The 144,179-nt window shown below is 38.9% G+C and overlaps 7 protein-coding genes across 9 annotated transcripts in view; 4 read left to right on the forward strand and 3 right to left on the reverse strand.

Moving 5' to 3' along the window:
* Positions 1-1,880: 1,880 nt before the first annotated feature.
* On the reverse strand, positions 1,881-8,523 carry saa (serum amyloid A). Its single transcript, XM_026320598.2, has 8 exons — positions 8,485-8,523; positions 6,729-6,819; positions 6,468-6,606; positions 5,817-5,947; positions 2,948-2,991; positions 2,752-2,851; positions 2,494-2,632; positions 1,881-2,060 (listed from the first exon to the last, which is right to left on the reverse strand). Exons 2-8 carry the CDS (start codon positions 6,805-6,807, stop codon positions 1,922-1,924), a joined length of 771 nt encoding a protein of 256 aa, XP_026176383.1. The 5' UTR covers positions 6,808-6,819; positions 8,485-8,523; the 3' UTR covers positions 1,881-1,921.
* A 2,615-nt stretch (positions 8,524-11,138) lies between these two features.
* Positions 11,139-90,568, forward strand: syt7b (synaptotagmin VIIb). 2 transcript variants are annotated; one of them, XM_026320067.1, is made up of 12 exons: positions 11,139-11,398; positions 46,348-46,451; positions 53,008-53,087; positions 53,965-54,099; positions 61,887-62,234; positions 65,700-65,822; positions 81,213-81,348; positions 86,008-86,275; positions 86,403-86,572; positions 86,886-87,000; positions 87,207-87,406; positions 88,608-90,568. In XM_026320067.1, the coding sequence occupies exons 1-12, from the start codon at positions 11,368-11,370 to the stop codon at positions 88,710-88,712; spliced, it is 1,815 nt and encodes a 604-aa protein (XP_026175852.1). In that variant the 5' UTR covers positions 11,139-11,367; the 3' UTR covers positions 88,713-90,568. The 2 variants fall into 2 exon arrangements, with proteins under 2 accessions (XP_026175852.1, XP_026175853.1); XM_026320068.1 differs by lacking the exon at positions 65,700-65,822.
* A 3,905-nt stretch (positions 90,569-94,473) lies between these two features.
* On the reverse strand, positions 94,474-98,895 carry sdhaf2 (succinate dehydrogenase complex assembly factor 2). 2 transcript variants are annotated; one of them, XM_026320294.2, is made up of 4 exons: positions 98,746-98,895; positions 96,824-97,047; positions 96,245-96,354; positions 94,474-95,015 (listed from the first exon to the last, which is right to left on the reverse strand). In XM_026320294.2, the coding sequence occupies exons 1-4, from the start codon at positions 98,758-98,760 to the stop codon at positions 94,885-94,887; spliced, it is 480 nt and encodes a 159-aa protein (XP_026176079.1). In that variant the 5' UTR covers positions 98,761-98,895; the 3' UTR covers positions 94,474-94,884. The 2 variants fall into 2 exon arrangements, with proteins under 2 accessions (XP_026176079.1, XP_026176077.1); XM_026320292.1 differs by lacking the exon at positions 98,746-98,895 and adding an exon at positions 97,960-98,102.
* On the forward strand, positions 98,301-104,358 carry LOC113138127 (cleavage and polyadenylation specificity factor subunit 7). The gene is made up of 9 exons (XM_026320291.2): positions 98,301-98,873; positions 99,402-99,605; positions 100,392-100,495; positions 100,619-100,764; positions 100,874-101,204; positions 101,488-101,591; positions 102,508-102,652; positions 102,794-102,999; positions 104,076-104,358. Exons 1-8 carry the CDS (start codon positions 98,787-98,789, stop codon positions 102,993-102,995), a joined length of 1,323 nt encoding a protein of 440 aa, XP_026176076.1. The 5' UTR covers positions 98,301-98,786; the 3' UTR covers positions 102,996-102,999; positions 104,076-104,358.
* Positions 104,359-104,714: 356 nt separating this feature from the next.
* polr2l (RNA polymerase II, I and III subunit L) lies at positions 104,715-105,929 on the reverse strand. The gene is made up of 3 exons (XM_026320181.2): positions 105,807-105,929; positions 105,394-105,498; positions 104,715-104,991 (listed from the first exon to the last, which is right to left on the reverse strand). The coding sequence occupies exons 2-3, from the start codon at positions 105,486-105,488 to the stop codon at positions 104,883-104,885; spliced, it is 204 nt and encodes a 67-aa protein (XP_026175966.1). The 5' UTR covers positions 105,489-105,498; positions 105,807-105,929; the 3' UTR covers positions 104,715-104,882.
* Positions 105,930-111,036: 5,107 nt separating this feature from the next.
* dagla (diacylglycerol lipase, alpha) lies at positions 111,037-140,785 on the forward strand. Its single transcript, XM_026320253.2, has 20 exons — positions 111,037-112,007; positions 125,001-125,102; positions 125,226-125,437; positions 125,660-125,761; positions 125,851-125,989; positions 126,144-126,231; positions 127,065-127,199; positions 127,303-127,380; positions 127,977-128,101; positions 128,395-128,545; positions 129,590-129,673; positions 130,242-130,319; positions 130,569-130,649; positions 130,885-131,027; positions 132,229-132,297; positions 132,375-132,447; positions 132,862-133,070; positions 133,883-134,009; positions 137,831-137,997; positions 138,748-140,785. The coding sequence occupies exons 2-20, from the start codon at positions 125,008-125,010 to the stop codon at positions 139,850-139,852; spliced, it is 3,261 nt and encodes a 1,086-aa protein (XP_026176038.1). The 5' UTR covers positions 111,037-112,007; positions 125,001-125,007; the 3' UTR covers positions 139,853-140,785.
* Positions 140,786-143,439: 2,654 nt separating this feature from the next.
* The window catches only part of ext2 (exostosin glycosyltransferase 2), a 19,332-nt gene continuing 18,592 nt past the window's right edge, over positions 143,440-144,179 (forward strand). The window contains exons 1-2 of the mRNA XM_026320265.1: positions 143,440-143,578; positions 143,944-144,179. The exon at positions 143,944-144,179 is cut by the window's right edge and continues 107 nt beyond it. Of these exons, the coding sequence (XP_026176050.1) occupies positions 143,972-144,179 (208 nt within the window). The 5' untranslated portion in view covers positions 143,440-143,578; positions 143,944-143,971. The remainder of the gene's footprint in view (positions 143,579-143,943) is intronic.

Consider the following 144,179-nt stretch of genomic DNA (forward strand, 5'->3'; position numbering starts at 1 on the left):
TAATGAAAAGTAACCCGGGTTTCAACACGTCACTTTCTTTCCTGTCCAGGGCAGCTTAGCTGGTGCTGTGGTGAAATTTGTGTCCGTGTAGATTTGTGTTTCCTCTTACCTTCACCTAAATAATATTAATAATAATATTTTAAAACCTGAAAGTTTCCACAGTAGACGCTGTGGGGCTGAAGATGGTGAGAAGGAAAGGAGTGAGGGGACTTTTCCTGAAGTCCACTAAAAACTCCACAGTCGAGCAGGTGTGGAGATGATAGTGGACTTCAGGAAAAGTTAGACCCCCGCTCCCCTGGTGGTGGGGAGGATCCAGAGAACCAAGGGGCACTGTGGTACAACCTATGCCCATTCACTGCTGCTGCATTGCACACCGTCATTCCTATAGTTTGGAGATGCAGTTCCTAGCTTAGTTTCAAACTGAGCATTAGCTCAGCATAAGCATTAGCTTAGCATTTTTAGCAATGTTCAGCCAGTTTTATTAAATGGTGGATGTCATTTTTTAATGTTAGTATATTATTTCTATATTCACCCCAAAGTGTGAATGAAATTTTATTTGAGCTTTACAAAGTGCTTAAATATGTTTATGTTTAACGGCAATATGTTTAACAGTAATATGTCTCGACAGAAAAAAACATCCATTCTATATCTGCTTATTCCTAACCAGAGTCATAGGGATCTGCTGGAGCCTATCCCAGCTCTCTTTGGGTGAAAGGCAGGGGTACACCCTGGACAGGTCATCAGAGGGCCACATAGAGACAAACAACCACACACACTCACACTCACTCCTATGGGCAATTTAGAGTCACCAATCAACCTGACATACATGTTTTTGGACTGTGGTAGGAAACCAGAGTACCTGGAGAAAACTCACACAAGCACAGGAAGAACATACAAACACCATACAGAAAGGTCACTGAAGGGTTGCGGACCAGGAACCTTCTTGTTGTGATGAACAGTACTAAGCACTCAGCCACTGTGCTGCCCAGAAAAAACATTTTAGGGTTTATTTTTTCTCTGTAAATATGTTCTAAAGACAGCTGTTCATTCTGCTGTTTGTGAGTAACAGTGAGTCTGGCTCTGGAAAGACATGTTCCTGTTTTGTGTTATTCAGTAGGTTATTTGATTAGGTTAATCACTTTCATTTCCCCTGTTACAAACTCTATGATTTTAATGGCAATGGACCAGCCTTAGATGTTATTGTGTTAGCAATCCTATGAAAGAAAAATGCGTTTAAACTGTGAAATTTACTGTCACATTCCTAATAATGTTTTCAGCCTCAGATATCACGTGGAAGTGTGCACTGCCACTGAGTGGCCATGTCTAAACATTACAAACAAATGAAACGAAGCGCATGGTCGCAGATGGAAAGGGCAAAAGTCTGTCATTTGAAATCCAAAGTAAATATATGTTCTAACAGGTCTTATTACTACTATAAATGAACATCCATCCATCCATTTTCTATACCCGCATATTCCTTAACCAGGGTCACGGGGATCTGCTGGAACCCATCCCAGCTCTCCCCTCGGGTGGAAGGCAGGGGCACACCCTGAACAGGTACATCTCTATACACAGCTTTTTCTGCATTTTCTTTAAACATTAATGTACTAGATTTGTTTACACTTTTGTTTCTTACCTTGCAAATTGCTAGTAGAAACTGTTTTTGATATAGATGAAAATACAGCACATCTTTAGTTGGATAAGTTATCCAAGTAAAAATTCCCTTTTGCTGTAATGACTCGTGGTGGCTGGTTATCATAGGTATATGGGAAGAACAAAGGAAACAGGATAAAATCAAATGTCAAAACAAGGTCTGTTGTATGTGTGTGTGTGTGTAAAAAACTGTGTTGTCAATAACTGCAAGACATTTTTGTTTGAAATTCCTTTCATTAGCTTTATTGTCAGTAAATTACTTTTATCCTCAATATTTGTCATCAAGTCCCTTTGGCCTGAAATGGTTAGGATCTCCTCCTTGCCGCCCCCAGCGGTTTGCTCTTTGATCAGCCTCAGTGTCCTCAGCTCCTCGACCCGAGTTTCCCTGTATCCACTCTCTGCCATTACTGGAGTACGACAAACAGTGAACATCAGCACAAGCAGGTGACCATACACATACTTTTCAAAACCTAGTTAAAATTGTATTAAAAATAATTGATTAAATAGTTGTTTAACAAATGGAGAATATGAACCAAATGAATAAATCTGCATGGTATTCTGAACTAGCAAGGTCTAGACATGTTATATTGACTTGGTAAGGAATACATATCAATACACTGGTTCTAATTGTAAATTAGCATTACATCTGTAATTAACTGCAGAAAGCAGGATCACTCTGCTGATTTCATATTATTCAAAAGGATAATACACTGAGATGTGATAAAAATAGGCTGTGGGAAAAATCTGCACCCACAATGCTCACCAGCTGTATCTTCACAAGGGAGATTCTGAGATTGATCACCATCAACATACAATGTTTGTTTATACTTTGCTTCTCACCTGATGACCTCAGCTGCCCATCTGCCCCCTGGTCCACGCTGGGCAGCATCATAGTTTCCTCTGGCATGAAAGTATTTGTCTGAGTTTTTAAAGTTGGCCTCCCTCATGTCACTGTAGGCTCGCAACATGTCACCAGCACCTAATCATAATGGATACAGACAGGTAATTACAGTAAAAAACATGGTATTGTCATCCTGCACATATGATGTACACTCAGATGTTCTGTTCTTAAAGATGTTAAAAAGCCGAGTTTCTAACCTTGAGCGGCTTCAATAGGAAATCGATACCACTGAGCGTTGGTCTCCACAATCAGAATCAGGGCAATTCCAGCCACAAGCAACTTCATGATTACAGATGTCTAAAAGTAAAAGAAACAGGTACACATTAAAAGCAAAAAATGACATAAATGTTCATATTCCTCCAGTTTTGTTGTCAAATGAAAATTGAAACTTACTTTGCAGTTCCCAGAGTTTGGTGTCTGAGTAGATTGTTGAATATCTTGTCAGTGACAACTCTACTGAGCAACTCTCTTTTATATTGTAGTCTCAAACAAGCTGGGTTGTAAAATTTTTAAATACTGGAAATCCCAGTTCAACTCAGGGGCTGACTTCCAAAATAAAACGCAAACACTCTGAGGACATTCCCTAGTTGTGCAACATGTATCAAAATAGGGTGAAAGGACAGCTGAAATGTATAGCTGCATGCCCATCACCAGTTGCCTATATAAAGTCATATTCTGCAACTGGCTTGTTTCTGTTTGAGTGATTGTTTTTTGATTTCCTTATTTCTTGATTTGCATAGCAAATTCAAAACAACCAAAGTTGTTTTGAATCAAAGCAAAAGTAAAACATAAATACAATGAAAGATATATACAATCTGACAATAACAACAATAAAAGATATAAGCAGTCAGACAAACCAAAAGTAAAAGGTCACTAAAATTACTACAAGGCCTTTGTAGGACGCCTGGTCAGATTGGCTGTGATTCAGGTAGAAGGCAGACTCAGGAAACAATTTCCTTTCACCATGAATAGTTAATTTAATAGTGATGGGACATACTGTGCCGATGCTTCGAAGCGTGTGTCGAGAAATCCAGGAAGTGTTTAGTGAATCGCATAACATAATTGTCCTCGTCAGTACAATATGACTTTTTCAAGTATTGATTTAAGGAGGAGGTTCACTTTGGGATGTGAACTACTACCACGCAACATCTATTAGAATATATCAGCCAGGAAAGTCTTATGTACACTATTTACAATCACAATCACATTAATAAGGAGAAACAAAAACACATGGTTTTAGTGAGTTATCTTGTGCTCACAAGAGAAAAATGCATAGTTAAATGTAAATTAATTTATTTGTTGTTCCTGGCAGTGATTATTTCCATGCCCAAAGGGTGGCAAGACAGCTGAGAGTTATCACATATAGTTAAAAAGACTGAACACATCTGCCTGTCCTACAGTCCTTGACCAGCAGGGGGATAAAGCCTCGTGAAATGGACCCTTTTGCGAACCAATTGGCTGCAAGGCTTCAAGACTTCATGAAGCCTCATCTTGCCATAAACAATATTTACATGGGTGTTCCCATATGTGCATGAATATCCAAAAAGTATATACTAAATGAAACAAATTAAATTACTCAGTTTAACCAAATACAACTGAGCTTACTCTACTGCAACATAAAGTAGAATGCACATAGCTACACCCTACTGTTCTTCCCCCACAGTTAGATTCTGACTGATTTTATAGTACCTCTCTCCTCTGCAGCAATTACTCCTGAGCATACTATCTAGCCTGAGCCACGCCTCTCCTGAAAACACATAAACACATCCTCCATTAAATAAGAACTCTCATGTTCTTCTACTCATATACTGCATATAAATACACATAACCACCCCAATTGTTTAATAATGACCTGAAATACCCATACAACAATATACCAAAGGTAACCCAGTTCCCCTCTCACTTGGTCTCAACCCGTGACATCAACAATAACATCTTGAGGGGTATAAATACAGGAAATACCTGGTTGCTTCCTCCTTTTGATTTCTGCCACCTGAAGTAAGTATGAAAAACAGCAGTAAAATTCCAATAAACAGCATGTCACCCAACAATGATATTTGTTAATGTATTAACCAAAATGATGGTAAAATTATAGCCAACCATAACAAACACAAACAGACCGGGATAGTCTGTGCCTGCTGGTACATTCATCTGGTAACAAATGGTGTGCTCTCACCCGCTTTGTCACAGCCTTATGGTATAAATAAGATTTGAGGCTTTTCTTAAAATCGTCAACAGAAGATTTAATATTTAAAGAGAGGCTTTTTCCAAAGGCTCAGAGCAGAGTTATTTTTGTTCAGGCATACTCCATCTATCTGCCTGAATAGAACAATTCTCTGGGCACTGTTTGTGACTAAATTGTGCTTGATTGGAATCTTCACTACTGCTGTATTGCACACCATTATTCCTATAGTTTGGCGACTCCATGCAGTTCCTAGCATAGTTTCAAACTGATCATTAATTTAATCATCCAGCATAATTCAAAACATTTTTTAATGTCATAATGTTCAGCCAGTTTTATTAAATATTGAGTGTAATTTTTTTTGTTAGTCTCTTATTTCTATGTTCACCCCAATGTGAGTGAAATTTTATTTGAACTGTACAAAGTGCTAAAATATTATATTTTAAAAATTCAACAGCAATATGTTTTAACAGAAAAAAACATTTTAGGTTTTATTTTTTCCTCTATAAATATGTTCTAAAGACAGCTGTTCATTCTGTTGTTTGTGAATAACGCTGATTCTGGCTCTGGAAAGACATGTTGCTTTTTTGTTTCATTCTGTAGGTTAATTTGTTTCACTTTCATTGAATTTCTTCTTTAAACATTAATGTACTAGATTTGTTTAGACTTTTGTTTCTTACCTTGCAAATTGCAAGTAGAAACTGTTTTTGATGTAGCTGAAAATAAAGCATGTCTTTAGTTGGATAAGTTCCTTCCATCCATCCATTATCTATACCCGCTTATTACTTAACCAGGGTCACGGGGATCTGCTGGAGCCCATCCCAGCTCTCTTTCAGGTGGAAAGCAGGGGTTGGATAAGTTTTCTAAGTAAAAATTCCCTTTTGCAGTAATGTCTCTTGGTGGCTGGTTATCATAGGTGTATGGGAAGAACAAAGGAAACAGGATAAAATCAAATGTCAAAACAAGGTCTGTTGTACGTGTGTGTTTTAAAAAAAAAAAAAAAAACTCTTTAACTGCAAGACATTTTTATTTGAAATTTTTCATTTGCCTTGTCAGTAAATGCCTTTTATTCTCAATATTTTTTAGGAAGTCCCTTTGGCCTGAAATGGTTAGGATCTTTTCCTTCCCGCCCCCAGCGGTTTGCGTTTTGATCAGCCTCAGTGTCCTCAGCTCCTCGACCTGACATTCCTTGTATCCACTCTCTGGCATTACTGGAGTATGACAGACAGTGAAAATCAGCACAAACCGTTGACCATACACGTACTTTTCAAAACCTAGTTACAAATTATAATGTTAAAAATTGATGAAATAGTTGCGCAACATGTGAAGAATATAAATTAAATGTATAAATCTGCACGGTATTCTGAACTAGCAAGGTCTAGACATGTTATATTGACTTGGTAAGGAATACATATCAGTACACTGGTTCTAATTGTAAATTAGCATTACATCTGTAATTAACTGCATAATGCAGGATCACTCTCCTGAGTTCATATTATTCAAAAGGATAATACATTGAGATGTGAAATAAAAATAGGCTCTGGAAAAAATCTGGACCCATAATGTTCACCAGCTGTATCTGTCTTGCAGGTTTTCCAACTACCCCTGCCCTTCTAGTTTCTGATTGGCTGAACACACTTGATCCAGGTAATCCAATATCTGGAAAACAAGCAGGACAGTAGCTCTTGTGGACCAAGGTTGGAGACCACCTGTCTATAATTTGCTTCTCACCTGATGACCTCAGCTATCCATTTGCCCCCTGGTCCACGCTTGGCAGCATCGTAGTTTCCTCTGGCATGAAAGTATTTGTCTGAGTTTTTATAGTTGGCCTCCCTCATATCATTGTAGGCTCGCAACATGTCACCAGCACCTAATCATAATGGATACAGACAGGTAATTACAGTAAAAAACATGGTATTGTCATCCTGCACATATGATGCACACTCAGATGTTATTCTGTTCTTAAAGATGTTAAAAAGCCAAGTTTCTAACCTTGAACGGCTTCAACAGCAAACTGAGCTTTGGTCTCCGCAATCAGAATCAGGGCAATTCCAGCCACAAGCAACTTCATGATTACAGATGTCTAAAAGTAAAGGAAAGTTACACATTAAAAGCAAAAAATTACATAAATGTTCATAATTCTTCCAGTTTTGACACCAAACTATACTGATCCTATCTTTTCTTATATTGTGGCCTAAAAGAAGCCTGGATATAAAATTTTTAAATATTGGAAATCCCAGTCCAGCTGAGGGACTTTACACCTTGTTTCATGTTTTTTCATGAAGATCTGGTGAATCTAAGTTAAGACCAAGATCACCCCGCCAAGCCATGTACCCCTGTTTCATGTTTCTGTTTTCCATGATGATCTTGTGAGTCTAGGTTAAGAGACCCAGATCTCCATCATCTTCCATAGCACCTCAGGTTTTTGTCTCCATCTCCTGGTCAAATAACATTCCACGTTTCACCCTGCTCTCTGATCCATGAATGAAAAATCTCTTAAAACTGAGTTTTGGTGTTGGCGCTTAATTGGTCCTCATTTCCCTCCGCACGACATTAGTTGTCGTTGTGTGTGCTTCCTATTAACTATTCAACTGTCAGCTCTATTTGGTTTTGAAAGAGTTGGACTTTTGTCCAAAAATGTTACAGGTCATTGGACCCAACAGCCTGATTGTGTCCACGGTAAAACAAACAAGCTTTGATAGTAAAATCCCCTCCTTGCTCAATATACAGAAAAGTTCAAATTCCTCTGGAGAAAGAAATTACTGTTTAACTAGGGCTGTCAAAATTAACGCGTTAACACAAACTAATTTTTGCACTACTTTTATTAACGCGCGATTACCGCAGCACGCGTTTCCTGTTTGATTGTGTTTAATAGACATGGACAAGTTCTTTGAAAAACATGTGTTCTTTATGTATGTTTAGGGTAGTTTCACTAATAAACATACTTTTTGCATAAAGCATCCATGTTTGTCCATGCCCATGTTGATTAGAGTATTAAAAACTTAAGTTACATTTAGAAGAGATAAAAATGTGAGATTAAGTTGTGATTAATCACGAGTTAACTCAGGACAATCATACAGTTAAATGTGATTGACAGCCCTACTTTTAACTTAACTGTCACGATCCTGGTTTTGGACTTCCTGAGTTTGGATTTTTATCCTGGTGGTATTTCCTGTCACCTGGGTTCATTCCAGGTATTTTTGTGTTTATACTGTGTCTACCTGGTTCCGTGTGTTCTCCCTTGTGTGTGTATGGTGCTTTCCAAGGCAACTAGGTGATTGGCTGCACCTGCTCCTACTGAGGCATTAGAGCAGGAGTATACAGACCTGCTCCCGGCCACACATAGTGGCTGGATTGTCTGTTGATGTCTGTAGATCAGGGGTCACCAACTCTGATCCTTGAAGCCCACTGCCCTGCTTGTTTTCCAACTATCCCTGCCATACCCACGCCTGATTACCTCGATCAGGTGTGTTCAGCCAATCAGAAACTGGAATGGCAGGGAAAGTTGGAAAACAAGCAGGACAGTGGGCCTTGAGGATCAAGGTTGGTGACCCCTGCTGTAGATAACTGAGTGTTGGATTCCCTGCTTTTCTCCCTGTGTTCTTCCTTGTGATTATTCCTAGTATACTCACGGTTGTCAGGGTGGTAGTGATGACTGCACCTAACCCGCTCCTTATGTGGTTTCACCTTGTTCCCTGTGTTCAGTTCTCTGTGGCTCCTGACTCCTCCATGAGTGTGAGTGACCTACCTGTTCACTGTGCGTGGCTCTCTTCTCCTGTGTGTCCTTGGCTTTCTCCTTGTGTGCGAGTCCTGTGTCTGTGTCCTGTGCGAGTCACCTAATATAAGAGGGCGTACTTCCTCAAGTCTTTGTGTTCCTGTTCCTTGTTTCCCGGACTCCAGCTTCCTAGTTCCGGTGTTGCCACTCAACCCTCCTTGGTCTCGTGTCCTGTGATCCCTGTATCCTTCCAATTGTCTGCGTTCCAGGACTTCACCTGTTTGTATTTGAGTCATTTTGTTTAGCAACATGGGCCCAAGCCCAAACCTTCATTACACAATGCCCTACGTGACAGTAATTGGTTATACCACCCTTGCACCCCTGCTGCATAACCCAAGTGCACTTGAGCTTGTAGTCATAAACCCATGGCTGGACATCCTCTTTCACGTTACAAGTTTTGTGGACAGATTAGTTTGATCACAATCATGAGAGTGTAACAAATAAAAACAAACATCAGGAATGGAACAAACAGTTTTTCACAACACTGTACATAGGCATTAGTCATGTACGTTCATACTTGTTTGCTGACCAGTTTTATCTGTCACTTGCTGAGGCTCAAATTTGTGGCCTGTAAATATGTTGTAACAATGCAGTGTCTTATTCCCATGGCTGCTGTACTTAGCTCAGCTATGTTTCTTCAAAGCTTACAACAATAATAGCATTGATAATATATATAATGGCTCTCAAATGAGTGCTGCTGAGACTCAAATAATATTACATCCCACAAACTGAGCAAATCTTTGTGAAGAAATTACATAACATCACTGAAAACCCCTGGAGGACTAAAACATCGCTTGAGCTGTGTTGATGAACGTGTTGTTTTGAGTTCAGAGAAGACATTGTGACAGGCTAATACATATTCATCACAAAGAGAAAAAGTGAGGGTGAGGAAGACAGCTGATGCAATGAGAAGTTTGAAAAAGGTAATGCTGTTTGTGTTTAGTGTCTGATACACACACACAGAGCATCATTTTTCAGGAAGTAATGCACCGTGTATGCAGTAGATTAAATGGATTCCAGCAAGGCTGTAGCAGAGGCATAGCTTATTTCTTTCACTCAGTGAGGTGTCAGTGGTCAAATGGAGTACTATGCCTGACAGTACTGTAAGCCAGCATAGGGGTGTGGCAAACTGAAAAACATTTTCTTTCCAAGTTCTTTACTATATCAAACACATGTAAAAAGTGTTTCTCTATGTGGTTCTTCTTTTATATATATATATAAAAAAAGTCTATGGATGATGTTCTGTGGAGCATCATCCTGCTTTGTGATGTGGTAGCAACAAGTTTGTTCTAAAACAGACAAGATTTAAGGTTTGGATTGTATTTAAGATCTTATTTAGTATAGGACTTACAAAAAAACTTATGAGTGATATAAGTTGCATCACCTTTTTATTTATGTAGCTTAAAATCACAAAGCAGTCCACAATCTGTACCATATGACACCTATTCTCAGACTCTTGATTTAGGTAAGTACAAACTGCAAAATAATTTTTATGGAAAAAACCACAACAAAAAAGAATGGCTCCAAATATACAACAGATTTATTATAGTAATAATGTCCTTTCACTGTTTTTGAGTTTTATATAATATATTTATTATATATTTATTTTATAAAATGTATAAATACCTCTTTGTATGCAGACTTACTAACGTTGGTACTAGTCTGTCTTGATTATTTAGCAGCCTATAATAAGAAAGAGGCGAATGACCTCCACCATCAGCAAATGACTGCCACTGATTGATGTGTAACACTAGAGACCGCCAGTGAGCCATATTACGCGCATGATTCCGGAGGAACGTGAATAGTAAGTCAATGTGTCCTGTCGACTCTGTATAGGCCTATTGGCTGTAAAGGCACGAGGATCATAACGAAAGCACACAGCCTGTTCGTGACACTGACACTAATTAAAAGCTTAATAGAAGCTCAACAGCTGAGCGAGAGAGGAAACAAATTCGGCAGGTTGTGCGTAAAAGCGCAGAGATTCTCACGTGAATCACATGGTGTATTGATTCAGCAGTGAATTCACCGCTGTAAGGTCACTGATGATCAGGACTGATGATGAAAAACGTAAATTTATGTCACTGTTGAGCACATTACCAACATCTTGTTATCTGCCCGCTTTTAATTTCAAAGCAGCAGAAGACTTCTACAGGCTAACTAAGCCTATGTATTGATTATGAGAACCAGCTGTCTGTCAGCATTATCACTGTCATCAAAAAGGTTGGCTACAACAAGCCCGAGAACTGTTATTACATGACGTTTTTGTTGTATAAGTGATGTTATCTGAATATTTTACATAGGAATTATGCTTATGAATATACATTTTTTCCCCTAATGTTATCATGTGCTGTTTATTGATGGGTAGTTTCGAAGTGAAGGGTGCCCTAAATCTGTCAGGGTGTTGTAGTATTGAAGACGGGAACCTCTGATGAAATGGCCAACGCAGCTGAGGGCGCACGGATTCCTCTCCTCAGCTGTGAGTAGACGACCTCCTACCGACTTACTTCACATCACCCCGCCCGTCTGCCTGCTGTCTCCTCCCTAGAACCTTTGCTGCGACCATCCTTTTGGAGCGACTCAGGGCTGAGAAAAAAACGGACTGACAGAGACAGACGAAAAAAGTGAGAGAGCTCAAATACATGCAGACTTGCAACATAACCTAGACTACCTACTCCTTCAAAACAAGGGGAGGAGGACGCACAAGTGCAGGCGCGTCCATGCGTGCCGGGCGAACAAAACAATAAGCGGGGACCACAAATCCAAAATTGGAGTCTATTTTAAAAAGTCTTTGGGGAAGAGCACAGCTTTGCTACAGGAACAACACAGCCTAAATGAGTACATGGTAAAAAAAGAGTCATGCATCTCAACAGAGAAGAAGATAACAAAGGTGAGCAAAAGATTTCAGTGGCCATCTGTGGATAATTTTAATCCTGGCTCTGTGTACTTCAAAGCTCTCGCGTTGGTTGTCAGATGCCCTTGAGTGTGTCAGGTAATGACAGTGGGGGACATTCCAACAAGCTGATCGTTAACTGCTGTGGTGATTCTCTTACTGCCTGTCTGCCTTTTCACCATAACGCACTGAAAAGCCTCGCATTGCACCGTGAAGGGATGTTGCACCCGTGGTGGCATTGTAGTGACTGCCTGTGAGACGGCCACTTGAGCACTTGTTGTACTCGAATTGGATCCACTGTGGATGTTCGCATCCGTGGTTGTTTTCGCACGAGGTGACCTGAGCATACATGCACAAGGTCATCCATTCTCGATGAGCAGCCGTCCGTGCGCGCGTTTGCATTGTTGTCTGTAACTGAGTCGCCACGGATGTGTTGTCCTCCGTTGTAGTCGGACGGAAGAATTAGGGAGCAGACAGTGTGCAATGAAACGAAACCTTCCATTAGGATAAGTAATGATGGAGAGAATAGCTTTTGGTGCCTTTTGCCAGCGCCAAGCAGGTCATCTTTTACTTTTAATCTTTGAACTGAGGTCGAGGTCACTGACTAACACCTGATGCTGATAGAGATCTGCCTCTGTCGACATGACGCAGCCAGTCTCCAATTAAGCACTGTTAATAAATACCAGTGGGGCTTGCGTTTTGTGTCCACCACACCCACATGGAGCAAGTTCGGCATCTTCTTAATAATTACCATTCACTACATAACAGCGTGAACATCATCTGCACTTGTGGCAGATTTGCCAACCTATTGCGTGTAACAGTCAACAACTATCCAAATACAAATGCAGATGAGATACGAGCTGTACAGCTGTGGCTAGAATAATATACCTTACCATAAGTGTTAGAAATTTCTCTATAAACTCTCGTTTTCTCACGTCTAAGCAACATACTGATAATGTTGTGCTTTTGTTGGCAAGGGAATACAACATTTCACTTTTATTTGCAACTGTCAAGCTTTATGTGCGACTAATGTCTTTGTTTCTACCAGCTGTAAAGCATACTGTTTAGTGAGGAGTTCCCCATGTGGCGAGTGGTGCCCTGCACACTGACGCACAGTGCATCGTCCCTCTATAATGTCTTACAATGAGGTCGTAAGACATTTTAGCCAGATACGGTTTCACCAGTGATAAAGATGAGTCACCATCTGTAACTTAAAATTATTTCATGATTACATGACAGATGTGTGTGTTTGCGTGTGTGTGTGTGCGCGCGCGCGCGAAAGTGAGATAGAGTGTGAGAGACACAGTTGTGCAAGTCAAAAAAAAAAAAAAAAGAAAAGAACCCATCCAGTTCATTTCTGTTCAGTTCACTTTATTCAACTCTCACTTGAATCCATATTAATAAAATCCATATGTATGCAGTGTATTGCAGGTAACATATGTAAGATGACTTAAGTTCTATGTTCTGTAAGTATAGCAGATGGTGTTTCATGCTTATAGGCTTGCTGCTGTGTCAAAATGAGTCAGATCAATGCCTCAGATTCATTCTGATTTAATTGTCATTTTGCATTACCTTGGATGGTCTAGACAATGCAGAGGTAGATTAACTGGTTACTGGCTTGGTTTTTAAACCTAGAGACAATAATGAAAATGTCCATAGCAACTTTCTCAAGTCCATGGTGACAAACATTCTGTTTGTCTGACCAAAGACCAATGATATTCATTTTTAAATGATATCAAAAGCAGAACATCCTAACAAGTGAAACTTTTTTGCAGCTCAATTGGAGACCGTAATTGCTAGCAAGTGTGACTATGAGACAGTTGACTATCTTTATGTATTAGCTCTGTGACAGGCTGGTGACCTGTGCACAATGCACCCTGCCTCTAGCCCAGTGAGAGTTGGGAGAGGCCCTAGCACCCTGGCATTCTGCACAGGAAGATATGTTTATAGAGCACTGTTCAAAAACAATTGGTACAGTGCAAAGTGCTTCATAAACAGCTTTTCCATTCCATGAATCTTTATCCTTCTACTCCACTGCATTTGACAGGTAAACATACTTTACTTTACAGTAAAGTTCTTACTTTACAGATTGAGATTTTTCAAAATATTAGTTCATAAAAGTTTATCCAACAATATTTAAAGTGGTTGGTCGTAATTTTCATTACTTATTACTCTGCTACAGTTTTGTCTCTGACCTGTAAAACACTGGCAAAGCTCTTCCTGTTGCATGGTTAGCATATTTTGCTAGTGATAACTTTTACTTAAATCACATTTTCAATCCAGGACTTGCTGTACTTTGTAGTTTCACCTCTTTTACTAAAGCAAAGGCCCTGAATACTTCTTTTACCACTAGAGGATGTGTGGATTTCTGTATAATTTTCATCTTTGCAGTTAGTGGCCTGGATTTGGTTTTTGGTTGTTAGTTTTCCAGTAAGTTTCACAGTTACTTAATTCATTTTTCATTGCTGAAGTAAGACCTAGTGTCATCAGGATATCTGCCACATAATTACCGTAAAACAAAGGGCAATTTCTCATGGTTTAATTATTTATTGTAAAAGTCTCATTTGTGTTAATGTCAGTAAATGGTTTTAAGTTTTTGATATCACAATGCAAAGTAGGATGTGTGGTTTCAGAATATTATATTTTTGAAATAGGTGTTGAAAAACTAGAGGTATTACAGCACTGTGGCGCATAAGCAGAGATATATTTTGTAGTGTTGTAGTATTTTGTTTTTGGTTTGCTGAGGTCTTTCTGCCTTGTTGTTATAATCAGTCCAGAACAGCCCAGGTGTAAATGTCAGGTGTCAAGTAGGCCTTGAAGCAAACTGCCAAAGAGAATCACTATTAATTTGGCATGTGAACAATCAGAAATAATTGCTTAGCATTCACATTTAGAAGGAAACATTTAATTAATATTATGGTTCAAAGCTAATGGGCTGAAATGTTATTAGTGGTTTGAGACAAACTGTAGGAGAGAAGAGAGTGATCGGGCAGTAATTAACAGAATCGGAAAACAAAGATATTTTTATTCCCTGTTTAAATTTGAAACACAATGTTGGGAAGCTGGCCACTTTGATTTACAGACTGAAGGGACCACATGGAGAGGCCATGAAAGGAGAAATATTGCTCTGTTCTACTTAGCTGCACACATATTTACAACCAAAGAGGAGTATAATAGAAGATCACATCAAAATGACGGCTGAATAGAAAAGTCAGATAGGAGGGGGGCCAATAAAAGCACGCAGAGAGGGACAGAGGTGGGAGTGTGTGTGGCGAGCAGGACTGGACAAATAAATTCTTCAGAGTTTCAGAAGCCTGTCACATCGATTTCCTGGTTTACAATTTGAAATAAAGGAATCAGACAAACAAGGCTCTGATGCAGGTCTAAATCCAGAACACGTTAGCAGATTTGTCTCTCCATTATTTGCAAATACAAATTATTAATATGCGAGATGACTCTTGCCTTTTAATTGATATTGCACTGTAGGGCCTACCCTAAACCTGTTTTGGGAAACCCATTGCATGATTTGGCGTATGTATGTGTATGTTTCTGTCTGTGTTAGTGTATATATTAGATTTGGCATGTGGTTAGACTGCCTGTCCTCTTACATAACTCTGTTACAGCAGCATATCCATGCTAAAGACAGCATCCTAATTGTTCACCTCGCTTCTGGCTCTCCTCTCACTTGACCCTGTTTGCTATCTTATCTGGGTTTTACTTTGTGCAATTATTGATAAATAGCAGTGTGAAAACAAACCAGACGTCCAGAGATGGTGGAGAAGATTTTAGAAGCTGGATGAGGTTGCATCAAGAGAAGTAGCCTACTGCTGTAACAGCAGTGTGGGTTGACAAATGTTATTGGCAGATATAGGGGGCTGGTGCAGAAAGACAGAAATAGATAATTGAAGACTGGGGCAGAAAGGAAGAGAGACAAGTAGTCTAGCTTTTGAGAGAATATTTATGTTATGCCTCTAAATAGTGAGTACTGTACTTTTGAGTAGGAAGCAAAAGAGAGAAAGAAACATACACTGTCTTTTAATCAGTGAGCTCATTGAAGCAACACTGGTCTCCAGACACTCCACACAGAAACACAAAGGAAGAAAAAGAATGGAAAGAAAGAGAAGGAGGAGGAGCTGGAAGTGCTTTTTGATACAGATTTATGTGAACAGACTTCTGTTTGGTAAAATGCTGACAATGAAAGGAGTATAAGTGAGTTCAACAAAATATATGCTCTTATGGTCTGAGCTGTGTGATACCATGATAAGACTCGTGGGGCAAGGCAGAAGGATGTCTCTGATGAGTTACAATACATAACACTTTTATTTGAACATTGGTGATGAAAATCTTCACATGGCCCATAAATAATAGACATTACTATACTGTCAGAACACATATTGTACACAAAATGCTGTTCACATGAGTATTACCTATATGACCATTTTGTTTTGCAGTACTCTTTAATTTAGAGTAGCCATGCCCTCTGTTAGCTCCCATTCCTGGGCTCGGGGGGGGGGGGGGGGGGTTCCCCTCCTTTTCAAAGGTCATCCATGTGTTTTGTGCATTTAAGGCTTCTGTGTGCTTAAAACAAACTACATTTGATGTGAATGAAGATGCATACATGCAAAAATATCTATACCTCTTCTGAATGACCATTGGTTGTGTGACACTGCTCCTCTGATCTCCCTCCTAGAGCTTTGTGTCTTTAAGGTGGCTTTAGAGTCTCTAGGCAATCGATCATACACAGTAAATAAAGATAACAGTGCCATCACTTCTCCAAGGGATTAATGGAGTTGTACACAGCTGTACATGTGACAAAGTAGTAGGAGTCTTTTCTTCTCTATTCCTCCAAAATAAAAAAAAAAGCACTTTTCAATGCCTCTAAGAATGACACATACTACTGAAAATGTTTCTGATCTAACACTTCTATCAGTTGGATGACTTCATTTGCCAGTGCCTCCCAAAATCACTCCAGAAAAATGAATCTGTTTTATAATTTTATAGCTCTGTGGCTAAGTTTTGTTATCACCTGATGTCCTATTTTATTCCTCTAATAATCACTATGACTGGTAAGAGTGTTTTGTCACATTGGGGCATGACTGATGCTGCTGTTCTTTTTGGGAGGACAGTGTCTTTTGTGAAGAATGAAAGAATAGAGCCTAAGAAGGAAGAAGCATATTGAGGCCTTGTATTAGTAGGTGTAGGTAGCCCACCCCAACTCAGAACAGGTGCCACGACCAGTAGGAGTCACTCCTGCTGTGACAAAGACGTGACCTGCAAACAGTGCCAAGCATTCACTGGAGTACAGCAGGTGTCATACTTTTCTATTAGATGATTGAACAGTGAAGCTTCTTGGCCTCTTACAGGTTCTCTGATTAACATTTTAAGTGGATGGAACAGAACCTGCCTGGAAAGCATTCATCTCCAACAACAAACTTAATATGGTGATTAGTTTATTTTTGTAGATTTGCAGGATAGGGCAGACAGATATCTTTTGGGAACCCCGCCTCAGCCCACAGTGGACTTATTTGACTCTGGGAGGCTCTCAGGATGAGTAAGGCAGAGTGCTATTTGTGGTTTGCCCAGAATGGAGGCCTGAGAGAGGGAACACTGTCACATCAAGAGCAAGAGTGCAACTTGGCGCTCCCATATTATTCAACAGAGTACAAAAAATGAATTGTTTGAGTGGAGGATTGATGGCTGTCTGGATGTTTGGCTGGCTGGAGTGATGGGTGGATTGATGACTGGATGAATGGATAACAGAGTATAGAAAATAATCCAGATACAAGATGTTTGCACCCTACCTAGACTGAGGGAGGCTAACAGGATATTATATGAACAGATATCAGCAGTCTAGCCAGGAACAGATGGTGAGACAGAGCTACAGTATGCACAGACAGGATCTTCCTGCCAATACAAGACTGAGAGAAAAGTGTCAACATGTACATGTACAGACACATAAAAACATAGTTTTTGACTTGTAAAAGTCTTGATGAGAGAGCATCAATGATAGCCTGTAATTTCCTCTATCCTCTTATCTTTTATTTCCTCTTTTATTCAATGTTCTGTTTTTGTACCAACCCTCATGTACATCCTCTCTCCAGTTTTTCTATTGTATCATTTGAATACTGAAAAACACAGATGCCTGCATAATATACTGCACTTTCATTTGATCAGGTTTTGGATTCTAATTCCCAGCAAAAATGTTTATGTTTGACTGGTAAATTATTCATTACTGGAAGTAGAGGGGTAATGTAATTAAATAAGCCAAAGCAAAGGAGCTCTCAGGGACTATTAAATGCAGTGCAAATATTTAGTTCACAGTTAATTAGGTATTATACTTTGTCTGATACATGTCAGACATCCTGGCGTCCAGGTAGCATGTGGATTGCTGGTGGTTTGCACTGTCTGCTCACAGCAACCATTCATCTCTGGAGTCTGTGTGTGTTGAGTTTACATGTACTCACTGTGCCCGTGTGGGTTTACTCTGGGTACTACAGTTCCCTCCCACAGGTCAAAGACATGCAGGTTGGGGTTAGGTTATTTTGTGACTCTGAGGTTATTTGGTGACTCTGATTTGCCTGTAGGTGTGAATGTTAGTGTGAGTGTTTTGTCATTATGTGTCAGCCCTGTGATAAACTGGCGATCTGTCCAGGATGAACCCTGCCTCTTGCCCAATGTCAGCTGGGATTGGCTCCACCCCCACCACACACAACCCCCAACCCCATGGTGACCATACATGCACCACAATAAGCAGTATAGAAAACAGATGGATGGATGGAGCCAGCAGTGGATAAAGGCTGGTGTGTATATTTGCTTTAGTTTGCCTTGATGGACACATTGACCAGGGGCTCTGTCACTCTCCCACCAAATTCTCTACTTTTTCACTCATCGTGTTCTGAAGAGGTATTTGCTTTTAAAAGACGTACTTCTAAGTAGAGGGTACGATAAATGAAGTATTCTCTTCAGATGAAACATCAACATTAACCTTTCTCGCATCTGACTGGATAAATGTTCTAATTTGCTGCCTTGTTGAAGGTCTTTGCTTCTTGAGGGCAGCTTTTCAAGGAACAGCGTCAAATTTGTCTTGCATTATTCACCAGAACCGGTTTCTGTAAGTCTGAGGTGAAACATAAGGTCATGCAATTGCAGCATGAAGTTATTGAGAGTGGGACTGAGTCATGTCATTACCTAAATCCCTCCCCATAGTTTCTGCCTTCTAGCTGAATACATTCCCAGCGAACTAATATAGCAAGTATATTGTACAATATATTTATGAGGCTTAGGTCTGCAATTATTAAATGTTTTTATTATTCATGAATATTTTCTTGTTTTTTCTTGTTTTTAGTGTTTTTAATTTAAGAAATAGTGAAAATTGCTCATCACCAGTTCCAAGAACTGAAGCGATCACATTACTTGTTTGTCCAAACAAAAACACTACAAAACACTATAAAATTAAGATTTTCTGTTATGATGTATGAATATAAACAGAGCAACAAATCTTCAAAATGAATCACAGCAGCTGTTTGACTCCAGGGATGGTGTAATGTTTGTCTATTGTTTGATTTGCTTTTGGTCCAGACTAAGTATGTCTGAGCTGGATTTTGTTTTAGGGCTAATTAGCAAGTTTTATATTGATAGAACTTAAATGATGTTAAAGCTTTGGTGAAACTTATTTTTGTCCATTACAACCCTCTTTCAATTCTCTGATCCGTCCCTCCGTAAAACAATCGGCTGAAGTGATTGAGGAATACAAAAACATTCGTTACCTGCTCTTTCAGACATCTTCTGACCTGACAATTCATGCTGTGTAGTGTGTGAGAGTTTGAGCTACTTCCCCCCTGACCCTTCAAGCTGCCAGTTTCAGTCTGTTATGAGGCCTGGCGAGCCTGACTTGTCTCTTTGCCACTGATGAAAGCAGTGCACTGCAATGCTAGATGAGGTGGCTTGCCTTGGACAGAGCCCTTAAGGATGATGTCTGCCACAGGCTTCAGCACCTGGTCACTGTGCAGCAGTGTTCCTCTCCTGAGGCGGTGAGGGCATGGAGGTGACTCAGCCTCGCTCCTGAAGAACAGACTGTACATGCTTTTGAGAGGCAGTAAATTATTTTAAGAAAATTCTGAGCAATATTTATTGAATTATATTGAAATGTCTTTTATGATGTTTCTTCCTCATTGTGCAGCACATACATTTTTCCATTCATATACGGTACGTTATATTTGTGCATACCTGTGAATTCCCTGGGTTACTATTTACTGTCATGATCCGTTCTAGTATTAAAGTGTTTAATCAAATCTTTTCCATGCTCTCATTATGGGTTTCTCGGTTCCCATATTTTACTACCCCTCAGTCCTGAAGCAGTGGAGCTGGAGGAAGGATGTTTTTATGAGACATGAGACGTCCTTTCCTCCAATGCTTAATCTGTGTTCAATCACAAACTGATTTCTGATAAAGGGATGTGTCAATCTATAACAGACTTTAGCCCAGTCTGCCTACCTGACCTGATCATTGCTTACCTGTAACAGAGTTTCCCATTTAAAAAAAAAAAAGGAAAAGAAATTGCCAACACCTAATTCCTGGTCTTGTTGGTTTGCTTTTGGATCCAAGGGGCAATTCATCACAATTCACTACAAATATTTTTTATCTGGAAGGTCCCATCTTTTTGTAAACAAGGGTGTTTGCTCATGCATACGCGTCTGTGCTTGCAGTGATGTGTGACAACGTCCATGTCAATTTTTGCTTCAGTGTCAAACTCATGTTCTGCTGCTCCAGTCTCACTTCTGCACCTTTCTCCTTCAGTTTTTTTCCCCATGCTTTTAATGGATTGTTTTCATTTTCCCTGTGTATCGAAATCCATCATACTTTTGCAATGCTTAATTTATTGTGATGGAAAGTGGCCAACAATAGAGATGGGAGGAAAGGATGGAAAGCAACGATGGCACACCATTCAGAATTTTGGATAAAGAAGAGTAGACAAAGTAGAGGTGATTTTATGAGTAGGAAAAGATAGATTGAAATAAACAAGGAAGTTAATGCAGTAAAACTACATTCATCAAGAGTATGACAACATAGGAAAGTAATACTATGGCTGTGGAAGCTGAGATCTTAAATATGCAATAGTCCTGCAGTCATGCACTACTTAGCCCAGACATTTTCACCCCTCTCAGACAGACAGAGTGACTGAAAAAAAATGTGTTAGAGATTGGACTGAACCACTTTTTTTTTTTTTGTTGACCCATTTCTTGACCTGACACTGCTTTCAGCACAAAAGCCTGGTTGCTGTATGAATTAAAAGGGTAATGTAGTACTACTTTATGCCAGTGTACAGTTTATGCACGGTAATACACACAGGTATTCTTTTCTGTGAGTCTGCAATGGGGCCATCTGCCTTTTTGTGTATTTTTGTAGCATTTATTTTACTTTACAGAGTATGTTATTTTAATGTGGATTAAAGTACAAAGACCCAGGCCAGCAACCAGCACTCTGAAACCCTGCATACATCATCCTGCATGAAAGCTGGTGATGTGTGTGTGAACATGTTATGTAATGCAACAATGTCTGCATCTACAGTACAGTGGGTTAACTTGAGCACCAAGATGAACAAGGCTGAGTCTGCAGACATGCTAATGTAATCCTGTATGTAGGCACAGTCGGGCTTTGAGCGTCTAATGCTGCTATTTAGCACACACAATGTTTACCATACTTACCATCATATGTAGTTTAGCTTGTTACCATGTGAATATTTGCTAAAGTACAGTTGAGGCTGATGGGAATGCCATTAGTTTTGCAGGTATTTGGTTTGGACAGTCAAAAATTTTGACATGATGATATAACTAGGTGAGAATACTATGGGGGACATCCATCCATCCATCCATCCATCCATCCATCCATCCATCATGCCCACTTATTCCTTAACCAGGGTCACAGGTATCCGCTGGAGCCTGTCCCAGCTCTCTTTTGGGTGGAAGGCAGGGGTACACCATGGACAGGTCCTATGGGGGACATAAATCTCTAAAATTTGAAGTGCTAAATATGGAACCTGTTCATTTAGTTTAAGTCACCCATCCATTTGTTATCTACTGCTTATCCTTCCAGAGTTGTTGGCCATCAAGAAATCATGTGAGGTATTTCCATATTGGATAACCAGGGGATAACAATCCTAATCCTGAATTCTCAAGGTAATGTGAGATTTATCATGTCCTCAGAAAAGATACACTTGAGGAGGTGAAGCTGTGTTGGGTCACATTTGTAAAATGCTTTATCAATCAAGCCACTTGACAGACAACATATGTATGTATATAAATCCACTATCATCTTAAAATTGGCAGCTAGAAATCCTTCATTCTGTAATCTCTTCACCAAACCCCCAACCTTCCACCATCTCACTATCTACGTCACACTATTTGCAGCGCCTGCTCCTTGTGATGATGTCCTAGATTGCTGTGGCACTGGGACCCAGAATCATAAAACAATGGCATGCAGCATGGATCACAGGAGCACAAATCAGACACACAGGCAGAGATAAATAGCAAAAAATAGCAAAAGAGACGGACTGAGTGTGACAGGGAAACTGTGTGTGCGGATGTGAGCGCATGGGCCTGTGTGAGACAAACAGAGGTGCGTGTGCTGGATAATATGGTAGAGAGGGAGAATAGAGGATATGGAAACTCTGTAGAGGATAAACTGAGAGATAGACAAAAGGAAAAGAGGCCAAATTAACTTGTGTTTGTAGTCTATTCCTTTTGTTGCATGGCATTTCCTCCACAGCTGGTAGATGAACAGAATACAGTAAGGAGCAGCATTGCGCAGATGTTCAGACTTCAGACAATTATAAGCATTACCTTAGATGTGTGAATACTGGTTTCAAAACAATAGGCTGTAAAATAATATATTTTAAGTTGTTGAATGCTCTTTTCCATGTTCCATACCAAGACTTGGTGTTATTGAATCGGCATTGAAAGAAATATTCCTCTCATTGCTTTGAATGATTAATTCAGTTAATTCGGTAATTCTTTTTCTTCTCTCTCCATATTACCCAAAAGTTTTCACTTGTTACATCATCCATCCAGATTCACTTGGTAAAAGCTGTGATTCAGTTCATGTTCGTTTTTCATAGTTTAATTTCAACACTAGGTAGGTAGAGAAGATATGGTAGAGGCAGTATTAAATCTTCCCCCTCTGCTGTGGATAGAAAAGATGTGTAGGTACAGAATACCAACATTCAGTGATTAGTATTAAGACTGGAACTTGTAACATACTTCAACAACCTTATTTAAATTCCCATATCTCAAATCTTGCCTTGTCCCTCTCTCCTTCTATCTCTTCTCTTTATGTGCTTTTTCTTTATATCCCACTATCACTTCCAGCTCTTTGGTGTGTCACACAACAGGCAGTGCAGACAAACATGATATGTATATTTATTTGAAGTGATCAAGAAAGTATTCATATAAGTAAAATTTTTAAATTTAAATTTAGGTTGTGAATATTTTCTGAAACTTCAACTCCTGCATGAAGGACTAAATTCAAAGTTAATAAAGTAAAATAATAAGATTATCCTGTCTATCTTAAATTGATGCAAAACGGTCACCTGTGTCTTTTATGTAGAAAAACCTTCCTTCTGAAAAGCAAAAGGACATGGTTAAATCCTGAAATCCTGGTTCAACGGCAGCAACACCAGGCGATGTGATATTGTGTTACAGTAAATGTTAAACCACGTTCAACTTTCTTGGTAGATCGTTTTTCTGCCAGCTCACTCTGTGTGGGCATCCCTGCTGAGTCAATGCAGTAATCTTACTGAAATGATTATGGGGTTACTTTTTTTCATGCAGCACTAATGTCAGTCTGAGCAACTGACAGAATTGGCATTTGTAAAGTCTAAATTTTCCTCTTTTATCTCTTTAAGCACAGGGGTTGCTGTTCCATTACTGAAATGGTACAGCAACAATAAGTGGAGTTTTATGCACCTGTATTTCTAATGTCAGTGCCTGGATGGAGTTAATCCTCTTCCTGCATTTTAACAAATACACCCACAGCTCTAAGAACAGAAAAAATCATTGCTAATCTCGAGCAGCTTCATGCACTTCATGACAGGGAGCATTTGATTATCCTCTGGCTTTTGCAGTAGTGCTTAGTGAGAAGAAGTTGACTTCTCTTATAAATTAGATATGATATATTAGAGAGTGCATTAAATTAATCATCACAGTTGAATTCAGCTTAATTCCAATGTTAAAACAGTCTACCTTCTATAATGTGTATTTACAAGTTGCTACAGAGCCAAGCACTCCTTTAGCCTTCCTTTTATCACCTTAGTGCAGAGAAAACAATGGGCAACACACAGCAACGAGGAAAAGAAGTAGAATACAATCAATTAATTACATAAAACATCATGTATAATTACTTATCTCCCTAACTAAAAAACAGGACAGAGGGTAATTTAAGTGCAGTCTTTCTCCAATAAAAAAACTGCCCTCTCTGTGGCACATACAATGTTTTATAATTACATGACTGCAACAAATGAGGTCAGTGTTGCTGGGCTAGGAGATATGGGATGAGAGTTTTGGAACAGCACTAGCAGGTCTGTCTGGCTTCCTATATAGACTGATCTCCTCTGGGTAACCAGTCACCTGAAGATACCTCCAGACAATGAACCAACCACTCCTGTCAAGCAGGCTGCTTCTGCACACACTTAGCGCAGAACAGTAATTCAGTAATAATGTATATCCAAAAAAATATCTGGTACCATATTTTTACTTATTCCCATTATAATTGCTTCTAAATCTAACATTTATGCACCATTAACTTCCCAAGATTTAGGAGAAAATGTGTCTCCAAATGTGGTGAATGAAAAAGTGATTTCAGACAGAGTCACACAGAAACATGGAATAAAAACAGCAGATTTTTAAAAAAATGGACTGTGGACCTGAAACCACAAACAAACAAACAAATCGTTGTTTTTTTTTTATACATTTTTACATCTTTGTTATGATTTTCAAGTACTATTCAATGTGTGTGAAAGCTCATGATGTGTTTTTTTTTTCAAAATAACATAAATGTGAAAACACAGTAAGTGGTAAAGCCCCATGCACTGTAACAGTGGCTACAATGCTCCCAATTTCTGTGTTCCCACTTTTAGTAGGAAGGTGCAAAGAAATCTGAAAAGCCAAAAAATGAGCCAAACAAAGGCTTTCTGTGACTTGTGTATTTCAATTTAAAACACAAGGCACTGGCAATTAACTGAAGATTTTTGAATCCTCTTATGTCCATCATGGATGCCTTTCATTTTATGTTCCAGGCAGCCGTCATTGAAAAGCATTGTAAAATCACTGACAAACAAAAATGAACTGAATTTCTTTGTGGATAGTAGCGATGTGTGTAATCGGTGCGCTGTGCAAAGCCCAAGGCTGTGTTGTGTCACCGCTGTCCCTGTAGAAAATCAATGGATCACACTGGCTCAAAGGGACTCCCTTGCTAATAGCGTATAGTGGGCCTAACCAACCAAAGCACCAGTGCTTTTCCTTTATAAAAAGTCTTGTCTGGAGTTACTCTTAAAACCTATTCATTGATTCGTTCATCCTTTATCAATATCTGGTTATCACAATCCATGCATCCTAGCTTGCATTGGGCATTGGCTGCTATTTAATCAGAGAGTTCATACAAATAAACGCATTTTCACTCACATATAAAGTCAGTGTGTTTTCAATTTGTTTCTAAGTGACAGATCAGCAGTCAGGTCAAAGAAAAGTGAGTAAAATTTTTTCTCACCTGAATACTTATTTAATTTTTTTTTAAAATGGATAAAAGTGTCATGATTCATGGAAAGTTACATTTTCATATGCTTATATTCCATTTAGTAAAACCCATTAAAATCATGAAAAAACCATGAAGTTCCTTTATATACTGATTAAAAAAAAATAATTAGTACGGTATATGTGTAGTAGTTGTTTGACTATGACACAATGCTTTTATGGAGACACAGGTAATGTAGGTGGGATTTGAGTCAAATGATATTGGTAGCTGGCAGGTGGATAATTGGTGAGTACCACTGACAGGTTGCATTAACTGCTGTGTCACTATTCAGATAATAATACTGAATAATCACAAAAGCGCTGAGTAAGTTGAATAAGACCATCTGATCTTGTTACATGCATGTGATCTTAGTGAGCTGCTCACTTATCTTTATTATTGCACCAGCTGTGATAAATAAGATGTGTGTGTCTGCGTGTGTGTGTTTGTGTTTTCAGAAGGAGGGTGCTCTTCACAGAAAATAATATTTATCAACAAGACAGGAAGTTAATTATTCAAACGTTGCTGTAGCTCAGAAAAATATCTGTTAATTCCACAGGAAAACCAGGAGCAGACGTATCACTGATGGTTGATTGGACAAATTACATGCTGTCGACCTGATTAATTAGAGGTAACCACCCTGGTGACCGATTTCTCCTAAATGGCAGTATTCAATTAATTGGGTTCCCGGTAAAGCATCTGGAGATGAAATGAATATATGCTTCAGTGCACGAGGTTAAAAAATAAATTGCAGGTGAGAAAAAATTGTGAATTTTTAATGCAATTTGCACACATTCCATCAATATCAATCCAACATCCAACAGTACATTCAAACAATAGATTCAGACAGTTTATTTGAGAAAAAAAAAATTGTCTGTGGTGTAGAAAGCAGGTCCTGGATGCTTTCAGAGTTTTGGATAAAAGTAGAGGCTCTGTCGTGCGCTGAATTTCTGCATGTTTACACTCTAGTAACACAAGCCAACATCATAGTATAGGGATAGTATTCTCGTTCTGCAGCCTTTTCTCTTGTAAAGTTAAAGGTTAAACAAACCATTTGGAAATACAAACAGGTATGTAAGCTGAGCAGCCCAACAGGGTTATGTTTGTTACAGAACTGTCTGATTTTATGCTGCCAGTCAAACAGTTTGACTGGAGGTGTATACTTTCCTTACGCTGCAGTATAAGAATAATGCTGCTCATTAAAGCTGCATTTGACCTTACATGCTGACATGATCTAGACACAATCCAAGGGGCCACTTCCACGTATGGATATATGTGGTCCTACTGTAGATCTGATTCATATCATTGCTTCTGATTGAGCCAAACTGTAAAGAACATAACTGAACAATTTGTAAGGAAATTGGCTTTCAAGTTATTGTTATTTCTCTATGCATGTGGCTCATGTTTCAAATCAGCAGAAGTGTGGCAGTTTAGGACCTCAATCATGTTCAGTCTGCTTGTTTTTTTACCTGGAAAATACACCCTTTTGTTAATTTTAGCACAATTATTGTGTGTTGCTGTGAAGTGCATTATTGACACCCCCTACTGCAAGATTTTTAGCTGGAAGCATGAAAAGGTCAGAAATCTACAGTGTACTTTTTTGTAATAATGTTGTTCCCCTGGGTACATTGTCATTTCTAGTTTACTGTGTGAGGTGGTTCTCTCACACCTCTTTGATCCCATCCCGCTTGTCCTGAAATGACAGTACATATGGTTAAAAGAAAGGTAGAGTGACTAACCAGCCCTAGCACAATAAAGCAGAAAATATTTTAATATTGATAGCGCAGTTAATGTTTAACTTACATCAGTAGGTCTCACAGAGTATTTAAATTACAGGGGAGCCAGGAGGAGCTTTATGTGCTCATTGAAGACTTGAGCTCCCCTGAAGGCAACAAAGCTTGAAGTTGGGAGACAAAATCATTTGCATTTCTGATTTGCAGGCAAATCATTTGAATTTCAAAAAACCCTATGAATTAATTAATTCATTTTAAATATGATAAATATGTGTGAGCAATATGGTCAGTGCTACTTCATCATCTCTACCTAATGTGTGTATTACAGACAGAGTGTTCTGTAATTTAATTTATTATCTAAGCCAATGATGAGACTCTTGAGATTGACCGATCTATCCTTTTTGATTATCCACATTTCTGAACCATGTCATTTTTTTTTCCAGTCTGGCAATATCAAATTAGTTATGTAGACCTAGGTTACATTTTTACATTGACAGTAACTGTATAGTTTGTGTAATTATGCTGTTAGTTGGGGGTTGTATTCTAAATCATTACTAAAAGTTACAGAGATCAACAAAAAAAGGTCAATCTGCCACCATTTTCTCTGCAAACTCCATTCAATGTATTTAATTGAAAACAAACTTTGACAGACATAACACCATGCCATGCTTAAGAAACACTCAATTAATAAATAGTGCTGTTTAACAATTCCTTGCTTTGCAGAAACACTGATAATGGTCAAATACAGTAATGGCAGTTTTTAAAGAAGTATAGTTTCACAGGGTTAGGCATGTGTAGCTACATTAGGTTTGTGTGTATGATTACATCGCATTCTAATGCTGCTGGCCAAAACCCCTTAAAATTCATGTGACGCATTATAAACACTAATGGGTTACACATTACACAGTATCACCTGCATTCTTGAGAGTCAGCTTCCAACTGGGGATCAAGTAAACACAGTGTGATACATTCAAGGCTTCTTTAGAGGAAAATAAATAAATAAAAATAAAACAGAGTTTAATCACAGGTCACCTAAAGTGTTTCAGCCTCTTTAGGGATTAGACAGCATTAACTAACTCAATAAGGCTCACACATTTAGAGGGCATGTCTTAGGCAACCACAATCCAACATACAACTAAACCTTTTGGCTGGGAGAAAAATAGGAAATTAGGCAAGAAAAGTCAAGATGGGGAGACTGAGGGCATAAAAAAATGCATCTTTACAGATTTGCAAACATGAAGTCAGTGCACACCATCTGATGTCTTGTGTAGTCTGTGAAGTTCCCAAGACTGTTAAGGACTGGAAACACCTACTTATTTCTAAAAATACTTTAGGTTGGCAGTAGCGCTAAGGCATATCTCACCCTGAACCCTCTCAGATCTTTAAAGGGTTGTTTTTCAAACACATATGTGGCATTGATAAGTTTCAGTGGATGTGATGAAACTCTATATAAGATGAGTGTCTCTATAGAGACCTAGCTTGGATTCAGACAAGAATGTGTTAAAGGTCAGCTGAGATGTATTAGAAATTACATTTTTCAGTATTGAGCACCTACCATGACTAGCGCCATAGTTATTTAGGTCTTGCAACAACAAACATTAAACTTTTCTGCAGCAGTGATAAGGTGAAATTAGTTTCACCACATTGCACCTACACACTTATAATTCTATCACAAGACCAAAACCATCAAAACAAAAACATGTCACCAGACATTTCCAGCTATCATGCATTCATCAGCATTGCATCTTGAGATTGTTTGTGGAAGACCAAAACCAATAATTATAAAATTTGAACAGTGTTGCTCTCTGCAGCAACAGGGAAATGGTTTGGCTGACCAGGTTGACTCTAAGCTCCTCATTACAAAACAGATTCTCAGTCTGTTGATTTCTAGTCGACTTTTTCAGCATTTCCTGCAAACTGCAAATTCAATAAAGAAAATAACTCAGGCTGTGAATAAGAAATAATAATCCAAAATATCTGTCCTTGTCATATGGATTTTTGGGACCAGTGTATAACCGATTGACACCATTAGGATAAATTTCCCCCCGGACACCTTGGTCTATGGCAAGATGTCTAAAAATAATGAATATAAATTTTGTGGGTTTTTTTGTGTTCCTGTGGTTGCCCATCATCCACACACCAGTAACTTTGATGTTTTAGGTGACCTGTGTCACTAACATCGCAATATCACTTCCATCATTTAAAAAATGTCAAATGAAAAATTCTTTTGATTTCAGGGGCAGGTGACTACTGTTCAATGTCAGTGTTCTTTCTTTTAACCATGTCCCTGATCATCCCATAACCTTAGACACTCAACTATTATTGTAGCCATGATGATGAAGAGCCTCCAACCTTAACAAAGTTCGTATTTTAATAATTCAGGAAATGCTCCCATGGGTCTTGTCAGAGGATAGGGACAAACCACCTCTACGGTCATTTCGGTCAGAGGACTTCCTTTCGTGCCTTGTGCTAAATTAATCTCTTGTCAATTAGTCTGTTGTTAACCTGACTTTGTCATGTTGTGAGTGAATGTGTGAAAGTATCAGAAGTGTGTGTCTCAACAGAGCTGACGTTAAGGTTCTTTATTGATGCTGTGACTTGCCAGTAAGGTAAAGTATTAGTGGAGCTCAGTTTGTCTTCTTTTCCATCTTCTTCCTTAAGTTTGATCCACAGTTTTTAAATAGCTCTCTCTGTCTACATGTTCTGCACGTACTTTGCTTTGTCAAGATATTTACAGCTGAAACAAGCCATTTTTACGTTAAAGATTTTTCATGGATGACTTCAGAAAGATGGTTGCCATTTGAATTTCATTACGTCTGGTAGTGCATCTTGGAAGGAAGAGCTAGAAGTTAAGGTTTTGATTAGTTTTTTAATTGAGTTTACATTGCTTAAAAGTTTCGCAGTAAAGTTGAAGAAATTCTTTAAAATGGAAAAAGGCAAGGGACTCTAATGTGTAAATGTTTTTGTCCTCATCTGATTTCATCTCTCTAAAGCAACACTGCCTCTTAAACGCCTGCTGGCATGCCTCCAAGCAGCTTTTAAACAATGAAAATCCCCATGTGAGGAATGCAATATAAATACAAAACCAATATAAAATGCCAATAGGTGAGACAATTTCTACCTCCAGTGTCTATTAAAAATAACACGTAGACCTTAGCCACAGAAATAATCTACTTTGGAGATTAAATATTCAAAGTCTGTTGATTTGTGTAGGAGCCATGCACTGGGCAATATTACATTAGTCTTGAATGCTAAATCACCTTGTTGAACCTAAAATTAAATAAATTTTAAAGTCTGGTAAACTGCAAAATGTTGTTATTTAACCATGTGGATCAGTATTTGGTTCATGACAAGAGGAAATAAATGAGGTGTTATTAGCTCCACTACTGGACAGAACCTCAATTTTTGTAATTTACAGTTATTTGAATATATTATAACCACATTCTTGAGAATGACAAAGTACCACAAGGGTAAGGATTCATTTGCTGCATCACTGCATTGACTATAAATTATGTTGATTCACCTGGATTAATCTGCTAAAAGAAATATGATGAATGGCTCCTTTCAAGCGCAACAATCTGCATGAAATACTGGAATGAAACTATTCTTGCATCTTAAAGGAGCACGCCACCAATTTTACACATGGAAATTTACTAGTTGGCACGCTGTTACTCAGCCTGAGAAAACAGCTGAGTAAAGTCTGCTCTGATTTATAGAGGAGCTTTGTCAAGTATATGAAAATAACCTTGATGATGCCATGTTATATCATCATGGATGTAATGAGTTGTTTATATTGAAAAAACATGCATTACAAACTGGGGGTGTAGAGTGTGAAAGATGTGGCTGTTCACCAGGGAGAGAGGGTATTACAGAAGCTGAAGTTGCATTATAGAAAAAGTAGGATGCAGTAGTTTAAGGGCAATTATGTGCAAAACATTTTTTTTGTTTGCAATAGCAGAATACTCAGACAGCACTGTTTTGTTGAACTAGCTGTAATTTTCAGTGTTTGACAATTAAAATCACTCATGCATTCAACCTCCATAATTCTAACAGTGTATTTGTTAAGTTGAACACTGATTAATATTCAGATCACCTTATAAAACTTCTCAGACAGAAATGTTCTCCACTCTGGTGGCTCTGGTGTCATAACCTTTTCTTAGTATAATTCAGGATTTGAGCCGCTGAGTGAGCTGAAGGGCCTGCCTTTCCATCATCCCTAGTTGTTCACACAAATGACAAGGTTAGAAGGTAGCACTTGATGAGTTACATGTTTATATTTTATGATGAGATATTGCAGCTGAGTGTGAATCTGATTAGTGCCAAGTGGGGCTGAAAATCTGGTTTGACCCAGTATTTAATGGATCATTTAGGTGTTTTGGGCCTAACTTCATAAATACTCGACAAAACATCTGTGATAAGAGACATGATTTCCCTTTTTATTTTGTAAGAGAAAAGGGGGATTTTTCAAGACCTTTGCAATAAGGGAAAATGCGTTTCTGGTTAAAGCTACTTTACTTCTGCATCATTTTCATCTTATGTAGTGATGTCTATAAAGCTTTTCAAAGCAGTAAGGACACAGGGTCAGCAGGAAACAATGGTCCAGTTCCTTTCTTTGGTTCTGACCTTGAAGCTTTGTCATTTGTAATCAAGGCCATCTTCAAGTGGTCCTGATGTAATGGGTGATGAAGGCATCCTGGGTGCTTAATAATGGGTGGAAACTAGAGTGTAGGATGACAGTACAGCTCTTACAAAATCTTCTTTTATCAAACAGACAGGCCACAGTGTGACTGATGATCTGACTGAGTGGTCCTGAGGCTGTTTGGAGTCACCATTACATACACAAAGTCACACACATTCTTGAACACACACGCACACACATTGCTACTGATAACTCTTCTGCCTTCTGCACAGCTGGTCTTTGTATGTCACAGCCCAGGTGTATGTATGCGAGTCTGTCTTTGTTGTCCATCTGTCTGTCTTCATGCATGAGTGACGGTGTGGATGTTTCTATAAGTCTCTCTTCAGTGAGCAGAAGAGACCATGGAAAAAGTTACACTAGCAGTAGCAGGTGGAGATAAGAAGAGCAATGACAGAGCCACCCAGTCGGGTCCCCCAGAGAGACAGTCAGACAGATGGGCTAAGGGAGGTGTGTCCACATGGACTTCCCTGTCAAAGCTACTCCACCAGCCAGTCCATCATAATGCTGTGGAGCAGGTTTAACACTGTTCTGAGGTCTAAGTGCCAGTAATAAAGTCATAAACACTCCACACTGGGACCCTAAAGTGACAATGCTGCCAGAAATGGCAACTGCCACCACCAGTTGCTGGCCACTGTAAAACTGGACTGATAAGGCATCTGCTGCAAGTCTTCATCAGGCAATTGGAAGTTTGTACTTTTTTGGCCAACTAATTTTCATTAAGCTAATGTGTGTGGCTTTGTCTTAGCCAGTATTATTGATAGATTTTACTCCATGAGCAGATCATTATCAGCTTATGTTTATGTAATAAGAATTTGCAGTAGAAATGCCAAAAAATGTGTTATTAATAAGTTTAAACACCATGTTCCCAGTTACAAATTGTTTCTGTCACACTGGGTCACATTTATTCAATAACTAGATGTAAGGGATTATCAGAAATACTTTAAAGGTACTTTTCAAAAATATAGAATTGTTTTGCAAACTAATGATGTATAACTTTACAAGTTGAGAATCCTTTTTAATGGCTTGTCATGAGACATGACATATTAACTTTTACTGCTGAATTTTTGGAAGCTGAGAAATTTGGACCCAAAAAATGAATGAATTATATCAGTGTCAGTTGTTTTTTTTTTTTGTTGTTGTAAAAAATATCATTTGTTGTTACTGTAGATCAGCACAACTGATTTGAATCAATTGAGACATTACCCCAGTTACTACGCAACTGCACCCCTTTCAGTGTGTGACCCTTTATAATGGCATTTTAAATGACTCTGCAGGAAAACATAATAGACTACTGGTCAGGCTGTAATGTGTATGCATTCATAATGTGTGTTTCCTTCCACTTGATCCTCAAATCTTTCACACCAGCTTGATATGGTCTGTCTGACATGAATTCTTACTCAGCTTTACATTCTTCGAGTCAGTGTGACAAAGCAAAGAAGAAAAGCATACTGTATAATACACTACCATACCATATTGTTGATAGTAAGGTTTGGCTGGTTCAGATGGTATGATGTCTGCTCTGCTCAACTCTGTCCCTACCTTCCTGTTGTGTTTATGTGATTAAGGTGACAGTCATGGAGGTTTAAAAATGCCAGTCACATTGCTGCAGGGCATGCACTAGTAAGTATGCCACTGAGCTGTTGTTGCTATGTTACCATTAAAAAACAGTAGGGTGGGGTGTGACAGAGTTAAACTTCAGCAGGTGCATGTTTTCCTAAAGCCTTTTTTCAGCCAGAAGGCATTCAATCTGACAGCTTCTTTTAGACCTGTAGTGTGTTTAGGACTTACTGGGTGAGAAGTTGAGGAGTAAGTTGATTTGACACAGTGTATAGAAAAGGGTTTGTCATTCTGTGTTATGGATGTAATTTTGGAACATTAGGTTGAGCTTTGGCACAAGAGAATAATACTTGTAGAATATATTTAATCATTAGCATGCCTGCTTTAAGTCATTGCAACGTCGGTCACTTGAGCTGAAATATCTCAACAACTATGAAATGGATCACCATAAAATTTTATACATCCATGGTCCCCCTAGGGGATGAACTGTACTTATTTTCTTTAGTGAGTCCCTCCCTGACATTTTCTGTACTACCACCAGCAGTTCACTTTTATACATATGCTTTTAAATATGTCAATACCTATGATATGGATTAGCACAAATTCATGGTCCCCAAATGATGTACATGCGTGATAACAACCTCACTGATCCCATGACTATAATGCCTTCATCTGATCTTCCATCCATCACTGACCACTTATTCCGACACATCCAGAGTCACGAGTGTGCTGAAACCAATCCCAAGTGACATTGGGTAGGAGTGGGGTTCACCCTGGACAGTCTATCACAGGACTGTCACACAGAGACAGACACTCACATTCACCACAACCTGACCACAACCTGCATGTCTTTGGACTGTTGGAGGAGACTGAAGTACTGAGAGGAAACCCACACTGACATGGGGACAACAAGCAAACTCTACACAGAGAGTCCTCAGCTTCAAATAGGATTTAAACCCTGAACCTTCTTGCTGTTAGGTGACAGTGCAAACCACCACGTCACCGTGCCATCATGCCTTCAAATTCAGTATAAATTATTATCATAACCTATGATATGAAAATATTTGGTATAATAAATTGAACTGTTGACTGCATTCTGACCTTGTGCGTGGTGATAACACAGGGTCAGTGGAGGGAGGGGCTGCTTGGTAACCAAATACTCAGGTCTGTTTTATATTTTCTAGTAGATTATTTAATTAGCTGAGGGTGTAGATGTCTGAGGGTGAAGCTTGCTATCTACAGTCATCAGCTGTCAATATATTATTCATTGCTATAATACTTTTTTCCACCATCCATCTTTATGGAGTGTCTTCAACATACAGTATATTGTGTAGGAGGTAAACATGTGTGAAGGTTTATCTGTGTGTCTGTCTTGGCGTCTTTGAGAAATGAAAGAAGGAAAACAAGACACAAAGAAAGGGACAGATCAGATAGGAACTGGACAGGCAGCGGAAGAGCTGAGATGGAAGACTGATCTTATCGCTACAGTGATGTTACACTGAGAAGATTAGAATTTGAATCCTGGCATAAGTCCCCAGCTTTGAAATTAAGGTCAACACTCTATATTGTTGAGGGAAAATTATGCAACATTTTATGTGGAGAAAAAAAAGAACAAGGAAAAATGGTGAATCTCAGGCATTTAAAATATGTCTTTCATCAGGGTTGTTGGAAGTTGTTGATCATTGGTGGGCATGTTAAAATATAATCTGCCTTTCATAAAACAGAAAACAAACTCATATATAATTGGATGCTCTAATGTAAAGATCACTAGTAGTCTGAGCTGCTCCATCTGCTTTTAGTTATGATTGACAGCACATGTAAAAAAAAAAAAAAAAAAGTTATATTTATTCTGAGGTAAAAATAGCTAGACTGGATTTTATATTCAGAAAGGATGAGCACTGCAGGCAGACTGGCTGGCTAGATTTATTGTAAACTGTCTCTCCATCTTTTTCATTTCTTTGCCTTCACTGTTTTCACATTACACATCTGTCACTTTAGTCAACTTTTAGTCTCTGAAGCGTGACGTTATTAAACTTTGGGACATTTTAACCCACCGACATAAAGGTTTGCCAAACAGATAATCAGCAGGTCTGAAACTGAATCTCAAATTATATTTCAAAGAATGAAATTGAAACCAGAACACTTATTTACAGTTTATTTTACATTAATGAAAGTCATTACATTATTCGCTCCATTTTAAGCCACATGAGAATTTCATCAGTGCACACCATTTTTTAAGCAAAATAATTAAAGTTTTTATTTTATTTTAATTTAATTTGATATTTTACATTTAGTGGGAGTGGCACAGTGTGTGGGTTTTCTCTCTGGCTTCCTAACACATGCAGGTTAGGGTAATTGTCAGTGTTTTTTCTATCTGTGTGTCAGTTCTGTGATAGACTGATGAACTGTCCAGCGTGGACAGGATTGGCTCCTCCTCCCTCCATCCCCGCGACCCTGGAAGGATAAGCGGTAAAGTTAATAGAAATTCTTTTGCATGTACTAGCAGAGAACTTGTCCAAATAGAAAAACCTATTTCATGTGTATGTTGTATGAGGTATTCCATTGACGGTTCAAGGTTAAATTTTATTGGCAGTTATGTGCAGTAGCTCTGTGCCTGTCACACAGACAACAATTGTATAGAAGAGTTAGAGAATTGAATTGAATAAAAAAATATACAATACTACAATATAAATGGTAGAATAAGTAAACATAGAACTGGAAAAATACTGTTTTTAAAAATAAAAAGTTTACATTTTATGTATGTTCATATATACAAGTTTAGTCACATATATTTGCATAGCACATTTTGACAAAAACACTATTTAGTGGTCTTTACAAAAAACATAAAATCTCTATATAATATGTACATTATAGATGTAAAGTTGTAGTGCAAAGAGCTGAGGTACAGTAGTAAGAGGAATGTGGTGGCTGCTGTAATGCTATGAGAAAAGAAAAAAAAAAAAAAAGCAATTTCACACAATCATAGTGAACATAACCCAGCAGTCCTGCAGTGAAAGTGTGGTGACTGAGCTGTTTCCACTTTCTGAATGGAGAGAAGATGTCTGCTTGGGGGATTGTGCAGAATGACATGTGGATCCTCACCAGAGAGAATATTTGTTCACACACAACAGCAGTAGGCTCTTACAGATAAAATGTGCAGGTGGCCTGAAGGTGGAGCAGAGGTACTTTCTCCTCACCAGACATTCAAATTTGGGTCTCAGCATGCTGTTGCAGTGAAATGTATTCAATTCTTTCGGCCGGTCTCCTGGCGCTCCATCCACACAGGCTGAAAAATGCCTTTGTATAGTAAAGATTTTCAAAATTGAATTTCTGAGTTTCAGGGTCACCTTATTTATTTCGCTTTGATGTATTTGTGCAAGTACAGGTGGTGCACATATTTGCCACTGACTGACATGTTAAAGAATAACAGAGCTTGTAATACAGTTGTTTGTCCAATTCAGTTTTGTTTGGAGGGCTTTCTCCCTCATTCTCCAGAGTACTCTGTTGTTGACTAATGGTGTTTTTATTAGAAAGCTTGACAATGACTTTCTACTCCACGTCTCTTGACACTTCCTCACTCATCTCATCAACCACTTTCACATTCATTGTATTATTTACAGTCCAGCCAAACGCTCATTCACACATGGCATCACATTGCTAGAAGGCTGAGTGTGAGTCAGACTTTGTCAATATGATCAGGTCACATGATCTTTCCTGGTTTTACAACCTGACATGGGTCTGAGAAGTGTTTAATGAAACACTAGACACTACTCAGCGGATTGTGGGAGCCTAAGCGCTGTAAGGGATAACTGCTTGTATTAAATAGCTGTGTTTCTTGACTGCACTTGGAAGAGTCTTTGAAATGGGACAGGCCATGTTGGCCTAACATATTCTCTGTAAAAACATGTCCTTCAGAGGAGCCAACTCTTGAACTGGGGCACAGCAAGACACTAACAAGAGTACAAATTGGAGGAAGAAGAAGGAGATGGAACAGCAGATGCTCTGACATTAATGTGTGTTATTCATCATATCCAGGCTCCTTTGTTTCAGAGGCAAATGAGTCCTTTTTGAAAAGGACACATTTCACACTGTTTTTTTTTTTTAAAGTCCTCCAGAGAAATGTGGCCATGAACAAGTCAGACATTTAAATGTACCTCAATAGAGCTATTTACATGCTTGCAGTTACACTGTATTGAAAGGAAAGAATGTCATGAAACTAAAGCACTACCTGTGATTTCTTTTCTTCACTAGAAATCTTTATTATTCGGTTTAACTTCAATCACAACTTTCCCCGTGGCAATTTAGGTTCTTCAACTGCTCAAATTAGGAGGTTTCTGGTAAACAATTTCAATAACAACTGGGACATTAAAAGATCAATAACCCCTAGCAGACTGTTAGAAGGGGAAATGCTTAGCACTTAAATGCGCCATAAAGTTTTCCAAGAGCCTTAAAATGAGAAATTAAGAACTGTTCTTCTGAGTTGTTCATCAGACAGTTAGTTAGCATTTGTTCTCGAAACAGCTTAAGGTCTTGAGTGAGGAGGCTGCTCCATCATCTTGTCCAGTATATCAACTCCAGTCTCCAGCTTCTACTCTCTAAAAACATGGGAAATTTATGCAAGATTTCTGTGTAGCTGCATCTGTGAATAAGTCTCATGGGACTGCTTTCTGTCACATCACAAGTTTAGGCAAGTAGGTTACTACATGCCAGTGTAGTCTGCATTTTCAGAGCTGTAAGAACTAAAAGCAATGTCTCTATCAGGCAACAGTGCCAACTGGGCATTACACTCACACACCAACTGTGACAGCAGCCTAGGCCAGACTGAACAAACCAATATTTATTTTGGGCGGGATGCAGCCAATGTGTCACTGACTTACCAAACAAGAGCATGATGTTGTGTGAAATAATGAGTGAAAACAGAGAATTTACCATTTTACCCAATTACAAAATAGGGCAGAAAATAGGATTACATGGCTTTCACCATCACCAAAGGTGATGAAAATTGATGTGAAAACACCATGCAGTATAAAGTATGCTATTTGTTAGTGTCACACTGCATATGGAATTCATTTTAAAAATGAAAAAGGATGCATTCGGGGTTATTTTCACGGGATCAGGGTGAATTTTATGGCTCTTATGAATCCACAAAGTCTGTAATATTCCAATTGCAGCTGATTCCTGTTCTTTTTAGGGAAGAACTGTTCATATTTTGCTATAACCTAAATAAATTATAGGAGTTCAAACTCCCATAACTCCCAACTAAGTAATAATATTGTAATAATATTTAACAATATCTCCTCACCAAATATATTGCAATAAATGAGCTGGTAACAATAAAATTTGGTCTGGGACTATTTAAGGCAGTAGGTTGGTGTATGTGTGATTGCCTCAAGACAAACAATATCTGCCATGTCAATTAGAGAACCCAGTGCAACAGTGTGTCTCATTGATGTGTTTTCGAGCAGCAGTGGAAGAATATGACAGGGTTGTCTACACAATACTTTTATAATGCTCCTATATAGGTCTAATTTAGATGATCACCACGTATATCCTTTAATAGCTACAGACAAATTCTATTATAAAGGATTAAAATAAAAAATGCCGTAATAAACTGTATTATACTATATCAGATACTAATATATACTAATATCAGATTATTGCATATTAGGAATTGCAATATAATGGCATCCTGAATTATGTTGTGTGAATTTTAATGAATAGAAAAATAATAATAAAACTTTGATAATGGAGTTTGATTGAAAAAACTAATTTGATTTCCACACCATGGATATTGTGTCACTTCTCCTTGTAACACAGGCTAGCATTTCTGATTTTTCATACAGTCCACCACATTATGAGTTTTTCATGTCTCCCTAAGAAGCTCTATAAGCTTTCATCTTCTCTCCTACTCTTGAACATCTCTGTGTGAATCATAATGACTCTTCAGTTGTGTTCATTCACCCATAGCCTGCCTTGTCACTCTGGATCCTCCTCATTACGGACAACATATCACAGATCTTAACAGGAGCACACTTTGATGGCTCTGTCTACAGACTGTTTTGCCTGGATAAAAACATCTGCCAGTCAAGTGTAATAGGTTATGTGTCTGTCATGGGTCTGTGGTATCATGGCTCTGGGAGGCAGCAAACAACAACCTGTTCGCTGCACTTCATATGTGCTGAAACAAAACACCTGGTGCTCTGTGTTTAGATACTGTAGCGATGAATGGGAAAAGTAGCGTTTGATTCGCCCAAGGTCTCTCTTTTTGCTTGCAGTAGTCATACATCTCTCTCGATAGACTAGTGTATTGAATGAAGAAAAGACTGTTTAAACTGAAAAGGTGCCATTGTTTTGGATGCCTGTATTTTGTGGGGCTTGATTTGGGTAAGAAGCAGGCATCAGAGCGAATGCTTTTGACGTTTCAGTTGAATGAGTTGCAGGGTTACGGAATCACCATGATGGTTTGGCAGGAGTGTAATGGTGTCAGCTGGCGTGCATTAGGGAATTTATGGCTCATTGAAAGTGAGGGGAGAAATGGCTGGTGCAATGGAAAAAAAAAATACACTGTGAATGCAAGTTGTATGTACTTACTCAAAACCATGATAAATATCTCAGTGTATTCCTGTTTTGCTACTGAAACTAGCTGGTATGGCACCCTCTAACGTGTCCTGGTTTTTTTTTTGTTTTTTTTTGGTGCTCACTAAAGTTTGAATAAATGCTTTTCAACCAGCTTAAAAGAAACAATATATTATAGAATATAGGCCTAAGGTGAAGGGATTATTAAGTACATTTTAACCTCCTTAAAATATAATCATGGATAAAGCATTTATTTTGATTATCCAAGAGGTAGTGATTTTTTTCTCTATTCCCTGTAAAATGCTGCAGGCTGTACTTTGGAGGAAGTCAGTAGGAAGAATGAGATCCCCTCAAGGCAACCAGTGTTTTTGGACAAAGATTCGTAGCATGAGTTGTTGAGTACAAGAAGTCCTAAGGGAGTCCAGTGATGTGTAAGTAAAACTAAAGAATAGATCTGTGTGATCAAATAGAGTGAGGTGAAGAAAGTAGTCCAATAAAGGAGCCAATTTATTGTCCTTATTGCAGTATATTCCATTGTGAAATGTAATTATCAATCTAATAATAAAAGCAGGTTCACAGATGATTAAATAGAAGAAATTAATTCCCACTGATTTAACCCTGTACTTTTGACAGAAAGGTTCAGTGAAACCGAACACTGCCAGCTGTGCAGTGAGGATGGTCCATGCGAGACACACACCTGCTGGGAATTCAAGATTGAGTTGGCTGTTTACCTGCCAGACGTCTCAGAGCTTCCTCTTCTTGTGGCATAAACAAAGTCATCTTTAGAGTTAATGATCTATAACCATTCATTCTTACTTGTCCTATAAACAGTCCAAAAAGCAGAGATGCTGGAATTATGAGCTTTCTGAGTCTAAATTTAAAAAAAAAAAAGAGTTATGATTTCGCTTTCATTCTTCTTTGGTTTTCTGTATAATTGGATACCCATGTTCCTCCCACTGGTAGCTGCTCTTCTGGCAGTACCAGTCAATGGTCACCTCCCATGGTGGCGAGCCTCTCTGTGTTGTACCGACCTAAAGCAATAGATGCTTCTCTGGAGGTCTCCAGTGACTAATATTGCTTATTCTCTGTGTCGTGCCAGGCACCAGCACCACCAGGGGCTGAATGAAGAGAGTACAAATAGATAAGCACAGCAGGTGAAAGAGGAGATGCAGAGAGAGTAAGGGGCACATGTGGACGAGAGAGAGGTACTGGAGCCCAGAGTGAGAGGGAGGCAGGGAGAGAAGGGCAACTATTTGAGCCTTAAAGTCTTAAAGGACAATTACACCTTTTTTTTTTTACAACTTGGTTTTATTTTTATAAAGTGGTTTTGACCTTCCTTCCTATATTGTTTAAGTTGTACTGACCAATTTAATAGCTTAAATGAAAAGGACATTATGCAGTGTTGAAGTGGACTGGCTTAGCGTAGCGTGAATTGAAGCAGGTGGAAAAGACACACTGCCTCTAAAACTCAGCTTATCTAAAGCTCATTAAGTTTGGTTTCAAACCAAACAAACGACACTTTCAGAAATCCAAATGAGCATTTCTCATTAATTGGGAAAGTGAAAGTGACTTATATGGCCAAGTATGGTGACCCATACTTGGAATTTGTGCTCTGCATTTAACCCATCACAAAGTGCACACACACAGTAGTGAACACACACACACACCCAGAGCAGTGGGCAGCCAATGCTGCGGCGCCCGGGGAGCAGTTGGGGGTCCGGTGCCTTGCTCAAGGGTCTTCTCAATAGAGAAGCTGTGCTTAGTGTGTTTTAACAATTATTTCAGCATCAAAAGCATCAAAACTCCTGCTTGAGAACAGAAAATAAATGTTAAGACAAAACCATCACAGCTTAAAATCCACTTACTAGCTTTTAACTGTCTTTAAACAGTAAACACTAAAAACTAGTAAACACAAGGAATTTTAAAAGTGCTATGAATAAATCATACCAGCTACTGAGGAACTGGAAGTTAAAGTTGCACTCAAATTTTCATCCATGAAGATGTATCAGAGCTAGATGCAAAATCACTGAAAGTTCCAAATTAAAGACTATGAAAAAACTATGCAGGAGCATGAACGTGACGGTAACATCACCAAATCTCAGCAATTAGATTTCTTTTTTGCACAGCATTAGTGTAGGGTTATGCTGTACTGGTACTTCAAGTATTGTCAGACCCATAATACTTTAAACAATACCTGAGAACCTATTCAATTACACTAATTCACCCCCTGTGTAAAAAATGGGGGGGGGGGGTAAAATCATTAGCTCACCTTTTGCAGTCATTGTCTTAAGGCACCCCTGGCAGTTTTAGAATGACTGCAGGTCAGAAATTAGCCACTGAATCTTTGTTCCCAGTGGAGTACTTTTAAAAAAAGCCTCTCCACAATCATTAGTACATTTTAATTAGGTCATTTGCTGCAACAGATGCTCAGTAGGTCCTTATATGAAAGCGTCTGCAGTGTGGAGTTGATTTTGCATGGTGTGGGTTTATCCCCTATAGCTCTTGTCCTCAAATGATGGTAAATCGGGATCACACAGATTGCTAGGGGGCGCAGCAGGTGAGATAATACAAGTGTTGTATAATACTAAAGTCAGAGCAGAATGACAAAACAGTCTGCAATTTTCCTCTATAATCATAAGTTAAAAGAGTCCCTAAATGGGGTGTCTCTGCAGGGCTTTTGGCCTCTCCGTGTGACAGAAAACACTCTTCAGAAAACATACATGCATTGCATATGGGCCTTTCTGATCCACAAGATCAAAAGCAAAACATTTATTTTATATAAACAGCAAACATGCTACTGAGCCCTATTTGTTCCAGCTCAGCCCAGTCAGATCTCAGTTGAGGTTGTGGGTGGAGAACCAGTTGGATGGAACCTCTCCATGGTGCTGAGCTGTAGTCCTATGGCTATAAAGCTATTCCCAGAAAAGTTATCACACTGGGCACACATAGCTCATAGCGAGGTTTAAGTGCATGTAGGATAAGTGGCAACACAGAGGATGGGTCAACAGCAATAATGCCATTTTACTAGCACCCTGACACTAGGATACAGTATGTAGATAGATAGATAGATAGATAGATAGATAGATAGATAGATAGATAGATAGATAGATAGATAGATAGATAGATAGATAGATAGATAGATAGATAGATAGATAGATAGATAGATAGATAGATAGATAGATATGTTGCACATTTGTCCCACAGCTGAAATAACACTGCAGTCTGATATATTGGTATATTACAACTTTTTACAGTCTATAGGTGTAGAGGACAGTTGGGCAATCTACTAGGAGCAGTGGTTGTAGTCTGACAGCAGCAGGAAGTTAAGGACCTGTGGTAGTGCTCGGTCACGCAATTAGGATGGAGCAGTCTGTCACTGGCAGAACTGTGTTCTCCAGCAGGATGTTAGCTTGGCCAACATCCTCCTGTCTCCCACCACCTGCACTGGGTCTAGGGGACTTCTCAGTACATATCTGGCCTTCTTAATTAGATTATCCAGTCTTTTCTTGTTCACAGTCAAGCTGCTGCTGCCCCAGCACACCTCTACATAAAAGATCTCTAGCGCCCCCACAGTATCAGAGAAGTTCCTCAGGGTGTCCCCTGCACTCCAAATGACCCCAGTCTCCTCAGCAGCTGGGGCCTGCTCTGGCCTTTCTAATAAAGTGCGCCAGTGTTATCTGATCAGTCCAGTTTATTGTTGAAGTGAACACCTAGGTCTTTATAAGAGTCCACTCTCCCAATGTCCTTTCCCTTAATGTTCCCTGGTGCAAGAGGAGTCTGCACCTTTGGAAGTCCACTAGGAGCCCCTTGGTCTTCCTCATTTTGATTTCAATGTGGTTACACAGACATCAGTCCACAAAGTCCTGGATCAGTTCTCTGTACTTCCTGTCATCGTTGTCTGAGATTAGACAATTGCAGAGTTTACTCAGAGAACTTTGACAGGAAACCATTCAGTGAGCTGTATTTCAAGTACAGTATACAGATAGTGATTTTGCAATATGAGCGATGATGAGATGACATGCAGGGAGCATGAGCATGAAGCAATTTCAGTGCCTCTTTTTCCCCTCACTCATGTTACATTTGTCTCTGTGTCTTACTGATGACATCTATCCATCCATTATCTATACCCGCTTATTCCTAGCTAGAGTTCTGCTGGAGCCTTATTTTATATAATATATAATTATATGTAATTCTATATGAGTAGGTTTCTGCAAAGCAGCTTGATATAGAAAAACAGGAAGAGTTGTATGGTTCCTTTAAGTTCAGGTGGTGTTTTTTAAGTGCAGTCATGAAGATTTTGGCAGCAAACATGCTTGAACAGCTACTTTAATCTACGAGATATACAACTGTTGTATTTGTATAAAGTGCACCAAAACAAACACAATTCACTGTATCATGTTTTCTTAACAATGAACTACTAAATTAGGTAATCAGTAATATTATTGGATACCTCTTGGATAGTGTGCATGCAGGCTTTTATTTTGTGGATTTATTACTTTTATTTATGTGCATACATCATTTTTTAATCCCTTGAACTTGAATGTACAATTTGAATCCTGTACAGCAATGTAAAAAAAAAAACACACACACACACACACATATATGTATATATATATATATATATATATATACAAAAGTAACAAACCTCAGAATTGTCTAGATGTCCCTGATGAAAATAACTACAGCCTGAGTTGTCTGTGTAGGGGTCGTCATTATATCTTGGTTGGAAAAAAAACCAAACTCTTTTCTAGTGGTTTAGTGCCTGAGATCATCACGCCCCCCTACTGATGACACCCTACCAAGTGAAAAACTGTCAGATGTGTGTGTCTACACACAAGTTGTAAACAGTGTGAAAACCATCTCTCTTCTCTACAACTGGAAGCAAAGCAGCTTATTTAACTGTTTAAGTTGAACTAGCTTTCTGCTGCCTTGTATTTGTTGTTCTAAATTGGCAAGAAACCCTGGTAAGAATGAGACCATGTATCTATTAAGCACTGAAACACTTTTGAAAGCAGTGTCACCACAACACACCTTCTTCTGCCAGACTGAAAGACCCAGAGCAAGAAGAGGAGTGAAAAAATCAACCCCTTGTTACAATATCCTGCCATGCCTGATATTTCACCATCTGAAATCTGATATTTTCTCAAACACAAAAATAGACCTTCATTTTGGGGAGCCTGGTTGGTAAAAAGGAGCTGACACTTTAGCAATTGGAGGAATTCAAACAGGAATGCATGGGTACAAACCTCTGCATACATGTAAACAGTATGAGCCTTTGGGAGACATACACAAGTAGATGCAGTGTTAGATTATGCCAGTAGGCACTGCAGTTAATTTTCTTGTGAAAAAATATCAAAGAACCACAAAACCACTCATCTAATATTTAATTAAATCTATTTACCTCAAGCAGTGCATTTTTAAATGTTATTCAGGTAACCATGATTTCAAATTTTCCTTTCTCTTTTGTCTTTTGAAGCGAAGAAATTAAACAGCAGAGATTTTTTGTTCAAGTATCAATTGACTATTTGATGCCCTAGAGAGAGAGGGATGCAACAACCCAGGGAGCTGTCTCTGGTTTAATCAATCAATCAATCAATCAATCAATCAATCAATCAATCAATCAATCAATCAATCAATCAATCAATCAATCAATCAATCAATCAATCAATCAATCAATCAATCAATAATGCACAAGGCACAATAATGCTCGAGAAAAGCAGATATGGGAGGCATGTCTGCACAAGGTTGGATTTATGCTTCTTTGTCCACAAGCAAATGTGCCCAGAACACGTTTGGAGACATTCTGAGATATGTTTCTTTTACACTTGTATGGATTGGGGATATCACATAGCAAACCACAGTTTACGCAAGAACACTCAGCGCAGGGATGAGAAGAGAAAAAGCATGATAAAGGAGAGAATCATCAGTCAGATGTAGGTACAGAGACACTCAAAAAGGCTGAGTGTATTGCAGAGAAAAAGGATGTAGCAGTTATGAGCTCATTGTTTACTGACATGGTTCTGCCAACGTGCCATTGCATTTTGAATTACTTGGCAGACAAGGTGGCAGACAAATGAATGAATGGTCTTGTTGAGAGGCAGCAATTGAAAGAAACAGAGATGAGGAACAGAAAGCTCTGGAAGAAGTTTTCATCTGTCAAGATATAGACAAAGTTGCTAAAGGATTTACAAGATTGAAAACAGAAAGCGGAAGCTAGTAATTGCATGGCCTCTGGCCCCTTGATATTATCTCTTCCTGACATGTGTGCATCTCCTATTAATACATGCAGGGAGCATGAGCATGAAGCAATTTCAGTGGCTCTTTTTCCCCTCACTCATGTTACATTTGTCTCTGTGTCTAACTGATGACAGATGCAGGATGATATAAATGAATGGGGAAAGGAAGGAAAGAAGGAAGGAAGACTCATTGCCAAGACATCACCCCTTATTATACCTTTATATTCCCTCTAGAATTGGGAGTTTTGAGTTTTATAGTTCAACGTTTCAGTGATAAACTAAGATTTTAACCTCAAGAACCCAAGTGTTACATGCACATTAAATACACTAATACCTTTCTCTCTGTGTGCGTCTCTCTCTCCTCAGGCTCAGTGTCTCTCAGTGTATTCCTGGTATCTGTTGCCTTTGCAGTATGCGCTGTTTGGCTGGTAGCTCTGTGTGGTGTCTGCACCTGGTGTCAACGTAAACTGGTAAGTTACAGTGCTTCTTATTCACACATTTGCTTATTTCTATATAACTGAGCTGAAACTGGTGGACACTCCTGGGAATTTTTGCTTGCACTGAAAGGGGTTCTGTGTTGGGGATGGACAGAGAAAAATGCCATACAACACTAGGTTTTCATTACTCACTATTATACAGTATGGTAATCAGATTAACAAATGCTGTTGTACGGTTTTAATACATTAAAATGTTTGTAATTGACATGAAAGGTTGTAATATTTACTATGAGATTAGATGAGATAAGATGAGGTGAGATGAGAAGACAAGAGAACGGTAGAGAAGAGAAAAGAGAAAAGTAGAGAAGAGAACAGAACAAAACAGAAGAGACAAGATGAGAAAAGAGAGGAGAAGAGACGAGAAGAGATGAGATGAGAAGAAAGAAGAGATAAGTAGAGAGGAGATGAGATGGGTAGAGAAGAGAAGAGATGAGTAGAGGAGAGAAAAGAGAAGAGAAGAGAAGAGAAGAGAAGAGAAGAGAAGAGAAGAGAAGAGAAAAGAGATTAGATGAGAAGAGGAGAGGAGAGAAAATGAAATGGGATGAAGTAATAGAGTATGATGATACCAATCACCTTGGGCTTTAGAAACTTTTATGTACCTAATAATTAATAAAATGATCAAGATGTGTTTGATCATGATAATATAATAGTAGATTATTTATTGCATACCATTTATTATGTATAATAGATAATTATTAGAAATGACCAGAAATAGATTTTCATCTTCAGCTACTTTGGTTTGCTACAAATGCTTTGAAATTGATACCAAAAAAGTATTTAAGTGCAATACCCAGCCCTACGACTGAGGTCTCCCATGAAAACACATCTGCCTCCATATTCTTTAATAACATATTTCTGACCAACTGTATGGCACTGCAGATGTCTGGGCAGTCAGGCTTTCTTTCTTGTGATTGTACTGTGACCTTGAATTGAATGTATATATTTATATGTATATGGTTATTGAACAGTGTTTGGCTTTCTGTGCTCTCTGGCATGGGCATCAGGGAGAGGCTGTTTAGCCATGACAGCAAACACGTTTAGAAACCTTAGTGCATTGTGTAAACATGGCTTTGTGCTCTCTGAGCTTTGTGCATTGTGGTTGCTCTAGCCTCCAGCGCCATGCTAATGATTCATATGCAAATGAGCATCACTCAGAGCTTTCGGCTGCTGCTGGAACTGTACTGTAATTCATCCAATACATTTTGATCTGCTGGCATTTCCTACTCTGTGTCCTGGTTTCCTCCCTCCCTGCCTCTCTCTTGTCCAACTCTCTCATCTCTGTCTGTCTGTTTGAGGAGTTATGCAGCACAACAGCTGATGAAAGATACACAAGCTGATAGCTAACTTGGCTATTCAGAGGAAAAACACCTATGCTAAATGGCATAATTTTCTAGGGGAACGTTGCTGTCATTGCTTTGGAGAAACAAAACCCCCAAATCGGACAAACAAAGCCATTATTTCTTATCTGTGTTTACCCTAAAGTATCTCTGTCTCTGTCTTTGTCTTTGTGCACCCTTGATTTCCATTCTACACTCAATGCTATGGTTTGTATTTGTCCCTTTGTCACTTTATCTCTGTGTCCTTGTCAGAAAGTCACAGATTTTTTCCAGGATTGTCCCTGTCTTCTGTCATCTCTACTTCCACTGTAGTGTCCCCTTCATAGTTCCTGTCTTTTTTCTATCTTCCATATCGTTATCTTTTGTTTGCTTTGAGTGTCACACTCAAAAAATACATAACCAAACAGCTACAGGTAAAAATACGTGCGGTATGTGAGAATATGGCATTAAAATGGCTGCAAATTGTCTTCACGATCAACTGATCAACTAGTTGCTTGAGCTCTGGTTAGTCAAGCTGGTTTTGTGTATAGGATATTCAGAAGAGAAGTGGTTTTCAGCTACTGCATTTTTCTGTTATATATAACACATTTTTTTGTAAACAGTTATGTGGATTAGTGTATTATCCAACAACAGATAGTTCCATGAACATTTGAGGGTGTTACTTATGTATATTTTATAGTAACAACATAAGGGAGGCATTAAAATCCATTATCAGGCACTAATGTGCAACAGCAAATAGATTTTGAGGGAATTGTAATGCTGACCAGAGAACACTGACCTTTCCATTAACACTGTGAGGAAATGCTGTTAGTTACAATACAGTAGCTGCTCCTGTGTATGTATATTTATAGCAACTAAAGCACTACTAAACAATTTATGCTTTAGACACTATGCTTCATTCAAAAAGTAACTGGGACATCAAATTAGTAGAATATAAACATATTTTCCGGGAGTTAGGATGGGTGAATTCAGGTTTTGTGTGTTTCAAGAGGTAGATCACTTATTCTTCTGATAAATCACACAAAGTATCAGTGTTACATTTTTGGACTGAAAAGAAAATGATTCATACAAAGGTATTTGCTCCATAAGAGATGAAGCAGTCTGGAACTGGTTTCATGCCATCGGTTGTTTTATGTGAGTGGAGTGGGGAGGGGAGTGGGAGGAGGAGGGAAGTGAGAGGCAGAGGCAGAAGCAGCCACCGAGTCATGCATGCAGACAAGAGGAGAAGATGCTACTGAAATCCAGGTGTGTGACCAACATTTTGACAGCAGCACTCAGGAGGATGCACCAGAGGGAAACAGGGCCACATTGCTCTGAACAGGGATTCCCATCTGTCCCTCTCACATCTGCAGTTCATCTCTTGTGGCATCTTTAATCTCCTCTGAACAGCAATCGCACCTTCATCATTCTGGGTTCTGTTTTAAATCTCTTATCCTGCCACTTTCTGTTTCTCTCTTGACCCTCTACTCTGTCGTTATACAGTTGCTCCTGTTTCTCCCCATCCTGACAATCCTCCGTTCTGTTTCTCACATCCTCCTACACTCTCTCAACATTGTACCTTCTCCACCCTCTCCTCTCCCGCCTCCTGAAGATTTTATGATTTTTTGTTAATGATAGATGAGCTGCACTTGATAGCACCATCCTGACTGCTAGAAATCTATCCTTCACCGAGTCCCTAAATCTAATATGATTCTGTACTGTGTGTATGCTTTGTATTATACCCATGTGTCGACTGTGTAGTGGCTGGATGTAGGAACAGGTCAGGACAGGCCTCAAGCTTCAGTCTCTATGGTGAAAATGTTGAATTGGACATATGAGATGTGATTGATAAATAATAGAGCATGTTGTGGATTCATCAGAGAAAGATACAGTAGAATTCCTGAACAGACCACCTGCCTACAGTCACTGAAAACCGCATTCAGATAAACATTGTGCTGCGCCTTAAAGCCTCTAGGATGCACTGGAGGTAAAATTATTTACAAGCACATATATATCGCTGAGTTAAAAATTGAGGAATAAATCTCTCAACCATCCAAAAAAGAAAGAAAATGCTATAAAAATATCAGATTAAAATCATTCATGTAAAAAAACATTAACGATACATGTTTAATTTCCCTTTTCAGTAGTTTTTTACGTTAAAGACATTAAGAAAGAAATAGAAGCAACAGAAATTGATTGAATCCTTATATTTCTGTGTTTTCTTGAAAAGCAGCAACAACCATTGAACATTAATAGTGGTGTCAACAACACGTGTGACCTTTTAAATTTTAGTCTCATAGACTTTTGCCACAGATGTGGTCGATCAGAAAAGACGTACAGGTAGTTTGTAGTCATATGTGCCATTTTGACTCTTCAGGCCTCTTCTTTGTCTACATCTGGACCCATCTCTTCCAGAGTTTTCAGACAGCTTTAAAATATTCATAAGGCCGCATTCAAAACTATCCAGACTGTAGGCAGTGTGCCTGATTTCAGTCAGGGCCCATAAACAAGGCTGTACAACAGGCGCTATTATGTCAACCTAACTGTTTTTTGAGCTTTAGTTCTATAAATATCTCATTTATATGTGTTATTCTCTACTACATTAAGGTGTTCTAATAATGAGTGGGGTTAATAAATATTTTGGTAAAAACTGCAAAATAATCAAAAAGCTATTTTTGTTAGTTTTTAAAAGATGCTCTTCACTGGCTCTCCCCATTTCATGAATGATTGAAATAAGACAAGTTCAGTCAACTCAGTAAATCATACTGTCAGACTGTCCCCATTTTGATACTTTATTTTGTCGCTCACATGGAGGCATAGCAGCTTGGAAGTTAGCACTGCCACATTCAACATACTGGCCCTGAACCCAGTGTTAAATTTTTATGTTCTCTATTTGTGTGTCTGCCCCACTTTGCTCCAATAGTCCAAAGACCTGAAAGCCACATCACCTGGAAAATCTAAGTTGTTTTTGGGTGTAAGCATGAAACACTTATGGACCTGTGACATGAAAGATTCATAAAGATGTAGGTAAACACCAAGGACTAATTAGTTTGTGTGATGCTAATCTATGAGAAAAGCATAACAGCATTCAGTTCTTCTTTTAAAATATACAATTTTCCAAATTCATAAGCTGTTTGCGTCACTGTAACGTCACATCATCACGCCACAGTCTACTGTTCTCTTCGGCTGTGTGTTTGATGCAGAGTGTGTTGCTGAACTTTTGATGAATAGGGGAGGAGTTGAATTGACACTTCAAAGGGCGACGTTATGAATTTGATTATCACTGAGTTCTTCTGCAGTCAAGTGGAGCATGTCTGAGAGTGTAAGAATGAAACAGCACACACCTAAATCACCTAAATGTTCCTGAAAAAGCCACTATGATTACACTTATTTGATGCTCAATACTTACAATGTAACTCATTAGAATGAGGCTAGTGATGGTTTAATTTCATATCAACCTCAATCATAGATGCAATTAAAACTCTGTAACTGTTACTGCTACTTTTTTTGTATTAATAAAAGTATCTACAGAAAAAAACTTTTAAGTTTCAACTTCAAATATTTTATTTTAATCTGTCTCATGTGATGTGATTTTTTATTTATTGATGGCTAATGCAGAAAGGTCATACTCAAACTACTGCTTTAGATACAATTATATGTAATTAAAAGTCAGTCTAATTTATGTGGTAGGTAATTATCTGCAACAGCAGATGGTAGTGTCTTTGAGATATCCAAGCTCTGCAGGAGCAAAACCAAAATGTTTTTTTTATGGATAAATCTCGGTCTAATTGTGTTTCACACCAGGTTAAGGAATGAGGAGAAGTCTTGTCTATGTAGTGGACATTTAATGGCATGTGGCCACTTCGTCTTCAGGTTCTTCATGTTGTGAGCTTATGAAGGAAATGTGTTGTGTAAGAGTGTGTCTCAGCTGGGAAGAGTTTAGTGTTATCACCCTCAGTTGATCAGTAAAAATATATGTAGATTTAGTAAAAACATACAAAGTTCATAATTGTAGCAGCTGTATGCTGTTCACCCGAGAGCCCTATCCACTAAGTGGTAAAGATTTGCACAGTGTGTAAAGTGCAGAACTGAGATATATGAAGTATTGCAGTAGGAGTGTATGCATTTTTGTTGGCTAGCTAAAATTTCTACAATCTCACCCAGCAAATGAGCCTGTTTCTCTTCTAGAAGAGCTCGTAATATCAACACTCGTATGCTCTCAGAAGACATCATTTGTAAAAGTTTTTTCCATTTGCATTTTTTCCCTTTTTTTTTTGTTAGCTGGATTTCTACTTGACATCAGGATTTATGGGCAGTTCCACTCCACATACTCTGACTGACTGATTTGATTTATAGTTATGCATATGATTTCAAATGTGGCTTGCTCCATATCATATTTACAGCAGTAATTGCTTTCTTCCTTACATTCTTTCATTGACTGTGACAGATAACAGAAGACTTGTAGTGGTGATTGTTTTGGTAGGCGTTTGCTAGAAGACTTGCTAAGGCCATCATCAGCATCAATAACAATCTGCATCAGCATTGCAGAGTTTAGGTGAATACAAATGCAGAAAAAGCTAATTTCTTATCAGTAGTATCCCCATTGCTGCCATTGTCTGGACATGTGGTCACATTATGTGCACAGACTCTGTGGTTACATCTTGGTAACCCCTTAAGAAACAACTTTTAAGTATCGCATTTGCAGGTGTAATAAATAATTTGATGTCAGCACCTTAAGGTTTCATACCTGTTTAGTTTTACATGACTGTGTGTTTTGAACTCTAATAAATATTCAGTATTCTGTGTTTACATCAATCCCGTCATGTGCATGATTTAATTCCGAAGCTGGTGTAAAGGTCACTTTGTGCATTGTGCCAGTGTGCTTTCCGTTTATTTGTGCATAAAGACATGTTTGTGCATATGTCATGCATGTTCAAGTGAGAGTGCGTTTCTGCATCTCATTTTTAGGTAAGTGGTCCCTCGTCACCTTTTGAGCCTCAGAAGCTGGCTGTAGTCCTGGCATCAAACCAATTTGTTGCTCTTCCCTCATTCATCATATTTTACAACATGTGTTGGAACCTGAGGCTGTTCCAAAGCCTCTATAATGAGCACTTCACTTGCGAAACAGCTTTTGTAAATACCCATCAAGACATGGCTCTAATATCTGTCTCCCCATCACTCTCTGTCTCTCTTTCTCTCTTGTCCCTTTGCAGGGGAAGAGGAATAAGCCTGGAGTGGAGGCTGCCAGCTCTCCAGATTCTGTGAGAGGTCGAGGGGAAAATAAAGCCATCAAGTAGGTGTCAGGCCGGGTGTAGATGGAAGCATATGGAAGTGATATATGATGTAGTGATAACAGCCATTTCTTATTGGAAAGCTAACCATGTAGCCCCCAACGTCTGAAACATCCACCCTGAAATGATGCTCTGTTGTACAGTATGAGTATATTTCTCATGAATTTACAATCACTTTCCAAGTCAGTGTAGGAAAGTTACTTGTATATTCTCTTTGTATATTTTAAAGTTTGACTAATGACTCAATGATCAGTGACTCACACTTCTGTCTTGCACTTTTTGTGAAATTTATAATAATTCATAATTCATACATAACTGTCTTTTTGTTGTTGAACGGTGCAGCCATCTTGCATAACTTTAGCAATATTATTTTAGACTAATTTCTCTATTGAGAGCATTGGGGTGGTTAGAATTATTTAAAGATTTAAGTTACTAAAGAGCTCAGAGCTAACATTTTGTGATTTGTATAATTTGACTGTGTTATGTGCTGTTTCCTAGACTTTATTCTCTGTTTAAATCCATTGTGTTTTCAATAACCTGTTGTTTTTTGTGTATTATACTGGCTTTTCTTCCTTCTCTGATAAAAGCACAGGTCACTACATTTGTTTTGTCCATTCTAAATGTGTTGTCATATAGCAGCATTTCATGCTGTCAGTATTTTTAGACATGCAAATTACGTCAGTCCTGTTCTAAACTTGTATTTGATGAATGCAGTTTTAAAATCAACTCATTCCTTATGGACGGATGTATTTAGGTTTCAACATGATTTTTCTCTGCCCCCTTTCTTGACATGCCTCTCATCTGTGTGTTTTACTTCTGCATAACTGTTTTTTTTTATGCTCTTACCAGTCTCACCTCTCTCTGTGTCTCTTGTCACAGTGATCTAGACAGAGACTTTTGGAATAACAACGACAGCAGCAATGTGCAACAGAGGTGGAGCTCCTACCCACCCAAGGAGTTCCTCTTAAACATGTCACCCTATGCTCCCTACGGAGACCCTCGCCTCACGCCCAAGTGAGTCTCAGTTATGGCTGGTAAGGGACCCATCTGTCTGGGAAGGGCTGTAATGAACAGGGGCTTCTAAACATTTTGAAATAACCCCACAAAACTATATGACTGGTTGACATAATAGAACTGGACATTATTATCAAGGTAAACACACCAAATTAGTTGTTGTGAAGTTGCTCTGCAAATTCTTGGCTTACCTTACAAATAAAGCACCAAAAGCAAAGCTAAATGTTGGTCATTATATCCCGAGTAGTGAAATATTCATATGTAATAGCCCAAATGGGGGGTGGGAGTGGGACAGAAATATCAAAATTTGCTCTCTGGCCACATATGTTTTAACAGAATTCTCTTCTCATCCCTGGTAATCCCCATGTTTTTGCATTCAGGCATAGCCACAGCCAGGTGGTGTTTAGTATGCGTTGTTGGCCACATAGCACCTGATAGAGATGTGCTGCAATATTGCTGTGATTCCTAAGTCTTCCCTAACGGTGACAGAAATGATTTTAGATAACAACAGTGCTTCTGTCTGTCAAAAAACACATAAAATTCTTTGATAGATCTGATTAGAAAACACTGAACAGGCTGTAAATCATTAATGTTTATGGCAGAAGATTTCCAGAGCAACCAGTTTTATAAAAAAAAAAAACTAAATGCATTAGGAGAGAAACTATTTTGCTTTCTCACAGTGTACAGGCTGTACAAGTGAAAAGGTTTGACAGTCCCATTCCCTACAGCCCTGCTATCCTCATCAGACCCTCTTTACCTCTCACCTGCAGCCCATGGACTGTTACCATGGAGACGGACAGCCCTCAGAGAACAGATCTCACTGTTTCACCTGAATCTTTTCCGCCTTTCTACAGTACAGCCAAGCATTCAGATCTGCTTCTCGGGAAACAAACATGCTGTGTACCTACTCTAATGACCTAGTCATTAGAGTTTCCACAGAGGGTTGGCTGTTGTTGATTTTCTAACAGTTTTTAATCATTACTTGGGTTACTCTGAAAGAATAGTTTGACATTTTGGGAAGAAGTATTTACTTTCTGGTAGAGAATAAGATCAACACTAATCTCATACACACATACTTCATTAAAGAGGAAGCAGCCAGGAGCCACTGAGGATAGCTTAGTAGGTACAACTACCCGAAAAATTTTGAACAGAAAGTGAACAGAAATTTTTACATAATTTTTGAATATACAGATTAAAGATGGTGCTGATAGATGGATGTTGTCACTGTTTCCTTATCTTTCCAGTCCTTTGCTAAACTAAACTAACTACCTGCAGCTCTATATTTAATGGACAGTGTTATGAATTCTTTTATCTTAGTCTCCACCAGAAATCACATTAGCATATTTCCCAAAATATCCAACTGAACTTTTAACTGGGTGGTTTCTGTTCTGCTTCTTTCACTGTTACTCTGTTTTGTAACTGTTGAATCCTTATGTGCTTTTATTCCTCTCACCTCTTCCTCCACTCGCCCTGTGTTTTCTACTCATTTGTTGTCACTACTCCCACTATGCCTCACACTACTATAAGTGCTTTGAGGCTGCCTGATTGACCTCCTGGGTCTGGTCTATTGAGCACTGCTCAGAAATAGTGACACTCTATCCATCGTGAACAGTACTGCAATTAAGTGTTTGGATGGCAAAACGTCTGTTTCGTATCAACCTCCATCCCATCATTTAGATGCATGTCACACATCACTGAGACATTAAGTGAACCTGTTCGTTCTTATCCTCTCTAATTACATCTCACTTGACTCTTTCAAAACCACAGGGAGATCAATTATTCTCTATCTGTGCAGTGATGTTGAAATTATACTTTATCAGTGAGCAGCGGTGATTGTTGTGATTGCATTGTGCTATGTTATTGACATAGTTATTTACATTTGAATAGGCAGATAATGGTGGTATTTCCGAGATATGTGTTAGGCAAAACAGTAAGCCAACTATTTCGAACTCCTTGATGTTGAAATAATGAAGCTTTTAGACAGGCAAGGCAGGTTTGCTTCTCATCTTTCAAAGACAAGACAATTCAAAATACTTTACACAAGGTCTAGAACTGCAATGGAGCAACATTTAAAAGCACAATTCTCAAGGAGAACAAGTTAAAAACATTACATAGGAGGAGCATTTCTAGAATGCAGATTAATCATATGTGAGAGGTATGGACCTTGTTTGACCTTGTTTATCCTAGGTACACAAAAACTATCACAGTGGTTAATGAGAAATTTATTGTCAGTCTACACTTAATGTCTAAACACTGTTGAACACTGTTGCCGCTGTGTGTCGTGTGTTTTGTCCTCACTCACTGGAAGGTCCTTGTGCTGATGTCGAAGTTTTGTCTGCGTGGTGTTTAAGTCCAAGTCATCTGGGGTGGCCCAGGTGGTATAATGGGAAATAATGATGAAATTGAATTAAAATACTGTATTTTCTTGTAGAAAATATATGCAATATTTTCAATATAAAACATGCAACATTTTATTAAAGTTAAATGCCTTTGTTTTCAACATGAGCTGCAGGTGAGCTTGATTGAGATTAGACAGTGTTTTATTTTCATCACTGGCATCTGCAGGCTTAAAATCTGCAGATGATGCATCATCATCATTACTCAGCTATTATGTTCAATTCACAGGAGCCAGCAGGTTTGTCACTGCTGTTCCCCTGTGTGGAGAAAATTGGGCCATATATGCTGCAACTCTTGGCACATTCCTTACTTTAGATTATTTCATAAACAAATAGGTAACTGCAGTAGCTAAATGTTCATGATAGGCATTGTCAGCATCTTGCCAGTGTTTTGCATTTGAGTGAATTGGCCACTACAAGTTTTGTCTCAGTCAAGTGGCCAAAGAACAGAAAACTATGTCCTCAAATTTATATAGTGATCCTCTGTTCACACCTCTTACCTGCTTGTCTGGCAGACCAGCAGCAAGTTTGGCTGTACAGTAAGTAGACACTTGTGGCAGGACTGGGCCAACAGAGTGTCTTACTTATTGGTTTGACTAACTCTTAATAATAATAACTTTTGCTCTCCGGCTCTGTACGTCTGTACGTCTGTGCGTCTGTCTCTCTCCCTCTCTCTTCTTTGTATCCTTTCTTGGTTCTTTCTTCCTGTCTGTCCATGTTTCTTTGTCTTCGATCCCCCCCACTGTCCCTCCCAGTGGGGCTGCGGATAAGGGTGGGCAGGGCGGTGCTGGACCCTCACCGGGGACCAGTGACAGTGGCGGTGGCGCTTGCTCTGGGACTGGGGTTGGGCCCAGTCGCAGTGACAGCGTTCGGAGCATGGTGACGGGGGGCAGCAAGGCCGGGCGCTGGCAGATGGTCCAAAGCCACATGCATGCCGGAGGCCTGCGGTTTAGCAAGTGAGTGGCGTGTTGTTACGGGAGGGGGGGCACCGCATGAGGGGCAACAGTGGGCAAAACAACCGCATGGTGTGGATATCAAGGAAGAGTATAAGTTTGTAAAAGCATCATCAATGGCACTGTTGCATGCATGGAGGTTAAGCTATTTTTGACACTGTGCAGCTGAAGTTCAAATAAAGTAGGCCTGAAAGAGAAGCTGCAGAGTATAGATCTACCCGTGATACATGAGCGCCTCTTGAAGTCTCTTGACTTTGCAGAACTTCGTCACTCATAAACAAATGCCATTTTACAGTATGTCAGCTGCCAACCGTCTGCCAGCTGATGTCAGGACAGTTTGAAACAAAGTGAATCTACACAGTCCCAGTTTCTCTGCAGGCTCCAATTTGGTGAATGCTGCGACAGTTTTGAGAATTTCAAATGAAACAGATGCCCAGAGATAGTCTTAAGAAATAGCCTGTTTATTCATCTGAAGTAACGGCTCTTTAAATGTAGCAGGGGCTTTGCACAAACAGCAGGAAAGCAGCTCTATTAGGTTAGTGTTACAAATGAAACTCTTACCTGCAGCATGAGTGAATGCAATGTAATTTTAACCAACGTTCACTTCGTATTAATCTCTGTAAACAGGTTCTTTGTTTTGCAGTTTGGTTTGTTCAGCCACCTATCAGATTGCAAGAAGCAATCAAGCTTCTATTGGTTACTACTACATTCAACATGATTAGATTAAAACAGTGACTAATAACAAACACTATGTTATTCCAAATAACCCAAGTGACTCATTGAACCTTGAAATTTTCACTGTTTATAGTTCTGCCAATCCCACAGAGATTAATGGCCTTTGTATCGACTTTAACCTACTTCAATAGCAGTAGTAGATACTTGTATCCCCTTAAAATAAAACGGTATCTACTTATGACCCACATCCTACAGTAAGTGCATAGTATTGAGGATTGTCTTAAACTGATTATTTCATAATCCTAATTATTAAATAGATGTTGTAGATTTCACAAAGAACTAGTAATGATCCTACTTAATGTGACAAAATAAACAGTTTTATTCAACAGGTATAGTCTTACATTGATCACAGGTTAGGAACCACTGCTCCAGCCCACTTTGCTTTATTCTTGCTCTAATGAAAAACTTTGGGCAACTGCTTTTTTGGGGGAAAATGGCTGATGTAAACAAGTAGCTGAAGACAAAACATTTGGCATACTAAAGACCATGGTTTTGTTTTCATTGCTCTTTGATAGCCAACAGCACTGAGCATTGGTGGAAATGCTAGCAGGGAGTGATAAGGTCAGAGCCTAGACATTGCTCCGTAAATGCTTTTTCAAAAAATAATAACCTTTCCTTTATTCATGAGTTGGATGCGGAAATGTTTAAATAAATTTATGGTTGGTGATGCATGTTTTTTGGAAAGTACCAGCATCACACTGAGGAGAATAATGAATTTGCCATCTCTGTATGTACATTTTAGCCCAGATAATCAAACGTCACTGTATCATTTAAAGATTAAATTTGGTTCAGGAAATCGGGAGTAAATTATAGCCGAATAGATTAACAGAGTGCAGAGTTAGTCAGCTTTCCATACACTAACAATTATCCAGCTATGATTTATTTATAATAGTGTGTCTCCATTGTAACACAGTAAATTAATTAGAAACATAAGAGCAATACTCTGCCTTCAGATCAATATTTGCCTCTTGATTAGACTTTAGACATTATAAATTGCTTCTGCAAATAATTAATTATTTTCCAGTTTGACAGATTTTCACAAAGTATTAAGTAAATCTCACTGGGCCTTAATGGCATGACAATTAGACCTGCAATATATTATTTGGACTTGAACTTTATTTTCAGCTCTCCACTAGGTTTATTCTTCGTTGCTCGCTTTCACTTCTCCTTTCAAATCTGCCTGTATTTCCATTTCTCCTCTGGAATTGGTTTCTATTTTTGTGCACTTGCCTCTCCCCCCTCTCTCTGTCTCTCTACCCCTCTTCATTCTTCACTGCTGTTATTTTTTCTCACTCTGACTCTGTCTCCTTGTTTTTCATCCTCCTCAATTTTCCTTAATTACAAAATCATTCAAGGTTTATAGTCATCTTAATTGACTTTCAAGCTCGAAGAAAATGTGAATATAACCCTCTAAGTCAGTAAGAAGATACAGCAGATATAGAGGGCGCATGCACAGGGCATATGAATGACGGATGCAGGTGTTGGGCAGATAGTACGGATGACAATAAAGATGTACAGTAAATGAAAGTACATGCAGATACAACAATCAAGGGAATCGCTGTGAGGAAAGTAGTCACGGTAGGCCTGCCGTCTCACATAATGCCACCATGAATTCAGCCAGGTGTGTGATTTAGCATGATGTCAGTTATGGTAACATATTTGTTGGACTAATTTGCAATATAGAGCTCTCTATGTGTTTCACTGGCCCTTTTTATTAATTCTTCATTTGGCCATCTGACCGTGGCAATGTTTGGTTTATACGTTTAGGTAATAGCAGCAGTTTCCCTCTAATGAGTCCTTAAGTTTTTACATGTTTCCTTTTATTTATTTCTTCTTTTGTACCTTTAACTTCACTGTCCAGCTCATAATTTCCCTGGAGGAACAATACATCATGTGGAGGAAAAGGTCTTTCATGAGTGATTAAATCGTGTTTTAAATGGGTTCAGTATGGAAAATGACTCTGAATATAACAATGTACCTCAACCTCAGTTTCTATGGAGAAGAAGCCAGTAAGAGCTGTAGCAAATTCAAAACATGTCCTTGTTGCTTTTGCGAAATAGACACTGCCAAAATGTCCAGTTCTATCAAGATTCAAAAGAACCCAAAATTTGATTCATTAATACTGAAGAATGCTTCCGCTGTCACTCACCATTACCGGCACAGATAAAAGCTCCTTTATTTATTTTTCCCCAAAATGCACCTCAGTTAATGTCTTGAATGAAGTTGTTGTGTACACAGGCTTGTGCTCATGACTTTTTATCAAAGCTATTTTTTGAAAGCAGTTGCAGATCTTTTGTGTTGATGATTCAACTGGGAGTTTCATCCAAGCCTTGAAACTGCTCCAACTACTGTACCGATCACCAAACGTTTGTCCACGCAAAAAATAAACTTGGAACGCTAACGTCTCCAAATATCCCCATCCAACTTCAAAACTCCACTTTAAGTCAACAGAATTCTAATATAATGATTTCTCTGGATTAATACACATTTATTCTGTTAAAATGATGCACAAGTAAGTAAACCTTCTCATCAAAGCCTGTCCTTAGGAAAGACTTTAATGTTGTGGAGTATGTGAGCGTGTGCATGAGGAGAAGTGTGCATGAATGCATGTATTTGTGCTCTGCCTTGTATTTACTTGATTCAGCATTGCTTTGCTCCTTAGTGGGCATGTCCCTGGCTCTTCAGCAGAGTTAGAGTTGAGTTGATACTGAAGAGAGCGCCGGTAACACAACTCAAGTCCAGGCACTAAATCCTCCCTTACATCATTAACTCCAGACACAGCTGTTTAGCACAAGCTTACAGTCATCAGGCAGGGCAGTGATTGAGGGGAGGATAAGGAGTGAAGTACTGTTATATGATTGTAAGAGTGACAGAACAGTAATTAGAGAGCAGACTTAAGGAACAGTGATTGGAAGTAGTGTGGCGATAGACTGATGGGTGAAGGTAGAGAAAAGATGAATGGACCGTGGAGAGCAGTCGAGCTCAGAAGCAACGAGGTGAAGTGAGGAGTGAGAAGGGAGTGCAGGAGCAGAGAGGACCTTAGAGAAAGACCCCTGGAATCACAAAGGCAACAAGGCAGGAATGTAGAAGTAGGTCACGACTAATTAGGGAGAGAGGTAATATACAGGAACAGTTTAGCACAGATGGAGAACAGAGACTCAAGTTAAGTGATAATGATACTTAAACTTGCAGGTTGAAATTAATTCCACTTAAGCAAAGGATTGTTTTGACACCAGTTCGAAAAAGAACAATGGAATGTTTACAGACTGCATGCCAGCCCATCCATACACACTGTCACAGACTGTCATACAGTATAAGTTTACAATGCTATATAGCTATATATAGCTATATAGCTAAAATGCTATATATATGTTTTCATTCAGATGTACATCAGTAATCTAAAGCTGTTTGACAACTCATTTCTTTCTCTCCCTTTTCTCTTTTTTCAGTGGTCTGCTTTGATGTTTATGCTCTCTTGATCCTTTCTCCCCTGGATATTCTGTGCTGTATTTATATATCTTCTTGCCATTTTTATCCTACCTTCTGACGTCAACATTATTGTGTCTTGGCTTTTTTTTTATATCCTTTCATTCTTTGTAAATCATTTCAAAAGTTCCTGTTCTGTCCTTTGTTTCTCATGCTATCTCTAACTCCGATGTCTCCTTTGTCATATCCACCTCTGCGCTCCCATGTGTCTGTTCAGTTTCGGGGACGCTTCCCTTTCATCAGCTTCCACCCTGGAGCACATCCCGTCCTCGGCTGTGGCACGCCCTCGTCCCCTGGTCCGGCAGCAGAGCCTCCAACAGCCCCTCACTCACCAGCCCCCTCCGGGTCCCAACGATCCCCCAGTCACCTCACAGAGCCTGGGCCAGCTGCACACAGGCCCAGGTGGAGGGGGCCACCGCGGGGGCCCGCGAGGGGTCCGGGGGAGTCCGGCTGGAGCCTCCCGGTACAGAGGAGCAGGGGCAGGTCGGTCGAGGTCCAATCCAGGCAGCTGGGATCACATGATGGAGCAGATCCGCAACAGAGGGCTGGATGTCAAGTCATTCCTGTAAGTGTCATGTTTTTTTCTAGGAAAGTGTTAAATATCTGTGACACTGTGTCCATTACATCCTGATGGTGTGGGATACACTGCTTACCTAATTTTCAGATTTCTAGCTTAGTTTAAGATTAGGTATGATTTACTACTTTATGAGGGACCCCCATGTATTGCAGTGTAACATAGTTACTGTATCCCCTCGTGGATGTTTTGTGATTAGAACAGATTCATGACAATACAAAAGTAATTATCATTATTTGATCATTAAAAAGCAAGTAGAAAACTGCTTAAAAAGCTGTACGGCTTTGTAAAATGTAAAAGATTAAGCTTAAACAAACAAGATTAAGCTTAAAAAACAATAAAATGATCTTAACCCTAACTCAGCTAAGGTTCAACACAAATATTGTTTCACTCTAGAGCTAAAAAAAGATCATTACCGTCTCTCTGTCTGATTCACTCACTGTTTTGGACAACTGCTGGTTTGCGAAGGCTACTGATTGTTTGAGGTGCCAAACACGAAGTGCGCTCCTCCTCCACTTGACTTGACTGATAGATTACAAACGATGTGCTTTCACGTAAACACCACCTCCTCTCCTGACTGTCAACATCCACAAACGCAGCTCCACGCTGCTTTGCGTTTTCCATGCCTTCCCATTTACTGTCTCCAGGCTAGTGACCCCCATGTCTATGTGAATAATAATTCAAGTAAGGTGGGACACATATACTGGGAGGCGCCGTCCCCTTTTGTCACTGTCCTCATAATTCTCACTGAGCATGCTTGTTGTTGACACCTGGGGGGGGTGGGGATACACTGCGGGCAGTGTAAATATCATGTGTTTATGAATGGGGTATGAACAAGCAAATGCAGCAGTTTTCCTTTCATATGTTCATGATTTATAATGTCACATGGCGTGACGACAGAGCCATCCTGTTTATATTTCAGATCAGTAGAGCTGGTGTTAGGTGCTAATGATTTCTGCACCGTCTGGTTGGAGTGCACGCGTCTTTTTTGGTCATCTATACAAATCCATCCACCTTATTGATGAGCCTCATGTTGGTCCTGTTTACACATTCCCAGTGGGTTGTTGTGTCTCAAGTGCTAATGTGTTCCTCTCATTGTCAATATTGCTTCAAAAACAGCTTCTTTTCAAGGAGGGACTACACTAAGGAAAATGCAATTACACTAGGAAAATAGCTCAGAAGTGTAATATAATAAGAGATGATCAAAGGAAAACCTCAGATGAAACAGATACAAATACCTTTCATGCAAAAACAACGACATAATATACCACTGGTGACTGTGTATAGTCTTTGGCTACGTAAACATTTGTATTCAGTCCGACTCATCATTGCAGGATTTAAACCTTTACCTTTACAAAAAAAAAATGTGATTACTGTTTCCAAGCCACAGACTATTTCAGAAAAAAAGCCTTTACATTTTCTCCCCAAATAAATGATTTCAGTAATTATTAACATTTTCTGAAATTGCATTAGTGCCTTATATCATTTATAACCAAGTTAAGCCAGCATTCAAAATAGGGCACACCATATACGCAATGAGCAAAATCATGTTGGAATTGCTCTTTAAAAAATTGGGCTGCCTTTGGATGAGCACATTGTGTTGCAGATGTTATAAAGAAATAAAAATACATAGTAGAGGGGATGAAAAAAATGAGAAACCTGGATTTTTTTACATTGTGTGCCAACGTGTGTTGTTATTTTGTGACAGTGAATGACAAGATTAGCTGTGGACAAATGTTCATTTGTTAAGGTCCCTGACTGCATGGGATCTTACATTCAGGGTGCAGCATACTTTACTAAAATGTAATTTCAATTACTTGACTTGAGGGAAAATAACAACTGAAAGACAATATGATGTTTCTTTGTTGCAGGTTTTTGTTACGCCTGCCTCAATTTTCATGGATTACTTTTGCTTTTTATTCTATTTCTTCTCTGTTTTTCTGCATGTCATTTCAATTGCCTCTGTCTGAAACAATCCAAACCTTTCTTTTAGGCTTTTGCTATTCTATTTTTACATTTTTATCTTTCAAGGAAACAGATAACAGAAGACGATAAAGCCATGGGGGACTCTGAGGTTCTCAGCCTTTCTGCTAATGATACTGATTACAGTGAAACAAATTCAATGAATACCATATCTAGAGTGGATTAAAAAATAACCTCAAAAGTAATTGAATACATCCTTGTGCTCGTACAAACACACACTGTACACTATACACTATATAATCTCATATATGTTAATAATGACTTCTAAGAAACTAAGTGTTGAAACTGGTTCTAAGTGTTGAAACTGTTTATATGTTAATGGATGGCCCATGATCACCTCTATTATTCCCTGTTTTTTCATTTTTATACCTGGTTATAAAGCATTAATATTAGATGTGCATGGCGTACCCAAGAGAATCTATACAACATTATGTCAGCGTGAAAGAAAAAATTAAAGTAAGTCTGCATGTAACAGTTAATTGGCACCAAAATCAGCTCAGCTCGCTTTCTGCAGTAGAAACTGCTCCTGCTAATGCTGCATATATATAGTATATTAAGCACAAGCTATATAGATTATCCAAAATGTGCGAACACTAAGACCTTGTACTAGTTCAAAGGCTGGGTAGCTTTTAACAGCACAGCCTCAGCCTTTCACAGTTAGTTAAGGAAAGGGCAGAGAAAAATGTCTTTAGACCTTCTTTCACAAACAACAGATGTCTTTTCTTTTTACCTCTAATGTAGTCTAATTGGCTGATACAAAAAAGATCTGAGGGTTGTGCATTAGTTATGTGTTATTTGTAAAGGGGCATCACTCATGACTGGCAGGACAGATTATATTTCCTGATAGTTTGAATCTACCTACAATAGGATGAAAGTATGCAAGCCTTCGAACCCTTAACATCTTCACATAATGTTCCTTAGGTCTGTATGTTAGTGTTCAAATATGCACACTTAAGGTCACTTTGGTGTCGGTTCACATGCCACATACTCAGTATAATGTGGAGTGAGATGTAAAACAATATACCATTTAATAAGCTGTCTTTGTAGGTTATGGTTTGTAGGTGATATTATTTAATATATATATATACATTATATATATATATATATAATATATATATAATGGCACAAAATGCATTTATGTGCCTAATGTGTAAGATTAATAGTGTCTGTATGTGTGTGTTTGTTTGTGTGTGTGTTATTCTCACTTTACTCCAAAGCACACAGTTCTAGATAAAAAGTACTGCAATGTAAACTATTGACTGAGCATTTGTTAAATTGAAATAGTGTCCTCACAACAGTCTGTCGCCTCTCTCCCACTCTCTCTTTGTATGACATGAATGTGTGCTGAGTGTGTTGTTGTGTCATGGCTTGTGTTTTTTGTGTATATTGGTGTATGCGCGCGCGCGTGTGTGTGTGTGTCCCTGTGCGTATTTGTCTACACACCCGTGCGGTCTTTTTTGTCTGTGTGTCCAGTGAGGGGAAGATGGTTGTTCTGTCTCTAGCAATCGGGCTGGCTGAACAGGATGACTTTGCCAACCTCCCAGATCTACAGGAAGCACCAGCCAGCAAAGAAAATGAAACCACACCAGAAAAGAGGTAATGAGAGAAAAAGAGAGCACAATGTGGGGAATGTGGCAGAAGTGCAACAAAAAACCCCCAAAAAACAAAAAATAAATAGCCATTTGTCACTTTGTGCCTAGAATAGATTCACTTTTCAAATTTTACATATAATCCATTTGAATGTCCTTTTGCCTAAGCCTAATACATTGTAGTGTTTCAGAACTGTCTCTTTTCACACACTTTTAAAATAGTAGAGAATATTGGGTTAATACCAAGGCTGTAGCTGGGATTTTAAGAAATAGTGGTGTAAAATCCCAATTTCCTCAAGTACCACACCACTTCTAACATGCCTCCACTCTTTTTCCAGAAACAATGACATTTAAACTTGTTGAGTAAAAAAAAACAAAGACAATTATCTCCATCATCATGTGTATTCCAATCAAGTGTAATCTATTGCTGATGTAATTATGTGTAAACTCTTCCTCGGGCAATTAAAAACCCATATTCCCAGAAACAATAGAGAGGACATGATCATAGTATTCTCAGTGGTAGCTGTGGCCCTGCTTGATACTCCTAATATTAATTGGATTTCTCTGCCTCTAACCATAATTTTTTTTCTCCAACCATGTTTTTTTTTTCCTGAACTAAAGTCTCTGGCTCAGTTGTTTCCCTTCTGTTTGTTTTCCTTTAGCTATCATGTTTAGCTTCAAGTTTTCTAGTATTGTTTTTTCTTTTTTTGCATATAACCACATTTGTTTTCCCTCTTTCACATTTTGGGTCCCTTTCTCTAGTGTTTCATGTCCTCTGTGGTCTCAGTCCAGACTTTTTCTTTAGTCTGCTTGTCTGCAGCTCTTCACTACTGCTCTGATCTCTTGTTTTGACAATGCTGGGCTGAGCATAAACCTGGGGTAAAGAAACACATACATTGTCTTCACATACATTTTGATTGGTTGATTGATGGCTGTGTCTTCACAGAAATGCTGCTTTTGAACTAAATTTCTAAAACACACAACACAACACATAAAGTAATCAAAGTAGACCTCTCTGCAGTGCAGTGTGCTGTTCTAACTAGGTCATCTTTGAATTTATGGTGGATTTAAAAAAATGCAGTTTTTGGAAGAAAAGATGATAAATTTGTTGTCTATTTTATGTTATTACAACAATTATTATCTGAATATGCTTTTAAAATTCAATATAAAAATGTCTAAGGGCCAGTCATAGCATGAGGACCAGTTTACTTCCTGTCCCCCCCGTCATCCGATCTTCTGCTCTCTGTCTGAAGGTCTGTCAAGTACCTAACTCTAATCACAGCCAGCCAGTGAGCCTCTACCCCGGGGGTCACATGGGCCAAGTTGTCTAATGTCCTTCCACAACTAATAACAGCTCTCCATCATCATCTCTGTCCATCTCTCTCATCTGTCTGTCTCTGTCGTTACCCTGTGAGCTCTCTGCGCCCGTCTGCTGGCTTGCTCCCGGCTTTTTTCATGGAGCCCAGCAGACTGAGAACGATGGAACAGGATGATCCCTCCAAGAATATATGTGACCAGACAAGATGCTGTCAGACAGTGAAAGAGAGACAGAAAAAGTGGGAACCTTTGCTCTCAGCTTTCAAGAGAAATATGCTACAAGATAAAAATAGGCACTTCCACTGGGGTTTGATATTCTCTTGGTTTGTTAATTAAATCAAATACAGCTCGGAGCACAAGTCTGATAATAAAAAATTAACACTGAAGAAAAGTCACATGAACTGTGTATTAAGTCAAAAATATATTTATCCAGATAATCTTTAAATATGGAGCAAAAACAAACAGGCCAAGCAGCACCTTGTCCTCATCATTTCATATATTAACAAATATTTGAAATATAATGACAAACTGCATTAAATTATTATTTTTTTTTTTTGCAGACAAAGATTTCGCTTTTCACAACCATCATACCCACACCAACATGAACAACGTGATAAACACTCCACTATGTTCACCAGGCTTTCACTGACTTTGTGTACTTTGTCATTTGGTGCTGACAAGGTAGAAGGTAGTTTTGTTTTTTTTTTTTTTTTTTTTTACTGAAAACAGCTGAAAACAGCTTCCCGCTGCTGTTGGAGAAAAGGTTTGTGGAAACAATGAGACTGAAGCGAAAGACTTGAACCTTGGGCTGCGAAACCAAAACAATTATATAAAAGACACTAAAAAGGTCCATAAAGCTAGGGGGACTAAAGAGTCCAGTTTAGTATGTTAATGTTAATCCATGATGTGGGACACAGCAGCAGCTATACAGTAGCTGTTGCTTACAGAAGCTTAAAAAATGATTACATTTTTCAGTTCAAATCCCTTGAAACACTAATGCTGTGATTACAGCACATTATATTGTTGTCAAAGGACGCATTTTCTTTCTGGCTGATCTGTTACCTACAGACAGTGTTACTGTGTTTTCTATGTTAAGTTCAAGGTCCTTATGTGTAGCTTTTTGTTATGTACGTCACTTTGGGTCATTGTGGTAGAGCCGGCAATGCCCTGCGGTGGAGTGGACATAATCACCCACCTGCAGGTAACTATGATGGAAGCTCTGAAGCTGTTTGTATTGTTATCGTCTGTTGTTGGAAGGCCTAGCTGCATCTTAATGAGTTCAGAGATTCATCACGCACAGCGCCGCAACAGGGAAATAAATATGAATCAACCCTAGAGAGCTTGCTGGGCCTGTACAGTTTGTAGAAGCTGTAAAAATGATTTCTGAAATGGACAACAGCTTGCTTCCACTCAGATGAAGCCAACAATCCATTGTGCTCATATACACTGCCATAAAATTTAAATCTCTGAAAATTAGCAATACAATATAAAGATCCATTCACTGAAACAAGTATTTCAAGTCTGATAAATGAGCGACATGCACTGGTGTCTCCACAAAAAGCATAACCATGAGAAGTTCGAAGCAGTGGGATGGTAAAGAAGAAACCTCACAAGTACAGTGAGATTAAAGTGCAGAGCTGCTTACAGACTGGTGACAATGGAGAATATATATATATTATATAGATATATGATGAATAAAAAAATTTCAAAATGTATGTGCTGCTAAAACAACCCAATTATACTATTTGAGTAGGTTTCACTGCTGTTATTTGTGTTATTTCAGCATTACCATAAAAAAAAATCTGATAAACCCACTGTATTAAGCCCAAACAGCACACAAAGTTAGCAGCTAGCTGATAAATATGTTTTAATAAAGTTTTTTATTTTAAAATGAGGATAAACTATTTCAGTGCCTAACACTTGATGGGTGCTAGTACATTGATGAGTATATTGTTGTCATAGGTGTCAGTGGAAATCAAAATCCTAATCTTGGTAGTGTTATAGTGCAGTTGCTGGGTTGCGCCATGCCACCTTGTACAATATTAATCACTTAGGATTTATCAGCTGGCAAATCCAACTGTTTCAATTGTTTGTCTGAGCGAGCAATCACAGTGAGCCAAGCCCTCTTATGGCCCTGCAGGCTGACCACTGGTCCCCATGGCATCCCATGGAGCCGGCAGTAGCCCAGAAGGAAACATGATTGGAAAGAAAAAGCAATGTAGGTCAGCACAAACGAAGCATCTTTTTTTAAAAACCTGTCAGATCTAAGTCTGGAGCTCATTCACCATTTCCCTGTTCTCCCTAGTCAGCAGGGAGCTGATTTAACAGAGCTCATGAAAGGAAAGTGAGAGAAACGTCATAGCAAAGGTGACAGTGAGTACTGAAAGAAAAAAAACATTGTTCTTTAAGTCATTTAACATTTTTATTTTGTTTTATTTTCTTTTTAATTATAATTTTGAAAAGGATATGACAACACTACGGATTATTTTACTCCCCTCTAAATACATGGAGCCTGATTTACAAAAACAGCAACTCCCAGGAGATAAATCTCCAAAACAAGACAAAAAAGGTTTATTCAAAGAGCATCCAGCCAGTCCTGACACTATAGCTGGCTCCATTAGTTGTATTAGCATGTGTGTTGAAGGGGGCAGTGACTGAGTGATTTGTCCCTGTTGGAGTACTGGAGTGGGCTGACAGAGGAGCCTGGCCCTCATCCATCATGGGGCGTGGAGCCTATATTGCATTTCATCGTCTCCTAGTGCCTAGAGCTAGTGGATGATCGGAAAGACCCAGATACAGTATGTTTAAACAAACATACTTCCTATATACCCTACTGATATTCCTCATTCCTCAAATTCTCACCTATCCATCTACTTTTCCTACCCCACTCTTTGTTTCCCATTCCTCCCCCACCCCTCACCATTTCCTCTCTACCCTCAGTGGCACTCATTTAGATTCTTAGTGAAACTTTGTCTTCTATCTTTTTCTCCGATCTATCTCCACCTCTGGCTTCTTTCTATGTCTTCCTCACCCTTTATTTAATTGCATTTATTACACCCTTTTTCTGACTTTGCATTGTTATTATGTGAATATGCCGCTTTTCCTTTCTTTTTTTCCATTTCACTATCTCCTTATTAACCTAATCCACCCTTTCCTGAGGGCGTTGACTGGAGCTGTGATAGGATGATGTCATGGTAGCGTTCCTCTGTCAAGAGTAGATCACTGTCAGCTCTGCCAGACTCTAATATAGATTGCTGAAAATGAAAAAAAAAAAGGAGATTCCACGCTGGGCATTTTTGTGCATAGATATACTGTATATTTGATAACACATCCATGAACTTTCCGTAACATCCTCCTAACACCTTCAAATGTCCACATTCCTTGTAACTGCTAAGACTGAAGTTTTGGCCCCAAATGTTATTTTATGTACTACAGTTTTTCTGGATGATCAGGATTTAGTCGAAATGCACAGAGTGGACATTTAAACTGTAAGCATGTATCCTAAAAAATGTTCTATATTACATTTATACACACAGATAAAATAATGAAACATTTCACCTTCACTCGTATCTTACAAATACTAATTTGTTTTGTTAATCAGATGTTGATGAGAAATGTTATTACTGCTTGGATTATGTTCAGTGGCAACATTATTTCAGGGAATGAAAAGTGATAGGGAAATGGTGGGTGTTCAAAGCACAAGCCGTGTGACATGTAGTCAGACTTCAGATAGACACCTAGTTTACATGTTTCACAAAACTGTCTGGTTCTTGACTATCTTAAGTAGGCCATGTTTGCTATGAATTCTGGGTAAATTAAGACTTTTTTTAATGTCTCAAATCACTTGGTCCAATCACACCAGCAGTTACAGTGCAACAGTAGCATAGCTAAGAGGCTGTTTCTGCAGTTGTGTCAGGCTCAGGACAATGTCCTCATTACTATGTATTTCAAACAGGTTTCAGATTATGTAATAAGACTAGGTGTTGCATTCTCAAATGATTCAACTTGTCTGTGGGTTGTGGGTTTTAAAACATCATCTTGGTTGGTATGCTTCATCGATGGCATCTTCCCAATGGACCGTTAGCTCAACAATGAAGACAGGATAGCAGGACTTGAACCACAGAACCAGGTCTAGGCACAGGTTGGCCACAGCAATCTCTGGTAAGAAAGTGAGTCTCTGGCCTAAGTCGTCTCACATTTCCCAATCCCTGGCTGCTTTTAATGTGTAAGTCTGAGGGTGTGGGGATTGTGTCTCCCTTTCTCGGATGAAGGCTGTAGGATTTGGGAAAGTAGTCTGGACATTTAGTGGGATGGTTGTGACTCTCTTGTGCTCTATTGGAGAGGCTATGCACTTCGTTGTGGTGCTAGGTGTATCTTCCTTGAGTGAGAGAGATCTTACAATCCACTAGAATTTGTTTGAGGGTTACAGGGGCTGCACGAAGGGTCAAAAGGGGTCTTCTCCTAGCCAGAGGTGCAGGTTTGCTGGAGAGAGCAGAATGTTGTATGTGGCTCTGATGATAAAACTTATCATTAGCCTATTATATTCCATGTTCCACAGCTCACTTCAGGCAATTTTTCTTTTCTCTATGCCATCCAACCTGATCCACTGGACTTGCTGGACTTGGGCGACTGCTCTGGCACATCTGGCCACATCCTCCTGGCGCCACACCTCCACCATTTGATGACATTTAGTTGGAGTAGCCTTTTCCCATATGGGTGTTGTTGCTCCTAACCCAAAGGTTACTCTGCCATGTTGCCCCACTATGTCCCGGTGTCTGAGGGCAACCTTTGTTTCTGCTACTGCTTCCACTTCTTCCCAGTTGCCAGGGTGGGAGCAGTGCCACATGCCAAGGAATCCTGGGACACAATGAGTGTCATTCATCTCCAGTCTTGCTTTGACACATTTGTAACCTTCGACCAGACTTCGCATGGGCAAGGAAAGAGCCCTGTTCACATACAACCCCAACACTTCTCACACATCTTGGCAGTCCAAGCCACTTCCTTACTTGGGCATTCACCAGTCTCTCCAGTCGAGTGACGTGGGATAAAGTGACCTCGTAGATGACAATTTCCCACATGAGATGGAACAGCAGCCCAAAGTAGAAGCACCACAACTTCAACTTCCCTGGAAGAGATGTATTGTTTAAACAAATCAACAATACATCTCTTCCTTTGATTCATGCAATACCTCTCATTGGCGAGCTGGCCTTTGACAATGGTGATGTTGCAGGAGTTGCTGTGTTTGATTTCCATGCGTGCCCAGTTGAAGTTACCCTGGAGTTACACCCAGCAGGTGTTTGGTGCATGGCTTTGTAGTTATATTCATCATGTCAGCCATATATGCCCTGTCTGGGTGAAGATGCAGTCCATTCTCCAGCCATTATCCCCCAACCACCCATCGCGATGCACAAATAATAATCTCCATTGCCATGGTAAATGCCAGCAGAGAGATTGTGCTGCCTGCCATTATTTCAATTTCCAGCTGCAGCCCGGTTGTGGTGCTATTCTGTGTAGTGACACAAAACTAGAAGTCTTAGAAGTAAGCCTTGACCAGCTTTATTATTCTCTCTGAGACACAGGAGAAGTTGAAGGCTGTCCAAAGTATCTTGTGTGGCACCCAAAGGCATTGGCAAAGTCTAGGAAAACCACCTGCAGGTCTTTCTTTTCCTTTGTGGTGCCAGATGATGTTTGCATGCTCCATGCATCCCGAGAAGCCACTTATCCCCACCTTCCGCACTGAGGTGTCAGCAAGGTTGTTTTTCAGCAAGAATGAATGAGCCATAATGTTGAACAAAATTTTCCCTTCCAGCATTTAGCAAGGTGACCAAATGGTTGACTGTTGAGGAGTTCTTCTCCTTGGGAATGAATATCCCTCCTCTCCTGCCCATCGCCATACCTTTGGTATGATAACCTTTTTCCACGCCACCTTCATTTGGTGCCAGAGGTACTTCAATAGGAACTTTGGCAGTTCAGCCACCTTCTATTTCACTAAGACCTGGTTCAGACAGCCCACTTCGGCTGCCAGGATTCCAGCTTCTCCAAGTGGGCTACTGCATGAAGTGATCAAAAAAAAAGGGAACTGAAATCTTGTTCTATGTTAATGAAAGTTGTTGTACAGATGTCAGAGTGTTGAAACAGTCATGCAGTCCTTACTTGGAGACCCTCTTCATAAACTGCAAGCCATTTTATTCACTGTGGAATTTCACCTCGTTTGTTCTGGTCAGAGTTTACATTCCTCCTCAGACCTATGTCTGAGCAGGTACCAAATGTAGAGAAACAACAGCCAGACTCCCATAGAGTGTATGCATATTTGCACATCTGTACCTACCTCATATAAGGTGTCTATACTTTAAGTATAGTTAAAGCCTTGCACTCCTAATGGAGTGGCATGCGTCCTCTTTGGTTGAGCAAAAATGAGACTTGCTGGGAAGACCAGAACGTCTGTCTTGGAGAGATTAAGCTGAAGATGTCTTTCTCTTATCTTAGCAGAGATGTCAGAAAGACATGCAGAAATGCATGATGAGACGCATTTTGTTTGATAGGAAAAGCTATGTGAGCGGATGATAGTACCGATGGACACGGTACACATGGAGAACAGAAGACAAAGAGCAAAGATAAAGCTATGATACAAACAGATTTAAATTCTTATTTGTATAGTAAATTTGGACTCAATGTGTTGCGTTGGCATTTTTTGAATCTTCATTGAAGATTCTCCTACTCATGGTCTTTGCTGCCAGACCTCTGTCTTTTCTTTCTTTTCTTTCTTTTTTTTGTCTTTTTGTCTTTCATCTGTAATTGCACCTCACACCTGGTGCATACATGATATACCTGTATCAAAGCTGGGAGAATGAAGCATTATTCGCTCTTTCTTAATCAAAGCTCTACAGACTCTCCAACGGACAATAGACTTGTGACATAGGAGAAGATAAGATGTCTCTGCATCTGTCCCCTGGAATGTAATGACCTGCTTAGCTTACAACTCAGTCGCAGATTGAGCTCATTAGGTCAAAACGTCAGGGTTTTGAGTTTCAGTGTGTCAGATTAAAATGGTAGTTCTTCAGGGACATTGCCTTTGACTTCCGGGAGGATTGTGTGTGACTCTATGGTTGTGTGGACACATTTTACTCTGATACCATTCTTGTGTGGACATTTTTGAAACATCAAAATGTTTTGTGAGGGGTAAGACTTGGTTTTAGGATTAGGCTTAGAATCAGGTTTAGGTTAGGGTTAGGGTAAGGCGTTTAGTTGTGATGGTAAGGGTTAGGGTCTAGGGAATTTATTATGTGTATGAGTGTTTTCACTCATACACTATAGTGAGACATGACTGTGTGTGTGTGTACTTGTATGGTTTTATATTTAGCTGGTAGTTCATTTCCATTTCCCTACCACTGAAAAATTGAAGTGCAGAGTAAGATTAGAGCATCAGTCTGATGATCCAGACTGCTTCAACAGAGGAAGAAGGCTACTCCATAGCTGTTCTTTTCTATCTGCCACTTGTTTTTAATATAATGCCAAGAGGTCATTCTGCATTGTTTTGCCATGACTCTTTCAGCCCCTTTCAGCTTCAGCTCACACATACCCAAGTGCTGTGGTGTTTTCACAGGGTCACACTGGGTTGAAGAAGTGTAGGTATGAGGAAAGTCAGAGTTTGTTTCGAAGGCTTTCTAAATGTTTGGTCCCTTTCCGCTGTGGGCTTTTTTTGCTATTTTCAATATATGCCCCTCTCTGTGGAACTTCCTTGGATTTTCCTGCCCTCTTTTGAAGGCTCTTGTTACTATGGTTACTGCAACCCTGTGTAAAATACATGATGGTAGTGAGTACAACCTTAAGTGGGAGCACACATTTCAGTAGTCATGGTTACAACAACCTCTAAAGGATGAATTATGTAACTGATGTTGTGTAGATGAAATTCACTAGCAGGCAGAAAGGTGCAACTCATAGCTACAGATATTTTTACATCAGTTTGGAAGAAGTTCATTGCAATAGCATGATGCATGTGGACTCCTTGTTACTTCCTAATAATTGCAAAAATGTTGATTTTTATTGTTGAATTAAAATAGGCTGCAATGAGAATAATACAGTTGTTTTTAGTGTGAAATAATTGAACAACGGATAATTATTCCTCAGAGTTACAGAGAGTTTTTCCACAACACTTGTCATCATTTTCTTTATATCTCTGGATAAAAAGCTAATTTGAGGATGTTATCACGCACCAGTGCTCTGCTGCAGCCTATGTGTGTCTGCTGGTGTGTGTATTTGACAATGAGTAAATATGTACACTATACTTACACACATGGATGAACTCACCTCAACACCACAGCCAAATGTTCCATGTCCCTCGGGCCTTTGGCATGTCAACACTTGTGATTCGAGGACGCTCTGTACAGCAGCAGGTCTTTATTTGTCTTCCATGTCACCATATGGCAATCTGTGGTGACTAGGACATATGACATTTCTCATATAAGTCCATCAAGAATGAAAGGTGTCAGTGCAACAGCAGTATATTTATTCTGATTTATTTTTGATAAGTGTGGCTCGAAAACAATAAAAAAAGACACACACTCCAGTGGTTAAAAAAAAAAAAAATCTCATGTTTTTGTCATTTTCAGGGCAGAGTACCCAAATTAAATTCAGTGTTAGAGAAGTACACCTGTTGCCTCTCATAAACACATTAGTCTCTTAAAATATGACACTTAAACATTATCACAGCTACACACAATAAATAGGATGCATTTTTATATTACTAAAAATTATTTGGTTTAATTAGTCAAGTCATATTTGTGTTTTTATCTCCTGTCAGCTAAATTTGTAACTTGACTATGACTGAAATGAAATGTTTACATGTTATAAAGAGACAATAGCTGTATAATTAGTGGGGAAAAAGTGATGAAAAATTTTAGATCATATATTAGGTCAACAACCTGAAATAAGAATGTTACATTACTTTCATTTGTTTGCTATTAATGTAATGAAACTTTCTGTATAGCTTTAATTTTCTGCTTTTTGACAGATTCATTCCTTAGATTTTCACTTGGTGAACTGCTAATTTACATGCATATAATTTCCTCTCACCACAATTTTTTGGTCGGTTATTTCTTCTCCGGTGTCTGCCTGCCAACAAAACATTTAATTATGTGTCTGTAGCTCAAATTAGATTGAAATGCACAAGTTTCAATATATGCTCTGTTCAGTTATTGACCAACAAACATTTACCATTTGTTACTTTTACTTGTACACTAAAGCACAATGTCTTAGACTTTATGTTGGATTAATTTTTTTTTTTTTTACAATGCTATATTACAAAAACAGTCCGACTTTCTGGTTGGCTCTTTTTGAATGGAGCAGACAGAACAGGCACTATGTTTACAACTAGGCTAAAACATGCCTAATATAGTATGCAGGCCTGTATAACTACAGTAGTTTTTTTATATGCACTGTTTTAAGATGTTACATGTGCTTTGCATGGCCCGCATGATTTCTATCCACACAGTCACAGTAGCATACTGTGGTAAAATGAAATGGAGATCTCCATTATAAATAATGAAGAAAATGTCCAGCTGTGTTTATGTAAGGTTGATTGTTTAAGATTCATGTGGTCTGCATTGTATTTTGGGGTGGCGATTTAATAGGGTTCAATGGGCTGTCACTGAGCCAACCCCTCCTACAAGTATGCATTTATAGACTCTTTTGGTAAAGGCCCAGTTGACAGGCATATATTATGTGCTCTATAGTTAAAGTGGGGAATGTCTGTATTGTAGTTATCCATGTAGCTGAGCTGCATTGCTCTCTTGCTTAGAGGGGAGGGGTGATAGAAGGTTTGTATCTAAAACAACTCTTCAACAGTCCTCATCTTAAGAGCTTAGAAAGTGAAAATTTAGGTGGTTGCTGTTATGCCATAAAATCAGCCTGGGAGGTAAACAACCAGCTGGGCAGAATCATTGTGAAAAGAATAATGTGAATTTTATATTTTGATACAAGTACTGATGAGATATTTGCATTTGGTCCACAAATGTTAGAAGATAATTACATTTGCTGTGCCAACAACAAAGTTGTCATACCAGCTCCTGCTATTCCCACACATTTGTAAACATTCATTAAAACATAAAGCAGAAGTTTCATTTTATAGTGAGTCAAAATTAGACAAAACCTTTTAGGGTGCTAGCAAAACTTTTTTTTTTTTTTTCATTCTTACAGAGGACCATGTGGAAAGCTCCATCTTGCCTCAGGGTGTTCCTCAAGAGCTAGTTTTGGGTTCACTTCTATTTATATACATCTCCTTCTGTCAGGGATTTACTAGAAAGTATTTACTAGTATTTACAGAAAGTACGACAAAATATAAGACCAACACAGGGCAGTCCAGGTCATGACACCTTCCCCTTGGAAATGTTCTGCAGCAATATAGATGTACTTTAACTCTTACACGGATAACAGCCATCAGTCAAAGACTAATTCCCCCTTCCTCCCTCTGCTTTCACCATCTTCATGCTAAAAGCACCTGGATGCCAAAGATCTTTCTTAACTGTAATGGTAATAAAAGTGAGATCTTCCTCATTTGCTCAAAGACAACCCTTTTCAAAACAAATACTTCAATATTTCTAGTCATGGCTGTCCAGTCCCTAGTTCTTCCCAAATAAAAAGTCTTATAAAAACTGTTATACTGTATTTGACAATATACTTTCCTTTAGTCCCCACATCAACAATATTTCATATGTAACCATATTCATTTACACAGTAAACTCAGATTATGTCCCATTCTCTCTTATCACAGCAGTCATATTCTTATTGACTTTCTGGTAACATCTTCAATTGATTATTGCAATGCCATTCTCTGCTATTCTAATAAACGTCTCCATTGGCTCTAAATCATGACTTTCTGCTGCAAGGATCATTACCCACACCAAGTCCACCGACCTTATCCTGCTCTGCCTCATCCTGCCTCTGTTTATCAACAGACATTATTAGATTCTATTGCTTACCTTCAAAGCCCCCCTTAATTGCCCCCCCAAACCCTACTGACCTTCTCCATCCTTACACCCTTTCTTGTTCTTTGCGCTCATTCTCAGCTGCTCTGCTGTCTGTCCCTGTTTTTAGATTCAGTACCACGGGTGCCAGATCCTTTAGCTACTCTGCAAGATTTTGGAAGTCCAAACTGCTACACACTTGTCAGATGGACTCTACTGCACCATCCAAATCACAGTTCAAAGCACGTCTGTTTAAATTAATATATTCATCATAATGTAAATGCAATCATGCCATTCTTGTCATCCCATATTTCTCTAGTTTTAACTTTGCTATTTTGTATTGATGCTTGATTATATGATTATTACTCTGATCTTGTACATGGTAAAAAACTTTTTATTACATTAAAACTAAGAAGTCCTTCATCCTATTCTCAGTGTATAAGTTAAGGTCATCTTAGCGTCAATGTAAATAAACCAACTATCAATTCAAGCATTTTTCCTTTTGCAGTGTGCCTGAAAGAAAGAAACTTGTCGAAAATGATCTGATATTCTGGTAAAATGATCAGTGTTTTAAAAAATCCCACATCTTTCATAAAATGGTCAAAATAGGTAAAAGAGTAGATATGGTCCTTAAACACAGAAGACTATAATGCAGGTGGGAGTCAGTGACAATGTGAGAAATCCAGGTGTTATGTGTGTGACTGCTATGTATTTTATAATTAGTTTAAGCAATCACATTGTTCCCTGAAGTGGTAGAGGTTGATAATAGAAGATGTAATTGGACATTTTTAGCATAGCCTGTGAACATCGGTTCTGACCTGTTAGAAAAATAAATTATGTCGTCATGTTTTAGATGTCTTCCTCAGCAGATATATGCAACAAATGGCTTTTCTTTTTAGTCTCTCAAACAGAAATCATTATATTTTAAATTCAGTCTGTGCTGAACTGTTGTTGCTCTGACCTGCAGGAAATAAATTCATAGTGACGAATCAATTCTTTTCTCTTCCACACCATATCTTTTTCTCCACCTCTGTTTCTCTTGTTCACTCTCACTCTGCTTTTGCTTGTCTCTTTGTTGTACAGCTCTTGTCTATCTCTCACCCCTCCTTCTCCATCCTTCTGTTTTGTTTGCCCGTGTAACGTTTCAGTTTGCCTCCTTTCTCTACTTTAGTGCACTTAACTCTTTGCCCAGACCAAATCTGGTATGTTTTTGTTTCCAGGCTTTTATCCTGTCTCACTCCTTTCCTTGATTTTTCGTTCAGCTTGTGTGTGCTATTGTGTATGTCTAGTGAGAGCTCATATTAATCTGAGTCAGTAACCCCACTTTGTTCATTCTATTAATCCTCCAAGTCTTAATGACAAATCTTCTTTTTCACTTTCTCTCAACCTCTGCACGTAGATAGGTTTACAAATGTATCTTTCCTTTTTGGATCAATTCCCACAATACCACCTCCTAATCACACTTCTGCTTTTACCTTTGTGTTACAGCCCACCTGCTCACTCACTCACTATTTCTGTCTCTGACTCTCACACTCACTGCCTCTCCCTGGGTCGTCTCTCTCACAGAGTTAAGTGCTCATTAGTCTTATTTGTCAATACGCCTAGACTGGTATCAGCTATATATTCCCTGTCTACCAAATTGTTACATAATATGAGCCACAAGCAATTTTTACTCCTTACTAATTTTAGGATTTTGTTTTTCTCTGTGGTATTGTTTCAAGGATTATCACTCTGATATATTATTGTTCCTTTAAAGGTCCTGGACTGTAAATTGTGTTTTAATACAAATACAGTTCTCAGTGTGTGAATTCATGTGGTGAAGTTTCATATCTGTGTATATTTAGCTTGGAGGCTGGTTTTATATAATTATACTCAAATATAACAAGAAACTGTTTCCAGGTAACTGCATATGTGATTATCTACTACAACAGTAATGCAGTCCAAATCAGTGAAGCCCACCACAGCCTTGTCTGCTTGAGAGACAAACACTGCATATACACCGTTATACAACTTGAACCAAAATCATGAGCATTAAATGTGCTTAGGTACTTTCTTATCAAGAGTAAAATGGAAAACGAAAAAAAAAAAATCACTTTCATGTGTTTACAATATATTTGAAGCTATTCTTCCTACTCCATTTGTGTAAAAACCGCTGTCGCCAGGTGTCAGTCACTAGTTTCTCAGCAAAACCACAACCCGATATAATAAGTTATTGATCTTTAGAGGTGGTAGCTGGATTCTGTCACCTTTGGACAGATCCATGACAGCTGTTTCCCACTGTTTCCACTTTTTAACTGAAGCTAAGCTAACTGGCTATTGGCTCCAGCTATATATTAGGCACATCAGATGTGGCATTGAGCTTCTATTATAACTCTTAGCAATCAATTATGAATTTCCCAAAATAACAAAGTATATTTTAATTATACAGCAATTGTTTTGCATTGATTAGGCCTCATTTGAAACACAGAAATAAGGTATTTCATAATTAAATACAGGTTAAACAACAGAACAATCACAGGTTCATTAAGGTTTGCTGCTTTTTCCCATTCCCTGTAGCACGTTTGACAGATTTCTTTGTGCTTACCTGCTGGTTCCATTAAGAGTACAAACAGCATAGACCGGAAAGCCTACTGAAAAGTAGCCTAACACACACAAACCTCGAGATTCGAGTTGCAGTCTGTAGTGGTCCCTGAAGAGTCTCCCTTGATAATCTTGTTTTGTTGGATGGCTCCTGCAACATTTTGGAACTCAGTTGCTCCTGTTCAGCCAAAAGAGTATTAGAGAGATTGGGTACTGAAAATAGCCAGCCTGGCTCACAACTGCTTTTCCATCTCAAAGGCGTTGAGGTCAAGTTGTTTTGCATGGAAACATTGTGTCTTTATGGATCTCTTCTTTTTCATAGGGGCATTTTGAAACACAAAGGGACCTTAACACTGTTGCCACAAACTTCTTATCTATTTCCTTAAATATCTTTTTATACTGTAGCAAGAAGATTTGCCTTAATTGGAATTGAAGAGCCAGACCTAAACTGTGAATAACAGACACCAAAATGTAGTGTACGTTTATCAGCTTTGATCACGTTTATGTGAATATATGTGTGTTTGTGTCCATTTTAACAGGACTCCAGGTAACAAACCCAGCAGCAGCCCCAGGGGTCAAACACCAGACGAAAGTGGACGCAGGCAGGGGCCGAGCCACGATGCCAACTCCTCTGTTTCTGACTTGGCCAACTCAGTCACCAGTGATATGCTCATGGTAACACACAATCTGCAAACAATCTGTAGCCCCATGAGACACATTTTATTGATACACTATTAGCTCCTGCATGGTCTGTTTGTTTTCTGCATTGCTGAGAGTTCATCTGTATTAAGAGGAGGAGGAGTGCTGTCAGCAAACCCTTTTAAATTATGACAAATGAGATGGGAAGATGAGAAACTTGAACAGTGCTTCCACATCATTGTTGTTAATTGAAGATGGAAGTTATGTGCAGACTGTCAGACAAGGAAATGGAAGATGCGCCAAAGAGGCGGATGAAATTATGGAAAATCCTCAAAATAGGACTATTACATATCAGGAATTAATCACCATTATAAACACTGGTATAAAATCAAATGGAGGCTTGAGCCAATCCCAGTTTACATTGAGTGAGAGATATATGCCTTTATATGGTGTCTGTTTATTTGTATGTTTCTGTTGCCTATACTTTTCAGCTTGTTTGTTACATCTAGAGGTTGAGTCATGGCAACTGGACTTCTAGTTATTAATGCATATTAATGCAGGTACACAGCACTCCCATTACTATTCTTACAATATCTCTGCTGTTTTTGTGTTTTAATGGAAAGAACAAAACCTTCTGTGGATATTTTATAATGCATTTTTTATTTAGTATGTTTATTTACTATTTTATATTTATTTACTATTTTATATTTATTTACTAAACATGGTTTCCAAGACATCTTTGCTGACTTACAGGGTGAGGCTGTCAAGTCAAACATTTTGCAGGATATGATAGGATTCTACTTTCTTACAATATAGGCCATATTTTTCAGTTTTAACAGTAATCATAACCCTTAATTACTGGAAATATCTGGTAGCTGGGAACATAGCAGCAATGCTAAAAATGTAAGTGTAAGTTGGGATGTGAGACACAAGCAGTCAGACAGGTTTTAAGCCAACCACCAGGTCAGCCAAGCTTATTTGGAAGACAAAATGTATACTAAATAAAGCTAATGCCAAAACGCTGTTGTAAATCCACTACACTACACTGAGCCGAACAGCCAATCAGAGTGGTCTCTTTCACTGATGGGCTCAACATATTGAATTGGCCCAGAAGGAGCTGACAGGTGTCAGACTAGTGCCAAAGATGTGAGACACACCTATAGGACAACAAACACTCACTGACAGCATGACATTGACTTGGTGTGTCAAGAGCTTTGCTATTTACAGAACGATCTCCTGATTTAACTTTGTCATACCTTGCTTGCCTGATCGCAGTTGTAATTTTGGAGAGTGTATTGTTTTGTTTTTATAACCAGACGTGTATTTTATAAAAAAAATAAATACCAATATAAGACCAAACATTAGACCAAATTAGTAAAAAGACAGAATTATCTTTAAAAGACAGTTTAAGAAATGTTTATATTTATTTGTCTTAAACCTACTGTAAAAACCTACTGCTCTGAGAAGTGTTTCTTCCTACCAAGCCTTTCATCACTCAAAAAGTACTGTCTTCATCCCACTCCTCTTACCCACCTGTAGAGCATCACTGTTAGTTATTGCCATACCGTATCTCAGCTAACTGAAACATACAGTAATCATCACCCTGAAGTGAGACACTCAGAGGGGAGGGGACATGCGCCTTATTCAGTGAGGTTTGGTAATTAGATGTGAAAAAACATGCAGTGCTGTGGGTGCTGTGAGAAGATGGCAGAGATGGGTATGAGCAGTGTATAATTATGTGGGTCTCATGGTGTGTCTAAGGAATTCACAGTGGTGGTGCTTAATGATAATACTCATTCTCTGCAGTTTTGCCAAAGGCATCTGTATATTATACAACTCTCCTTTCATGCTGAACATTCCCATCTAGCACTTTTGAGCCACTCGTGCTGCTGTAAATGAAAAGCAAAGGCAGTACGTATAGATTTATTTCATAGGCTGTATAGAAAGGGATGATACCGTGCAAATAGCATTGAATGTCAGGGTACATATACATCCAATCCTCTGAAGCATCTCAGGCGTTAGGGGTTGCGGGAGAGCGGGTGGGGGTCCTGTTAGTATCACATGGTTCTTATCAGGATGTACTGTGACACTGCTTTCATTTCATATGATGCTCACAGATCCACAGATGGCGAGGTGTGAATGCGTCTTTGCCTCTGTGTTATCCCATATCCACACATTTGCAGAGATTTCGATGTGTTTTATTTGTTTACAGGATAAGGTTGATGGTATTGTATTTTTTGTTACTGTCAACAAATCCTATGACAAGAACAAAACCAGTGATACATTAGTCTGTCTCACAAAACTTTTTAAGCTCCACAGAATAGCGTATCTTTGGCAGTCAGCACCAAGGCCATTCATTCTTATAGAAGTAAATCTTCAGAAATTGGGCATGGATAATGCCGAAACAGCTGGGCAATTTAACTTTTGGTAAATGGTAGTTAAATAAGAGTAAATGGCGCGTTTGGTGGGGGACTGTTCTCAGCAGTGGACTGATACATATTTTGTTGTCTAGTGAATATTTACAGCAGCAGGACAATGAAAATAGAAATGACACAAAATAAACAAATTCATGTATTCATTTAAATAAAGAAAATGTGGCCCAGTTTTCATTTTGGTTTAACAACAGAGGCCAATGGACAAGACGAATAAGACTTTACATAATAAGTTCATTTTAGGTTTTTTGATCATTTCAGTGGATTGCCTAATATATAACACATACATGTTGCAGAGGTCTGGCTATGTCTTATGCTCTAAGAGAATTTGCATCTATAGCACGTGAGAAGAGAATTTAGGAATTGAATAAGAAAGGACTCTGGGAAAAGAGAAAGCTCCCAATGAAGAAAATTGGGAAAAGCAATTTAGGCCAGCTGTTGGGTGGTGGACTGCATAATGAAAAGTGATCATACTCAGCATGGAGAACGAGGTTGAGCAGCAGCATCAGAAATGTGTGGGAGAATATGGCAGTGGATATTACATTTCTGGAACTGCTCATTGAGTAATGTCCTCAGCTCTTTCCCCATCAGATAGCACTTTTTAAACAACTGGATTTCTCTCCCTCCCTTCAGGCCATCACCAGTCAGACAGTGTGTCTGCTTGTCATCTCCACACAGCCATGGACACTCATGCCATATTGCACATGAGACAAGAGCCACATGACAAAACATTAAGCTTGTTCATAGTTAGGAGCTGTGTTTTTCATGTTAACCTACAGAAGCAGTGCCCCTTGTGGATTGGAGCCCTAGTTTCTCATTTAGTATTATATGTGATACCACCTGTCAGCTCCTCTGGAGATGTTTTATCACTGTGCGCGTGTTGTGAATACAGCCAAGTTTGACCCTGTAGTCTGATAATAGTAATACAATTTTCATGGTACTGAATTATACATACCCTTATACAATTGCTTCGGGTGGGTGCATCTAGTTAAAACTAACGTTGTACAATAATACATCAGTCCTGAAACATCAAGAGAGACCATTTTAGAGGTGTTTATGGTCAAGCTTGAGTGGTTAGAAATATGTTTTTTGGGATTCCTGATATGGCTCACTTTTATTTGCTTACATAATCTCAATATAGTATACCGTATGTGTATATGTGGTTTTGCTTGTAGTTGTTAAATATACAGTATTGAATTTATTGTTATTGTACTTGTTGGTAGTATCTTGATTGACACTCATTGTTGGTGGAAAGGATCCAACTGAAGCTGATGCCCTACTGCACACTGATGAAGGCATAGGTGAATCTCTGATTGGCCCTGCATTCATTTAATTTAAACTAAACACAAAAGAAATGTCACACTGATGTGGTTGTGCAAACCCTTTTTGGGTTTTGGAAATTGAATTTGATCATATGCACACCAGCTCCCTCATTTCTTATTTTTGGTTCAGTGCAATGTTTTTTTTTTTCACTGTTAAACTGAAGATTTTGTGCAAACCTTTGTGGGGAGTATACAGTGCAGACTTTGGACATGCAAAATGAAACTGCAGAAAGCAAATAGAGTCCATTATGTATGAGGCAGGGAATGATTTCAACAGCCTTTCACTTATGTCAAGCAAAACCTTTACTGTTAGCTAACATACTGTAGCTGGATAGATGTGTTAGGAGTCATGGCAAATTGCAAATTTTATGCTGCGCAAACTCAATCTGCTAAAGACGACTGTGTGACACTGCTGAAAACTTCAGAGCATGTGCACTTTGATTTAAGATGATTTTTTTCAACAGCATTGTGGTCATTCTGGGAGGTTTGTGCTGTTTAATGTATCGTGTTATACTGAGATGTGTTTTCAATATGTTGTCCATCGGATTTAATGTACCTATATCACAGAATGTAGACTATTAGCATTAGTGTAACTAAATGTAATAAAAATAAATAAAGTAATGCAATAAAATTCAACAATGACGCAACGTACAACTTTTAATAAACACCTTTTCCTGGTTATAATAAAACAAATCACTTTCTTTTCTTAAAAAAGAATATAATCTCAAGTTGATTTTTATTTGCCTCTGAGAGATGTTCGTTATACGTTATAACTAGGAATCATACCTAATGAACACCAAATTTATGAAAATATGATATGTGGCTTTAAAATACAACAGGAGACTGAATATTCTTTCATTACAATACAACCAAAGCACAACCACCAAGACAAAATAAAGACAAAAAAAAAATCTGCCTTCATGTTCTCTTCTGTCTCTCAGTTGTCTCCAGGTTCAGAAGAAGATGAACATGAGGGTCCAGTGTGTGAGAAGCTTGGTCGTATTCAGTTCAGCATTGGATACAGTTTTCAGGACTCCACCCTCACCGTCAAAATTTTGAAAGGCCAGGATTTGCCTGCTAAGGACTTTTCTGGTACTTCGGATCCATTCGTCAAACTTTATCTGCTGCCAGACAAGAAGCACAAATTGGAGACTAAAGTGAAGAGGAAGAATCTAAACCCCCATTGGAACGAGACCTTCCTGTTTGAAGGTTTGATGGAGGAGGCTCTCCTTAGATATGAACCTAAAAATATTTACAGAGCATTCAGACATTTTCCAGCTGTTATTATTCTGTTTTGGGACTTCCTATTGTGATCCTCTTTCAATCTCATTCTCAGGGTTCCCCTATGAGAAGGTGGTCCAGAGGACTCTATACCTGCAGGTTCTTGACTATGACCGATTCAGCAGGAATGACCCCATAGGAGAGGTGTCCATCCCCCTCAACAAACTGGATCTGGCCAACATGCAGACTTTCTGGAAAGAGCTGAAGCCATGTAGTGATGGCAGTGTGAGTAAGAGGGAAAGTGGGGGAAGGGAAGGAAGGAGGTAGAGGAGGAAGAGGGAGGAGTGGGAAAGACAAGATGGGACAGAATGTATTGGATGATGTCATTTCTGGCTCCCGTGATGCTCCCAGGGGAAATGTGGCAGCGCGCTGGTGGGGGGAAGAGATAGGAGGGAATATGGAAAGGCTGATAGGTAGATGGAAAGAATACAACCAGCCAGAGGAAGAAACAGAAATACACAATAAGCAACAGAAGGGAGAATATGAAAGGGTGATTAAAAAGTAAACAATTCGCTCTTGTTGTGTATGATTTCTTCAGGGGAGCCGAGGAGATCTGTTGGTGTCTCTGTGCTACAACCCCACAGCCAACACCATCACTGTAAGCATCATCAAAGCCCGCAACCTCAAAGCCATGGACATCGGAGGCACTTCTGGTATAGATGCTCCTTTATCTCCGATGCCCTTTTATTGCTGTCCTTCTATATCTTTGCTGCTTCAAAATAAAAATGAGAATGTTGTGTTTATTTTTCAGAAAACCACTTTAATCCATGACAACACATAATCTAGCACTGCATTCTGTTACCCAGTTAGGAGGTATTGCAAACACCATACAAACAGTTGTATTTCCCTCTCTCTTTAGACCCTTATGTAAAAGTGTGGTTGATGCACAAGGACAAGCGTGTGGAAAAGAAGAAGACGGTGGTAATGAAACGCTGTCTGAACCCTGTTTTTAACGAGTCCTTCCCCTTTGATGTGCCTGCCCACGTGCTAAGGGAGACCACCATAATTATCACTGTCATGGACAAGGACAGGCTCAGTCGCAATGATGTCATTGGAAAGGTATCTCCTTCACTCTTCTTCGTGTCTTCCTTCTTCTTAGTCTTCTCTTCCTCTCTGTTTTTCTGACTCTTTGACAGGCTATCAGAAGCTAATGACTGAGCCAGTCTCTACTGACCCCTGCTGGAACATGCATGAATGAATCAATATATGACATGAGAAGAACTGAAAAGTGTGTGTGAAAGAGTTCCATTCACTTAGACTTATACCAATGATGCACATATCATGCCTCACTGATAATAACGGATGGGACAAAATAATGTCAGTGAAACAAAGTACAATTATCAACAGCTCTTTATCACTTTCATGAAAGGAGGATTGCCAGACTTGCTGAGACAGTTGTATTAGATTAGTACACCTAATAAAATGCCAACTGAGTGAGTAGGTAACTGTATGCTAGTTGCCTGTAGACAAAGTCGCATGTTTGCAAATTCTGCTGAGGTGCTGTGCTCTGAATAAAAATGTCTAGGCTATGGTGCCTTAACAGTTAATTAAGATTAATTCATTGGAAGTGCAGCAATTATACACTGACTCTTCTTCAGCTGTAATTATTGCCAAAATGATGTTATTCTCTACAGGAGACTTCTTAGGGAAATTATTAGGAGTTTACAGACCCGAAAAATAAAGCACATACTTAGTTTCTACTATTCATCCACATTAACTTTATACAATTAGTGACTCACATATGAGTTCTCAACCCCAGCTCAACAAGTCCTTAAGTCCTTGTGCATAATGCCTGGGTTCTGACAAGTATAGACATGATAATAGAGAACTAACACAGTTTTACAGATTGATCAATACTGTCTAAAATACTAGAAACACCCACATCAAGTCCTCAATCCTTCACACACTGTAAAAGCTACGAGCTCTGTAATATCTGTCAGTTATAACATGGTGCATGATACACAAATATATAGCTTGAAGGACAGTGTAAACACTTTTCCTGTGACAGATATGGGGTTTCCTTTTACACACGAATTACTTAAAGACTCAGTGACTGATCTTTCATTAGTGAGAGCATTAATCTTTGTCAGAGTAGTTCAGAGTAGCGAAATCTCTTCCTGTAATGGATGTTTTTTTCTGCCCTGTATTTGAGTTAAATTGGCATGGCAGGCTTACTTAGTACCCCACTATGTTTTGGGAAGGCTCTTCACAAATAACATCAATCTCAGGGTGATATTACATGATCCTCTCTTTCTCACAGATTTATCTTTCATGGAAGAGTGGCCCTGCTGAGGTAAAACACTGGAAAGACATGATGGGTCATCCTCGCACTGCCGTAGCCCAGTGGCATTCTCTCAAGGCCTGAGGGACCCAACGACCGAACTGCCTACGGTGTTTTTCCCCTCAGAATTCAGCCTCTAAGCCCCTGACCGCAGCACATGTCCCCTACTCCTTAACTGTAGTCTTGGGCTGCTGAAAATGTGTGTCATTGCTTTGTTCTCAGGCCTCTTTGATATCCCTTGCTCCTGGTTCTTGTGACACCATCCTTAAATTTCAACCTTTATCAAGTCCTGATTCCCACTTAACCCCCCTGCCATCCCTGCGTCTGAACTCAGAAAAATCTTTGATGTCTCTACTCACTTCATCCTTGTGCCCTCTTTCTGTGAGATTTTTTTCAAGATGTCTTTTAGTCTTTCCTCCACCTTGTTACCCATTCTCAGTATTTAATAACAGAGCAGTACCTCTTGCCACCTCTGAATATGAACTACCAACCAAAAACGGATTGAACTGATATTCCAGCTATCCTATGCGGTGGCAAGAAAGGCTGTATTCAAACATGCACCTGAGTGTGAATGGCACTGATCTGCGCAACCCATTTACCAATTACATCTGGTGTGGCTCCTCACCTTTTAATTGAAGTCCTCTTCTGTTACTATCACTATTCATCTATACCCTTAAAATGCCTGAAAACCCAGGAGAGCTGACCCAGGCAATGGAAAAGTGATGGTCTGTATTTTAGAATGCAATTGGACTAGAAGTGGACATTCAACTCATGTTTGATACTTTTCACTTTTCACTCTATCTCTGGCACCGTTGTAACAAATCTTCCTTGGCTGGAACCCGTCGTCGTCTGTGCGTGCTGTGGGTGATGTGCTGTAATCCCCAAATGAACTTCTTAAAAAAAAAAAAGCAAACAAACAAAAAAAGATATGAACATGAAAACTTGGTTCTATTGGGCAAGTGTAAAAAAAACAACAAAAAAAAACAAATATACTTTCCTATTTTCTTGGAAGAGAAATGCCCATAGACAGAAAAAAAAGTAAAGTGATTAATGTTGTGTTTTATTTTTTGGTTTTCAAAAGAACCTAGATCAACCTGTTCTTCCAGACACTGAAAATAAGCAAAAACCCACTTCCATGAGTGTGGAAGTGTAGGTTAATTTGTGTGTTCATGTTTGTGTGTGTGAATGAAATGTGTGAGTATTTTGGACCTGGTCAACAAAATCAAAGATATTAATGAAAACACAATTGCCCTTGATACATATGGTTAAATGAATGTACTATTAGAATTTGTGGTGTTGAAGTTAGCTGAAGACACAAGGAGGTCACTAATATTATAACCACACCCCCACTGCGGCACATACAGTATTTGTTAACATGACTCTAGTGGTATAAAGCCACACAGATGGTTTCAGATGTTTAGGTCATGGGTTTGCTCTCCAGAAATCATTCCTGCCACCCTCAAATAAAAAGAAAGTCAACTGGATTGCACTGTTGTGCTTACAGCATTTGAAATAGAGTCAGAAAAGTTCAACAGCAGTTTTTGTTTCCTTTGTCTTAGATTCAGCTGAGCAAATTCATCTACATGACTTTTAGGATTACAGATGGTAAACATTAGAAATGAATCAACCAAAAGCACTATCATGGGACCCATTTTACAGTGTGTGTTTCAGCTACATTAACCTGTGTGTTAAACCTGGAATCCTTTTTTATTCATTTTCACAGAGTACTTAGTCCAAGGGAGACATCAGATCTGTTTTTTGTTTTGTTTTGATTGTTTCGAACTAAGTACAGATCAGTTTTCAAGATATGTGATTCATTGCCTGAATGTGACCTCCCCATAGAGCATGCTGTGCTAACTGGATAAATGGCCACAGACAAGAATATAAATTTATGGGGGGAAAAGTTCTTTTACATTCCACTGTTTGTCTACTGGATGTGTGTGTGTGTGTGTGTGTGTGTGTGTGTGTGTGTGTGTGTGTGTGTGTGTGTGTGTGTGTGTGTGTGTGTGTGTGTTTGCCATGTTGGTGACTGTCAACATTTGAACTTCAGTTTGTGTGATTGTGTTTGCTGTGAGTTCCTCTCTGTGTATATCTGCACTGAGTTCTATTTTGCCAGTTTAATACAGAACAACATTGTTTACTGTTTTTATTCTGTATGAAACAATCCAGATGTACAAAGAAATATGTTTTGACTCAGTGTTCTTGTTGGCAACAATGCTGGAACAAACCTCTCACCATCTTTGGATTTTTTTTCTTGTGTGTGATTTAAAAGGATTCTTGGTTTGGCAGGAGGAAAATCTTTTATACATAAGCTAAAAGTGAAGGTCAAGGGAAAGATGTCACAAACCAGCTTTAAAACAACCCTAGATAAAACCTGTTTTCTATGATAACCATTACAACAGATTATGAGTTAGGACAGCTACATTTTGTCCTATGTGTCCTTCCAATCTGGTCCAATCTGACTCACCAAGGCCAAAAAATGAAGGGTGGGCTCCCTAACATCACAAGTGACGTTCTCCCAAAACATCCCTGTTGTGCACACATGCTTTCTGGCACAGTGTTCTCTGTGTGCCTTATAATCCCTGCCACGCCTTGCTCTTCAGCATATGCGCGCCCTCACCAAGTGTCAGGGAGGGGTTAGAAAAAAAAGGTGAGACATGAGATAATCATCACCTCTTTGCATCACTGTTAGCTACGTCTCAGGTCTGAGCAGAGCATCCCAAAATAACCAGAAACACAGTCATTTGTCTGTACTGGTGGCTCTGTGGGTGAAATACGGCATTATTTTAAATGCTGCTGACAAAGCACTGCATTGCAAAGGGTTAGTGAAAGTCACTACAAAGTATATATTATATTTTAATCTGAAGAAAGCAACCTTGGATCATCTTTCTACACTGTTCACTGGCCAAATGACACACTGACAATTTTTTCTGGACAAGCTTGCGTTTCTGCCTTAGGGGATTCTGTTTGAGATAAAGAGAGGTTAACCAGCAACATTTTAATTTATGTACTGTACAAATGATTGTGAAGTGTCCTGTATGGAAAAAAGAAAAAAAAAATCATAGTTATTTACTGGGATTGTTGATATCTGTCTATCACTCAGACCCCAGTTTCACTCCTGTTTCTCTTTGTAGTTATACATCTGTGGGCTGCACAATGTTAAATATCAACCATTTATTTTTTTGAAATCTGTATAGTGTATATAATAATATAAATGTGTATATAAAACAAAGATACTTCTGGTCTGATACTGTTATGTATTTTTCAAAAGCTTATGTTTGTTATTATATATTACAATGCAAAAAGGTTAAAGTGTCTCAGCTTGGCCTAGCCTCAAGTCAAAACTCTGGTTCAATCTTTAACAATACCTGGTATTTTATGAGCTTAATGGTTTTGATGTGAAATCCTAACCTGGGATATTATGATTGCAGATGTCCGTGTTGATTAGAAAGAATAGTATTTCCACTCTAAATACAGAAGTAGAAATATTTGTGTAAAGAAAGAAAATATAGCACTTGAATAAATGTACTTCATTTTCACCAGTCTGCAGAGGACTGATCCAACCCTCTAAAACCAGAAAACTTTGACTGCAGACTGGTAGACCTGAAGTTCAGTTTTCACTGAAGTAACAAACGTCACAGAGCCTTGCCGCTAACTCACAGAGAGTTCATTCTGAACAGTGGTGCTGATAGCATCAACTTCTTTTGTACAAGTATAATTGCAAATGCATCGACCATCTGATAAAGCCATAACTATCACAGACGCTGCTGGAAATACATAGCGACATTTGCTTTCTATTTTCCTCTCTCTTTGAGCTCAGGCAGAAATAGGTCCTAGCTTTTAAGGATAATTAACATGGATCTTATAGAATTGGTGCTAATCTCTACAATTAATGAAATTGTCTGCTCTGCCTCCTACACACACTACATTTGACTGCATCTTAACACAAGGTAACATTTAAGGGAAAGCTGTGTGTATATGTCATGTTGAGAAAGGTTTTAATTTACAAACTCATCTAACACTTCCATCCTGAAAGTTGAACCTGACATCTCTTTCTTCTGATCAGCGAAAGCAGTTTCCCTCTGTGCTCCTCTGCACGCACCTCTCCAGGGGACATGGGAAGCAGGTGCAGGCTAGGGATACTGGTGGTCGTAGTGGAGAGCGGGAGCGAGAGAATATGAGACTGAAATTCCAGGGGAGCATAGGATAAAACAGAGAGCTGTCACGACACACGAAGCAATGGTGGAAGATGACAGGAGCTCTCTGCTTCAGATAGGCACAGTGGGTGTGTGTGGGCAACTGAGGAGTGTACACTCTAAACAAGCCTCAGAGCAGTGAAGATGTGAATTGCATTCCCCGCATGTGGGATCCACAGGTGGCATCTTTGTTTCTTATTGTGACAGCCAGCATGGTTCACATTTAGGTACTGTCACATAAATTGTAGTGTGTAGTGCTGGACATTTACACAGACACAATTAGGTGACAACTGATTGTAGGTTATTATAATAACATTATATTATAAATATTAGGTAATTTAAATGGATGCAATAATATGTAAGTGACACTTTATTGCAGTGGAACTTTTTTAATAACTTTATATACAACTAGGTATTTTAGTCCAGTGGTTTCACGTTTTGGGTGAGGTACTTTACAAACAGTAATGACCCCTTCTGATAAATCTGAGTCATGAACTTTTGATAAGAAAAAAGAAAAACCAGTGCTACACAGCTGGACTCATCATATGATCTTTTTTCTGAAATGTAAGTTTAGGCCCTGAAACATTTTTGAAAGCACCCAAGAAGTTTAGTAGATAAATCTCATTGTAGTGCAACAAATGGCGTCTCATGTCATAGTGGATTCAAACCCCACAGCTTTTTTAAAGGGTTCTCAAGATTAATATAGTAATGCATTGTATTTTATCAAATGTTTTATCTAAAACCCAAAATTTGAAACTAGCCTGCTACATTGTAAGTATAAAAACATGAAAGCAAAAACTACTATAGTTACACTACTGTTGTAGATATATAATGAGGGAGATCAGAGGGAAGCCCTTCTGACCTCACCTCAGTTTTTAGGAAAAGATGAGAACAGAAAAAAAAGCTGCAATACTTGCTCAACATTTCTTCCTTTAAAGTAACGGCAAGATTTGACATATATCAATCGTACGATTACCTCGCTTGTGTAAAAGCTTAGCAGCAGATTGAATGGACATTATAATTCTATGTGCGTACACAAACATGCTTGTCGTCTGGTTTGAGATTCTGTGCACATCTCCTGCCGGAGGGCATTTCCCTTCTGCTCTCAGTACAAGGTTCTCCTGAACCGACATGACGAAGCCAGGCAAGAAATTTTCCCCATAGTCAACACGCGGATGCAGCAGCAGTGCAAAAGAGAAATATAAGCTTGTTTAAATAGCTGTGAGCAAAAGTATATTTTGTTTTATTGGAAACTCATCTTGACAATTTTACTGACGCTTTGTCTTATAAAAGCTGTAATAAAAACACATGGCTATCAGTTTTCTACAAGTCACTGCATGGAGTCTCAGTAGATGGTCATTCAAATAAGCCTGGTGGCCACTAATTGATATTTTCACATTGTATGCTGCATGAATTATGAGAGACTAGTATGCCATAGAGATGCCAAGATCAGCAGGCACTTCAGTTTGACACATACTGAAAATGAAGTGACCTGCTTCCATCTGGTGTCCAGAGACAGACACTGCAGCTAAAACAACCTTCATTATGTAATGAATACTGTTCGTACTGACAGTCATGGCACCCTCCAGTCATGTGATCAAGTGCCGTGACAAAAGATAGAAGTCATGAAAGAAACAGCATAAGCAGAAAACAGTAGGGGGGTCAGCATTTATTAGATAACTGAAAATGTCTGTTAAGTCATTGTATAGATTAGCTGGTATTGTTTCACTACAGCTGGTTTATTTAGCATGCATCTCCCATATTGACACAAATTTACAAGACAGTTGATGTAAAATATTCATAATAACTTCTTAACATTGTGTAGCATCAATATTTATCTGATCCACAAACAAAAATCCCCTTGAATCTTCCATAAATCTTTCCTGTAAGGCCGAATGCTGGATAATACTTGATAGTACAGTGTTATAAATATTTTACATTCCACTATATTATGTACATTTTGCTGTGTTTCATAAGAGAAACACAGCTAATTTCCAGAGACACTGATATTTACTCAGTGCCTTAAATGAGTCTCTGGGAAGGCCATAGTGCCATAGACCTTATTGGCTTTCCTTATCCAAGTACTCCAAGCTGGGTGCATCCAACCTCTGCTCATGGTTGCGGTTCTTTGTGAACTCCTTCAGCATATCCATCACGTCTCCTTGGTAGACATCAGGGGTAGGCTTAGCTTCTGTATGAGGAGAGAGCAACTTTGAATGATTTTCAGCTTCTATCATACTCTTTACTGGCGAAAAAGCAAAGGGAGAGTTCAGATTCTTCATTTTCTGCAAGAAGGAGAATCATGACAGATGGCTGAAGAGCAGTGAGTACACACAGAGGGGGACCCTTTCTGACATCACCTTGTTCTATTTTAGGACAAGCTGAGGACATAAACCTGAAAAGCTGACATAGGTTTATTAAACATGACATTTTGCTCCTGATGATAAAACAAAATATGCATGAACCTTTGTATTTGTTTCATTTACTAGTAATGGGTATAGGCAACCTGTGGTCCTTCAGGGACAAGAAACAATACAGCTTCTTTATAGAAGACATTAGATTCTTGTGTCTTAGACCCACTTATTTTAATAAACTGTACTAAGTATTAATTAATAATGAATGTCTTCCTCATCTCTAACAGTATATGGCTCATTCAAGGCTTCAAAGGTTAGAGACTGAGTCACCTTGGATATTCTCTGTTTATTAAACTAACAGCATAGGGCATATTCAAGGCTTCAAAGGTTAGAGATTGAGTCACCTTGGATATTCTCTGTTTATTAAACTAACAGCATAGTGCACATTCAAGGCTTCAAAAGTTACAGACTGAGTCACCTTGGATATTCTCTGTTTATTAAACTAATAGACTAAATTAATAACTTTCTAATAAGCATAATAGCATGGCTTCAGCGAAGTCTGGTTTCTAGAGCAGTGCTGTCAATTAAATGTGTTAATATTCAGCTGTTAATCATAACAAACAGATACATAAGTGATATAAATTAAGAGAAAATTACAATAATAAAATGTAAAGTTATCCCAGGACAATCAGTCAATGAGGTCCCAGAGTAAGGTCTACAAAAAAAAAAAATCACAGCAGCAAAACTGATGTTAAAAACAAGGTCATTTATAATTATTATGTCTGCTGGAGTTTACCATGTTTTGTTGTGTTACAGACTGAATTTACAATTCATCTGTCTGATATCTTTAGCTCTATTAACATAAAACCATGAGTCAAAGCAGGTATTTCTTATTTGCAATTTCTATAATTATTAATATCACAAAACTGACATAAAATAAAATATTTCACAGTATGATTAAATATATCTGAATTTCCTTCAGTGTCTGAAATGTCTCTAGACTGGAGTCTGATGACATTTTATTAACATATTATAGATGAAATAACATGTTTGAGGAGAAACCCACCTGTTGCCCAGTAGTAGATGTCCCAGTCATTGCTTGGTTCATTAATGAGTCTGTCATACTGTAGCAGCTGCTTCTCTGTCAGTGTGTTGAGATATCGCTTTGCAAAAAGGCTACACAAGAGATAGAGAACTCAATTAAGACTGAGCCTTTCTACTAAATGGACAGTCATATTAATGAGTAATTATCTGAGCTGCTGGTGAATGGACTACACACTTGCAACTGAAATTAGAAAGAGTGGCGTGATGTAAAAACCTTCACAGGAAAAGTGAAAACACTTGTCCAGCTTACAACTTGCACACGTCCTCTCAATATATTAAAGGATAGGTCCACATAGTGTTTTCAAGTCTATTTTGAAACAATACTCAAATTCCTTAATATTCATACTGCATGTGTACATGTTGCAATTGAGACATGCTACTTAAAAGGGGAACTTTGTACTAAAAACACTAACTGTAAAAAATTCCTGCTTGATTTAAATAACTGAAGTCTTGTGTTAATTTTAGCTGAACATAAGAATTATGTTTTGCCCAGAAACAGGACAATAGATAAAAATAAAGAAAAACGGTACAGGTTACCAACCTGAGCAATATGCAGTTCTCCAACATGCCCCTCTTGCGACTCTCATAGAGAAGTCGGCGTCTCTTAATGTCAATGGGCTCGCCTTGCCTCTCCTCCCATGGGGGCAAAGGGATCTCAATCAGGTCACCCCTGGTGTCATCTGGTGCATGTCCACGGTAAGCACGAGACGAAACAATCCCTATGACTGCCGGTCTCCATGCTGCCTGGCACACCCCTGTCACCAGCTGACAAGCAACAAGCGCACCTTAGGGTCCTGTCACATGTTGTATCATCCAGTAGATGTGACAACTTAAAAGATTCACTGTGTAATCTGTTCAGAAATGCAGTGTGGTTGTGGAGTGACATAATCCATCAGACTGCACCACATACACTGTAATATGTACACAAACACTGCCTTTGTTTTGGATAAGATTACCATTAAGACTTCTACCTGAAAGTGTTCATTCATATATTAGATTAACATGTAAAATAGCTATTACACTTATATAATGAGTTGCATGTCTGAATGGGGTTTTATACAGACTATATGAGGTCACTTTTAAGCCTTGTCATTTCAATTTTTATCTTCTTTTTAAAATGTTGCTTTCGTTTTTGTTTTGTGTTTGCTGTGACAGCACCATCTCCATTCTGAATGCAAAATGTTCATTTTATTTACCTGTACTTATTTATAGATGTATATATTTTGGTATTATTGGTATATTTTTCAAAGCAAATACACCTAATAGGCCTATATACATCTAATAATACAGAGTGTGGATAGATATGCATCAGTGTGTCTGCGTGGTGTCAGACTAACAAGATGTTATGAAAAACACACTGAAGTAAAGCAGCATGGAAAAAGTTAAGCAACATCACAATGTAAATTTACAAAATTACAATGTTTGCGTCTGGTCTGTCATTCATAACGACAGTGTTATCCAAATATATGAAAAATTAATTCCAACATTAAATATGTTTGGTAAATCATATTATTGAGCATAGTAACGTTATAATATTTAAATGAACGCCAAGGCTATAATTATATCTTTGAATATTAGTCGACAAGCTATAATGATAGAGAGGCAGTAGCGTTAGCTAGTGTTCAAGCTTTAAGCAAAAACTGTAGAAATAAACGTAACGTTTGGTTGATAACTCACTCTCTTCGCAACAACAGAAGCCATCATTTCTGCCCTCTTTGTCGCTACGTGGAGACACGTCTACACAAACTGTTCTTACGCCGTGAAAAATGTTCCTGTCCTTAATGTCAGACACAACAGTCAAACTACAGGACAAGCGTCCGGAACGGGAAACTAACGAGGGGGGACTGGGAAAGGTGCACACATGACGTCATAATACTAGGGTAACGTAATTTGTAATAATATGTAAACCATACATGTGCCGTCGATTTGGTATGGAGTTGTTCTTGACTTGATGTATTTTTAACATATGTGTTTAATGAATGTATTGGTTAAATGTATTTTTCTCACGTTAGAATCTGAAGGTATTTTTAGCATAGGAACTAAATATTAATTGTTGTTGTCGACGGGTTAAATATCCCTGACGCACATAGCGTCAGAGGTTCACGCACCGACAGATTAGCAACAATAGCTTTAGCTGATCAAGGAGCGAATCTTTAGTAGCCCGAAAACACTTGTGTACTCATATATGAGAAGCCGTGCATGTATTTTCAAAGTGGTCATTAAAATAACGCTATGATTTCTTAACTTATTTCGTATTCTCGTCATCACATTTTGATTTAGCTCCAGTTTCATTTGTTGAGGGCTCGAGCAGAACGTTGGGTAACGGCAGCTAACGCTCGGAGCGAGGCGTACCGATTATCAAAACCCTCGACACTGCACCTGATGTGGGTGTGCAGTGATAATCTACACACTGGGCGTGTGTGAACTGCACTGAAAACAAACAAACAAACAAACAAAATATACTCGCTGCAGTGCCATCAACTGGATCGTTTTAGGCCCACGGGATGGCTGCTGCAGGAGCTGCAGCCGGACCAAGCACCTCCAAGAAAGATCTCATAGATGTCTACAGTGACCTGAACCAGAACGACGAGGTGAGCAGCTAGTGAACCAATGACAGCAGCACATGGGACAGTTAGGAAGTATTTGTTATTAATGCCCAGCCCATAACATAAGTCTTTCATAAGACCTAGTCTGATGAACTGAAAGGTGAAACAAGTTTACACAATGAGACATAAGACTCCAAATGAAAATGATATTTGTATAGGACAATGGACTCCAGTGATGATTTACCTGAGGTTATTAATGCTTGAAGAAGAGATTGCCCCCTAGTTTCTAATTTAATATCCATGCGGTATATCTTTGGTATCTCTCACTAACTTTACAGTTTCCCAAATAGAAAGTACACTGGCTCAAGAAGAATGTCAATAATTCATGTTATGTTCTGCTAAAATGTCTGTACTACATGCCATAAATTACTGCAATGATCTCCATTCATTCTAGACTTCCTGCAGCTGATCCATGAAGAATTTCTATTTACTTCGGACAACTAATGCTCTGCATATTAAGATATAGAGGACGGCAGCACATGAGATGACTTTATTATTTTCTGTCTCACACAGGATTTGGACAGAATTGCTGAAGCAAATGAACTGTTTGATGCTGTTCTGACTGGCTCAGTTAATCAGGACAAGAAAGTTACTCCTGCTGTGTCCATTCCTAAGGGGACACAAGCTAAAGATGAGGCTAAATCAACAGCAGTGAAAATCCAACAAGGAGGGCATTCATTGAGGAGACTGTCTTTATATATTGGAAATTTCTCCTGGGTGAGTAGCATCCACTCTGTATTACTGTTGATTACATTTTACTGTACAAGACATGTCGAGTGAATTTATGTAGTTGTTTTTCATGGTTCACTACAGCTTTAGTTTTTGCCTAACCTCACCACACACTGATGACTTTGGTTTTATAGTCTACTTTAGTGGTTGGTAGCCAGTGTTCCTTGGGAGCCACTGGACTGCTTGTTTTCCAGCTATCCCTGCCCTGCTCACTGCTGGTTACCTGGATCAGGTGTATTCAGTCAATCAGAAGGTGGAAGATACCAGTTCACTTTGTTTTCCCCACTTCACCATCATATGAGATGGTATCTTCCAGCTTTTAATTGGCTGAACACACCTGACATGACGGTGCAAAACATAACTCTACTCTTCAGTCTAAAAATAATAGATGCTTCCTTTAAAATCTCTGTTATTACATTTTTTAAATCTTTTTCAAAACATTGTACTTTTTTAAATTAAAGTAAATAAAAAGTAATAACATTAATTTTAAGGGATATTTATTAGAATGGCATTTCATAAAAGATCTCAAGTGGATTGTTTTACTTTTGTGTTGTGTTGATGGAATAGGAAATGCTTATTACAGTTACTACGGGTAACCTATGGTTAGACTTATCACCTCTTTTTAGGTTTAAAAGTATGTCTTCACTACTTCAAAAAAAAAAAGAAATTTTTCATGGACTCAATCAGCTCAATTTGCATTTCTGCAACATTCTAAACTATTTACTCGCCTGTTGTTTTCTCACCTCCTCTTTCCAAACATACTAATATTTGCAGTGGACATCTGACAAGGACCTTATGTCCATGGCCCAAACTCTGGGTGTGAAGGACATCACAGAGATCAAATTTGCTGAAAACAGAGTCAATGGCCAGTCACGAGGGTAAGTAGTTGCAGATACAACATTTAGAAAATATGAAGATGTCCAAAAATCTCTAAGAACATGAATGAATAACATTTCTTGTGGCTGGCATTCATGTGTTGTTTCATGTTCTCTGTAATACAGCTATGCAGAAGTGGTGGTAACCTCTGAAGAGTCACTAAAAATATTGTTGGAAAAAATACCCCAATGTGAACTCAATGGGGAAAGGATAGATTGTCGCTTTGCCACTCGCCAGAATCTCACTGTGTTTGAGGATATAGCAAATAAACGTAAGACTACTGCAATGTTAAGAAGATACTATTGAATTTACATTATATTGCAAAATGCCAGTATGACTGTCATTTTTCATGGAAAAAAACCCTTATGTGTTCTCCACAGGTATACCCCTGCGTGTTAATTCCAAAGATCCCAAGGACTCCGATTCTTCAGATAAGATTCCCTCATTATTATCACAGGATCCCAGCCCTCCTCCTGTGCCTCCACCTTTTCCATCACTGCCACTTGCAGACAGGTTTCCCAGCCCTTTCCTTGGTCAGCCACCTCCTCCCTTCCCTCATCTACCACCACACATCCCTCCACCTATGCCACCCCATTTGTTTCCTCATCCTATACATGTTCCTGGTCAGCCTTCTCCCAGTCTGCATATAAATCCAGCATTCTTCAACCATGGACAAGATGGACACAGCAGCAAAGCCTACAGCCAACAGAAGTGAGACATATTTTTATACAGCTAACAGTGATGTTTTTATTTTTCAAATGAGAGGAAACTTAATAACATATGCTATTGTGGAAAGTAGAACACCAAAAGACCAGGATGAAAATACAAAATATAAAACAAATGACAATGGAACATTTTAAAAATTACAGTAGTAAAATGACAATTTAAAAGACAGAATGTCATAGTAATTATCAAAAGGTGTTTTTAGTAATACTTGTTGCAGTGGTTAAATAATTCTGTCACTGAGTATGACCGCAATGGATGTATTTTTCAGACACACACCACAAAGTACAGATGGAGATTTTGAAGAGCTAATGAGCAGAAATAGAGCTGTTGCCAGCAGTGCCATCACCAAGGCAGTGTCTGGAGCAACAGCTGGTAAGTACAGCACATAAAAGTCTGTGAACTGAAACAAAGAACACGTAATAGGCTGTGTGGGGGAAGGACTGGTACCTGACTTTGACTAATGGCAGCATGTTTAAAAGTCAGTGCGTTTCGCCTACACTCATTGTACACTTGATTGATGGAGAGTTGCAGAGATTGTTTTACATAAAGTATTGAGTTTAATGTGTCTTGGCAGATGAAGAAAATATTACAGATGTGGAAGGAAATCAACATTATGTACATCATTTACCTGATTTAGTAGCTGATTACTGTTTTTTTTTTTTTTTTTTTCATATTGCATTGCAGTAGCCTGATTAAAGATCACACACCAAACAATGAATCATACTGTATGCTTATAGGTAAAGGAGAGATGACAGTGCAGTACCAGTACATGCTTCACATTCCTTAGCTATATCAGTGCAGTTTGTGAAGCAGTCTGAACGGCATATAGCAGGTGATAGAACGCTCATTTCAATCAAAAGAGAAACTTGACTTGGACTTGAAAAAAAAAGACTTGTGAGCATGGACACATGTAAACGAAAAACAAGCATTTACGAAAGCAGTCACTCGTCAATTAGTCACAACTACAGCAACAGAATGTGAAAGATGGAGGCCATATACAGGAGTCACTAGCTTTTTTCTGAATGTTGCCATTGTGGTGTAGATGGTGTAGTTCAGGTGTGATATATATTTTAATCAGGGTGAAATTTGTCATCGATGGTTTTTGCTGGAACATGAGTCTCAACCAGCTGCTAATTTTTTCTAGTCTTTTTGTTCTTGAGATTTCTTTTGAACTTTACCGTATGTGCAGGTAGATGTCAGCCATGTGTTTTTAACCCCCTCCATGAAAGCTTTAAAGTGCTTAATAGCAGCTCTGTGTAATATATAATACCTCCCATTTCTAATGCAGGAGACTTGCGTGTGGCTATGGAGACTCTACTAACAGCCATCGCCATCATTAAGCAGTCCAGAGTGTATGGAGATGAACGCTGCCAAGCCCTGGTCACCTCACTCAAAGACTGTCTCGTCTCTATCCAGGGCAACTATGGCTACAGGTTTGTATAACTATGCTTCAGGATTCTAAGACCTGATGCATCTTGTCCTACACAGAGAAACTGAAGCTGGGGATTGAACTAGTATAAGCTCACTTATCGGTCTGTATCACACAAATGTTTGCAATTGCAATTTGTTTGCAGGAGTAGCAGTCGTTCGGGGGACAAAGACCGAGACCGGGACAGGGGTCGTGACAGAGAGCGAGACAGAGAACGTGACAGAGAAGATTCTGGTTGGGAGGGAATGTCTCGTAGACACAGAGAACGTTCCAGGAGTGGGGAGAGGGACAAGGAACGCTCACGGGAACGGGAAAGGCACAGAGATCACAGAGACCGATATCGCTGACTTGGTAAGCTTCCCACTGATTTATATATATTTATACTTTTACTTTGTCATTCATCAGACAGCTGCATTATTTGCTGTTTGTGTTTTCAGTTCCATTGTTGGGGTTCTTACTACATTGTATTATACATGGCCTCTAAACTTTAGAAACAAATCCCAAATGTAAAACGATCTGAACAGATTTTATAGACTTTTTTTTTTTTATCTAAGTCCTTCAACTGTATGGACCTTCTACTAAAGCTACCCTATGAGTAAATACTGTCCTCCAATATTTTGCACCATTTAAAAGGAATAACCTCTTAAATAACTGTATAACTTGAAAACTCTCATCCTATTGGATTTATTTCAAAAAGTTTGTGAAGTAGAGAATTATGAAACCACTTGAATATGACTATGACTCCATCAGATGCTCATATTTCTTTGGTGTTTTAACTTTATTATGGATGTCAGTAATTTTTCTAGAATTTCTGCCCATTTTGTTAAATGTTTTGTTTTCGGTCTGTTTCTGTTTCCGCGGTTTCAGTCATGTGAATTGGTTTTAAATTGTAATGGATAAAATGTTAACAGTACTCCATCCCTTTGGTACCCAGTGCTGTTTTACTGCAAACAGATTATACTTGATGAAGTGAAGGTTGGCAGAATGGTTGTTTTTATTAATAAGTACTTACTTTGCAACCAGCTATTAAAAAGATGCAACTCATTACAGCACCAGCCTTACTGGCTGTATCATCCTTGTATTTTTCATTTCACATCTTATTGTGAGCTGAAAAATAGTCCTAGCATGGCTTTAACTCTGGCATATGCTATAGGTAGTGTTCAGAGCTTACTGAGTGATGGGTGAAATAATTATTTTGAGTTAGTACAGTGGTTTATATCTCTTGGTGAAACACCTCAGATTATGTTCTGTAGTGTTTTGACAGCCATTGCCAAAACATGCCTGGCTAAAATCACACTAAGTCATACTGTAGCTCTAAGTACAAGTTAGCACAATCCTCTCAGAGGCTTTTTCCATATGTTGGTAACCAACCAGTTCATATTTGATTTTTGTAAATGTGGCTTTGAACAGTTTATTTTCATCCCCAGACTGATGGTGTCTCTTTTAAAGTGTGAAGCAGAGCAAAGACAGGACTTTTTGTTTCTGCACCAAGATGTATAAAATCTGGAGGAATCTAAGGTGAGACTGAAGATGTATCTCCAAAAGTCTGAAGTGTACTTTTTTTTTTTTTTTTTTGTTCCCCACTCATCTGTACTTAATGGGAATTTTACCTGTTTTGTGAAAAAAGTAGTTGCATGCATAGTAACACCTAATAACTTATGTAACACAGTGTAATGTTTATCACTTTCTTTTGTAATAAATATGCTGATTTAAAAAAACATTCCCAGAAAATGTAATTTCAGTGTTTCATATGCTGGAAAGACATTAAAAATAGTATTTGAACACAAAGCAACTTATTGACTGTATCCCTTTATCGATTTTTACCATTCTGACACCTGTACTGCAGAGGTTTTGCACTGGAAGCACTTTTTGGTTAACACTGTTTTCCAAGACTGATCTGGGGCCTGTTTTAAAATGTACAGAAATGCAGTTAAATTACTAGCAGTGTTTTTCCGGTAATACCTGAGGTGCTGCTTTGCTTTGATGCATCACACTCTGACATAAAGGAGGAAGTCGTTTCCAAATTATAGTTCAGGTAGAAAGAATATGGAAGTTGGACAAGCCAGTAATACAGGTAATGTCATTTAATGGTTTTATTCAGGAAAAAAATAAGTCAAATATGCCAAATGTCTTCACTGTGGTCCGCATTTGTTTTCCCAAGTCAGTATAACATGAATCTGTCCATGCCACAGTCCCACAAAGTCCATGCAGTTCTTGAAGGCAGCCAGTTCCCATCACTTCTCCAGTGGAGCATAATTCAACAATTTCTCAATAAGATCCACATGAGAAAGGAGCATCCTCCGACAACAGTATCTCTTCAGGCCCAGGGCATCAAGCGCATCGCTTAAAAGGGAAAGGAAATAATGTTAGCACTAATAAATGACATACACATCAATGAATAAGTACGGGGCTATTACTGCATACAACATTCAGCATTAACAGCCTAAATGGTCTTAGGTCATTGCCATTATTCATTCAATCACTGCACTGAGTCTAACTGTAGAACTGAAAAAAACAAAACAAATCAAACCTTGGATAAAACAAACTTTGACTCTAACCGCTGAATATGCTAAAAGGTTTTGATGAATATTGTCTTTCTACTTCACTGCATCCAGAAACGTCTTTTACTATAGTTTGGTTTCGCCTTAGGCCGTATGAACGAGTTGGGTAATATATCACCAGGAACTAACGCTACGATCTTCAGTGACCACAGTAATACAAAGCGGCAGATATTTGCCGGCTCACCCTTCTGTATACTCGGCTTGAAGTAAACCGAGGTATGCTTCCCATTTGTTACCCACGATTTTCCCACACGTGAAGCAGCGGATAGGGATGATCATCTTAGGGCACCTGGGGACAGAGACACGCCGGGTTTAAGCTAGTCTCAGTACCAGCGTGGAAAACATAGCGCTAGATAAGTAAGGTTCCTATTTATATGAACATCACACAAATTTACTAAAAGGCGACTAGAAACAGTTTAATGGTAGCTAAGTGCCATCGTTAAAGCTAACATTAGCCTGTAAGGTTACTCTGTAGCCACGCGATTAGCATAACAGTAACTTGAGAGCTAATGTTAACCGCCAATAACATGTCGCCAATAGTGGGTATATTAGTTTACAAGTCAAAACACTGAAAATGACACGTGTTTATTTACTCACCGTCACGAATCTTGTTTACCTAAAGCTTAAATGTTGTGTTATTCGAAGTAAAAAGCGCTGCGAGAAAATGATACCAGCTTCCCTCGTACTCTCCGTCCGCAACAATACTAAAACGACTTCCGGCACGAATCCTTCAAAATAAATGCGCAATTTCCACAACTTGGAGTTTATTGAATTGAATGCTCAGTATTTAAAATTGTACGAACAAAATATGACACATGCAGTAGAATAGTGCAAAACATTACCACAAAGTACAGTCTCCAAAATTATTATAAAATTTACTCAATACACTTTGAAGAAAAAGTGATTACTGGCATTTTGAGGGTAAGACAAGGATATTATACAGCTGAAGCATAAAAGAGTATCACTATACACAGACTCTGCTGTTCAAATGACAAGTGTGTGCCTTCAAATTGCTTTGTGCTTTTAAATATTTTAGACAAACAGCCTTTGGACACTGACAATTTTTTTTTTTTTTTGTGGTGTAATAGTCTCAAAGTTTATAGAATTATAGAGAAGAGATTATATGACATGGCCCCTGTTTCAAAATTGTATTTCAAAATATCATTACTAAATTGTCAGATACTGGAAATTAATTACACAAACTGAAATGAAAAACCAGTTCAACTAAAAGACAATTTCACCTTCATTTAATTCTTACCTCTGAAGCTTTTGCCTGCAAATATGATCTCTCATTGTGAATAACTTTAAATAAAGCATTAGGTTTTGTCAAAGAAATACTCTCATTGCTGGTTCACTGCATTTAATAAAAGTTGGTTTACAACTGCTTCCTTCTTTACATTTAGGAGTTTGGGGGAAAATGCATAAGGAAAAGATGTTAGAAGTATAGGCCTATCAAAAATATATCATAACCTTCATTATCATCATTACACCATGAAAAACATCATTTTTACCATCATCTTCATCTGAAACATCACTGTCATTGCCATCACTAACATCATACGTCATCATCAACAATATTTTACATTATCATATATGTACTTTTAACTTGCTACAGCACATTTGCTAAATGAGGAGTCCTATCTGAATTATTGCATTTATACGCTGTTGAATTTATGAAAATAAGATTTTTCTTTTTTTGTACACTGTATTGTACAATGTAAGGTGAAGTTTGTTTTGGTGTTGGCTTACTATTTTTGGATGTGTTTGGGGTATTGGGGTATGTATACATACATACATACATACATACACACACATATATATAGATAGAGATAGATATATCTATCTCTATATATATAGATAGATATAGATATATATATCTATATCTATCTATATATATATGAATGTGTGTGTGTTAGTAATGTGTTGTAAAATTCATACATCCTCTCACAAATAAAAGTAAAAAATATATAAGTAATGGTGTGTGTTAGCACTGTCTCTACTATCTACTTATGTAACAGGCACATCTTCATGGGCTTTACATGTGAGTGGACAACATTGTTTACAGTACAGCTGTACAGGTGAGTGCAATGAAATCGTGACTTCTCTTTAAACTATACAACAGTAGTTATTCTACAATCCACTGTCACTGTATCTGCAAATTATGATGTTGTTTTGTTACAAGAGTTGCATTCCTTTAATAATGAGGTTTTGAAAACAAGAATTTTGCCTAAAGCCACATAAAAGGAGCACTGTGAAGAAACAACTCCTGTGTTTTGGCAGCAGGCTTAAAACTGGATACTGCAACACTAATGGCTGTTCAGCCTGCTACAGCAAAGTATCTACTGTAAGAAGTAAACAGATTGAACCAGCATGACTGTGGCTGTTGCGTAAGACATGAAAGGTTATTGATTTGTGACATCAATTGACAGTAAAAGAAAACTTGTTCTTATTCTACAGCAAGAAATCACTATTCTTCTTTGCTACATACTGTACATGTTTTATCTCCAACAATTCCCTACACCCTGTTCCTACAGCACTACATGCTTATATTTCTGTCTCTGGAAAAGAAGGTTTTGTTTTAATTGCACTGTGACTTTTTTTCTTTCATTCTTTTTCTTTTTCATATACGCACACTGGTCCTTCATTCTGGTACTGTGAAGAAAGAGAAACTTAATCCTTTGATTTAGGTGTTAATTGAGCCAAAATATGTGGAATCGATCACAATGTATATTCTCAGCTATTTTCAAGCTTTTTCTTGTAATTGTCATATTTAAAATTTATAATACCAAGAACAATGTTAATGGCCATTATGAATACATTTTTTCATAAACCTTTAGCTTTTTAGTGAACCAAGCTTATTTCTTTTGCAAGAATACACAAATATTTCACGTTTATGTCAATATTTGTGCACACTGGATTAAATAAGATAAAGCAGTTGAATAAGCCACCTTTAGTTTAGACTTTAAGCTCAGGTCTACAGTGGGAGTTTTTTATGAAATTATTACAGTTCAGATGCAGTACTGAAGCAACTTCATGCATGTATTATGAGTAACTATGCTCCATATACAGCCTTAATCTAAATTTGAATGAGTCACTTCACTATTGAGTGAAAGCAGGCCAAAAAAAAAAAAGATAAAGAAAAATAAAGATTAGGTGCACGACTCCCCACCCCCCATGTATACAATGATAGTCTGTGAACCAATTGAGAACGATGTTCTAACTCATCACCCAATAAAATACCGTAATTTGAGAGACTTATTTCATTTTACTTTCTTCTTGCCAGTAGCAACATTCCCAACAAGATGGCTCCTGCAGCAATAACAGCACCACCAAGGAGAAAGGGTTTCAGGTTTTCCAAATAGTCTGTGCCAGATGCTGCAGTCTCATCACCTGCCGCTGCTGCTTCACCTTCTGCTGCCCCATCCTGAGGAGGAGGATGCCCAGGCTCAGGGGCTGCAGGGGCAGGGTCAGTCTTACGTGGGGCTGCTGGCTCCTTCTTCTCTGTTTTAGATGCTGCCTTGGGTGCTGGAGCCCCGGACTTGGCCTTGACTTCCATGGACTCGAACAGAGGTGTGGTCTAGTCAGGAGTCTTTATAAGTACTGTTCTGTGCTGCTTCACTGAGAAAAAACAGCAAACAAACACAGCCAGATTATCCTTCTAAATTAGGCTAAAACATCATGTTATCTACCCTGTTAAGTGTAAAAATACTGAAACAGGCCTTACTAGCTATTGTATTCACTGTATAGCAATGAAGCCGTCATGTGGCAGTGGGGCCTTAAATGTGACCTTGGAAAAAGATGACATTGAGGGGAATGCTCCGATGCTTAGAGGGACAGGGAATTATTTATTTTGGTCACAGCTGCCATGACATAATGCTCCAATGAAGACATAATGTTACTGCAGCTTCCTGTGTGAAGCTTTTTCATGGGACAATTTGTTAGATTAGTAATGGAGGGAAAAGAATTGCGTTGCAGCTGCACAACTTATTTATCGTCAAGGAATGAATCTTTACTTGTTTGATTCCCACTGATGCCTAGTCCAGATGCAATAAACTAAAGATTTAATCTCTTCCTCTGTCTAGCTCTTCATTCTCTCTTTAGAACTGTATGAGTCATATGTGCTATAAATGGAGGACAAGATGGAGGAGAGAAATCTTAACTACAGTGACTGCGATAAAGGAAATCTGTGAAAATGCAAATGAGGAAAAAGAATGAAGAATAGAAACAGCTGAAATGAAATGAAAGCATCATAGCAGCTTGCACTTTACAGAGTGTAGGCTACACACTTCTTTACAAAAATGCTGCCTATTAAATCTTATAGTGATGTGGTGATAGAAAATATGGACATTACATACCTCTCCAATAGCTCTGCAGAAAAAAAATAACAGGTGGAGCAGGAACCACAGCAGTGTCTGAAATCAGAATATCCTGAATTTAACAAAATGAGAGAAAGCGAAGAGATGGAGGACACTGACAGGAGGAGGGAGGAGAATGAGAAGGAGAGCATGGGATGTACCATCTGATTCTCAAAAAGGGGGAGGCTATTCTTTGATTACATCCTGGGTTTTAGACCCTTAAAAACATTCCGAATTCACTGAATTAGGGCCAGGGTTAGTTCAGTGAAGCAAAGCCCATTACTTGATTATCTCAGCAATCATCAAGTATAATAAAGGCTTTGTATAGGATCGGAATTTGAGTGTGTTTGAATGTTGTTGTCCATATTGTTGACAGTCTGTGAAGCCTAACCTTTTGATATAGTCCTGAAATTTTCTGACAGCCCAAGAGCAGAATGGCAGATAGAGAATGTATACTGTTCATGCTAATCAGAGCTTAGCCTTTAGCATTGTTTCATTCAATGTAATAGAGTACAGAGCCAACACAGCAAGAATTTGTGTACACATACATATATTGGTCTACATTGAATAATATAATAATAATAATATATAACTAATTGAATATTTAATTCTAATAATAAAATATCCAGTGTGTGTAATTTATTGATTATAAACTGCTGTGTGGGGAGTGTACACATTAATTAAAGATGTAATAATAAACCACAATGGCCTGAATTCATTGCAGTGACAGTGTATGTGCAACAGTTTATTGAGGGCAAAAAAAGTGTTAATTTAATTGTATAGGTATGCCAATTAACATAGCCTATATGTAAAACATGTAGACTGTATAAAACTGGATGGATATTAGGCTGCTCAATGTGGATAAGCCCTGTTTGTCAAAATATTCCTTTTTTTTAATTTTTTACTCTTTGAACAAAGTTAAGAGATTTTGTGATCGGGACATTTGTCTATAGTGATTATCAAACAAGCTATGTAACAATATATATATAGAAGCCGAGACGCGCCTCACAAGCCGGATATGGCGTCTAAATGGAGGCCTATGTCTTCATGAATCCACGCCCAGAAACGTCAACCAAAGAAGAGGGTAGCATGTCAAGATAATAATCGGTAAAGTACGAAGTTGGCGGTGAAAAACAGAATTTGATGAAAAACAAAAATGCTGAACGGGGTGAGATGTGAAATATGTAAAAAAATATATATACAGAATCAAATCTGATCAACCACTCCCCTTTTATGCCAATTTAATATAGTATACATATTAGCCAAACAAATTTTGATGTTTCGAGTCGGGTCATGATGTGATACAAAAAAAAGCCAATAATAATAATAATGATAATAAGAAGAAGAAGTTAACATAGGCAAGAATTGGAAACAAACGGTAAAAAGTTTTAAACCTGTGTTTGCATAAATTTAATCAAAATGTTCCTTAAAATTCATGTTCATCTTCCGTAAACCTCTGGCTTTAACTGCGTCTCTCCTCCGTCGCTGTGGTAACGTACGTTGCTTTGGGTAAATACTAAACTGCACATGCGCGTTCTCCAATGCTATTTTTACATCTACATAACAACAACTGGTCAAAAACTGGTCCCGGGGTTTTCAGGGTGACTTCACAAAAGGGAAGTCAGTGGCAGCCTCTCGAAAAACAAGGCTCTCTTTGGGGCACTTGCTGATTCATTGATATTCACAAACCACCAGTGGCGCCCTTTCTCCGCAGGATCTCCAAGTGGTACAGGCTGCTATTTACTCAGACGCGTCAGGTGTGCGTAAACAAACGGTATACGGGATTTGCGTAGCCGAACACGGAAGGGGAATAGCCAGTTTGTACGTATTTCTTCCGTAAAAAAAATGTGCCCAAGGGGATGGGTTATCTTCTCGGGAAAAGCTGGCTCCGTTTAGCTGCTATCCGTTGTGGGATTTCGGGAGTTGTCCGGCTGATGGCACACACAAGCTACTGATCACGGCGTGAAAACTGAAGGGCTCGTCTTGTCCGGTCCAACCCGAGAAGGACTATTATCTTCTGTGGAGACACATAATCACGCCGAGCTCCGACGGGTGGGACATGCGTTAGACCCGCACTCAGTGAACTGCCACAGCCGACGACGTGTTGCAGTTTACCAGAAGCCGTTGGTCTCCAGTGGTTTGAAAACGACCGTGTAATTATTTTAAAGTTGTCGCTCCTAGATGGCATGTGTCAGGTTTGCCTGACAGCCGGCAGATAACAGGGGAAGCTGCGGCTCTTGGATGGCTCTGGGTTCATTCATCCGCCTGGCGTAATGGCGTGTGTACTGTTATTATAATTCCGTCGACATTTATGAATTCATCCCCTCCAACCCTGAGCCGGTGTCGGGGAGAGCGAGGCTGAGGCGGGTCGCCAGTCGGAAGGATATGGGAGAGCGAGAAGAACCGATGCACTGGGTCTTGGCAAGGCATCGTCAAAATACAGGTGAGCTGCAGATGCCTGCTGGGGAGACCGAGTAATCTAACTGGTAAAGTACCTTTAGCTAAGCTATGCACATGCAGTGCCGCCAGCCCGCCGCGGCTCGGCTCGGCTCGGCTCGGCTCGGCTGCTATGACCCGGCTTTTTTAGCCCGTGTTTTAGTGCTGGTTCTTAGGCCACATCTCTCTAAACTAGGCCCGCAGGATGCCACCTCTAAAGCTGTCCTGATGACAGAGATCAGACACTGTAGTGCCGCTGCTGCTGATCTACTTGTTGGAATCACACATCAGGATGCTGCTGCTCATATCAACACATAGGGATGCAGCTAGCTTCAGCGGAGTTTTTAAATAAATTATTATTGTTTATTTCTCCTTTATTTTTCAGCCTTGTTCTGAAAATAACAACAAATGCCAGTCCAGCTACAGGGATCCATTGATAGTTTCCTAGTCTAATTGAAGTCAACTGCCCAAACCCCAGTCATTTTGAGTAAACTGACAGACTATATCACTAGTGTTGGTGGTTTTTCTGCTCATATAGTAGCTAATTGATGAGTATATAGTACCTAATTGTTGTGCAGTAGATAGCATGGATCCGTTTATTTATTTATTTTTATAGGACCAGGCACAGTAAGAGGAATGTCACACCTATTTATCATTCACACTGAGAATATCTGACTAGTAATTTACAGTTTCCTCAGTCTTCTAGTTGTGGATATGGTGCTTATCTATTTTCGTTCTATTAATGCTGCGAAAAGTTTCACTTTCATTCACTAGGCAGTGTTTCGCTACAAAGGACCAGAGGTGTCAGTTTGAGAGTGACAGGCAGACCTAAAAAGCCCAGCAAACACCTCTGAGGACTTTAAAAAGCAGAAGTTATTCAGAAAATTATGAAATGTGTTCAAAGAAGAAAAATTAGGAAAAAGTGGGGAACGTGGCTCACTACACCATAGAGTGCATCCTTTAGAAATATAGTAATTCCCCCCTTTTTAAGGTTACACTGGGTGTTTAAAGACTGTACTTGCTCTACATCAGAGGCATCCTAGTGGAAACAAAGTGCCTCCTAGGGGTCCTGGCTGATTTGTTGCATCTGTTTGGATTCTGCAGGTAAGCACAGGGAATAGGGACAGCACAAATTTAGTCTTGCATGTCAAATGCAGGGATGGTTAGAATTCACATCCAAAATAGTAAGGTTGTGTAAAAGACATCATACAAAACGGGTATGATGTAGTGGTGCAGAACACCCTCAAATTTGTTGCTTTTTGATAGTTGCTCAGCAGGGAGTGGAATATAACATGACTATACCTTGTCCATATATTAAGGTGTAATTATAGACCTTCAGGCACTACTTAAAACGGAAGGTTTGGACTGTGCTATATGGCATTACTGCCTATAGTTTTGTATTTTTCAGTCTTTATCCTTTTTTCATATATTATAATTTCCTAGATCAAAATCCAGCTTATTCTGTGAATGTCTAATGAATAATTTTCCTTCTCCATCTTATATATTTAAATGAAATATATAAGGTAAATGCATGGTTTTATGTGTGTGAAGCTGCAGAATCCATAAACCCCCACTGACGTATGCACTTTCATGTCTCAATCAATGCCATGTAGGAAATGAATATTTAAAGTAGAATTATCATGGACTAACACTGAACATATTTTGAAGCTATGTGAGGGGAAACAAAATATATTTAGTTAAACTCTAAATATTCAGCCCAGATATACAATTCATTCTAATTTGCAAGTATTTTGTGACAAGCCTTTAAAAAATTAATTCATGTTGTTGTCAGTGTGCAGATACTCCTTCAATAGGCCTATTGTATAATGTGAAATAGTATCAAGAAGCAGTACATTGTACACTATAGCAAAATTTTGGGAAAACAGTAGAAAATGAGTTCCTTTAAGCTCTGCATATGTAGTTGTCAGACCTGAAGTTCATGAAGATAACAAGGTGATTAATATTTTTGAGTTTGCAGTTGATAATATCCTGTTATATCTGGTGCATGTGAGGTCTTCCCCTATATCTTGTGGAGATTTCATTGTGATAGCGTGCACTTTAATTTTAGACCTGCTCTTTTTAACATGACTAAAAGGGCATCGGTGTGACAATATCCGTAAGGTGGAATTGATCATATTGATTGATTGATTGATGTTGTGTGTGTCTCATCACAGACAGATCTGCATGTAGTGCAAAATCTATACGCTGCAGAATTGAAATCATGTGATTCTGCAGCAAAGCCATTAATAGACAACTGTTCAATACAAATGTGTGAAAAACACCAGTTTAATGTATGACAACACATTCAGAACACTGCTGAAAACCTATGGCTGTAGTAATGTATTGCATGGACAAAAAATGCTGCACTTGTTTTCCCCATCTGACCCAATACATTGACAAACAGATATGTACATGTTTTATGGCAGCAAGCCACAGACAGGTTGGCAGAGCACATATGTTACCACCCCACACAAACACACACATGTACACATAACACACACACATGTGCAGTCTGCAGTGCACATACTATCACATCAACCAAAAGAAGAGAAATTGGAGTGGGAAGAGGTGAAAGGGATTGAGTGGGTGGCAGTGGGAGAAAAAGATGGAGAAAGAGGCAGAGGGAGAGTAGGAGTGAGTGGCACATGGCTTTCAGTCTAAAAAAAGACGAGCAACACGAAACCAAAACCAGAATCTGGATTAGCTAGATAAGGACGAGGGTAGGGACAGGGGAAGGCTAGAGGAGTAAATGTAGGTTTCCTCTGCACTGAAAATGGTGCAGATGCACATGCTCGGTTTCACGCTTATAAATGTCCTCTAAAATGTGGACGCTGAATGAGTGTGTGGGTAGAAGGCGAATAAGGAGAGAGAGCATGAAGATGGGAAGACAGAAGATGAGAAATGCAGAGGGTGAGATGGAGATAGGACAGGGTAAGAGTCTTTAGGATAGATTAAATATTTCTGTACTGTGACAGAATGTGGAGAGACAGCAGGAGCAGAGCCAGGGATGTAACAAATGCTGGACACAATCTCAGTCTGAGCAGAGTGTAACACTGACCCAGGCCGAAAAAGAGACACGCCGGAACAGATGGATGACAGAGCGGAAGGCACAGGAGATCGAGAGATTTGGGACTGCTGCAGTTGCACCATCATGCCAACCCGATGTAACCTCGGCATTCTCAGTAGATGGGGATGTCACTGCATACCTTGATGCCTTTTAGGGTTTACCTTAGCAATATTTCAGCTAATTGTGCACTAGTTGAATAATGATTACAATATTGTGAGTCATTCCTGTCTTGAAAGCGATATAGATATTCTTAGCTATTGTAAAAGATATTTTTATTTTTCATTCAACAAATAAAAGCAGCCCATGAGTGTCTACGTTCAGAGGCACAGGACATTCAGAAGTGCTGCAGAAACTAAATAAGCTGCATTGAATCTCAGACACATTCAGCGAACACTGGAGTATCCTCAGTTCACCTTTTTTGTTGGGTATACCTGAGCTTACATAGATCTTTTGAAAGTTGGTGTATGCCATACTGACATATAAATGTGTGAAAAGTTATATGTGCATAATTAGGTTGAACTTAGAACAAGAGATGGAATCAGGCCCTTACTAATTAAGTGTTTTATATCTGCAGGGTACACATGAGTGAAATTTCAGGGCGGGTTTGTAGATCAGTACTGGAACTTTACTGTTATTTGATTAACACAGCAACACAAACATATTGTCAGGAGACACACAACTCAAATTTTACGTCAAAACATTTTGATCCAGTGTGATTACTGAAGAGGAGCTGGAAGTCACTCACCAATGTAAATGATAGCCATAATTTCTCAGGAAAAATGTATTTATAAAGTGCATGCTCAGTGCAGCAGAGCATGCCCATTTTGTCACTCAGCTGAGCATCGGGAACAACGTTTCATGGTGGTTTGGAATAATACATAGAGCATGGCTACAGCTGACTTCCATATTTCAGTCACGGGCCTGTTGTTTTAGTAGCTAAAAGTAAATACCTGTGAAAGAGCACCTGCTGAGACTGTACCACTATGTATCTTGCTTTAAAAATGTGTCTTTTGATAATGAAACAGCCTGAAAGGTGCCTGTCTTTGAAATGGATTCTGCTGATGGCAAGTTTTTACAGCAAAATCCAGCCATCTGCTGTCCATGTGTATGCTCAGTGCCATGGATTTACCAGTTGAGGAAATGTATTTGGAAAATTCTAAGATGATTCTGGATGACTTTAAGAGGTTTATGAGGAGTGTTTTGACAGTTTTTCCAACATTAAAACTGGCCAGTTTTGGAATCCATTGTACAGAAGTCAGGTTTGCTGCAGCTTTAACAAGAGGAAACATAAGCTTTGTATTAAGATTTTCTAGGTTTAGAGTTGAACTGATCTGTTTAAAAGTAGTAGAGCTGCTTTTCATTATTCTGATAGCAAAGTGAGCTTTGTGACTGTCATCTTTCAGTGACATATTAATCGTTAGCATGACCTTGGAGTTGTATTTCTCTATATGGGTTAGTATTTCTCACTGTTTGTTTTCAAACCAGTTTGGAAGCTCAGATCTCGTGTGTGTGTGTGTGTGTGTGTATAGATATACTTGCTACACAAAGTACATGTTCTTCTTGAAGCTCATTGGAGTGGTGATAGATGGAGAGGTTACACAGTAAGAGAATGTGATAGAAAATAAAGAGGCTGTAACCAACAGGCTGTTTTCCACAGCTTGGCTTGATGCTGCTGTTGCTGCAGCAGACTCCACTGTGAGCGAGATGGAAGAGTGGGGTACTAAAGCACCTGCTTCCAGTCGTTCCAGATCAACTTGCTGTCTGTGAGCGTACAACAAGGAGCTCCTTGTCTTTCATTATGTTAGTGCTGAGCTCAGATGGGGATGTTTGCTGTTTGTGTAGATCTTAGCATTAGGTCCTATATCTGGCTCCGCTTCAAGGGTGAGTTACTGACAGTGTTCTGTGTCATTGTTCAAACAGTGAGACCAGGTGAGTGTTAACATTCACTTTTTATTAGCAGGTTTGGATGTGAATGTATGCCAACTGGACGGAGAGATTACAGATCTGGATTTTTAGTACCTACCAGTCCTGTGTAAGTAAAAATAATATTTTTATAGATTTCGGTAGGTTGTTGCATGTGTCTTAGATGTGTCAGATTATTCAAACGCTGCCATTATGAGTTAAACATTTCTGAGTTGAAAGTCCGCATCCTGTTTGTTTTAGTACATCTGTGTCAAAGACACTGACATAATGACGGACGGGGAGCCCTGTCATTGTTGTAGCATCACATGGGTACAGGCCTGGGCCTGGCACACAAGAGCACAGTGGGTGAAGCACAAAAGCATTGCTTGCATGTAGGAATATGTCACAGTCTTTTCACAAAACACATGTCATTTGGATTCAGAGGGTGTCGCTAGATCAGGATGAGATTCGAGAGTTTGCATGACTCATGCTGTGTGCTTTCTGCACACAGCATATCGTAGTAGTCAGGAGCAGCAGCTCAAACTGGAGCTGCCTGTGTAGTAGTGATGCCCTGAAGGTCAGGTTTTAGACATTGAGGTGATCTTTTGATCTTTGGTCAAAAACTCAGCAGAATGTGTGGTGTGTGCCAGTTACAGGTGCTGGAACAAAATGAATTAGTTGCTGAAGTAGGTTTAAAAATATAGCCTTTTTAAAAAAAATAAATAAAAAAAATTCAATAATAATAACATTGGGAACCTCTCTGCTGTTCTCTCAGTATCAGTAAGGGGTTGATTTGGTATTTGCTTTTATCTTGACTGTACATCCTCACCAAGAAAAATAAGGTGTCCCTTTAGTTATATAAGCCAATCATATATTAGTTGAATACAAAACCACAGAAATAACGAAACTGTAGCTGAGACCTGTTCAGTTACACAGTCAATTAGTGTCTGAGCCAACATGTTATGTATTCGCATTCAGTAACCACAGTCAGAACAGTGGCACATTGTGTATGTAGACCATACTTTGCAGAATGAAAATATGATTTAACTAAATTTAAACTAAAATGTACTGAAGTTGACTTGGTCATCTAAGTGTTGTTTTGTGTGTGTGTGTGTGTGTGTGTGTGTGTGTGTGTGTGTGTGCGCGCGCGTGTGCGTGTGTGTGTGCGTGTGTGTGTGTGCATGCATGTGTGTGTGTGTGTGTCCGTCCAGTGAGGAATTAACACCTTAACAATTTGCTGTTGAAACCCACTTATGCAACTGATATACATCTTCAATGGATGTGTATATACTTTTCAGATATGTTGTTCCTTTTATCACAACCAAGCCATATTTTTCTGAAAACCATGCGACTCTTTGGTGTGATTCTTTTTAGATGAGCTGTAAATGTAAATCTCTTAAGAAAGTGTTTCATCCTTTTCTGTTGGAAGAGAAAATTAGTTGTAATGGAAGTATGAATCATTTTATGATTAACTGAAAAGAAGTCTAAATGCATCTGCTGGTGTCTACAGTAGAAACCAAACAGCAACGCTAATAGGCCCATGTCCCCCGGGTGATGGATGGGAAAGCCCTTGAGGAGCCAACTGCTATTAGTGAAGATGTTGAGTTGCGACATGTACTGATGGCTGGAGTATCAGTATGAGGCGAGCAGAGCTGATCTCACCGGAGGTCAGAGAACTGATTATAAGAATAATGAGCTGGATTTTGTGTATGTCATTGTGCAGCTTGGTAGACTGCCTACGCTATAAGATCATCAGGCTGGTGGACTGCATGCAGGAGATAAGGTTGACTTTAAAATGCTTTAAAAGTGATATTCAAATCTGATGTGTAGGACACAGCTGCCCTTATCTAGTACATTCCAAGCTGGACTCAGATAATAAACTAAACATTATACACCCTCTGTCAGCCAATTCTTGATTCTGAAATTATAAAACAGTTGGTTCTGAGTGAATGAATGTAATTGTAAACTCAAGCAAACGATACTGGAGCGATAACCATTGCTCTCCCTGAGGATGTCTAATTTGATCGCCACATTAGTTAGGATTAAAAACTGGTTAGGTAACAGTGCCTTGGAGTTGGGATTGGGACAACTGTTTAAAAAAAATAAGAAGTAACCACTAAAAAGGTGCATTTGGAAATCATAAATCCCCTGGTGCATGCTGGCTTTGTCTTCATTTCTCTGACCCTGAACAGAACAGCAGTTTAGAAAGGTCATAGATACTTGAATTGAAGGAACTGAATCTACTTAATAAGATTTTTTTACTTTTACTTTTACCTGAACTAACTATTGAGTGCACGATAAAAAAAGATGTCCAGTTGTTTTCTAATCTCTTTCAGAACAGCCCCAGTTCCAAAAAAAGCTGGAATGCTGTGTAAATTAGCAATGATCTGCCAACTGTTTAAAATACATGATTTAATATAAACAAAACAAAGACAGCATATCAGATGTTGAAACAGATATGCTTGGTTTGTTTTTGAAAAATATGTGCTCATTTTCAACACAAGTTACATTTTTAAAAAAAGCTGGGACAGGGGAATGTTTACCATTGGGTTGCATCACCTCTCTTATCACCATTCTTGCTCCTCTAGCTCAAGGAGCCCGTTTTCTCTAGTTTTGAAATTGAAATGTTTTCCCATTCTTGCTGGATACAGGATTTCAGCTGTTGAACAGCCCAGGGACTCTTTTGTTGTATTTGCCCTTCATAATGTAGTAAATGTCTTTAATAGGTGACACATCTGGCACCCTGACTGTTTTATCAAGTAAATCATTGCTGTTGTATTATATGCAGAATGTTATTTGGCATTTACTGAAATAAGCCAGGCCTTCACTAAAATATGTGTCACTTGTATAGCAGCATATGGACCTGCACATGTTGTTCCACGAGCAAGTTATGTGATGTGTGGACAGATTACCCCAATATCATCATGGTAAACGGTAGATGGTCTTATACTTGTAGAGCGCTTTTTTACACTTAAGTGCACTCAAAGCACTTTTACACTATTTGCCTGTTCGCACCCACAGTCACTTGCAGACTCATACGCTGTTGGAAGAGCCACCAAGGGAAACCTAGGGTTCAGTGTCTTGCCCAAGGACATCTTGATGTGTGGACTAGTGAAGCGAGGGATCAAACCACCAACCTCATAACCATCTTGGATGCTGGCTTTTGAACTGTGTGCTGTTAACAAGCCTCTGCAATTTAGCCTGGAGGATGTGGTGTCAATAACTCAGACCACAGGACAGTTTTGTCATTTCAGTCTGACTTAAATTCATTTTATTTCTATATGTACAGTATACACACAAACACACCCACATGTGTATATTGCATTTGTGTGTGCAATGACGGACTGTGTTCAAATTCAGATCATCTGAGCCAAAACATAGAAAATATGTTTATTTAAACATCTTATTTTTGTACGGTTCCAAAAATATTTCATTCAGTTTTTATTTACAACTGGAAATGCGATTGTGTAATTTTGTCATAATGTTTTTTCCACTGTGGAAGTCCCTGCTGAGTTTCAGGCATCTCGTAATCAACAAGCCTGCAGTAGAGGGCTGATAACTGTGTCCCTTGTGATCTGCTGTGCCCCTTCTGCATTTAAGTGATTTTCTTGATTTCATTGGCCTGATTGTTTTGGCCTCAATGAGATTTGAGGGGAGTTCATATGTTGCCTTATTTCTTTCCCCCTCTTTTTCCTACCTCCCTCCTTCCACTGTCCTCTTTAATGTTATTTCAACCTAGATAGAGTTTTACAAGTAGTTGAAAGGTGACTTCAGTCACATGAACCTATTCACATGCCCATGTTTATTTCACTCTCCTGCATTACCTCAAAGCAGAGGAGCCACATAGGATAAACTTTAAGAGTTGGAATGTGTAGGTCAAGAGTTGTCGTATATACATGCCTTAATTCTTAGTCTCTTCTGAATTTTGGCTTTTAGGCTTGGTTTGTTCCTTTTCTTTTCATTGCCTCAATTGTATGAATATTCACGGAAAGTACCCAAGCACTATATTAAGGTGTCACACCATTTGCTGTGAAAGAAGATTCGTTTTTGTTTTAGAACCAAGCCTGGTAGCAGCTGGTGTCACTGTGTTGTCTGTCCTGTTTGGTTGAAGGTGTGCCAGTCAGTGGAATCACCTGTTGCAGTGCTTTGATTGGAAGCATAGCGTCACTCCACTGCTCATGTTTTGACCTCTCTGGTTTGATGCAGTTAGTTAGTTGTAGTCACTTGCCAAAAGCTCACTTCCTGGAAAAACACTTTTTTTTGGTGACTAAAACAATGAAGAAATAAATTGGCATAAATAGTCCTTTTTGTACCCACTCGATGAAATCAGTTTCTTTGTGTCTTGTTACGTCCGTATGGTCAGTTATTCACAGAAATCAAGGATATTCTCTACTGAACTTCCACCATCTGGATGTGACAGCCTTGGTGTACTGTATGTAGGGATTAGAGTGGTATGTACCTGTTTTCATACACGTATCTGAAAACAGAGATGCATGAGAGAGCGCAAACAAAAAAAAAAAAAATTGGCAGGCTTACAGTCAATACCATTTTCACAAATCTTTTGTGTGTGGGGATTCAACTTTGCAGCTACATACTGAGCATGTATTTTCTTGTTGTTTGTCAGTGATGGTGGTGGTCTAGACGTGTCCAGTGTTGGGAGATGGGCATTAAGGGTTAGGGTTAATGTTCTGTTGTATAATGGGACCTCTTCACTACGCAATGTAAATTGTCAAGCAGTCAAAGAAGGCATTTCACAATCAGATAAGTAATGCATGTCTGCTTGAAGGTAATTGACTAAGCACAAATAGTTCCACCAGTCATTTCTTCTGCTCAACTGAAAATAGAGAATTATGTCATGTCCTTGTTATTTTGACTTAAGGCCCAACCAGGCTCATGGTGCATATGCACATAAAAAGCCAACATTTCCAGCTCAATACTACACAAGAGCAGTCGCTGTACCTGTTTATATGCATTGTTGCTCAACAAAGCACATGGTGTGTATCCATGAAGCCTTTTTAAAATTTTTTTATATTGATCTTTGTGTCTTAGATGGTGCTGTGTTCATTAGCACGTTATTACAACCCATAGATCATTGAAGTGCCGTTTTAAAAAAAAAAATAAAAAAAATAAACTGGCAGTAATGTGTTTTATTTCACTCCTGTACTTGTGCAAATGACTGCACTCAGTAAGTGATGAAAGGAAATAAAACAGCGACCCAGTCATATAAGCATTGCTGCACAGCTATACTCGTGATCAAAACGAACTTGGTGCACCTTTAATCTTTTCTTATTTAACAGAGTAGTACACTTTTTTACAAAAAACAGATATAATCAGATGTAGACAAATTAATCATGTTTTTGATATTATGCCATACTACAATGTACAGCAACTTGTCCATTTAGTCACCAACACAAACTGTAATTACCTGGAACATGGAGCACATTTGTAAATTTGGTTTATTTTCCAGCCGCCTTGTAAATTCACTCTCTACATAAATCAAAATATTTTTATTTTATTTTTATTATATAAGTTTTTTTTATGTATCTAACACCTGACATGTGGTTGGCTTCATCAGGTCTACAGGTGCAAATATATATTTGCACTAAATATCTAAACAGTCTAAATGTCTGAAATATGTAAATCAGGAATCACAGTACCAGACAAACCTGATCTCGCACATGTTTAACAGTAAACAAATCTCCAAGTAAATGCGTGCAAAATCACTGCGATATTCTAAAACAAAAGATAGACCTCACAGTCGCAATCCTACTAAAAAATATTTCATATTTCATGTTGGTCCCAGATAATAGTAGAAACGTTTGATCTGTATTCAGACAGAATGCAAATCAGTGCAGGTGTCTAGGCTCAATAACCAGCCACTTGGAGAATAAAGCAGGGAACTGGCATATGGCTCAGCATTAGGGATATAAAAATCTGATATTTAATATGATTTGAGATATTTCTAGACTTTGCTTGAAGCTGGGATAAAACTTCTATTTAGCAAGTGCCAAGCTCCTGGATTGGGAGTTTGTTACAAGTTAAAAGTTCCATTAAAAGTCCAGATAACCCTGGGGGCCATAGGAATCTGTTCTGACAACAGACTCTCCAGTGTTTCTGTGTGTGTGGTAACAGTGTAGAAAAGGGTCTGTAAAAGACACTTCACCAGATCTGCACTGAGGAAATGCCAGTGTTTTTCTGTAGTACTCTACACATCCCTACTGAGAGCTACGTAGGTGGTAGCACAATTCCTGTGAATGTTTTTATCTTTCTTCCTTCTTTTTTCCCAAAGGCACAGGTAATTAGGTGGATTCCTGGTCAAGTATAAACAAAGAGCTGTATATTCTCTGCACAAGAATTTTATTTTCAGATTATTTCCCTTGTTAGCTAAAATGATTGGTGCCCATTCTTGTCCTTGTAATTTCAAGAAACCTTGGACCTTCTTTAGTTTTTGGAGATGCAAGATTTGGTATACATTTAACTTTGCAGTTAGACGACCTATTTATGATGAGTAATGAAGATGCTTTTTCTAATAGATCCTGAACATTAATGTTAGTGCAGGACTATGAGTCTATCTGTTCTCACTCTTAGAAGCAGGTTCTTTGAGAAACCATCATATGTGCATTGATCATCATTAAACATCAGGACATTACCAAAGAAACTCTTAGTACACATTGCTTGACTAGTAAAAAGGATGCATTTCTGAAGGCCCTGGACCACACAAAGCCACAAGTGTTATTTTCACTGCAGGTTTATTGCTCTGCAGACATATACAAGTCATCAACACGTGACAGTTGTATGCTAGAATTACCTCTTGATGTTTGTTAGGACTGAAGGAAGTGGTTGGCAGGATGAGCTGTTTGAAGTAAGCATTAGAACATTGGTTATATTGATTGCACAATCATGGAAAACTTCATGGTGGTAATGGTGGTGCAATCTGATAGTTTACAACTGGAGCTGCCTTTAACACAGAGTTGCACATCATGGTCACATTTGATCAATTTAAATGAACAGGTAGGTCATAATCCAACTAAATTGCCTCAGCACTTACAGTTAAGTTTGTTTTTGCACAATCCTGCTTTGAACTTTAACCAGGGAATGATACAACTATCCTTTGTGCTATTTCATGCAGGCACGATGCAGAGTGAGACTTTAACAACTGTGATGACTGGTATTTAAGGATGAATCAAGGAATGTGCTGCCAGTTTCTTAATAACTTAATGTGAAAAAAATGTTCTGAACAATTCTAAAAAGCAGAGTTTTGCTGGATGGTGACCAATAAGAAAACTTAGAACTATGTTGTGCTACTTTATCTTTTAGTGGCTTGTATATATGATATTATTTGACAGACTTGAAAACGCTCTTTTAGTTTTCAGCAGATTAACAGGAGCAGCGTAAAGGCTGTATCAGCCCATATCAGCATCGTAAGGCTTACATCAGCCTCTCTGCATTCCCTACTATTTCCTTTACTGCCTTTTGCAATTCTTACCACTTTAGCCTAGAGTAAACTCAGTGTCTTTTCAACAACAGAGAATAGAAAGAATGAAGTTTTTAATAGAAAGGTTTTTTTTTGTTTTTTTCAAATAGGCATAACCAGCTATATATCAAAGTGGGTTCTCTTTCTTTTGTTCATTAAGTGGTGTGGTTTTTCTGCACCCGTTTACCCAACTTAGTCTCATCTTTCTCCAATGATCGTTCACTCTTCTCTTCTGTGTAAGTCTATTTCTGCACCTCTCTCTCAGTTTTCAAATAGAGTTTAAGAAACACAGAATAAGTCACAGCCCTGTCGTGCTGAATGTGCTACACTTTGGACCAGATGTGACCTGTTGTTTGTTCAGGAGACATCCATTCCAGTACTAATGTGCCCAGTTGTTCTCTTTCTGTCTCTTGGTGTTTAAAACTCTGTCGTATAGATCATTAGGTTAAACTCTCGCAAAATATGTGTAGAAAGAAAAAGGAGGTATAATAAGTTCTAAGAAGTAATGATGTCATTTGTTCATGAAGTTTTTATGTCTACCTTGGGTTTTTCCACAGGGCAGTGATGCCTGGCATGGTGATGTTTCGGCGGCGCTGGTCAGTTGGCAGTGATGACCTGGTGCTGCCTGCCCTCTTTCTTTTTTTATTGCACTGCATCTGGTGAGAAAGTCTTTCATTGATCTTTTCTTTTTTTTTTTTTTTGGTATATATATTATAAATACTTGATTTATCAGTGCATTTCTGCAGGAAGATATATTTTTCTGCCTGTATTATTATTCTCAGGTTGGTGGTTCTGTCTGTGGTTCTGTTTGGCCTCCCTTATGGCTCTGACCAGTCCTGTTCTGTAACGTTGGTGGACCATGGCCGAGGATATCTGGGCATCCTGGTCAGCTGCCTTATCTGTGAGAGCGCCATCATGTGGTTGAGCATGAGGGGTAGCATTTTGTACACACAGCCTAGGGAAGCTGTACAGTATGTCATCTACATACGACTAGGTAAGACATGCAGGTGCACAATCCCCCCCTTTTTTTTTTTTGTACATGTGACCCTTTTACACTAGAATTACCCCTTGAAGCTTGTTAGGACTGAAGGAAATGGTTGAGAGGATTAGCTGTCCTTTCAAGTGAACATTAGAATATTGTTTATATTGACTGGACAGGTATTGATCATTATTCTTCTCGCCCCGGTTCCCTCTTACTCTCCCTTTCTCTCTCCAGCTATTCTGTTAGTCGAGCTCGTGTATGCCGTGGTGGGAATTGCCTGGCTTGTTCAGTATTACCAGCCATGCTCTGATGTCACTGCCAAAAACCTGGCTTTGGGTGAGGGAAGGGAGAATGGGAAAGGGCATTTTCATTTAAAAGCATTTTGTTATTCTTAAATGTGAATAATGTTTTAATATTCTCTGCAGGAATTGTTGCATGTAACTGGCTTGTGATATTCAGCGTTTGCATTACCCTCACATGTACGTTTGATCCTACGGGTCGGACCTTTGTCAAACTGAAAGCCACCCGTCGGCGTCAGCGCAACCTCACAACATATACACTAAGGTACCAACAGCCCTTTAGATAATCTGTTTATGTCTTATGCCTTTTGTCTTTGAACAAAACTTGACCAAAACACAACATCTGTGCGTGTGCATCTTATCCGGCTTTCACATTGACTCAGTCTTGACAGTATTCTTTCCCTGCTTCTCACCATTAGGCACAGGCTAGAAGAAGGCCAAGCTAGCAGCTGGAGCAGGAGACTGAAATTCTTCATGTGCTGCACAAGAGCCCAGGACACTCAATCAGTGAGTCACATCACACACATCCATTTTCTCGCTGCGATTTAAACAAAACAGAAAGGAAATAAACCAGAAATACGTCAAGCATAAAGTCCACTGAGCCAGTCATTAAAATAAACCCTGACAGGATGAATAAAAACTGACATAAAGGAGCTTACTGCTCAGCTACTTACAGGAAACATTAAGGATTTTATATCAAATATGAAGGGAAAATAATTTCATTTTTAGGCTAAATCCTATAAACATTAAGCACAACTGCAGATGAATACATTAACTACCATTTACAAGACCAAAGTCAGGAAGCTAAAAAAATTCTGAAATATTAGCATCAGCTTTTACTCAGCAAAAGAAAAACATATTTTCTGACTAGATTAAGATTAATACTTGTTCCAGACATTGGTGCCCTTGGTGGCAGATGCAACTCTAATGGACATAAACACTAATGGGTTAGTCTACTTCAGTTGTAATGTTTATCATTGCAGAAATGCATGAATGGACCTCATCATGTTCATTTGCAGTTATCAAAAAAACTCATATTCTTTTGGCAAATGATAATGCTGATGAATTTTAGAAGCCAAAGTTGCTTCATCTTTGGGCCAAATCTTTGCAACCTAATTTATAAGCCAATGAAAGTACAGCTGGACTGAGAGACATACACATTTTTGCTTCATTGCTATTGATTATTTTTATTATTCAGCAAGTACAAGTCAAGGTTTGGAAAGTTTTTAGGTTGCATGGTAATTATGTCTATTTTGTCGTAAAACTTCCTGTAGGTCATTGTTTTTGTGGCTACTATGATTTGCCAACGTGTGTCCTCATATGTGCTGCTCTGCTCCCAGGATGCGTATTCAGAAGTGGCCAGCCTATTTGCAGAGTTCTTCAGAGACCTGGACATTGTGCCTAGTGATATTATTGCTGGCCTGGTACTTCTTCGGCAGAGGCAGAGATCTAAGAGATCTGCCATACTGGACCAGGTAACAGTGTCCATAAAATACATTGATGTGCGTGTTTTGGTTCCTGCGTATGCATTTGATGTAATGGAAAAAACTTTGTCTCCTCTGTTTTCTCTTCTTTAAGGCCAACAATGACATTTTAGCCTTCTTATCTGGAATACCTGTTACTCGTAATACTAGATATCTGGACCTTAAGAATTCGGTGAGTTTTTTCCTGTGTGATAAACCAAGTCAAGGTTCACTTGAGTTCATTCCATGAATAGTGGATTCTTGTGAAAGTGAAAAGGTTTAAACAATGAAATTCTGAATTACAATGTGATTTGTATTTAAAGTCATTTTTAAAGATGATCATATCTCTTATTGACTTGTCTAAGAATTTTATTTGCTCAAAGTCAGTTAAATGATTGCAAATCATATACAAAGACACCAACAAAAGATTCACATGTGTTCTGATATTTCTCCAAGAATTTCATAAATTACAGCAGAGAAAAAGAGGAATTGAAATAAGGAGATTAAAAGCTAAGGTCGCCTGGCTACTGGCTCCATAAATCAGTTTTGTTTATATTTTACACAATACATTAAAATTAAATTGTATCAGATACAGCAACGAGTGTGATGATAACAGTTTTGACAAGTGCAGTTTTTCTGTACAGTACATTCCTCTGCTATGGGTGTGTGCGCACACGCTTGTATGTGTTCATATGAATTCATATTTGCATAACAACGCGTAAAGAGTTCGAAATGTGTTGTTATTCTTATTGATTTGTTCTGATGCATATCTGCCTTTTTCTTTTGCAGGGTGAAATGAACATGTACAAGGATGTGTGCTATTACATGCTCTTTGCCTTGGCTGCATATGGATGGCCCATGTACCTGATGAGGAAGCCTGCCTGTGGGCTGTGCCACCTCGCCAGCTCGTGCCCGTAAGCACTCAGACATACACCCGCACACATCCATCATCGCATGTCATGTGGTAATCCACTGAGACATCACCACTCCAGTTAGACCCACTCACTGACACAAGCAATGTGAAATCAGTGAACTACTCATACAGATTGTCTGCATTGGAATAGTAGATACAATCTTACCTGTCCACTCTGTTTCTGTTCCAACGGCTGCTATGGAAAAAAAATGGAATTTAATTATTTTTGGGTTGTTTTTTTTTTTTTTCTCTTTGCATGCTCTGTTTTCTTCTTACATTCCTATCTCACCCCAGATGTACATCCGTATCTGGCTCTCGGTTGTCTCAGTCTGTGACAGTGGAGGAGGATAACTGTTGCGGCTGTAATGTCCTGGCCATACGCAGACACTTCCTGGACAGGGACCTCAAGCAGGTTCACATTGTCTACACTTCCTGCCACGATGCTGTGAGTAATCTGACAGCCTGCTAACAAGCAGTTGGAGGTGTTTGGGCTTGGGTTCCTGAATAAAACAAAGGATATGTGTGTTGTGAAGCAGTTTCAGGCAAATGTTTTTGTTTGTTCATGCAACCGGATAAGACTTTTGTCAAACAAACGTCAGTTAACACAGGACTGGTGTCCACAGCTGCAGAGCCCCAAACTAGGAGCTACAGTAGTCTAGTTTAGATGATTTATTTGATAATTTTGGACATCATTTGTATGTGTTTCAATAACACTTCTCTCACCAGTTTAGTTGTTGAGCTATGAGCTGAGAGAGAGCTGTGCCCATGCCCCCGGCTGTAAATTGGATGTGGTCTCAGTAGCCTGTACCTTGTTTCCAGTCATGGAAAGAATATAAAGGTGCAGCCAAGGACTGGAGAATGTCCAGTTTAGTGGCCTCAGGATCTCTCCACTGTGGAGAGAGGGACAAACATTTTTGTGTTTGGAAATTTGTTTCTAGCAAAACTGCTGCTTCTCCATGTCTAGGCAGTAAGCTGGTGAGTACAAATGGCCGATTGTAGTCACTGGCACAATGGTCACAACTGTAAAAACAATTGTAAATAATAATAAAAAGGAATTTTTATTAAAGGAAACTATTTAAAGTGTGTTGGCAAAGTTGGTGCATTACTAAAACATTTTGCTTACTTAGTAGGTGTTTATTGCTTTAATGCTAAAATTACATAGAATATTACATTTAATAATTATATTTCTGTGCAGAAGTCCCTCAGCAGCCGCACTAGCACTTAAGCCACACAATGTCAGTGATTTGTAAGGCAGAGAATTTCTCTGTGACATTAGCCAATGCTGAGTTTCCATTTAGAAATTCATCTCATGCGGTGACTTTTACGACTGTGTACTGTGCCAAGTTGAGAGAGGGTTGATGATTCTAGTAGTGCTTGTTTCCTGGGCTGCAAGTGATGGAAGTATTTTTCCTCTCCTCATTTTCCCCACTCACATGTTCTGTCCCCGTCTAACCACCTTTTATTTGTCTGCTCTGCAATTTCCACACAGGTTTATGAGACTCCATTTTTTGTGGCAGTGGATCATGAGAAAAAGAAAGTTGTCATCAGTATTAGAGGAACCCTATCGCCAAAGGTGAATGTCAGCTCTCTTGTCTCGTCTGTTTTACAATACAGTTTCTTCACCTCTCTCCAACACCTCCAGAGCAGGTGAAGTTCTAATAGTTTAATGCTGCGTTCTCCAACTCCTACACACTTCACGCATAGACCAGAAACATGACTGTCCACTTTCAGAAATAAATGTCCTATCCATTTTTTTTTTACATAAGCATTTGGGAAAGCATTGGAAGCATTCAGGAGGTGTTTGTGAATATATAGCTCTGTAAAGGGTGTCTAACATGCAGAATAGAAATAAACATGTTTTCAAAGGCTGTAGCTCTATTACATACAAAGCAAAAGTAACATCTGGAGCATATGCTTTTCTTTCATAGTCTTATAGACCTTGGTATGTACTATTAATACATTTCTGATGGAGATGATGAATGGTATTTATAATTCCGCTCCCTGACCTGCCAATTTAATGTTTTTTTTTTTTTTTTAATTTTCTACATGTCTACATTTCCCCTATCTCACTTCATCCATTTGTGTTTTCTGCTTTGCGCTGTCTTTCATTGAACTTTTTACATTTGTCTTGCGTGTATCAGGATGCCTTGACTGATCTGACTGGAGACTCTGAACGTCTCCCAGTGGAGGAGCAGCATGGGACCTGGCTCGGCCACAAGGTCAGAGATTCCTGTTTTAACGCACTCACCTGAGACTTATACTACATACATCTCCTTGTATTTCTCCACTTTGTTTCTCTGTTTTCGTCATTGTGCATTTTCAAGTAACATTATCCTGGACTCTAAAGTTCATTTGAGCCCTTCATAGTAGAATAATCGTCATGGATATTTTAATAGGAGATTAATGACAGACTTCCTGTCAGTATTTCTTTCTCTCTCACCATCAACTCTCTTTCTTTCCACTCTCAGGGGATGGTTTACTCAGCAGAATACATTAAGAAGAAACTGGAGCAGGAAATGATCTTGTCACAAGCCTTTGGGAGAGACTTGGTACATGATTCACTGTAACATAAGCATGACGAGCTTGATGAACATCTGAATTCGTCTTAACCCCACTCTGTACTATGTTAGCTGGTGCTACACTAGTTGTGCTACATTACCCTACCTGTAACCCAGCTGTATATGAAGTATTGTACAAATATTGTACAGTAGATGCAGTATGTTGAAATGGAATGATGGTAACAAAATGTGCTGTTGAAAGTGTGAATCTGACTGTCTCTCACAGAGCAAGGGCACCATGCACTATGGACTGGTGATAGTTGGCCATTCTCTTGGTGCAGGCACTGCTGCTATTCTCTCCTTCTTGTTGAGACCTCAGTACCCCACTCTTCACTGCTACTCTTACTCTCCACCTGGTGGCCTTCTTAGGTGAGCCAGACTGTGTGTGTTACATACAGTATCCAAAGGACTATTCAAGAGCAGAGTGGTCTTTCTGTTTGAGGAAAATGTGCAAGAAGTGGCCTGTTGGTTTGAAATCCTATGTTTATGTTTAGAATTCCTAAATGTTTGACTGCTTCATAGACTTATGTAACAGGTTATATCCTGGTCACCACTGTTTACCTGTTTTATTCTCTATAGTAACTTCTATAGCTGTTATTAAAAAAAAAAAAAAAAAGCTGTCACAGTCATGTTTACACTGGAGATTAAACATGACAGTGTGAGCAATTTGGTGTACCACTTTAGCCCTGGTGTGACAGTATATAAGCAGGCAGGAGACAAGGGGCGAGATAGTGGGTGTGACCTGCAACAAAGGCCCCTGGTATCAAACTGTAATCACATAACATCTGACTTGTAATGCTATATTTATAATAGAAATGTGTAAAAGTCCTTTTAAAAGAGAATGTTATTGTGCACCTTAATTGCACTGTGATTTTAGTCTTTAACTCTTGTCTTGGCTGGGCCCATACCCAACATCCCCCTTATATATAAATCAAGACCCATGTCCCACATACTGCTGCAAAGGTTTTCTTGTGTTTAGCATGCAGTTCTCGGTTGCCTCATTCAAAAAGCACCAATGATTAGACCTGTTTTCCATGCACGTCATTCATGTCTTTTACAAGGTCTGTGAGATTCTGCTTGTTGCCATTTTTAGTCATCACTTTGCATGCAAATCAAGTTGCTTTTTTTTCCTGCACCTGTTTTTACTGTGACGCCTAAACAAATAATTAGGGAGGGTCCACTTCTTCTGCAGGAACTGAGTATTTGTTTCTCTGTAGATTCTGTTTTTTGTTTGATTATGTTTCTGTTAATTATTTCAATTCCCATGTTGTATCAGTTATAAATACATTATGCTTAAATTAGTTAGCAATCTTGTGTAGTTATAAGAAATTGGTTAGATAAATATAGTCCTTAAGTTTCATTAAGGTAGTAAATTAGTTTACATTTTTTTATACTGTTATTCGTCTCATACGACTAGATATTTTTTGGACATTTTGTATTAAAACATTTGTTTAATCTGGTGATATGATTTGGAAGAGTGCGTATAAAACATGTTCTTTTAGCTCACATCAGTTACTCTCTTCACATGTGCGAGTCATGTAATTTAACTGTTTCTTTTTTATTTACCCAGTGAGGATGCCATGGAGTACTCCAAAGAGTTTGTCTCCTCTGTGGTATTAGGAAAAGACCTGGTACCAAGGTATCTCTTCTGATATATCCCTTATAAGTGATTAATTTGATGCAGTAGTACCACAACATATCTGCCTTTGGTCATAGGCTCGGCCTGTCACAACTGGAGGGTTTCCGACGCCACCTTCTGGAAGTCCTACAGAAAAGTAACAAGCCAAAGGTGACTCCAACTCTTATTGTAGAGCAACAGAGATCTGTAGACCATCAGTTCTATGAAAGCATGAGAAGGAAAGATAAGAGTTTGTGTTGCCAAGAACAGGCTGTGCTGTCTCGCAGTCATTTGGAGGAGGCTTTATGGACAGTCGCCAAAAAAAACACATCTGTACTGGACAAATCCTAATGAATGATTAAATAGTTATCAGTTTGGTGAATATATTTTTTTATTTTCGTCAAAATCAACAACTTAATTCCAGTAGCATCACACATAGGCTGCATTTTTTTTTTTTTTTTTAAGTTTTTAATTAAATCATCTAGTCAACTCTTGGCTGTTGCAGAAAACCATATAAGATACAAAAGATAAATTTAGATTCAGATGTTATGTTGCATAACAACATTTTTTTTTTCTTTGCAACAGTGGAGGATCATAGCGGGAGGCACCAAATGCATCCCGAAATCAGAGCTTCCACTAGAGGATGATGATCCTCAGTCTCAGCCAGCAGCACCCCCAAGTAGTCGCCTGTGGCTCCACCCCAGTGACCTCAGCATTGCCCTTTCAGCATCCACCCCCCTCTATCCTCCTGGTAGGATCATCCATGTGGTGCACAACCATCCTCCAGAGACATGGTGAGAAAACTGATTTGAAAGCTGTGAGCAGATTACAACAATTAAATCCCCAAATGCTGTTCTGTACTGTTTTCTGTAGACTCCAGAAATGAGAGCAGTTGAGTGGTATTAGCACTTAAAGTTTAATGTTGTCCAAAACATACATTTTTACAACATACTCCAGCTCACAAATGGTCAAGTGGTTGTGTAACTGATGCGTGGACACAGTTACCTCAAAGCAAACCTTCTATTCGTTTCACACCTGTGCCATAAAAGAACTGGCAGCTATGTGGGAAAAGGTATACACTGCATACTTGTGACAGTGTGGGTTTACAGTGTGCCATGCAGCACAGTCTTTCTGGTTCTGCTGCACTGTCTAATACCATATTTAGAGTGCACCTGTCTTTTGGTCCTGTTTTTATACCTGGGTGTTTTTATTTTATTTTGTGCAGTATAGGAATATACATAAAGGGGTAATATACATCTTCATCACTAATACTAACCACTAATACTGGTGATGCTGAAATTCTGATCCTGATCCTGTGAGACGCAGCTGTCAAACTTACACATATGTTTTAAATTACAGTGTGTCATGTGCAGCTAATGAGCATTTTGCCCTGACTTGTAGCTTCTGTTAAGGTTTTGTACATGAGCTCATTTGGAAAGTCTGATAGAAAAATACTCCACTCATTGGTGTGATAGCTTGGATTATGCTCTCCCACATGTACTGTATTGTAAGTGTGAAGGACACTGAGGCAGGCTGCTGCTCCACAAGCATTTGTGTTCACTTCGTCTTTCACCATGATTGACAGACTTTCTCTGCCTCTCTGTAGCTGTGGCCAGGAGGAGCCAACCTACTCAGCTCTGTGGGGTGACAACAAGGCCTTCGACGAGGTCATCATATCCCCCGCCATGCTTAATGAGCACATGCCCCACATGGTGATGGAGGGCCTAAACAAGGTCTGTTTTTTCTGTCTGCATGCAGTTAGATTTGGATGGAGCTATGTGAAATTGTGACAAAATGGCTTCTAACTCTTGTTCCTGATTGCTAACACTGGATGACTGAACTGATGGATGCTTGGTGAATTGCCTCCAACTATAAAAATTTAGATGCATTCACAAATATTTTCAGCAATTGTTCATAAAGGAAAACCACCTTTTAAATATGACTGTATTTTACTGTGTGGTATAGGAGCACATATAGACATTTGTAATTAAAGCCAGAAACGAGCAGCTGCATTTTGGTTGTTTCAATTGTAATATATTATTTCTGGAGAAAGACTTTTTGTGCTTCTCTGACAAATCAGATTCCAAATAAACACCATTACAGATTTTACCATATAATATCTGTTAGGTCAGACACTAGTCATCTGCAGAGTTTGACTAGAGCAATATGGAAAATTTACCAATTCCAACATGTGGAGTCATTGAAAGTCGTAGACTAAAAGGTTAAAGGTGATTTATTTCACTTCTAAAAATCACAAAACAAAAAGACACTGGGTAACAAGTCAGAGTTTAATATTCAGTGTATGAATTCACCATACATCTAAATGTTCAGAATTCTTGTTCTGGAAAACATATTATCCCTCTATTGTGTTTTTATGCATGTGATCCATGAATAACCTGCAACTTACCCCATTTTTTGTTTTCTCGACACTGCTCCAGTCTTAAAGCACGGGAACTGTTCACTGGTCTGATTCCTATGAGCATATTCTTCATAAATACTCAGCATCTGTTTTGATAACAGTATATCTTTGCATGTAAGAGATCCACATTGGGGATTTGACTTTACTGTGTCTACAGTGGGCGGTGCAGTGGTGCGGTGCTTAGCAAGAAGGTTCTGGGTTTGAATCCTGTTCTCACCTGGGGTTTTTCTGTGTGGCGTTTCTCTGTGTCTGCATGGGTTTATCTGGTGCTCCAGCTTCCTCCCACAGTCCAAACACAGGCAGGTTAGGTTAACTGGTGACTCTAAGATGCCCGCAGGTCAGAGTGTGAGTGCTTGTGTCAATCCTGTGACAGACAGGTGATCTGTCCAGGACGTACCGCCTCTCGCCAAATGCCAGCAGTCATTGCCCCCGGCCTTGATAGGAATAAACAGATTAGAGGATGGATATATGTGGCCAGACATTTAAACTTTGTTCTTCTCTTTGGTGCTCAGCCCTCTGTCAGCATGCTTCTGAATAGATGATTAAAGATCTGTGTGTGTGGGTGATTTGTACATCTGCTCTGCCTAGTCTGTAGTGTGATCCCTCTGGTGTTTCTGCAGGTACTGGAACCATTTTGTCTCCTGTCTGAACAGGGAAACTCGGAACCAGTGGAATTGGAAGTCAGTCATCCTACCTGCAATATCACCATATTCATAACCTCACAGACAGATTTGAACTCTAGTCCTCTTTCCTCAGTTTCTTCCTGTCCCACCCACAAAGACGTGTCTTGCACTGCCTTCCTTACAGAGACTGGGCTTGTCACTGTCCCTCTGGCTGCCGTTGCTTTGACCTCCTTTTTAGATGCACATTCTGTTTGTCCTCCTCCTTTTCCAGGCCGTACTTCTGCCTCACATCCTTGCTTGGTGTCCGTTCCCCCACCTTCTAGCAGTCCTACAGGCTCCCACTCAGAGGTGCTTTCCGTTGAAGACAATTCATGCATTCCTGCACAAACCCAATCAGACCCAACTCTCACACCTGTGCGGATGTGATTGTCACCCCTTTTCCTGAAACTCTATCTCATGAGAAACATTTCCTCCCACAATAGTAACATCACGAAGCTATTTACAAAAAGATGAGGTCTGTAGTCTGGTTTGTTAATTTATTCAGAAGCTGTCAGTCATTGTTAGTGCCGTGACTAAAAGGCCAGTCCAAGGTGAAGCGACGTAGTGCCTGGGAAGTTCAGCAGTAGAAATATTTTGCCTGTTGTTTGGTGGTAATATCTTTAAACCACAGCTGTTAAAAATAGCCTTTTACAGGCCTGCATGATGAGGCGCAACCCACCTGCACTCTTTTCTCTTGTTAATGAGAGTCATCATTCAGCTTTCCTTAAATCAGCCCCTTCATTCCTTTTCTTTCCTCTCACAGCTACGGTACATTTGGTCAAGTGCTGTGGCATGAACTTCCTAACCTTTTCATCGAGCTAACAAGTTTTCTTTGTATTCACAAAGTTTCCATGGTAACCTAATTTCTTTCACATTAACTGCTCTTTCTTCCTTCTTGGCTGGGTTTTTGTAGCTACAGCTCTTCTGTCTGGATTCTTTTTTTTCCCTTTCTGCTTTTTTGAAAGCACATATTCAGCCTTTTCTTCTCCTCCATCTCATAATCCCTTCAATTACTCATCAGCGGCAGATGGAATAACAAGGGGGGACAAATGTGTAAATATGGAGTACGCTGCTCAGCTCCACTGCTCACTGAGTCGAACAAATTTTTTTAAAACGTTCTTATTACTCACTTGGTACGGTGGAAGGCTTTCATTAGTAAAATGGAATAATATTTTTAATGTGCTCCACTGTAATTGCGACGTCATAATGTGCTTTGACAAATTTACATGTCTTATCAATCTATCACTGTATGGATTGCAGTACAGTATTGCTCAGTGCCAAAGGCTGAAGTAAAAACTGAAGTATACATTTCTCTCTACTGGCACCAAGTTATTAGTCTCATGTTATTTTTTTGTTTTTTGTTTTTTTTTTGTTATTATTTGTGGATCGTTGTGTTTACATCTGCAGGTGATGTATTTGATAGGAGGACAGGATTGCAGCATGTTTCGGTGGTCACACTTCCTCATGTAACATTGCCATGTTTTCATTTGTGACCCATAACAATCTGCATAACTCAACTACAGTAAATGTTTATTTAATATTGTGTTTAACTTAATAAACCTGTGTCCCTAAGAATTTCAATTTCCATTCATTTCCATTAAATTTTGCCATTTCATGTTGTTTTGTCACTGTATTGTAATTCTTTGTGTTTTCATGTCCTCTTATTGTTCCAGTTGTTTTTATGATACTGTGCTTCCATCAATAGCTTTAACTCATTAAAATTAACCAAAATATGTAGTGTGTTGATGTGGTTTACCATTTGTGTTTGTTCTTCTTATATTTTTTTTCTATTAACACAAAATAGACAAGACATTATGGGATTGGGTTTTTTTTTTTTTTTTTGTTTTAATGCACTGGAAGTTACATATACACTGGTCTTATGGTTTGCTGTTATCACACTGTAGGGCTTGTGTAGTTCTTGCTCAGGCATCATGGCTCCTTTGTGAGTGTTTGTCAGTTTGAGTAGGTGTAACTTTTAGATTGCATTTACATTTATCTGAACTACACTATGCTTTTTCAATACTATAATAATAAATGTATTCATATCTGCAGTTAAATATAGATGTTGTTTATTGAATAATGTGATTAAAAACAATTACAAAATTATTAAGGGTGATCCAAATATGTAGCTTATTATTGTGATAAGTGACAGACATCTGGATAAAATGTAACTGTGTGTGTTGCGATTGATTAAACATAGAAATAGAAAAAAATATTGAAATACAGCAACTACAGGGAGTTTAGCCTACAAATTTGAATATTTTTGCTTTTGTGCAGCAGAATAGAATATTAACTTTGAAAAATTTGGGTGGAGAGAATTTTTCCGGTTAAAACTGAGCTTTTGTATCCTTCTGTGTGTGATTACTATTCTGTTCATGCTGATTGTCAACCCCAATTCATGTTTTCCCTGCTCTCTTGCACTCGTTGCACCTTTATCTGTCAAGTCACGTGTCTAACTTTGTGCTTATGACAGGTGCTGGAGAACTACAACAAAGGGAAAACTGCTTTGCTGTCAGCAGCAAAGATCATGGTGAGCCCCACAGAAGTGGACTTGAACCCAGAGAACATATTCATGGATGCATCATCAACTTCTCAGCAGCCAACGCCTACAACCCACCACCGCAGGAATAGTAGTGTTCGGTTAGTATACCTTGCACCACTGTGGGTGTGTTTGAAGCATAAAAAATTACATATATTTGTAAAACAGTTTCTTTAATCCTCCTCTTAAGTTTCCTCTCTAACTTAATATACAATGGAGCAAATCTCTTCCTACACTTTAGAGGTAATAATGAAGATGTGTCGAATTGTCATAATGTAGCCAGCACTAAACAATACTACTGCTACTAACTGCTACCTTATTGTTTTCTCAAAATCATCATTCTCTCTGTTCTGTTTAAAAAAACAAGACAAAAACCATTGTCACGGTAAGCAAAGCATGCTAATACTAATTTTGCATACTGTGGTCCCTTCTTTCATGCACGCATGCACGCTGTCTGACCACAGAGCAGTTGCAACGTATGGTAGTATTCAGTTCTCTCTGATTTAGCCCCTGTTTAAAGTCAGTGTGATCTCCTGGTAGTGATGGTTGAATTAGGATGGTATGTCTCCTGTATTAGATGCTAATACAAGGACACATATATAGTATACATTCCTAATCTCCTAGTCTCTCCTTTTCACTGTTCTTCCTTCCATCTATAATGTTTTGTTGGTATGCACCTAGCCTGTAGAAATTAGAGATAATTTGAATACTAACACTATACCCATTTCCCCCCTTTTTAACCCTCTGTAAGTTGTTTTGACCCATTTTTCATGTCTGTCTTGTGTTTTGGATCCCCTCTCCCCTCCTTTCCCTGGCACCACTTTCCAACCCATTATTCTCCTCTCCTCTAGTTCATGTGCCCAATCTGAAATATCTCTGGATGGTTTCTCTGAGTGCCCTCCCCCTCCCGTGCCTGTAGTGCTGCGTGGAGCTCGGGAGCGCCTGGCAGTGGAGCTAAGGGACCGAAAAGCACCACTGGCTGTCATGGAGAGTCTTTCAGATGCTGAATCGCTCTATAGCCTGGATTCCCGACGCTCCTCTGCTGCTCTAAGGGGTTCACCAATGCTGGGTAACCTCCCGTTCCCCTTGGATGCCCCAATCCCAGAAGAGAACCCATCTCTCAGCTCTCGCACTGAATTACTGGCTGCTGACTGTCTCTGCCAGGCAACACCGGAGCACCTGGGTGAGATTGGGCCCTTCTTTAACCCACTGGAAGCCACATCCACACCAGATTATTCCATGAGGATGTCTCCTGCCACACCTTGCTACAGTGGACACCATTCCCCAGCTCTGCTAAACCAGAGTGTTTTGGCACAGCCTTTTAAGCCTGAACCTAAAACCAACCCAAAAATGCTTCCTGATGGAGATCACCAGACGATACCTGGTGTCTACAGCCCGGGGAGCACTCCTAACACTCCCCTCAGTCCTCAAATTAGTTCTAGATCAATGAATAGGGAAAATAAAGACTGTGAGCTAGAGAAAGCAGAGAAACAGTTAAGTGCAGAGACCAGACCAGCAGCTTCTACTCCTTCAACCTGCCTGTCCAATGGAAACCCCAGCCAGGCAGTGCTGGAGTTTGCCCAGTACTTAGACTCCCTGTTCAGACTGGATGGCAGTAGCTCACCACCTTTGGAGCTGTCCGATGGGGAGTCAGAGTCAGGCCGGGGCTCATTTGGGCAAGGCGAATGTCTTGGAGACGGACAGCGGTTGGATGACAAACAATTTCTGGCTCGGGCAACACTGGAGCCCAACCTAGTCCCCAAGCCCCCACGCACTTTTGCTGGATCTGCTGATCCCTCTTCAGGCATCTCTTTGTCACCTTCCTTCCCTCTTTCATCATCTGAAGAGCTCAACGACCTTTCCCCGGGTGAGGGTGGGCCCCCAGCCATGCACTCCTTACGAACATCTAGCCCTCACCACTGTCCTGAAGAGAACACACTATCATCTATAGTGTAGTGTGCTCCCAAGACTCAGATGTATTTTACCCAAAACTGAGAGATGCAGTCATCCAAAATGAAAAACATATCACAGTACAAAGCATGCGATGGAATGCAGTCACTCATCAGATGACAGAATTGACTGACCGATTCACAGACTATTTCCATTCTTCAGGTGTCCCTTTTGAACACTGTTTATAGCATTTTCACACTATTGCAATGACTAAGAAAAAAAAGATACCTCTCTCTGCATGCCAGGGGGCTGTGCTGCTTTTGGGTGAATATAAGTAACTGTAGCTTCACAATGCCATTCCAAAACAATGTCGTCTCAGCCCCGTAGGGACGTGTCCGCATTACGGTAAATTCCCTGACCAAACAAAATCAAAGGGAGAAAAGTTAACTGAGCAGGGATTCAAAAACATAAAACATTATAAAAGAGGTTAGCATAGGCACATCATCTGGGTTGACGTATTCTACAACTTCCTGCACCCTCAGCAGCTCTGGAAATTTTGTCCAGGTTTTATTTAATTTTTTTAAAAATCAGGAATGTGAAGATGGACTTATGTGTAAGTCAGTCAAAGTGAGAAAACAATATGAAATGTTCCTCAGGTCTATAAAGAATTGACTTTGAGAAAGAGCCTAAGTGTGTTATGTTGGTGAGAATTCATGTGTTTTAAACATTTTGTGATTGTGACAAAGTTACTACAGACACCTATGGATGTTTTTGAGTCTTTTTGGTTACTCTTTATAGTGCATGAAGACTTTATTTTTATTTTTGAAAAGAAATTGTCACTAAACTACTTAGATTGACATTTAAATACTCTTTCACACATCATGTTGCTCAGTTTAACCCCCTTTTGCCAAAAAATTGAATATGTTGTATTGCCAAATGTATTTATGAGATGTAATTTTGTATATGTATACTGCTTTATTTAAATACAAGCTAAGATCATTATTTCGCTAGCCATACTGTTGGTTCCCATATAGACTGTTACAGAGCAACACCATAGAAAAGATGTCATCCTGACCTTAAAACACTGCCATAATTTTCATTTTGTCAACACAACCTCTGTACCTTGGGTTTGAACAATAATACTTTTTAATAGTTATCCTAGTCTTGTAACTAGTATATCTTTCTCTTTGGAGACCTCTTAGCAAAGTGCCCAGGTCAGGGTCTGCATGCTTATGCATTTCAGAGTAGCATGGCTGATATATAACAAGTCTTGTCATGAAGTCACAGTGAATAAGCTCTAAGCATTTCCAAAAGTTATCATATAGTTAAACCTTTGAGAGACTTATTACATAGTCACCAGTGGTCCTGGGTCACCAGACAGGAACAAACTCTGTGTGGTTAAAGTGACCGGGGATATAATTTCTCTTGTTCACAAGGTGCTCACAGTCATCTTGGACATCAAGGTGTTTGCTTCCCTTTAATCTGGTTCATCTCAAACGTCTTTGAGGTTGGACTGAATTAATAAATGGGCTCGAACATTAAGTATGCCGGTTCTAAATACTGTATGTGGCATACAATCTTCCATATCACTCTGGGGGTAACAGGTGGCTTACCGTTTGCATTATTTATTATCCTTAATGTTGTTATCACTTTTATTGCTATATTTGATGGTATTATTATCCTTATTGCTCTTGCGACAGATTGGTTTGATGTCAGTGGTTTTTATCTCAGTTTTTGGGAAAGTGTGGGGAAGTGTTTAGGCTTTCCAAAATTTAAGGAATTATATAGCTCAGCTTTTTTTTTCTGTCCTGGTGAAGAAGTAGTTGACATTCTTCCATGGCATAGTCACAATATGCTCTTTTTACGAACGCTTCAACGTGATGAGACACACTGCAAAATGACAGCCTGCTCACAGTGACCTTTGGTACAGTGCCACCGCCGAGCCTGGAGTCACCACAGTGATCTGCACACTCTCTCTGTTTGGAATCAGATTTGCTGTGGTTACTCACAGCAGACAGTTCCAGCAGGTTTATGGTCTGACACTACTCAGAGCATGTTGCCAGTCCAAGTAGGCTCTCACAAGATACAATGGTCAGCAGTTGCCTACATTCAGTAGCTTTGCTTGCAACCAGTCATACACTAAACACTGCTGAAAGTAAATACTGTAATACTTTCCACCATGATGTGTACAGCACCATCTTTAATATATAATTATTTATGCAGATGTCTAAAAAAAATACTATCAATTGAGTCATGTAGGAAACGATGTTATATAGGTAATAATAAGGAGATAATGACTATATAAAAATATTTCAGTATTGACATATAGAAAAAAAATCATCTGAAAGTTATTTATTCAAATTATTGGCAGATTTACAAATTGGTCTATATTGAAAAGGAATAATTCAACTTTGTCTTGTCCATGTTTACCTGGTTTGCTTCCCTTCCTTTCCTGCCCCACAATGAGAATGTATTTAGTAGTCGCCCCCCCCCCCCCTTCCTTCACTGCCCTGCCTGTAATGGAATAAACTACAGACTATGAAAATAACTATGAATATCTGGTATTTCTCTTTCAGCATGTGCTCATGGTATATTGTTGTCACCATTTTGATGGTTCTTTATTTAAAGTATTAGCAGAATATCCACAGTTTTCTGGATTTGATAGGTTTATATGTATCTTAATTCATAGTTGTGGAAAGCATTATTATGAATTATGACTATTGTCATGAGTTTGAGTATACTGATTTGGGTATGACAATAGTATAAATGCAATGATGCCAAATACACTAGATACATGCAGGATTGTTCTTACAGTAGGAGGACATTTAGCAAAAAGAAACTAAAACTTTGTGTTTTAGACCTGATGGAAAGAATGTGTCATCAGTTTTAAAACTGCTGACATTTTAAATTTTCAGCATAGATGGCATGAGTTGTTCCAAGCTATATTTAAGAGTGGGGGTAGGTCCACTATGAGTGTACAGAAGGTCTGATGGAGATCAGAATCTACTGTTGAGCCTTATGGGGGTGTCATGGCTTAGCTGAGACAGCATAGATGTGAGATGGGAGACTTGTTTCTTAATGTAGAATTGAGAAGTTATCCATGAGCTAACCATGCATAGAAAAGCCTTCAATGCTAATTACATGTGCATAATAAGCATGTAGAAACCCATAACTCACAACACAATGTGTGCATTTTGTTTGTTGTTTTTTTTTATTATTTTGTTTGTAGACCAATATTAATTTCTCCTATAGACCAACAGTAGACTATTTGTGAATCTGGGATTAATGCCCAGCAACAATCTCTGTTTTTGATTAATCAAAGGAATATAAACTACACCAGTAAATTTTGGAGTAACATACAGATTTTGCCATATAGATGGGATAGAAACAAGAATTACTGGATTCATTTCCATTGTTATCTCCTCTGGTGTTTACATAGTTCACCAACATCATGATATGGACAATCTGGACTAAAGAAATGAAGTCCTTTCTCGCATTGCGAATTAGTAAAACAATGGTAGCCCTATAAAAGCCAGACTAACGCTATCTTCGTCTATTAAAAACGTGTTCGTGTAGCTGTACGTCCACCTGGGGGAAGCAAAGTGTTTCTTCTTCCTGTGTCAGAAAATACAAACAGCAAGGAAGAAGGACTTCAGAAGCGTACTTCCGTATTAGCTTCAGGCTAGGTTAGGTTAGGCTAGGTTAGCGCTGTGTTTGTGAGTGGAGCCCGTTTTCCAAACGGTGTCATGAAATAAATCTTAGTGTTTCAGCCTCGTTCGGTTAAAGGTCTCGGTGAGTAAAACATATACCTGTAACTGTAGAAATATGTTATCTTTGTAAATGGTTTAATGCCGCTGAATAATAGCATCTTACGTTAATGGGGCGGATGTTTACATAGCTGCTTTAGCTAGCTAACGACGATGTTAGCTAAACTGTGTCAGCTTCCTTGTTAAGATTAAAAGTAAATTTAAAGTCGCTGTTGGCTCCGCTGTGTGAGGCAGTCAGTGTATTTGAACCTGACTCAGGTAACGTTAGGCTGTTCACACGAGAAACTGAACCCACAGGGTATTTGCTGTTATGACCAGAGCCATTGTAACTGCTAACCACTGCAGCTTGTTGCACGAAGCAGTCGATGATCAAATGTTTTATTTTTGCAGTGCCAGGTTGGACAGAGACGGGTCAGGCATGTGTGCCTCCGGGAAGTACAGCTCTCGGGGCCCTGCCCTTATCCCGCGGATGAAAACCAAACACCGCATTTACTACATCACTCTATTCTCCGTGGTGCTGCTCGGGTTAATTGCCACCGGCATGTTTCAGTTCTGGCCTCACTCCATCGAATCTACAGCCGACTGGACACTTGATAAACGCAGTGTCCACGATGCACCTCTCATCC

This window comes from Mastacembelus armatus, chromosome 3, assembly GCF_900324485.2.
Source record: "Mastacembelus armatus chromosome 3, fMasArm1.2, whole genome shotgun sequence".
NCBI lineage: Eukaryota > Metazoa > Chordata > Actinopteri > Synbranchiformes > Mastacembelidae > Mastacembelus > Mastacembelus armatus.

What these genes read in the sequence shown, in the direction of transcription:
- LOC113138127 (XM_026320291.2), top strand. Translation starts at nt 98,787, where the DNA reads ATGGCTGCTGCAGGAGCTGCAGCCGGACCAAGCACCTCCAAGAAAGAT. An exon ending in ACCTGAACCAGAACGACGAG is followed by an intron (nt 98,874 to 99,401) that starts GTGAGCAGCTAG and finishes TGTCTCACACAG; the next exon opens with GATTTGGACAGAATTGCTGA. An exon ending in AGTGTCTGGAGCAACAGCTG is followed by an intron (nt 101,592 to 102,507) that starts GTAAGTACAGCA and finishes TTTCTAATGCAG; the next exon opens with GAGACTTGCGTGTGGCTATG.
- saa (XM_026320598.2), bottom strand. Translation starts at nt 6,807, where the DNA reads ATGAAGTTGCTTGTGGCTGGAATTGCCCTGATTCTGATTGCGGAGACC. An exon ending in TGCTGTTGAAGCCGTTCAAG is followed by an intron (nt 6,607 to 6,728) that starts GTTAGAAACTTG and finishes CATTATGATTAG; the next exon opens with GTGCTGGTGACATGTTGCGA. An exon ending in TCCTATTGAAGCCGCTCAAG is followed by an intron (nt 2,633 to 2,751) that starts GTTAGAAACTCG and finishes CATTATGATTAG; the next exon opens with GTGCTGGTGACATGTTGCGA.
- sdhaf2 (XM_026320292.1), bottom strand. Translation starts at nt 97,986, where the DNA reads ATGATGGCTTCTGTTGTTGCGAAGAGA. An exon ending in GAGAACTGCATATTGCTCAG is followed by an intron (nt 96,355 to 96,823) that starts GTTGGTAACCTG and finishes TCTCTTGTGTAG; the next exon opens with CCTTTTTGCAAAGCGATATC. An exon ending in CATCTACTACTGGGCAACAG is followed by an intron (nt 95,016 to 96,244) that starts GTGGGTTTCTCC and finishes CTCCTCATACAG; the next exon opens with AAGCTAAGCCTACCCCTGAT.
- dagla (XM_026320253.2), top strand. Translation starts at nt 125,008, where the DNA reads ATGCCTGGCATGGTGATGTTTCGGCGGCGCTGGTCAGTTGGCAGTGAT. An exon ending in CACCTCGCCAGCTCGTGCCC is followed by an intron (nt 128,102 to 128,394) that starts GTAAGCACTCAG and finishes ATCTCACCCCAG; the next exon opens with ATGTACATCCGTATCTGGCT. An exon ending in CGCAGGAATAGTAGTGTTCG is followed by an intron (nt 137,998 to 138,747) that starts GTTAGTATACCT and finishes CCTCTCCTCTAG; the next exon opens with TTCATGTGCCCAATCTGAAA.
- syt7b (XM_026320067.1), top strand. Translation starts at nt 11,368, where the DNA reads ATGCATCTCAACAGAGAAGAAGATAACAAAG. An exon ending in CCTGGTGTCAACGTAAACTG is followed by an intron (nt 46,452 to 53,007) that starts GTAAGTTACAGT and finishes GTCCCTTTGCAG; the next exon opens with GGGAAGAGGAATAAGCCTGG. An exon ending in GACCCTCGCCTCACGCCCAA is followed by an intron (nt 54,100 to 61,886) that starts GTGAGTCTCAGT and finishes GTGTCTGTTCAG; the next exon opens with TTTCGGGGACGCTTCCCTTT.
- polr2l (XM_026320181.2), bottom strand. Translation starts at nt 105,488, where the DNA reads ATGATCATCCCTATCCGCTGCTTCACGTGTGGGAAAATCGTGGGTAAC. An exon ending in CAAGCCGAGTATACAGAAGG is followed by an intron (nt 104,992 to 105,393) that starts GTGAGCCGGCAA and finishes TTCCCTTTTAAG; the next exon opens with CGATGCGCTTGATGCCCTGG.